The 144179-nt window shown below is 41.5% G+C and overlaps 1 protein-coding gene across 1 annotated transcript; it reads left to right on the top strand.

The window, feature by feature from the left end:
- Window positions 1-36082: 36082 nt before the first annotated feature.
- On the top strand, window positions 36083-86452 carry LOC112256830 (serine/threonine-protein kinase D1-like). Its single transcript, XM_024430362.2, has 19 exons — window positions 36083-36531; window positions 55864-56002; window positions 61325-61456; window positions 63525-63688; window positions 65198-65221; window positions 65474-65678; window positions 66922-66999; window positions 67430-67622; window positions 69257-69380; window positions 69775-69852; window positions 70142-70430; window positions 70752-70804; window positions 71391-71463; window positions 71771-71877; window positions 72141-72302; window positions 72976-73074; window positions 74011-74278; window positions 76029-76114; window positions 85319-86452. Exons 1-19 carry the CDS (start codon window positions 36325-36327, stop codon window positions 85550-85552), a joined length of 2715 nt encoding a protein of 904 aa, XP_024286130.1. The 5' UTR covers window positions 36083-36324; the 3' UTR covers window positions 85553-86452.
- The last annotated feature ends 57727 nt before the right edge of the window (window positions 86453-144179 follow it).

A 144179-nucleotide genomic window follows, 5' to 3' on the forward strand; every position in this document is an offset into this window, starting at 1 on the left:
GAAATGATACACAAGGATCAGTGGTTTTCATTAGCAGTCTGCGGTCAGTCCTAAATCTGCCTCACTCAGACTCAGCCTCTACCAGACATCGACTCATTTTCAGAAATTGTCTCGGTGATTAAGTTGCTCTATTTACCCCCATTGTGTCGTGTGAATAAAAAGCCCATGGAGGTGGCTGTCGGGCAAGATGCGAGGTAGACAAATGGGGGGAGGGAAGACTGAGGAATAAAAAGGGATGCAGCTTGCCTTGCAGTAGTATGAATTTGGTTAGTTCAAGTCAAAGACTGGGTTGAGATATCCTGGTTACTGAACAGAAGATATGTGCTTCAATCACCTTTATTGGTTTGAGTTTAATTATACTAGCTAGTAGCTACCGTATGATGAGTAACATAATCAGTCCAATATCAGTACTGTATCTTCATATTGCCTCTATGCAAATCAAGGCAGCAGGCGTGGACTTATGTTAGTTCATCTCACACTACCTCATCATACAAGTCCGTGAAAGCATCCATACCCAGGGCCGACTCTAGCCTTTTGGGTGCCCTAAGCAAAACTTGGTTAGTGGTCCCCCACCTCATGACAAAACATTTTAGTGGCCCCTCTCTTGAAGATGGAGAGAAATATGTTTTAAATTGAATTTCCTGCAATTCTACAGGTTGCAATGGGGGGAGAGACATTTTTTCAGTTTAAAGCTAATTTCCTGCAATTCTACCTATTTTCTAAGACATATGCCATGTTAATATGAGTGAGAATGACTAACAAAATCAATGGGGGCCCCTAGCGACCGGGGCCCCTAAGTGACCGCTTATGTCACTTATGCCTGCAACCGGCCCTGTCCATACCACATACACACTCTTATGTCTTATTTATTTCTATCTAAAATGACAAACAATAATTAAGCAAGCTGTGTTTATGGGGGACACTGATGCGAGAGAGATCCTAAACATTCAAACATGGGTATTGGCATACATATTGTGAACACACACACAGCCTTTGAAAGGCAGGGAGCCGTTGTCATGGTAATAGAAGGAAAACACACTCCAGTCAGTCCACACTACTCTATGAGTGAGCCAGGCAGCCTCTGAGACACTGGCAGACTGCTGCTGTTTGCCTGCTTGGGTCAGAGTAGAATTTGTGATGATGTTACCATTTCTTTCTGACTCCTTGTTGTCGATCTCGATCTTGCCTGACCTAAGGAACATCATCTACTGTCTACGCTACAGATGTGTGATGTTCCGCCAATGTGCATTTCACCTAATTATTTCTCTCAGTACCATCCTCATTCAATTACCATGTAAGAAGACTGGTGTGTCTGTTTGAAACAGGAAAGATGTCTCTACTATATGTTTTATTTATTTGAAATATGTGATCACTGATGTGATCTTCCTGTCTGGGTTGGCGCCCCCCCTTGGGTTGTGCCGTGGCGGAGATCTTTGTGGGCTATACTCGACCTTGTCTCAGGATGGTAAGTTGGTGGTTGAAGATATCCCTCTAGTGGTGTGGGGGCTGTGCCTTGGCAAAGTGGGTGGGGTTATATCCTTCCTGTTTGGCCATGTCCAGGGGTATCATCGGATAGGGCCACAGTGTCTAATGGCCCCTCCTGTCTCAGCCTCCAGTATTTATGCTGCAGTAGTTTATGTGTTGGAGGGGCTAGGGTCAGTTTGTTATATCTGGAGTACTTCTCCTGTCTTATCCGGTGTCCTGTGTGAATTTAAGTATGCTCTCTATAATTCTCTCTTTCTCTCTTTCTTTCTCTCTCTCGGAGGACCTGAGCCCTAGGACCATGCCTCAGGACTACCTGGCATGATGACTCCTTGCTGTCCCCAGTCCACCTGGCCGTGCTGCTGCTCCAGTTTCAACTGTTCTGCCTGCGGCTATGGAATCCTGACCTGTTCACCGGACGTGCTACCTGTCCCAGACCTGCTGTTTTCAACTCTCTAGAGACAGCAGGAGTGGTAGAGATACTTTTAATGATTGGCTATGAAAAGCCAACTGACATTTACTCCTGAGGTGCTGACTTGCTGCACCCTCGACAACTACTGTGATTATTATTAATTGACCATGCTGGTCATTTATGAACATTTGAACATCTTGGCCATGTTCTGTTATAATCTCCACCCGGCACAGCCAGAAGAGGACTAGCCACCCCTCATAGCCTGGTTCCTCTCTAGGTTTCTTCCTAGGTTTTGGCCTTTCTAGGGAGTTTTTCCTAGCCACCGTGCTTCTACACCTGCATTGCTTGCTGTTTGGGGTTTTAGGCTGGGTTTCTGTGCAGCACTTTGAGATATCAGCTGATGCACGAAGGGCTATATAAATAAATTTGATTTGAAATACAATAAAGCTGTCCTTTATCGTAAGGGAGGAGTGTTTAAACAGTGACATGACATTTCAGAGGAAGATTATACAACTATAATACACTTAGAGTAGACCTGTATGAATTCCAGACAGTAACAAATAATAAGCATAGATATCTGAATCTCAGTAACATTTAATCTCTATTAAACAACTTGGTGAAATGTGTTCAACTGTTCTAAAGGGAACAGACCTAGATTTAAATAGTAGGTCCTATTTGTCTTTAATACTTTAGCTTCACTTGATTGAGTTTAACTAGTGCAATGGACCCAATGGAATAGTGCAAACCCAACCCAGAGCCTTATATTGAGAGAGTTGGGACAACTTTTCGAATTTTGAATATTGTTCTAATTCTGGACATTCAGTTACATAGCATTGCACATGTTATGTTAATGAGGAGCTAACATGGCTGCCATAGAATGTTCTAGTGTCATGTAAATGCATCATAATGCAAAACCTGAATGTCCTAACCATAGAGATCCTATTCTGGAGTGGCTATTTCATAAACCATAAACGTTCCATAATAAGGTGAAAATGGCAGCCATAATAGCCAGGGAGGAATCCCAAACCAGTCTAATTGGAATGAATGCCAGTAGAGGAATACAGTAGGTGATGCAGTTCCTGCTTTTACCTATGCAGGAAAATAAAAGTAAGACATGTTGTGTATCAGAAATTGTGTGATGGAATTATAGTCAACATAAATATAATTATTAAGTTTATATTTTCCAGTTTATACAGGTTTTATACCAATTTTCAAAAATAAATGTCTCAGATTTTGTTTTATTGGAAAGTTGTGAGTGCTATTATATGATACAATATCAGTACTTGTTGTATTTCCAACTTGTCTATGTCCTGTCATCAACTGGTTTCCGCCAGTGTACGGCTGTGGATTGACTGCATTGTTTGAATGGAATGTTGACATATTAGCAGTTAATTAGAAATATTAATGCAATCATTCTTCTTAAACTATATGGCTAGCTATCTAATACACATACAGTACAGATACATTCTTCACATTCATTGTTTTACACCATATCTTATCACAGCACTGGCAAACTATAGTCCCAGTTGGTATTCACATAATAATAAGGAATTCCCCTCGACCATTTCCACAAATTGGGGGAAACAAACATTCTTTCCTATTGACCCTCATTGTAAAAGATCCTACTTCGGCGTAGATTTGTTGTGATACAGAAATAACAAAACATGCTGAAAAGCTGCTGTGTTATTGATTGTAATGTAGCCAGGTGAAAAATCCCTACCTACGGTTCGCAATGCTTCCATGTAGGGAAATAGAGCCTGCGAGAAGAGCCCTGTGGCTTCAGGCTATTCGGTGCAGGAGAGTGGGAAATGTGGGGACGCAGTGTCCAAGTCGGCTACATGTACTTATGTGTGTGTGGAAAACATTTCATCACAGGTAAGACATTTTACTTGTTTAGTACAGTATGTTTGTAACTTCACTCACTACTTGTAGCTGTGCAGTCCGTTTGTTTGTGTTGTTGGTCTTGGCTAGCTTAATGTTCCGGTTAGTAGCCAGCTAGCACTCACTCACTCAATTGATGAAAAGGGGCATGAGGGAAGCACTACAGTATTATGTGTTTCTGAGTAGTGAGCACACTTAGGAGAAGGCGTGTTGACAAGCCATCTTTAGACATGTTGTACTTTTCATAACCCTAGGATGCATAGTAAACATGGCGCCCCAAGAATGCATATGCCGGATCAAAAGAATCCGATAATGTAATATCTGTGTTTTATTTATATGGGTCTAAAATATTATCCATTTTGTGGAACATCATTATTTTTAGTGATGATTTGGACCTTTCAATAATGATTTTATTGTTTGAAATGTTTTTAATCATGGCAAGGCGACCGGAAACATAACCAAATACAAACAGTGTAGCTATTCCCTCCGCAAGGCAATCAAACAAGCTAAGCGTCAGTGCAGAGACAAAGTAGAATCACAATTCAACTGCTCAGACACAAGATGTATGTGGCAGGGTCTACAGTCAATCACGGACTACAAAAAGAAAACCAGCCCCATCGCGGACACCGATGTCTGGCTCCCAGACCAACTAAACAACTTCTTTGCTTGCTTTGAGTACAATATAGTGCCACTGACACGGCCCTCTACCTAAACCTGCAGGCTCTCCTTCACCGCAGCCAACGCGAGTAAAACATGTAAACGTGTTAACCTCGCAAGGCTGCCGGCCCACACAGCATCCCCAGCCGCGTCCTCAGAGCATGCGCAGACCAGCTGGCTGGTGTGTTTACAGACTTATTCAATCAATCCCTATCCCAGTCTGCTGTTCCCACATGCTTCAAGAGGGCCACCATTGTTCCTGTTCCCAAGAAAGAGAAGGTAACTGAGCTAAATGACTATAGCCCCTGTAGCGCTAACTTCCATCATCACAAAGTGCTTTGAGAGACTAGTCAAGGATCATATCACATCCACCCTACCTGACACCCTAGACCCACTCCCATTTGCTTACCGCCCCAATAGGTCCACAGACGACGCAATCGCAATCACACTACACACTGCCTTATGTATTATGGACAAGAGGAATACCTACGTGAGAATGCTGTTCATCGACTACAGCTCAGCATTCAGCACCAGAGTACCCTCCAAACTCGTCATTAAGCCTCGAGACCCTGGGTCTCGACCCCGCGCTGTGCAACTGGTTCCTGGGCTTTCTGACGGGCCGCCCCCCAAGTGGTGAGGTTAGGAAACAACATCTCCACCCCGCTGATCCTCAACACTTTGGCCCCCACAAGGGTGCATTCTCAGCCCTCTCCTGTACTCTCTGTTCACCCATGACTGCGTGGCCATGCACTCCAACTCAATCATCAAGTTTGCAGACAACACTACAGTGGTAGGCTTGATTACCAACAACGATGAGAAGGCCTACAGGGAGGAGGTGAGGGTGTGGTGCCAAGAAAATAACCTCACACTCAATGTCAACAAAACAAAGGAGATGATTGTGGACTTCAGGAAACAGCAGAGGGAACACCCCCCTATCCACATCGACGGGACAGTAGTGGAGAAGGTGGAAAGTTTTAAGTTCCTGGGCGTACACATCACGGACAAACTGAAATGGTCCACCCACACAGACAGCGTGGTGAAAAAGGCGCAACAGCGCCTCTTCAACCACAGAAGAAATTCGGCTTGTCACCAAAAACACTCACAAACTTTTACAGATGCACAATCGAGAGCATCCTGTCGGGCTGTATCACCGCCTGGTATGGCAACTGGTCCAGCTCTCCAGAGGGTAGTGCGATCTGCACGACGCATCACCGGGGCAAACTACCTGCCCTCCAGGACACTTACACCACCCAATGTCACAGGAAGGCCAAAAAGATCATCAAGGACAACAACCACCCGAGCCACTGCCTGTTCACCCCGCTATCATCCAGAAGGCGAGGTCAGTACAGGTGCATCAAAGCTGAGAGAGAGAGACAGAAGCTGTTTTTCAATCTCAAGGCCATCAGACTGTTGACCAGCCATCACTAACATTGAGTGGCTGCTGCCAACATACGTAATCAATCTCTAGCCACTTTAATAATTTTGAATTGGATGTAATAAATGTATCACTAGTCACTTAAACAATGCCACTTTATCTAATGTTTACCTACCCTTCATTACTCATATATGTATATACTGTACTCTATACCATCTACTGCATTTTGCCTATGCAGTTTGGCCATTGCTCATATGTACATATTCTTAATCATTCCTTTACACTTGTGTGTATAAGGTAGTTGTTGTGAAATTGTTAGATTACTTGTTAGAAATTGTTAGATTACTTGTTAGATGTTACTGCATGGTCGGAACTAGAAGCACAAGCATTTCTGCTAACCATGTGTATGTGACCAATTAAATTTGATTTGATTTGACATATTTATGAAATTTCGTAATGGCTATAGAAAACATTAGCATATTTTTCTTACAATCAAAGTTTCACATTCAACCTGTTAGTCTGAAGAACAAAATCAAACCACCTTAAGCATGTTTTATAATATTTCAAAAGCTTTATTTGAACATCATCAATATTTTATTTATCTGTTATTTTACCAGGTAAGTTGACTGAGAACAAGTTCTCATTTGCAGCAATGACCTGGGGAATAGTTACATGGGAGAGGAGGGGATGAATGAGCCAATTGTAAACTGGGGATTATTAGGTGACTGTGGTGGTTTGAGGTCAGATTGGGAATTTAGCCAGGACACCGGGGTTAACACCCCTACTCTTACAATAAGTGCCATGGGAGCTTTAATGACCTCAGAGAGTCAGGACACCCGTTTAACATCCCACCCAAAAGAAGGCACCCTACACAGGACAATGTCCCCAATCACTGCCCTGGGGCATGGGGATATTTTCTTTTGATCAGAGGAAAGAGTGCTTCCTACTGGCCCTCCAACACCACTTCCAGCAGCATCTGATCTCCCATCCAAGGACTGACCAGGACCAACACTGCTTAGCTTCAGAAGCAAGCCAGCAGTGGTATGCAGGGTGGTACGCTGCTGGCATATATAAAAGACAACACTAACAATTGTGAATTTAGAAAACATGAACATTAAAATGAACAAAATGTGCATGTGTGTGATGCTTACTTATGCTGTTTTAATCCATGCATTTGTTACAAACCACAAGCATGTGACTGTGCTATTTGCAGACCGGAGTGTTGCACTGAGAACACCTTTAGAGAAGGTCTTTAGTTCCTCTTTGTTGACCTCTCTCCACTAATGAACAGCTCCCAGGCAACCTTTGGTGACACAACTCTCCTCAGAGGAGGAGTCCTCCCCATCTGTAGAATCATCTAGGACAGCTGGACTGCCAGGTGCATCCACAACTCCAACTTGACCCACAGGCACATAGTCTGTGTCATCTGAATTGGATTCCTCACATTCTGAGTCAGAGGCACCAATGGCTTCCTCATCCAGCATCTGTAAAACCATTTTGGTTGTATATCTGGCAACATTCTTATGAGCCTCCTTATGAAACTCCTTTTACTCAATGAGTTAAAAAGGAGAAATTAAAATGGTGATTAATGAACATTAAACACCAGATAATTAATAAATATGTTATTAATTACTTTGATTTTATTGTTGTAGCGAAATGAAAGGGCAGCTTGACGAGTGCAATGCAGTGAATTCCATAGGAAATACATATGGGCCATATTTGACCCACATATGAAAACTTGGGGTAGTGATACAAAAACTATTTTTACTTAAAAAACAAAACTAGGATGTTAGAACATTGAAGATACATTATTCAATAAATTCCTGGAATATTAGACGATAACATTTTGGGGGGGATCAATACAGCAAAAAAACATTAGGCCGGGTCATCCTAGGGTTAAATGTAGTTTTGTAATTGACAAAAAGCAAAAATTGCATTTCAAAAAGGTCAAGTTTTTGCTGTGAACCTACAGTTGAAGTCAGAAGTTTACATACACCTTAGCCAAATACATTTAAACTCAGTTTTCACAATTCCTGACATTTAATCCTAGTAAAAATGTCCCTGTCTTAGGTCAGTTAGGATCACCACTTTATTTTAAGAATGTGAAATGTCAGAATAATAGTAGAGAGAATGATTTATTTCAGCTTTTATTTCTTTCATCACATTCCCAGTGGGTCAGATGTTTATATACACTCAATTAGTATTTGGTAGCATTGCCTATAAATTGTTTAACTTGGGTCAAACTTTTCAGGTAGCCTTCCCACAATAAGTTGCCTGAATTTTGGCCCATTCCTCCTGACAGAGCTGGTATAACTGAGTCAGGTTTGTAGCCCTCCTTGTTGGCACACACTTTTTCAGTTCTGCCCACAAATGTTCTAAAGGATTGAGGTCAGGGCTTTGTGATGGCAACTCCAATATCTTGACATCTCCAATTTGTTGTCCTTAAGCCATTTTGCCACAACTTTGGAAGTATGCTTGGGGTCATTGTTCATTTGGAAGACTCATTTGCGACCAAGCTTTAACTTCCTGACTGATGTCTTGAGATGTTGCTTCAATATACCCACATAATTTCCCTTCCTCATGACGCCATCTATTTTGTGAAGTGCACCAGTCCCTCCTGCAGCAAAGCACGCCCACAACATGATGCTGCCATCCCCGTGCTTCACGGTTGGGATGGTGTTCTTCGGCTTGCAATCTTCCCCCCTTTTCCTCCAAACATAATGATGGTCATTATGGCCAAACAGTTCTATTTTTGTTTCATCAGACCAGAGGACATTTCTCCAAAAAGTACGATCTTTGTCCCCATCTGCAGTTGCAAACTGTAGTCTGGCTTTTTTATTGGGGTTTTGGAGCAGTGGCTTCTTCCTTGCTGAGCTGCCTTTCAGTTTATGTTGATATAGGACTCATTTTACTGTGGATATAGATACTTTTGTACCTGTTTCCCCCAGAATCTTCACACGGTCCTTTGCTGTTGTTCTGGGATTTATTTGAACTTTTCGCACCAAAGTACATTCATCTCTAGGAGACAGAATGCGTCTCCTTCCTGAGCGGTATTACGGCTGCCTGGTCCCATGGTGTTTATACTTGCTTACTATTGTTTGTACAGATGAACGTGGTACCTTCAGGCATTTGGAAATTGCTCCCAAGGATGAACCAGACTTGTGGAGGTCTACTATTTTTTTTCTGAGGTCTTGGCTGATTTCTTTAGATTTTCCCATGATGTCAATCAGAGGCACTGAGTTTGAAAGTAGGCCTTGAAATACATCAACAGGTACACCTCCAATTGACTCAAATTATGTCAATTAGCCTATCAGAAGCTTCTAAAGCCATGACATCATTTTCTGGAATTTTCCAAGCTGTTTAAAGGCACAGTCAACTTAGTGTATGTAAACTTCTGACCCACTGGAATTGTGATACAGTGAATTATCAGTGAAATAATCTGTCTGTAAACAATTGTTGGAAAAATGAAAGTATATGTCCTAACCGACTTGCCAAAACTATAGTTTGTTAACAAGACATTTGTGGAGTGGTTTTATTGACTCCAACCTAAGTGCATGTAATCTTCCGACTTCAACTGTAGGTAACCACAGGTTGTTTTCCCCACATGCGGGCAGGGTCGCGACATTCTATTTAATACCGACTGGGACTATGGTTGACCAACTCCTTGACCAACATGGCTGACCTTTGGACAATCATAAGAAGATTCATGTCCATTCTAGTTTTCTAATTGCTAATTCTATGGTCCCAACCCTCTAAATGCATGGCTCTGCCCCAACCCATCTGGCACTCCAGGCAGACTCAATTAGACACAAAGTATTTTGAAAGAAAATCAATACTATTTGAACCCAGATCTGATTAATGGATGTCAACATGGTTTCAGAGGAGCAGTTTGTTTGTTAGAGCCCACTGTGCCAAATGACCCTAGCACTGAGCACTGCCATGACGTCCCTGTGTCACTGAGTCACACTGACGTCACTGCAAACATACAACCACCTATGTCGCAAAATGTTTATTCCAGCAATTGTGGAATATTTCTGCAATCAGGAAGAAATAATCAGGAGATCCTCCAACCAACATTTCTAGAAAACCTGGGAATTTGGGGAAAGTTAATCAAATTGTGCAACCCTTTCACAATCACACGCACCACCATTTTACAAACACTGTGGCTGCACTGAGCATATATAGACTATTCAAACACTGAGGCTGCACTGAGCAGATATAGACTATTCAAACACTGAGACTGCACTGAGCAGATATAGACTATTCAAACACTGAGGCTGCACTGAGCATATATAGACTATTCAAACACTGAGGCTGCTCTGAGCAGATATAGACTATTCAAACACTATGGCTGCACTGAGCATATATAGACTATTCAAACACTGAGGCTGCACTGAGCATATATAGACTATTCAAACACTGAGGCTGCTCTGAGCAGATATAGACTATTCAAACACTATGGCTGCACTGAGCATATATAGACTATTCAAACACTGAGGCTGCACTGAGCAGATATAGACTATTCAAACACTGAGACTGCACTGAGCAGATATAGACTATTCAAACACTGAGGCTGCACTGAGCATATATAGACTATTCAAACACTGAGGCTGCTCTGAGCAGATATAGACTATTCAAACACTATGGCTGCACTGAGCATATATAGACTATTCAAACACTGAGGCTGCACTGAGCAGATATAGACTATTCAAACACTGAGGCTGCACTGAGCAGATATAGACTATTCAAACACTGAGGCTGCACTGAGCATATATAGACTATTCAAACACTGTGGCTGCACTAAGCATATATAGACCATTCTAACACTGTGGCTGCACTGAGCATATATAGACTATTCAAACACTGAGGCTGCACTGAGCATATATAGACCATTCAAGAAACACGACTGCTGGACAATACAAAGGGCTGAATTCAATTGAAACTGGCCTGCCTGACTTGTTTTATTCCCCCAGATAATCACATGTAGATGTAGTGTGTATGCATGGTGGTAGAAGTTTGTAAACAAAGACATTTGCTGTGTAAATGTGCTATGGTGGGTTGTGTAGTATTCCAGCCAAAGTAGTCCAGATTGAGAAACCTACGCCTCTATGGATAGTGTGGTGGTAATCATGGCAGAAAATACAAGCACCCAGAGTCATATGTTAAATATAGTGATCAGGAGATGATGCTGTAACAAGGTTCTCAAAGTGTCTATACTTCACTGACTTGTTTCTGGATATAACTTGTTGGATTCAACACAAACTGCAGAAAGTGTCTAGAGACCTCTCATCCCCGCTCGTTACCCTCTCTTCTGATGTCAAACACATTACTGTTGCCAAAACCTGATTTACCAGCTATTCACTACATTAACTTCAACATTTATATATTTGTAAAAAAGTATTTTACTCCATCTAGTTTCCCATTTTCCCATGCCATCTGTTGAAATCACCAGGGTGAAATGAAAGAAGTTGTAAATTAACAAGTTTCCACATGTTGAAGGTGAAAGTGGCAGCATTTTTAATTATACTTGGGCGGGTGCTAATTCTAAATACTTAATATAACAAATGGCAAATGGGCTCTTGCCAGTTCCCCTGGTAATTGGGACTTTGTGTTCTTAGTGTCTGCTACATTCATTAACGCTGCAATGAGCCCAGTTACAATATGTTCTTTATTTGTTTAAATTGATTCCCCTGAGTTTTGGGGGGAGGTGTGAAAGCTGCTGCTGGTGGTGGTGATGACAAACAACCTGGTGCCTGGGGCACTTCATTAGGGCCTTAGTCAGTTTAGCTCCTCCCCGACTGGCCAATGGCTGTGGTACCAGCACCACAGATAGCCTTTTCTATGTACTGCACCAACACCACATCACAACATCAAATGCTATTTGAAATCTTTATAATACTTTGAGATTTTGCTCTAGCATGCCTGGAGTGCCAGATGGGTGGGGGTTGTACTTCTGGACTATTCTATTGATCCATTGTACCAGACAAGGTCAATCCGAAGACATTGACTGTCAGTCCAAAAACATTCTAGGGAGTTTTTCCTAGCCACTGTACTTCTACACCTGGGGTTTTAGGCTGGGTTTCTGTATAGCACTTTGTGACATCAGCGGATATAAGAAGGGCTTTCTAAATACATTTGATTAAATTTGATTGAATCCAGCATATACATTATTTGAGACGATCAAATAATATTTGAACCCAGGTCTGGACTCCAGAACAGGACCAACAGGATTGGATTCAACCAACACTCCCCAGTCTGATACTTTTACCTCATGCTCTCTGGGCAATGATATTGCATGTTCTCTAATTACTAAAGGTGAGGACATGTGGATAGTCACATGTGAATATATCTAATAACAAACCTTTCCAAAGAGGGAAAAGGTCAAGAGAGAGGCAGTCTACATTTTTATTTCATGCTCACAGGCACACACACACAAACCACACACAGACACAGACACAGACACACACGCATACACAAAGCATAGATGACACCTGGGATAATTGCCCTGGTCTTTGGTACAGAGTGTCCTTGTATCTACCAATCATATCCCCACTTATAGCCTCCACCACTCCCATTCTCGAATCTGTGCATTTCTTTCAAATAAATGTCAGCTTATCCTATTCTTTCTCATCCCTTTTAAAACAGTATTTTCTCCCATCACTCTTTACAATGGGAAATAATGGCTCAAAGCTAGGATTTTGAAATGAATGGCTTTACATTTGATCAACACATTACAGTGGGTCCATACTAGCGAACATAAGCAATGCACAAAATGCGAATCAGCCAATTCAAATCTGTGATTTACTTGCATGTGACATAATGCTAAATTGTAGCTGGTCCCATCAGATAACATGGCACACGTTAGCCCTATGCTAACCTCAACAGGTGGCACTAATTACGTATATTCTGGCACAAATTCTTCATCAACCTATCAAAGATCTTAGACTTTATATCCACCAACCAATGACATTTCTTAAAACAGGTCAACTCTGGCCACTAGAGGGATATTTTAAACCTACCAATTGTTCCGTTGGTCTGTAACAAATGTTGTGTGCCGTTATTGCATTGCTGTATCCTTGACTAGGATACTAGCTACTACTAACATTAGTTGACATTTTCATGTTTTTGCATTAATGACAAAATACAGTGTTTTTGTTTTTGATTTATACACAACCATGTGCTTTTATGGAACAAAAATATAAATGAGGTACTTACATGTGTGTTTATCGTACATCGTAAAAAAATCTAAACTGTGTAAACTACAGTCCTACTATACGCTTTGTAATACTCATCCTCCTCGAGTCAAATAACCCATCTGTGACAAAGCAAATGATTATAAAAATGCATGCAAAACGTTGTAGGCCTACACGTCCATGTAATATAGCCTATGCACTAACACAATACACATACATCTACATTTTAAGGGGGGGGAGGGAACTCGTGAGATTCGAACACCAGCCACAATCTGAGATAATTACGTGGACTAGGCACTTTACACAGAGAGCCATCTGAGCAGTCAGTAAAATACACGCTATAGTTGCTTTGATGATCAGAACGTGCTGTTGGACTGAGGTACAGTATGTTAAAGACACTTCCATGAACAAGTGTTGGAACATGTCCAACCACGTCAATGATTTTAATTGGCTGATGCAGAACTCGTGCCAGGATATAATCAGTGACACCTGGTGAGGTTAGCATAGGGCTAACATGTGCCATGTTATCTGATGGGGCCAGCTACAATTTAGCGTTCTGTCAGGTGTAAGTAAATCGACACTTTTAATTGGCTGATAAGGATTTTGTGTCGGAGAACCTGTTTAAATAAAAATGATTGCTTGTGTTCACTAGTATGGACCCACTGTAATGTGTTTATCAAATCATTTCAAAATCCTACCTTTGAGCCATTATTTCCCATTGTAAAGAGTGATGGGGGGAAAATAGATTTTGTGTGGGCGGACAGCTGGCTTTTCTGTAAAATCCTGTTTTAAAAGGAACAAGAAAGAATAGGTAAGCTGAAATTCAAAATAAAATAAAGGCACAGATTCTTGAGTATGGACCCTATGAGTTCCCTCTTTGTTTGTGTACATGTGTATGTGAGGGAAAGAACAAACACCATTGTAAATTCAACCCATATTTATGTTGATTTATTTTACCTTTTTTACTTTAACTATTTGCACGTTGTTACAGTAGTGTACACTGTATACAGACAACACTGTATACAGATATATGACATTTGAAATGTCTTTATTCTTTATTCTTTATTCTTGTCTTTATTCTTTGGAACTTTTGTGAGTGTAATGTTTACTGTTAATTTTTATTGTTTATTTGACTTTTGTTTATTATCTATTTCACTTTCTTTGGCAATGTAAATATATGTTTTTCATGCCAATAAAGCCCCTTGAATGGAATTGAATTGAATTGAAAGAGAGATATGGAGAGAGACAGGGAGGAAGAGAAAGACACACAGAGAGGGAGAAAGGGGGGGACGGAAGTGAGGGACGGAGCAGCATTAACCGGTGTGTGTGTGTGTGTCTGATAGTACGTGACCCTGCATGCTTAGTAGTTGTGTTTTGAGAGCTGTTAGTTATTTTTTGCCCAAAAACGTATTCCAAGACATACAGTAAATGTTAATGATACACTCGATAATGACTGTGTAAATATACACAAAAAGGAAGCATTTGTGGTCACCCAGCTGTGTAGACTAGAGATGTTTTTGTCGAGACTTATGCCTGTGACTCAAATGACGCTACGATATATGCCCACACATTGTCAATGTAGTAACACTTTATTGGTAAACAAGAAAACTCAGTTTGGTCAATAAATGATACACTCATGACCAAAAGAATGTGGATACCTGCTCGTTGAACATCTCATTCCAAAATCATGGGCATTAATATGGAGTTGGTCCCCCCTTTCCTGCTATAACAGCCTCCACTCCTCTGGGAAGGCTTTCCACTAGATGATGAAACATTGCAACTGGGACGTGGTCAAGAAAGGGCCTTACCCAAACTGTTGCCACAAAGCTGGAAGCACAGAATCCTTTAGAATGTCATTGTATGCTGTAGCATTAAGATTTCCCTTCACTGGAACTAAGGGGCTTAGCCCGAACCATGAAAAACAGCCCCAGAACATTATTCCTTCTCCACAAAACTTTACAGTTGGCACTATGCATTCGGGCAGGTAGTGTTCTCCTGGCGTCAGCCAAACCCAGACTGCCAGATGGTGAAGCGTGATTCATCACTCCAGAAAATGCGTTTCCAATGCTTCAGATTCCAATGACTGCTAGCTTTACAAACTTCAGCCTAACACTTTGCATTGCGCATAGTGATCTTAGGCTTGTGTGCGGCTGCTCGGCCATAGAAACCCCTTACATGAAGCTCCCGACGAACAGTTATTGTGCTGACGTTGCTTCCAGAGGCAGTTTGGAACTTGGTAGTGAGTGTTGCAACTAAGGACAGATAATTTTTCCGCGCTTCAGCACTCATCGGTCCCGTTCGTGAGCTTGTGTGGCCTACCACTTCGCGGCTGAGATGTTGTTGCTCCTAGACGTTTCCACTTCACAATAACAGCCCTTACAGTTGACCGGGGCAGCTCTAGCAGGGCAGAAATTTGACAACTGACTTGTTGGAAAGGTGGCATCCTATGGCGGTGCCACGTTGAAAGTCAATTAGCTCTTCTGTAAGGCCATTCTACTGCCAATGTCCGTCTATGCAGTGTGCTTGATTTTATACACATGTCAGAAACGAGTGTGGCTGAAATAGCAGAATCCACTAATTTGAAGGGGTGTTGCTGTACTGCAGAGCCTTGGTAAAGACCTTCAGGACTACCCTGGTGTGGCTCCTTTAAAACACACACAAGTACTCCTTAATGAGGTGCTTCTCTTCTCACTCTGTGGCGGGCCAAACGCCCCTTTGTTATTTACTACAGCTATTTTCCTGATACACTCGCTCGCCCGGCCCTGGAGTGGTAAAATAGCAGTAATTGCTGGATCGTTTGCAGGTTGTTTAGCTTGTGCACCAAGCCAGATGAGAACCATTAATGAGCACAGCTTCCAGCAGCAATTAGTGAAGCAGTCGTGTACATCACAGATGATTTGCAATTAACCAGATACATATCGTGTGTCTTTGTGTGTGTGTGTGTGTGTGTTGTGTGTGTGTGTGTGTGTGTGTGTGTGTGTGTGTGTGTGTGTGTGTGTGTGTGTGTGTGTGTGTGTGTGTGTGTGTCGGCTGTTTGAAGGGCGGTGGGCCAATGAACATGATATACAACCCTGTGCTGAACTAAGGGTAAGGTTTCTGTTATCTTAGGTCCAGTGCTTTTTAGATCACATGAACTGTCAGAACTTTCGTCCATCTTTGAATTTGAGAGCGGTTACATTTTCCCAAGCCACCTGCCTCTGGCAAGGCTGCCGTTTAGCTGAGACACAAACTCAGGATTGTGGCCTTAAGTGGATCACTCAGTGCAGGATAAACAATACCTCATATGATATCAAAGTGATTGAGGCTCTATTATTCTCATGGTGGACATGACATATGCTATGAGTGAGAGACTGTCAGATCGACAGCTTTCTCTCTCCACTACACACCTTCTTGATCTTATGCTGCTAAAGTAGTCACTGTAGCAACCAGTGGCCCAACAAAACCATTAGAAAATCACTGTCAGGATATTGCACCAATTGTTACGATTACAGGTTGCCAAGGCAACAGAAGAAACCACAAGGGCAACATCCAATCAACAAAAGACAAGGAGACCCTGAATTGTGGTCCTGCTGCCAACCCATTCATTTGACTGGTTTACCACATTGAATATCCTCTCTGCTACATCTTATATATTATTTCTACAAGCTTGAGTTCAATGTGTCTGGATCTGTTAGCCGATTGTTTCTTGACTGAACATGCCAGACACATTACAGTGCATTTAGTGAAGATCAGAAACATTTTGAGCTCTACATTCCTAAATGACCCCCCCCCTCCCACCTTTTTTAAATGTATTGAATGATAAAAGCTCTATAGAGACCCTCTTCCTCCAGTGGACAGTTCAATTAGCAGGTTTGAAACTGTAGATGGATATAGTGTGTCTCATAGGGGTTTATTATCAAGTTTACTGACCCGTGCTCTGATGGAAGACTCCACCCACCGCCACCACCACCCCTCTTGTGGCCACACCCAGGCAGCACACCATCCAATTACTGTTATCAGTAGCCCTGGGCAGAGTGCGCCTGCCTGCCTGTTGGGGCCTGGCCTCAGCTAACGAGAGGGGTGACAACAGGGTCATTATCCGCCTGTGACTATGTAGTCACAGAAAAGATCTGTTAGGGGACAGTAAAATCCCTAATGAACACAAGCCAGTGTGTTGGCAGTCCCTCCCCTGCTTCCTCCGACTCAATTAAAGTTGTTTGTGGGAGACACAAAATAATTAAAGGTGCACTTTGTTGTTTTTTATTTGGGTTGGGTGAGGGCTGCCCCTGGCACTGTTGCAATATGTTTTCTTCTGTTTGCTATTCAATTTCCCACTTAAGTATCAAAAATAGGCTTCTAGCGTTCATTGCCCCCTATTATGAAAGCTGGAGAGTTTGTTGTTATTCCTCATGTGAGAGAGAGGTGCAATTACGTGGAGAATTTACATTCTACACCAATCACATTTAATCACACACGTCTTTATGGTGGGGGAGAAACAAGGCATATGTTTATATCTATGTAGAAGTATGAGAGGATGGCAATATTATGTTTCACAACTGCCAGTGAGTAAACATTGATGAGTGTGTAGACCCACGGAGAAGGCAAGGTTCATCAACAAGATGTTATGTGTGGTGTTTTTAACAGTGCTGTCAGCTGTCATCAAACGGCAAGTTAGGTTATACACGGATTATAAATGTGGGGCTTCTGTACATTTATCTTAATTAAGGTTGAGAGTGCTCCCATAATTTGTTTTCTTGTAGTATACTATTCACATATCTCAAAGTAACAGGAGAACTTGAAATATTGTTAATTTTGTGTTTCAGTAGCCAATCTCTCAACCAACATCTGCACATGCAATAGCAATGACTTAAAATGACTTCTACAGTAATTTTGTGCATGTCTGTGCTCTTTTGCATGGGCGGAAATTTCTCCCCAAATGTAATATTTTTCACATTTCCATAATCAGAAAAAGCTACGTGATTCACATATCCCCTTTGCAGCTGAGCAATATGCCAGGGTTAATGAAACCAAGGGTACAAATTACTAAAGTTTAAGACATTATCCCTTGTTTTATTCTTACCTCGCCAACATAACATGGCAATAACATGTTTATCTACTTAGTTGTGTGGATCAAACCTGTTGGCTCCATAATCATAAACAATGGCTGTGTTTGAGGATGCAGTTTTACCACTGATCTACGGATGGCTGTATGGTATCAGCCATTGATGGAGGAGAAATTCATTCTTGTGGTTTAGCTCAAAGAAGGATTCCCGGTGCAGCAAATTAAGTCAGCCAACAGTTCCAAACACACGTGACTTGGCTGGAGCATACGCACCATACAGAAGCATCAGTCTTCTAGTCCCCACAGGTCACCAGCACACACTCTGTCTAGTGTGTAAATACTTAATGTTCAGTATTAAAGTCTGCTATAAAAGTAGGGTCTGTTTAAGGGTCTGTGATCTGGGATAGAGAGTGCACAGACATAGTGTTTCTTACTACTATGCTGCCCTTTGCATCTTGTGTGCATTGATGACAACAAGTAAACAAACTTCACCCAAAACAACATAGCATCAAGTGCTATGACGTTTTTACACCTAAATGCATACTTCCCATTGTGCTCTGAATATCACCCATGGTAAGAATAACAATGGCAGACAGTGATAACTTACAAACAGGAACTGTTACCACCAATGTGTCATAACAGATAATGTGTCTTCACCATAGGGATTTAAAGTAGAGCCAAAATGTACCCTTGTAAGGAAGATACAACACTATAGGGATAGTACAGTACAAGATAAACTCATTTCAACGTCAGCCTTGCAATAACAGGGTATGGCCAGAGGAGACAAACTCTGATAATCTCTGACTTTTTCCAATGTTGTCATCTTACAGTAATCACAACCTTTGTATGGCAGTTGGTATTGTAGTTGTAATATACTTTAGTTCTAGGTCCAGATCTTTTCTAGCTTCCTCTCCAGGGGTTATCGGCTGCATCACAGGACATGAGGCCCTCCAGCGGGTGGTGAAGACGGCCCAGTACATCTACTCAAAACGGTGCCTGAGGAAGTCCTGCAGCATCATCAAGGACCACACACACTCCAATCACGGACTGTTGACTCCTTTACCGACGGGCAGGTATCGCAGCATCGGGTCTCGGACCAACAGGCTCAGAGACAGTTTCTACCCACAAAGCTTCCGACTGCTGAACACTTGAACTGGCCTGACCACCTGCTCTGATTCTCCACACCTTAGAACACATGCACCTACTCAAGCACATACACACACACACACACACACACACACACACACACACACACACACACACACACACACACACACACACACACACACACACACACACACACACACATCCATCAATACATACAAACACACACACACATACATACACAAACACCACATCTCTTTTATTTGTCCACAGGGCCTGATTGCACAGGGAATGTACACACACAAACATCCATGCTACACACACACATGTATTCATTCAGATTCCCCCTGGACAATGCAACTGTCACACCTTGATCTGTTTCACCTGTCTTTGTGATTGTCTTCACCCCCCTCCAGATGTCGCCCATTTTCCCCATTATCCCCTTTGTATTTATACCTGTGTTCTCTGTTTGTCTGTTGTCAGTTTGTTTTCGTGAAACCTACCAGCGTTTTGTTCCCCTGCTCCTGCCTGTTTCTTGTTCCTGTTTTCTAGTCCATCCCGTTTTTGACCATTCTGCCTGCCCTGACCCTGAGCCTGCCTGCCGTTTCTATATCTTACCCCATTTTACTGGACTATTGACCCCTGCCTGCCCTGACCCTGAGTGAGCCTGCCTGCCATTCTGGACCCTTTGCACCTTCTCAGGACTATTGACCCCTGCCTGCCCTGACCCTGAGCCTGCCTGCCATTCTGGACCCTTTGCACCTTCTCAGGATTATTGATCCCTGCCTGCCTTTGACCTGTCGTTTGCTTGCCCCTGTTGTAGAAATAAACGTTTGTTTCTTCAACACTGTCTGTGTCTGGGTCATACCTGGGTCATACCTGAAACATGATAGTAACAACAATAACAAAAATGTGACCAACTAGCTCCGCCATCTCGTGAAATGTTGACTTTTCAAATATTGCATGGCACAGATTTTGGAACAAGGCTTCTAAAAAATTGCAGTGTTCAAGCCCGGCTGGCCAGTGGCCAAAATCCTTAGTTTCCATCCCTGCATGCGTACACTCTAAAAGTAAAGGTTCCTGGACGGTCCTTTAGGGATTCTTCAAATTGAAACTGTGCGGGAACCCCAAAAGGCTTTTTGAAGATTTATGAAGTGCCCCCCCCCAATTATTATTATTAATCAGCATAAAAATAACAACAATAACAAAAATAATTTAGTTGTCAGTGTTTATTATGATTTTAGTGGCAAAGCAGAATTGAAAAATCTAAATACTACCAGCCCCAAGTCCAGTAGCTACTGTATATCCTCTGGCGTGTTGTGATGTTGATGTCCTCTGTAGGCTATCCATAGCCACAATGATTTTGCACTGCAGGTTAATGGGTTTCCTGTTATAGTCATCAGAGGTGTAGGGAGGGTGAAGTCTGAATACAAAAAATATATAATTACACAGAGATGATAAACAGAACGTGCACACAACAGTATTCATATCTTGGTGTTTGTGGCAAAAATTATGTGAATGAAAAAACTGTTGACTTTTGACAACAGTTTTCATACACACACCTTCCATAATGTTGAGGCCTCTGGGATCTTCAGTGAAAAGGCAAGGGAGGAGGAAGATTGCTGCTGTGACTGAGTCCTATAAGGTTTCAGAGAAACCATTAATTCAAATTAATTGTAGATGATACATATGATCTGCATAACATTATGAGACAAACCAATACCAATTGTACATACCTTGTGCCTCCTCCTCAGTATCAAATCAAATCTAATTTTATTGGTCACATACACATGGTTAGCAGATGTTAATGCGAGTGTAGCGAAATGCTTGTGCTTCTAGTTCCGACCATGCAGTAATATCTAACAAGTAATCTAACCTAACAATCTCACAACAACTACCTTATACACACAAGTGTAAAGGAAATAATACGAATATGGACATAAAAATATATGAATGAGCGATGGCCGAACGGCCGAACGGCATAGGCAAGATGCAGTAGATGGTATAGAAAACAGTATATACATATGAGATGAGTAACGAAGGGTATGTAAACATGGCCTTGAGATAGAAGCTGTTTTTCAGTCTCTTGGTCCCCGCTTTGATGCACCTGTACTGACCTCGCCTTCTGGATGATAGGGGGGTGAACAGGCAGTGGCTCGGGTGGTTGTTGTCCTTGATGATCTTTTTGGCCTTCCTGTGACATTGGGTGGTGTAGGTGTCCTGGAGAGCAGGTAGTTTGCCCCCGGTGATGCGTCGTGCAGACCTCACTACCCTCTGGAGAGCCTTACGGTTGTGGGCGGAGCAGTTGCCGTACCAAGCAGTGATACAGCCCGACAGGAACTTAAAACTTTCCACCCTCTCCACCACTGTCCCGTCGATGTGGATAGGGGGCTGCTCCCTCTGTTGTCTCCTTAAGTCCAAGATCATCTCCTTTCTTTTGTTGACATTGAGTGTGAGGTTATTTTCCTGACACCACACTCCAAGGGCCCTCACCTCTTCCCTGTAGGCTGTCTTGTTGTTGTTGGTAATCAAGGGTGTCAGGTAGGGTGGAGGTGATATGGTCCTTGAGTAGTCTCTCAAAGCACGTCATGATTACGGAAGTGAGTGCTACGGGGCATAGTCATTTAGCTCAGTTACCTTCCGTTTCTTGGGAACAGGAACAATGGTGTGCCTTTTGAAGCATTTGGGAACAGCAGACTGGGATAAGGATTGATTGAATATGTCCGTAAACACACCAGCCAGCTGGTCTGCGCATGCTCTGAGGATGTGGCTGGGGATGCCGTCTGGGCCGGCAGCATTGCGAGGGTTGACACGTTTAAATGTTTTACTCACATTTGCTGCAGTGAAGTAGAGCCCATAGGTTTTGTTAGCGGGCTGTGTCAGAGGCATTGTGTTGTCCTCAAAGAGAGCAAAGAAGTTGTTTAGTTTGTCTGGGAGCAAGACATCGTGGTCCGCGACGGGGCTGCTTTTCCTTTTGTAGTCCGTGATTGACTGTAGACCCTTCCACATACGTCTCGTGTTTGAGCAGTTGAATTGTGACTCTACTTTGTCTCTATACTGACGCTTAGCTTGCTTAATTGCCTTGCGGAGGGAATAGCTACACTGTTTGTATTTGGTCATGTTTCCGGTCACCTTGCTCTGATTAAAAGCAGTGGTTCGTGCTTTCAGTTTTGCGTGAATGCTGCCATCAATCCACGGTTTCTGGTTGGGGAATTTTTTAATCGACGCTGTGGGTACAACATCACGATGCACTTGCAAATAAACTCGCTCACCGAATCAGCGTATTCATCAATGTCATTGTCCGACGCTATGCGGAACATATCCCAGTCCACGTGATCGAAGCAATCTTGAAGCGTGGAATCAGATTGTTCTGACCAGCGTTGAACAGACCTGAGCACGGGCGCTTCCTGTTTTAGTTTCTGTCTATAGGCTGCAACAAAATGGAGTTGTGGTCAGATTTTCTGAAAGGAGGGCGGGGGAGAGCTTTATATGCGTTGCGGAAGTTAGAATAACAATAATCCAGGGTTTTGCCAGCTCGGATCGTGCATTCGATATGCTGATAAAATTTAGGGAGCCTTGTTTTCAGATTAGCCTTGTTAAAATCCCCAGCTACAATGAATACAGCCTCAGTATATGTGGTTTCCAGTTTACATAGAGTCAAATTAAGTTCTTTCAGGGCATCAATGTGTCTGATTGGGGCGGGATATACACGACTGTGATTATGATCGAAGAGAATTCTCTTGGTAGATAATGAGGTCGGCATTTCATTGTAAGGAATTCTAGGTCAGGTGAACAAAAGGACTTGAGTTCCTGTATGTTGTTATGATCCCACCATGTCTCGTTAATCATAAGGCATACACCCCCACCCTTCTTCTTACCAGAGAGATGTTTGTTTCTGTCGGCGCGATGGGTGAAGAAGCCGGGTGGCTGTACCGACTCTGATGACGTATCCCGAGTGAGCCATGTTTCCGTGAAACAAAGAACGTTACAGTCTCTGATGTCTCTCTGGAAGGCAATACTTGCTCGGATTTTGTCTACCTTGTGGTCAAGAGACTGGACATTGGCGAGTAGTATGCTCGGGAACGGTGCGTGATGTGCCCGTCTATGGAGCCTGACCAGAAGACCTTTCGTCTGCCCCTTCTGCGGCGCCGTTGTTTTGGGTTGCCGGCTGGGACCCGTTCCATTGTCCTGGGTGGTGGACCAAACAGAGGATCCACTTCGAAAAAGTCGTATTCTTGGTCGTAATGTTGGTGAGTTGATGTTGCTCTTATATCCAATAGTTGCCCCCGACTGTATGTAATAAAACCTAATATTTCCTGTGTAAGAAATATAATGTAAGAAATAACACGTAAAAAAACTAAATACTGCATAGTTTCCTAGGATCGCGAAGTGAGGCGGCCATCTCTGTCAGCGCCGGAAGTCTACCTGCAGACACAGACACAAACAAATAAGTGAGCAGTTCAGTCATCTGCACCCTATGCAGCTATAGCCTTTGACATATTCTTAAAATATTCTTACTTATTTGCACAAATATGAAAACAATATACATTTGGATCATAAAGAGAGAAACCCTGAATTGAGGAGATCTTAACATTTTTCAGTTAAGTGCCTGGGTAGTTAGGTTCCAGAAAGAACCCCCAAGAACTAAAGAGGTTCCTTGATTAACCCACCTCCTATGGGGTTCTTGGAAGAAAACTTTGGGGAACATTTTCAGTGCCAAGAACCCTAAGGCTCTTCAAGGAACTTTGAGGGTCTTAGAAGAACCCTTGTTGAACCCCGAACCCCTTGTTGAACCCATAACCCCTGCAAGCACCATGCTCTACCAACTGAGCTACACAGGACTTCTCAGCAGCAGCAGCAGACTAACTACATGTCTTCTCCACTCCGATGTACAATGTAGAGATGATCTTGTACCTTGTGATTAATGAGAGCCAAGTTATTTGCTAAGTGAGAGGACAGCAGTGCTACCACTAGAGAACACTGAAAAAGGGAGGCTCTTAACTGAAAACTGTCATAATTGACAACCATAACAACTCTTCCTCCTTTTCTGCATGCTTGCAAAACTCTCTCCTGCTTATTACATAAATTGTAATTAGAAGTCATCACGACATGGAACAGGGGGTGTTGACCTGAAACTTCTCATACACAGAGAGGCCTTATTATCCTCCGTGAGATGCTTTGACAAATGTTGCCAATTGACATTGCATTTGGTTCCTGTGTGACATGCAAAGATAATCTTTTGATTCCGATCTACTGTAATGTAGACAGATTTCAAACATTTTATTTGACATATTTATCAGTAGAATAATGTTAGTTCCTGTTGTTGGGGAGAGAAATTATATGTAATTGCGGAGACTTTATGGAATCAAACATGAAATGACATGCAGTCATTTCAAAGGTTAATCACCTGAAATAGAAATACCGGTATATTGTTTACTTGGATCAAACTGAATACTATGTTGTTTAATGCCCATGTAATGTTCAAAACCAATGAGTGGAAAATCGAACTGAACTACACAAAATGATCGATAAATACCCAACATTATTCACCAGACTAAAACAGAAAGAACAACAATAATTTAATGTGTTTGGGCTCCCGAGTGGCGCAGCGGTCTAAGGCACTGCATCCCAGTGTTAGAGGGGTCACTACAGACACTCTGGTTCTAATCCAGGCTGTATCACAACCGGCAGTAATTGGGAGTCCCATAGGGTGGTGCACATTGGCCCAGGTTTGGCCGGTGTAGGCTGTCATTGTAAATAAGAATTTGTTCTTAACTGACTTGCCTGGTTAACAAAATATATATAGGTAACTTCAGCAGACTAAACTCTACTCCATGGTGATGAAAGTTTCTGATGAACCTCACCGACGGTGTGGAGCCGAGAGCAGGCTTTGTGGAATGGAGTTGTCATCTTAAAAGCAACAGCCAGTGGCGACCCATCATTCAGGACCTATTTTGAGCCCCACATTCTTAGCAAAAAAAAAAAAAGAATGTTATTTTGGCCTTAATACATGTCACATATCAGTTTGCAAACAATGTAAAAAAAAAAAAAATCATCGAGTTAATAAAGGCGCATACAAACATGGTCTCTTTTTTACTTTCTTGAGTAAGGCTGCTCTGAAATGCAGCTGTTTCAGCCTAGCTAAGTGCTTTCTGTGGTGGTGGGGCAGCCAAAAAATACGGAGCGTAGGTGTTGGTAATGTTCTCTAGTTGCACCATGATTAGCTCAGTTTTCTGTCACTCTTGGGGAGAGTACGTCACCGCCAAGTCTAAGGGTAGACCTCAAAGATTCAAGCCCCTTGGGTGCTACCATAGAGTTACATTAAAAGTGTCCATCCAAGATGGCTCAAGGTAATTGGCCACAGATAACATTACATCAAATCACATTATATCTACAGTAGCAAAAACTTGACTTCAGTGAGTTCAAGACAACTGGGAATTCCAGAAAAAAAACTAGCCCCGACTGGAAAATATGTTTGGAATGGTCATCCAACTCGGACTTTGAAAGTGGGGAACTCGGGCCTCTTTCTAGAGCTACGACCTGAAGATCAATGAAATCATCATGATTAGACCTTGTTTTTTTCCCCGAGTTCCCAGTTGCCTTGAAAGCACCATAAATCCAGAGAATGCCAGACTTTGATGACAAAATTTGCCCACGACGGACCGCCGTTCCAGCTTCCTGTTCAAGTGAGCACAGCACAACAAGGTGAGTCTAAAAATGTCTAAAAATGTATTGTATGATGCTGCATAAAATATTTAATATGCCAGGTTGCCAGGTTGATATGTATACTGTAGCTAAGAAAGTAATACTAAGTGTATGTTGTTTTTTAAGCTATTAGTAGCCCATGTGCCTCACCCTAATAATTTAATCTATTTACCCCTCTTAATTTCACCTACTTTTCTGACTTGGTGGTACACATGTAGCCTATAACCATTTTTAGAGAAATGTAATCATCGAATTTTGTTAGAGCTTTCATTGTCTGCTTACATGCACCCATTATTTATCCTACAGTTCTGACTTTGTGTACTGTAAGAATGGCCCATGTTCTGAATTCTGTCACTGTACATTTCAAAGGTGCTAAACAAATAGCTAAATTGACTACGTCTGTCCTAGCTCGCTCATTAATGTCTTAAATGAAATTACGGATTGTCTCTTATCCGCTTGTCGTCCCCTTATGCCATAGTTTGTACATCTCAAATGTCATTAGAAACCACATTTGTTTAAACAAGTCAGACATATCAGATATGTTTTTTTTAAAGTCAGTAAATGAGGCTGAATTAACTGTTCCACTGCCAGACGAGAGTCCGCTGATAGCCAGGTGTAGCAGTGGTAAAATGTTGGGACTGCTGTTGGGACAGCTTTATGTAGGCCATAACAATTTGTGGGCACGGTTTGTCACTGTTATAGTGCAATTCATGTATTGTTTAGCTTTGTGTTGTGTAGTGGCTTTGCTGGCATGCACCCCATTTGTTTTTTTGTTTGTTTTTTTGCCCACCCAGATTTACAGTTGAAGTCAGAAATTTACATACACCTTAGCCAAATACATTTAAACTCAGTTTTCACAATTCCTGACATTTAATCATAGTAAAAAAGTCCCTGTCTTAGGTCTGTTAGGATCACCTCTTTATTTTAAGAATGTGTAATGTCAGAATAATAGTAGAGAGTAGTAATGATTTATTTCAGCTTTTATTTCTTTCATCACATTCCCAGCGGGTAAGAAGTTTACATACACTCAATTAGTATTTGGTAGCATTGCCTTCAAATTGTTTAACTTGGGTCAAACGTTTTGGGTAGCCTTCCACAAGCTTCCCACAATAAGTTGGGTGAATTTTGGCCCATCCTCCTGACAGAGCTGATGTAACTGAGTCAGGTTTGTAGGCCTCCTTGCTCGCACACGCTTTTTCAGTTCTGCCCACAAATTTTCTATAGGATTGAGGTCAGGGCTTTGTGATGACCATTCCAATACATTGACTTTGTTGTCCTTAAGCCATTTTGCCACAACTTTGGAAGTATGCTTGGGGTCATTGTCCATTTGGAAGACCGATTTGCGACCAAGCTTTAACTTCCTGACTGATGTCTTGAGATGTTGCTTCAATATATCCACATACTTCTCCTCCCTCGTGATGCCATTTATTTTATGACGTGCACCAGTCCCTCCTGCAGCAAAGCACCCCCACAACATGATGCTGCCACCCCCGTGTTTCACGGTTGGGATGGTGTTTTTCAGCTTGCAAGCATCCCCCTTTTTCCTCCAAATATAACGATGGTTATTATGGCCAAACAGTTCTATTTTTGTTTCATCAGACCAGAGGACATTTCTCCAAAAAGTGTGATCTTTGTCCCCATGTGCAGTTGCAAACCGTTTTATGGCAGTTTTGGAGAAGTGGCTTCTTCCTTGCTGAGCGGCCTTTCAGATTATATCGATATAGGACATGTTTTACTGTGGATATAGATACTTTTGTACATGTTTCCTCCAGCATCTTCACAAGGTCCTTTGCTGCTGTTCTGGGATTTATTTGCACTTTTCGCACCAAAGTACATTCATCTCTAAGAGACAGAACGCGTCTCCTTCCTGAGCAGTATGACAGCTGCGTGGTCCCATGGTGTTTATACTTGCGTACCATTGTTTGCACAGATGAATGTGGTACCTTCAGGTGTTTGGAAATTGCTCCCAAGGATGAACCAGACTCGTGGAGGTCTACTATTTTATTCTGAGGTCTTGGCTGATTTCTTTTGATTTTCCCATGATGTCAAGCAGAGGCACTGAGTTTGAAGGTAGGCCTTGAAATACATCCACAGGTACACCTCCAATTGACTCAAAGGATGTCAGTTAGCCTATCAGAAGCTTCTAAAGCCATGACATCGTTTTCTGGAATGTTCCAAGCTGTTTAAAGGCACAGTCAACTTAGTGTATGTAAACTTCTGACCCACTGGAATTGTGATACAGTGAATTATAAATGAAATAATCTATCTGTAAACAATTGTTGGAAAAATTACTTGTCATGCACAAAGTAGATATCCTGAACGACTTGCCAAAACTATAGTTTGTTAACAAGAAATTTGTGGAGTGGTTGAAAAACGAGTTTTAATGACTCCAACCTCAGTGTTATGACTTCACCTGTACATACTAAAATCCCCTTTTGTCATTTTGTTCACCTGACCTAGAATTCCTCACAGTCAAATGCCGACCGTATTATCTCCCAAGAGAATTCTCTTCTGTTATTGTCACAGCTGTGTATATCCCCTCTCAAGCTGATACAACAACGGCCCTCAAGGAACTTCACTGGACTTTATGCAAACTGGAAACCATATATCATGAGGCTGCATTTACTGTAGCTGGGGATTTTAACAAAGCAAATTTGAGAAAAAGGATACCTAAATTCTATCAGCATATCGACTGTAGCACTCGCACTGGAAAAACACTGGACCATTGTTACTCTAACTTTCGCGATGCATACAGGGCCCTCCCCCGCCCTGTTTTTGGCAATTCTGACCACGACTCCATTATGCTCCTCCCTTCCTATAGGCAGAAACTCAAACAGGAAGTACCCGTGCTAAGGACTATTCAACGCTGGTCTGACCAATCGGAATCCACGCTCCAAGACTGGAATATGTCCCGGGTAGCCTCAGAGAATAATATTGATGTATACGCTGATCCGGTGAGTGAGTTTATAAGGAAGTGTATAGGAGATGTTGTACCCACTGTGACTATAAAAACCTACCCTAACCAGAAACTGTGGATGGATGGCAGCATTCGCGCAAAACTGAAAGCGCATACCACCGCATTTAACCATGGCAAGGCGACTGGGAATTTGACAGAATACAAACAGAGTAGTCATTCTCTCCGCAAGGCAATCAAACGGGCACAACGTCAGTATTGAGACAAAGTGCAGTCGCAATTCAACGGCTCAGACATGAGACATATGTGGCAGGGTCTACATACAATTATGGACTACAAAAGGAAACCAGCCACGTCGCGGACACCGACGTCTTGCTTCCAGACAAACTAAACACCTTCTCTGCCCGTTTTGAGGATAATACAGTGCCACCGATGCAGCCCGCTACCAAGGACTGTGGGCACTCCTTCTCCATGGCCGACATGAGTAAGACATTTAAATGTGTTAACCCTCGCCAGGCTGCCAGCCCAGCTGGCATCCCTAGCCGCGTCCTCAGAGGATGCGCAGGCCAGCTGGCTGGTGTGTTTGTGGACATATTCAATCTCTCCCTATCCCAGTCTGCTGTCCCCACATGCTTCAAGATGGCCACCATCGTTCCTGTACCCAAGAATGCAAAGGTAACTGAACTAAATGACTATCGCCCCGTAGCACTCACTTCTGTCATCATGAAGTGCTTTGAGAGACTAGTCAAGGATTATATCACCTCCACCTTACCTGTTACCTTAGACCAGGGGTGGGCAAACCTTTTGGCTCGAGGGCCACATCGGGATTTTGAAATTCAACGAAGGGATTGATTTTTTGGGGGATCAATTGATTGTTAAAATCAATTGCTGGAGCCTCCCGAGTGGTAAAGCAGTCTAAGGCACTGCATCACAGTGCTTGTGGCATCACTACATACCTGGGTTCGATCCCAGGCTGTGTCACAGTTGGCAGTGACTGGGAGACCCATGAGGCGGCGCACAATTGGCCCAGTGTCGTCCGGGTTAGGAGAGGGTTTGGCAGGCCGGGTTTTCCTTGTCCTATCGCGCTGTAGCGACTCCTGTGGCAAGCCAGGCGCATGCACGATGACACGGTCACCAGGTGTACGGTCTTTCTTCCGACACATTGGTGCGCCTGGCTTCCTAGTTAAGCGGGCATTGTGTTAAGAAGCAGTGCGGCTTGGCTAGGTCAAGTTTCAGAGGATTCTCGACCTTCGCCTCTCCTCGACCTTCACCTTTACTTTGCTCCCCCCCTTGCCCTAGACCCACTTCAATTTGCTTACTGCCCAAAAAGGTCCACAGACGATGCAATCGCCATCACACTGCACACTGACCTATCCCATCTGGATAAGAGGAATATCTATGTAAGAATGCTGTTCATTGACTAGCTTAGCATTCAACACTATAGTACCCTCCAAGCTCATCAATAAGCTTGAGGCCCTGGGTCTCGACCCCACCCTGTGCAACTGGGTCCTGGTCTTCCTGACGGGCCACCCCCAGGTGGTGAAGGTAGGAAACAACAACGACGAGACAGCCTACAGGGAGGAGGTGAGGGCTCTCGGAGTGTGGTGTCAGGAAAATCTCTCACTCAACGTCAACAAAACAAAGGAGATGATTGTGGACTTCAGGAAACAGCAGAGGGAGCACCCCCCTATCCACATCGACGGGACAGCAGTGGAGAAGGTGGAAAGTTCCTCTGCATACATATCACTGACAAACTGAAATGGTCCACCCATACAGACAGTGTGGTGAAGAAGGCGCCACAGAAATTAGGCTTGTCACCTAAAACCCTCACAAACTTTTACAGATGCACAATTGAGAGCATCCTGTCGGGCTGTATCACAGCCTGGTACGGCAACTGCACCGCCCACAACCGCAGGGATCTCCAGAGGGTGGTGCGGTCTGCACAACGCATCCCCGGGGGCAAACTATCTGCCCTCCAGGACACCTACAGCACCCGATGTCACAGGAAGGCCGAAAAGATCATCAAGGACAACAACCACCCAATCCACTGCTTGTTCACCATCCATAAGGCGAGGTCAGTACAGGTGCATCAATGCTGGGACCAAAAAACATACAGACTTGAAATCATTGGCCACTAATAAATGGAACACTAATAATGCCACTTTAATAATATTTACATATCTTGCATTGCTCATTTCATATGTATATACTCCATTCTATTGCACCTTAGCCTATTGCACCTTAGCCTATGCCGCTCTGACATTGCTCATCCACATATTCATATTTATATATTCTTATTCCATTCCTTTACTTAGATTTGTGTGTATTTGGTATTTTTTGTGGAATTGTTAGATATTACTTGTTAGATATTGCTGCACTCTCGGAACTAGAAGCACAAGCATTTCACTACACTCGCAATAACATCTGCTAACCATGTGTATGTGACCAATAAAATGTCATTTGATTTGATGATTCGGTAATGGCTGAAGTGGAATGAGTAGAATGGTATCAAATACATCAAACACATGGTTTCCTCTATTCCAGCCATTGTTATGAGCTGTCCTCCCCTCAGCAGCCTCCACTGGGACAAACATAGGTACAAGATGGACGTTTCATATTTTTAAAGTATTGACCTTGGGTGAATCGATATAATCGGAGCTAGATTCCACAAAGCCTAGTTTTGGCTCCACGCCGATGATGAAGTCTATAGGAAACTTCCTTCACCATAGTGTGAAGTTTAGTTCGCTAAGGTGACCTATGACCTAAAGTAACACACACATCTATAACTGGAAACAGATTAGACACTTACATCTCTTGAAATAGGTAAAGTGCAAGGGCTGAAAAACATCTCTCTAGTCTCTTTCGATATCTTTTGGAATAATCTATTTCAACAAGGGGATCCATAATTATGATCCAGATGTATTTGTAATCATGAAGCGGCAGAAATGATTATCTAATCTTGCCATTAGATCAGGGTAGGTAGGCATTTTCTTTGGACCTTTGCATGTACAGTCAGCTGCACACCATGTTCAACAGTCTGTACAGTGAATCACGTACAGTGAATTACCTGATGATAGAAATTAATATTGAAATATTCACTGTATGCATAATGTCTAGCTAACTGTTCCCATTTTTTTTGTGAACAATTAGTATGAAACATAAATAAATACTGAGATTAAGACAGATGATAGTCTTGTCCTGTATGATTGTAGAGCATGGCTTTTGCAACGCCAGGACTGTGGTTTTGATTCCTGGGGCCACCCAAAATGTACATACAGTAGAAATATATGTCTGCTAAATTATATATATATATATATATATATATATATATATATATATATATACAGACAAACTTTGCAGATGTACTGTATATACTGACAGAGATAATATAATATATCTTCATCAAAAAGACGACAGTCTCACACTGTATCAGCCTTCCATACAAACACACAGAAACACATCCTCTTAGAGGATTCATAATGGTTCTGTTCCTCTCTTTTTTTCTGGGAGAATTACAATAATCAGAGTAATTTGCTGCAACGGTCAGCAGGCCTGAAATGATGGAATCCAACCATCCATCCATCTCGATGAGAGTCTAGCATGGCTTTCATATGACATACAGTATGTCACATATTGAAGTTGACATAATGGTGGAAACTGTAACGATCTTCTTCATCTGAGGAACAGGAAAGATTGGACCAAAACGCAGCGTGGTAAGTGTCCATGTTAATTTAATATAACTGAACACGAAATACAAAATAACCAAGTGAAACAACGAAAATCAAAACAGTCCTGAAAGATGACACAACACAAAACAGGAAACAACTACCCACAAACACCAGGTGGGAACAGGCTACCTAAGTATGGTTCTCAATCAGAGACAACGATAGACAGCTGCCTCTGATTGGGAACCATACCAGGCTAAACACATAGAAAACATAGAAAAACAACATAGAATGCCCACCCCAACTCACATCCCGACCAAACCAAAATAGAGACATAAAAAGGAACTAAGGTCAGGGCGTGACAGAAACAGGACTTTGTAAGAGGACTTTGTTTTCTGTCAAAATGTAATACTGTAAGGTGGATACTTTAGTTAAATCTCCTTATGTAATATATCATGATGCATTATGCTAGCTATTAAATCACGTAATGCTACATATATTTGTATGCAGTTTGACCATGAAAATGGGTTGAGGTTCAAAGTATAATTGTGGATACATTGTTCATAGAGATAAATCTCTATGTCAGTGTCACTCGGGGCACTGTAAATTTACTGCTGTGATGTCTCTATGCCTTAATCAGCTGCAAGCTGCCCGTAAAATACTCAAAGCTGATATGATGGAAAAGCATATCTGCTGGTGTAAATGTATTACAGCTGAGCTGAAGCATTAATGTGTACAAGGTTGAAGCGTAGGAGGAGAAGCATCAGCTGTCCTCTCTCTCTCTCCTAGCAACCACTAGTCTTGAGCTCTCCCAGCCTGTTACCAACATGCCAGCACACATGCTGTTCTAGGAACACTGTTTAGCAAATCCACAGTATTTCTTACTGTTCTAAGAACACTGTTTAGCAAATCCACAGTATTTCTTACTGTTCTAAGAACACTGTTTAGCAAATCCACAGTATTTCTTACTGTTCTAAGAACACTGTTTAGCAAATCCACAGTATTTCTTACTGTTCTAAGAACACTGTTTAGCAAATCCACAGTATTTCTTACTGTTCTAAGAACACTGTTTAGCAAATCCACAGTATTTCGTACTGTTCTAAGAATACTGTTTAGCAAATCCACAGTAGTTCTTACTGTTCTAAGAACACTGTTTAGCAAATCCACAGTATTTCTTACTGTTCTAGGAACACTGTTTAGCAAATCTACAGTATTTCTTACTGTTCTAAAAATACTATTTAGCAAATCCACAGTATTTCTTACTGTTCTAAGAAAATACTGTTTAGCAAATCCACAGTATTTCTTACTGTTCTAAGAACACTGTTTAGCAAATCTACAGTATTTCTTACTGTTCTAAAAATACTATTTAGCAAATCCACAGTATTTCTTACTGTTCTAAGAATACTGTTTAGCAAATCCACAGTATTTCTTACTGCTATAAAAATACTGTTTAGCAAATCCACAGTATGTCTGTCACATGTGCTCCCACTCCGGCCTCCCTCTGTCACCAGGCTACTCGTTATGTCGCACACCTGTCACCATTGTTACGCGCATCAGCACATTATGACACTCACCTGGACTCCATCACCTCCTTGATTACCTGCCCTATATACAGTTGGACTCATTAAAACTCGTTTTTCAACCACTCCACAAATTTCTTGTTAACAAACTATAGTTTTGGCAAGTTGGTTAGGACATGTACTTTGTGCATAACACCTGTGGATGTATTTCAAGGCCTACCTTCAAACTCAGTGCCTCTGCTTGACATCATGGGAAAATCAAAAGAAATCAGCCAAGACCTCAGAAAAAAATGGTACACCTCCACAAGTCTGGTTCATCCTTGGGAGCAATTTCCAAATGCCTGAATGTACCACATTCATCTGTACAAACAATAGTACGCAAGTATAAAAACCATGGGACCACGCAGCCGTCATACCGCTCAGGAAGGAGACGCGTTCTGTCTCCTAGAGATGAATGTACTTTGGTGCGAAAAGTTCAAATCAATCCCAGAACAACAGCAAAGGACCTTGTGAAGATGCTGGAGGAAACAGGTACATAAGTATCTATATCCACAGTAAAACGAGACCTATATCGACATAACCTGAAAGGCTGTTTAGCAAGGAAGAAGCCACTGCTCCAAAACGGCCATAAAAAAGCCAGACTACGGTTTGCAACTGCACATCGGGACAAAGATCATACTTTTTGGGGAAATGTCCTCTGGTCTGAGGAAACAAAAATAAAACAGTTTGGTCATAATAACCATCGTTATGTTTGGAGGAAAAATGGTGATGCTTGCAAGCTGAAGAACACCATCCCAACCGTGAAACACGGGGGTTGCAGCATCATATTGTGGGGGTGCTTTGCTGCAGGAGGGACTGGTGCACTTCACAAAATAGATGGCATCATGTGGGAGGGGAAATTATGTGGATATTTTGAAGCAACATCTCAAGACATCAGTCAGGATGTTAAAGCTTGGTCGCAAATGGATCTTCCAAATGGACAGTGACCCCAAGCATACTTCCAAAGTTGTGGCAAAATGGCTTAAGGACAACAAAGTCAAGGTATTGGAGTGGCCATCACAAAGCCCTGACCTCAAACCTATAGAACATTTGTGGAAAAAACTGAAAAAGCATGTGCGAGCAAGGAGGCCTACAAACCTGACTCAGTTACACCAGTTCTGTCAGGAGGAATGGGAAGCTTGTGGAAGGCTACCCGAAAAGTTTGACTCAAGTTAAACAATGTGAAGGCAATGCTACCAAATACTAATTGAGTGTATGTAAACTTCTGACCCACTGGCAATGTGGTGAAAGAAATAAAAGCTGAAGTAAATCATTCTCTCTACTATATTATTCTGACATTTCACATTCTTAAAATAAAGTGGTGATCCTAACTGACCTAAAACAGGGATTTTTTACTAGGATTAAATGTCAGGAATTGTGAAAACTGAGTTTAAATGTATTTGGCTAAGGTGTATGTGTACTTCCGACTTCAACTGTATTTATTTGACTGTTTTACTGCAATGCTGTTATGGACCACTAGAAAGTTATCCCTCGGGGCAGGTTTGAGATCAGTTCCCCCTCCAGAATCACTCATAAGGACCAGGTAATAATAATAATAATAATAATAATGATACGTTGGTGGGTGATTATACCTGTCCTATTTCACACATGTACAAGTGTGTATTAATATACATGTGTGAATTGGAAATGTTTTTTGTTTTTTTTGCATATCCCAACTACAGGTGTTGAATAGCTCCTCTCATCACTTGTACAAAATATTTTTTATTTTATTCAACTTTTAAAATTAGAATTAATTAGCCATAATTAGTCACGTCTTTTATTTTTTATTTCTACATATGATTGTCCCATTGCCTTATCCATAAAATGTACTTCTAGATTTGGCTCTTGGCTGTAACAGAATGGAAGTCTAGTCGGTGGTAATATTTCCATTGAGTCAACATTTCGGATGTTTGAGAGGACAGCTCTTGTTCAGCCACATTGGTACCCAAACCTATAATTAAACTTTTAAAAAGAGAGGATGAGGAGTAGCCTACCATCCATTTCGCTCCTCGTCACCGCTCAGCTCTTCTTTCCTCTCGCATCACCCTGTCTCACTGATGATGAGATCTATCATCAGTCAGCCAGGCAGGAGGCGGGCTCTGATCACATCCGAACAATCAAACATAACTGACGTAGGCTATACTTCATCGTCTTTCACCTCTCAAATGATTTGAGAGATTTTTCATAATCTCTCTGATTTCTATCATTCGTTTTATTATCCTTATAATCTCGTCATATTTTGCGTTCATGACACGGTCGGAAATTTGACATTTTAGTTTGATATTCAAAACAGGCGGCTGTTTAGCGGTTAGACAAGTACGTAGATTTACTCACCTATGTCAAATCGGTATTGTTTTGACTCCCGGGAGATTCATATGAGCGCTCCGCCAGTGATCCGACCGCCAAGTCCCCTGTCCCCGGGGTCCAATGGCATATCTTTCCAGATACAGATCGGGTTGAGCCGCGAGCCTGTTCTTTTGGACTCTGTCGACTTCAGCCTCGCTCAGGTCCGGGAGATGGCATGCTCCATCGTGGACCAGAAGGTAATATCCTATAACTTCTGTAGCGCCATTCTTATTATGGATTTAGTTGGAAAACATGTCATGCACAGATATAGGCTAGGTATTAGTGAACTATTAACTTTTGCCTACATGTTTACATTTGGGTATACAGATTTCAGTCTATTATATTGCGTGACATAATCCATACCACTGGTCACAGACCTCAATTCAACGTTTATTCCACGTTGGTTGAACATATATTGTATTGCAATTACATAGAAACAAAGTTAATTCAACCAGTGAATGCCCAGTGGGATCTGACCCAGAGCCATACAGTAGGTCATGTTTGCCTAAACATTACATTTTTTGTGTGGTTCCATTCTGATAGGACAAACAACTCAAAAAAGTCCATGGTCATTCTTAGGCAAAATAACCAAGAAGGAAATAAGTGGCTACAGTGTACACTTTTTTTAGACCCCCCCAGTTGAGCAAGAGTAGTGGCAGCAAGGGAAAGAGACTGGTGAGAGGAAGTGGTTTCTGATAGAATTACAGGGGGGTGGGCAGCTACCCCACAAATGTATTGGTCATGGAAATATATACCTACAAAGAGGGTTTTATCATTACGAGAGAGGAAAAGTTCAACATAAGAAAGGAAATGTTAAACAAGCTAAGGACATTAAGAATCCAGATGTTTAATAAAGTTGTAATTGATCACTGATTAACAACATGGTAACTACAGGTGTAGAATCTTACATTGAGCCTGTTTGCTTCAGCAGGAAACTAATCCTGCAGCAACAGGTTGATACATTTTTTGTAAGGGAAAATCAAGTCTGAAATGTCAAAGTGGAAATGACAAACTTCAGAAGCCTTTTAAAACCTCAAATACTCTACAAGTTTTACATTTCCTGCATTTCAGGAATGTTCTCTTGCAACACAGTGATCAAATTAAGATCCCACATCTGTAAGTATCTCATAATAGCTGTATGTTCACACTTTATTAGAGACTATTTTACAGCTCTTTGCTGTGCTGCTGGCATGCCAGCACCACCCCAGTGCAGACTCTCAGTAGGCCTACACTACTGGCTCTGCTTGAGCCTAGTCTATAGTGTGCTCATTAATAATGACAGGCTCAGAGGGGGAGGATGTTTAAGTTTTGACTGTGAAGGTTTATATTATAATGTTCTATACTGTGCCTATGGATGCGTCGCAAATAGTACCCTAATCCCAATATAGTGTACTACTTTTGACCTGGGCCCATAGGGAATAGGGTGCCATTTGGGATGCGAACTATGTGTGTTGTGAGCATGGTGAGGAGTTATAGTACATTCCATGCACAGAGATCACTGACATTGTAAAACAGTTTTGAATAACAAGACAATTATCTACCATTCGAGCATCTGGTGATCACCTCCTTCCTCCATAATCATCAGGCCTGTTGTAGCCGACATGGTGTATGTATGACCATCTATTACTCCAAGATCTGAGGTCGTATAAACCCCTTTCATATCTAGAAGAAAAACACCTATTCTTTATCATAGCATCTTCTTTATAGGTTACCGTATTTTGTTTATATCTGAAAAGGGTATGGGCTAAAAAACACAGTTTGTTAAAACCCACCTGAAAACTATCTCTCAAAGACAATTTTATGTAGGCCTACATATGTTGTAACTTGATAGTTTAATTTGGTGATGACGTCTTTACCCACTGGGCACAGACTTCAATATAATGTCTATTCTACATTGGTACAATGCCATTTAATTGAAATGACGTGGCAGCAACGTTGATTCATCCATTGTGTGCCCAGTGGGTATAGTCTCCCTTCATTAGTTTATTTCCGTTTCAACATGATACCGTTTCCACAGGCCCAAGTTATTGTAATTGGTCATATGAGAAGTTATCTGTAACACATATAATGTTCCTGGTTTGCACGTCTGTCATCCTCTGAAGCATATGTGTTAAAATGTAGGCTTTTGTTGTTGTCTAAGGGTTACAGTAGTAATACTGACATGACCCTAGAAAGCAGAAACACCTTCTGTCCCAAGGTTATTAGTGTGTGTTGGAAAATGACACTAAATTCTTAATTAAGTAAGGCACAAAATATACATGAACTACAGGACATTGTACCTCAACACCTTGTTGTAGACAAATTTGATCACAGAGAGAGGTTCCCTCTCGTGTATAGATGCTCAGAAACACTAATTTAAATATTACAAAGTGAGGTGAGATCTTAAAATGTGTGTGTGTGTGTGTGTGTATGGGGGGGGGTGTATATGTGTGTGTGAGTGTGTGTGTGTGTATGGGGGGGTGTATATGTGTGTGTGTGTGTGTGTGTGTGTATGGGGGGTGTATATGTGTGTGTGAGTGTGTGTGTGTGTGTGTGTGTGTGTGTGTGTGTGTGTGTGTGTGTGTGTGTGTGTATGTGTGTGTGGGGGGTGTGTGTGTGTGGGTGTGTGTGGTGTATAAAGTGACAAAGCTAACAGTATGCAACAGGGCCTAGACACTGTGCATTATGAGAAAGTAAGTTTGATTTCACATTAGCATGTCCTGGGATGGATCAAGTTGACTTTATAGAAGTTAAGATTTGGCCCTAAATGCCTAGAATTACTAATCAAATTGCAACTGTACTAAAAGCTAGTTTGGCACGATGATTGGTCTTTCCAGGATAAATGACCTCCTTGGGAGTGGTTGCATCGAATGCTTGACAAATTCAAAGTCCAATCAAAGTTTACAGCACTACTCTGGCAGCTCTCTGGGTCTTCTTTGCCAACTTAAAGAAGTCTGGTGTGCCGATTAGAATGTCTATTTATAGACCAAAGTATAGAGATAATCTTACTGTGGCAAAGAGAGAGTTAGATCATTTAAGGGCAATGATGATATTGATAGTCATGTCCAAAGAGGAGTTCCTTGAAAGGGTCTTGTTATAGCTTAGATGGACATGTCAATAACCTTCAATGACTGTCTGTCTGTCTGAAACTGATACTTATACTGATTCAGACACTGAGTGCAGTTACATGCACAGAAGAATGTGATTATTGTGTGTAGTCAGATTAATGTAATAGTTAATTAAAACGATTGCATGCTTTGCAGGAAGAGGCGGCAGGGTAGCCCAGTGGTTAGAGCTTTGGACTAGTAACCGGAAGGTTGCAAGTTCAAATCCCTAAGCTGACAAGGTACAAATCTGTCGTTCTGCTCCTGAACTAGGCCCACTGTTCTTAGGACGTCATTGAAAATAAGAATTTGTTCTTAACTGACTTGCCTAGTTAAATTTAAAAAAAGGAACAATTACCTGTTTCTATGGACACATTGGAAATCAGGCTACCTGATGATACTGCCAATGAAAATAAACATGTTGTCTACATGTTGTTTTTGGGAAGCATGTTTGTTTCTGAGTTCAGACATATAAAGTTTGTATGTGAAAACGACTTGTAAGCAATTATTGTTCCGGAGGCTCACTCGCGCTAAAGAGGGAGGCTCACTCGGCTGGTGCTAGCACATGTGCAGATCAAATACACCGCTGTGCAGATCAAATACACCGCTGTGCAGATCAAATACACCGCTGTGCAGATCAAATACACCGCTGGAATGATGGTTAAGGTGTTTAATAATTCAACAGATTGCTCTGAAAACTAGGTGTTTTAATCGGCGTATGCTTCATTCAATTTTGACCTTACCCCAATTAAGATAAGCAGAGTAAGGTGTTTATTGTTTAATCTATTGTATAATCTGACTCCTGCCATAATGAGTTTAATTTTGAATTATTAGTGTGCATGTAAACATACTCACTGTAAAGTTCTGCCTTTCAATTATGTTGTGTGGTTTTTATTACAGTTATAAAATGACATGCGGAACGAAGATTTACAGTAGTAATCTGTAGTTAAACAAACAGAGATCCAGATGTAGAATCTTAATTTGAGCCCGTTTCTTACAGCAGGAAAATAATCCCACAGCAAAAGGAAATGTTAATTATTATTATAATTAATGGACATTTTTGTAGGGGTTGATATATTTTTCTTAAGGGAAAATCAAGTCTGAAATTTCAAAGTGGAAATTACAAACTTCAGAAGCCTTTTTAACCAGGAAAGTTATCCTGCAACAGGTTGATCAAATTAAGATCTGTATAGTATGCAGATGTAGGTGTCCATGATGTATATCGGATTGTCGTGTCATCCTCCACCTAACATGCAAGTCCTGATCCAAATAAGATCTTGCAACCATGAACCAGCATAACCATTACTATTGACATGGCATGTATGAGTGTTGAACAGTCCTTTAATAAATTCACCCGATGTTGGACAGAGAAACGAGGATGGGCAGTCACCGCCTTGACCTCTTCATTACTTCTTCAACCAGGGTCCTGGTTCCCATCAAAAGGCTGTCTAATAGACCTAATAGACTGTTAACAGGCCATCACATTGGAATCCACTAGAGCCAAGCGTTATCAGGACTAATTAAAAGGATGGTGCCTTTGTTTGAAGTTTTACCACCTTTTTACATTACCACTCTTTACAGCTCTTTTCATTCAAGTGTCCTTATTAATCAGGTGGCACCATGTTAGTTCCTCACAGGAAGTGCTAACTTCCTTGTTCAGTCTGTGTCAGTCCATAAGTAGAGCTGTGATGGGAGCTGTGATGACCACATAGACTAAGCATCCATCCCACAAGTTCTTCAACCAACCTCAACCTTCCATTACAATTATTCTACTTCTTCTTCACACCAAGCTTTCTTTATTTCTTCACCCACAATAATAACCACTCATATTCAACACTGGGATGCTCTCATAAATTCATAATGTCGTGAATATGGTTTGAGAAACAGAAGTAATGTATGTTATGTATTTGGAGATAAAGATGGTGATTTTTATATCATGATGATAGCCAATTCTATTTCCCTTTTTCGCTACGACTGTATGGTATACATCTGGTAGTTTTGAACTTTCATCCCTGGTGTTATACAAATGAGAAACATTAAACAAACATTATCAAGTTATAGTTTACTATACGTGTCCCCAAGATGAAATTAATTAGCAAAATGATTACATTCTGTGGTCAGCTCCCCAAGGTTTGTCTCCTAGTTAGAGAATGGTCCCCCAGTTGCTTGGCAACTGATTTTGATTGCCTGTGAAGTATCCATATGAGTGCCATTATCCTGATGAGAGCCATGTGCAGTAGGGTCACGTACTAGCAGACACACACACACACACACACACACACACACACACACACACACACACACACACACACACACACACACACACACACACACACACACACACACACACACACACACACACACACACACACACACCTTGGGAAGAACAGAACCGAAGATGAAGGTTGTGCAATGTGCATAGGCCATTGTGGGGCAGCTGTTTTGGAAAGCATTCTAAGCACCATGCATCTTCATTAGCATAAAAGAGATGCTGTAGAGGGTCACCATTCCCTTTGAGGATCATGGCCCTTTTCTGCCCCAGCACTCTCATGAATGCTCTCCCCTTAGTGTCGGCACCATAAAAGCCTTCTTTGGTCTCATCTGCTAATTAACTAGGATGTACAGTATAAATCTGTAGTGTCGACTTTGTGTTATCTAGTGTGTTCTTACAGACTAATATTCATCCTCTCTGGTTGCACCCTTTAAAGCTGCAGTCCGTAACGTAAACAACTGGAGGAATGGAACTGTACTAAAATTACATAGATGCTGCTATGGATGCAAGGATTGACCATCCATGAGATGCAGTAACGTGTTTGTTTACACTTGCAAACAATGGAGTAAAATATTATTACCTTTTGGGTTCTGATGGAGTGTCATGACATATGAATAAGATTAATAGCTATATAACATACATTTAAAAGTAAAAATAAATAATTTATACCAATTCTGGATTTCCCCTTTAATATTGAATATTTATGCTAGTGACCCCCCCCCCAATTAAAGAGCATTGTACTGATCCTCACCACTGAGAACAGGTAGAGAAAGGCAACAAAATACCTCTGCCTGACTGTTAATTACTTTAGTAATTAAGTAAACACTGCACTCTCAATAATTGAAATTACAAAAAAGAAGCTGTGGTTTCTGTCAGTGTTGGGAAAAATTCAAATCGATACTACAGCCTCATAGCACTCACGTCTGTAGCCATGAAGTGCTTTGAAAGGTTGGTCATGGCTCACATTAACACCATCATCCCGGAAACACTAGACCCACTCCAATTCGCATACCTCCCCAACAGATCCACAGATGATGCAATCTCAATTGGACTCCACACTGAACGCCTATGTGAGAATGCTGTTCATTGACTACAGCTCAGCGTTTAACACCATAGTGCCCACAAAGCACATCACTAAGCTAAGGACTCTGGGACTAAACACCTCCCTCTGAAACTGGATCCTGGACTTCCTGATGGGCCACCCCCAGGTGGTAAGGGTAGGCAACGACACATCTGCCACACTGATCCTAAACACTGGGGCCCCTCAGGGGTGCGTGCTTAGTCCCCTCCTCTACTCCCTGTTCACCCACGACTGCATCGCCATCATTAAGTTTGCTGACGACACAACGGTTGTGGGCCTGATCACCGACCATGATGAGACAGCCTATAGGGAGGAGGTCAGAGACCTGGCAGTGTGGTGCTAGGACAACAACCTCTTCCTCAACGTGAGCAAGACAAAGGAGCTGATCATGGACTACCGGAGAAGGAGGGCTGAACATGTCCCCATTCACATCGATGGGGATGTAGGAGAGCGGTTCGAGAGCTTCAAGTTCCTTGGTGTCCACATCACCAACAAACTATCATGGTCCAAATACACCAATACAGTTGTGAAGAGGGCACGACAATGCCTATTATCCCCCAAGAGACTGAAAAGATTTGCATGGGTCCCCAGATCCTCCAAAATTTCTACAGCTGCACCATCGAGAGCATCCTGACTGGTTGCATCACCGCCTGGTATAGCAACTGTTCGGCCTCTGACCGTAAGGCAGTACAGAGGGTAATGCGTAAGGCCCCATACATCTGCTTCTGTAGTTTGTCATTTCCACTTTGGAATTTCAGATGTGATTTTCCCTTTCGAAAAATGTGTAAACCTCTACAAAGATGTCCGTGAATTATAATCCACATAATGATTCACCTTTCCTGTTGCTGGAGGCTTTTAAAGCTGTACTTCTTGTTGACGTAATTCATGCTAATGTTGGATTTTTGAGCTAATGCCCAATTGACTCCCATTCACTCCTTGCGGAGTGCACTCCTTGTCCCAGAATCAACTTTTTAGGAGATGGGAAACTCCATTGGAATCTTATTAACGGCCATTGTGTATGTTGGCCACACATCATCAACGGGCCGCGTTGACTAGATAGAGTTCAAACCATTTTTAAGCTTGAAGGGTTGTTACACATACACAATGGCCGTTAAAACGATTCCAATTGAGTTTCCCATCTCCTAAAAAGTATCTCTGTTATGGTGACAATGAGAAACTATGAGAACTATGATTAAAGAGAACTATGATTGAATATGGTGTGAAATTATTAACCAAGAACGTATTCTCTTTGTCGACTATAGTTGTGTCTGGGAGAAAGAGTGTAAGAGATTAGTAGAGGGTACAGTACATTAGATTAGTCCATGTTAGATTCAGGTGTTAAATATCTCAAGTGTTTGTTAATTAGTACAGTCCATACTGCATAAGATCAATTTTATATACATACAATATACATACAGTGTACATACAGTATACATACAGTGCATATACAGTATGCGTACTTATTTAACTAAGTGAGTGAGCACTCCAGACCCTTGGTTATTCACTGTAAAATGAAAAGTACAGTATAATAACAAGTAGGAATTTCATTTACAGTGAGACATGTTAATTGATTTTGTTCCGGTCCAGTCTTTATAATAACAATGATTTTCTTTTCTCTACTGGTTATGGACGCCCACCCATCATACCCCATGGTACCAATCATTTCTCAGCTCTTTAGTAGCTATCTCTCTAGCTTTCATATCAGACATTCTCTCTTAATGCATGCGTCAAGTCTAGAGTTATAAAATATTAACTTTCCCAAATTAATACCGGTTAAAAGGTTCCAGATTTCCTGTTTATTCCCTTCTGATTCTGCGATTTTTTTTAGGAATTTGGAGATAGTTACTGGAATGTTGCAACTCTATTCAAATACACTAGTATCCCTGAAGAGTTACATAAATCACATAATAAAAATAAAAAAATGTGGCAGGGTTAGTCTAGACTAGAGAGTTTGCCTTTGAATTGCAATTGTATGTGTTGTGAGCAATGTGTACTGCACCTCGTATCACTCTGAGGGCTAAAATAATAGCAATAGCTGCAGCAACAGCTCTTCTATGTCCGCCAGTCATAGGGGTTTGTGTGTACAGAGTGAGGCAGAGAAACAAAAGCCCAGAAGTGTAACAGTATTGACCAGTGGTTGTCACACCACAGCCAGCAATACTCACAGTGAGAAACACATGATCAACCTCTGCTCATACCATACAGGGATAATAACCTGGCTGAAGATGTTTACATTTTAGCAGACACTCTTATCCAGAATGACTTACAGTAGTGAGTGCATACATTGTCATACTCCTACTCTATTTGCCTATAAAATAAAAAATGACAATGCATGACATATTGTATACTGTATCATAAAAACTTTCTTTGAGGACCTAGTTACAACACCTAGTTATAAATTACTGGTTTACAGGCCACATCAGCCCTGCAAGTCACATTATGCTCGCTTGCAAAGTGATGTGTAATTCCTATTGGAATCCAGCTAGAGTGAGGATATCCAACAATTGGAACTTTTAATCAACCTCAACCTGCATACAGAATGACTGCCAGGGTAGAGCAGATTGATTAATCAAGTCATCTAAACTGGAACAACCATCTTAGTAACAGGGCTCAATATTCTCCTACTTTCTGCTCAATAAAATCATCAAAGTGCTACATTGAAAGACAGAAATCATGGCAAAGATTTCAATTACTGTACATCAGTACTGTATATGTAAAAGGATGGAGGGAATAATAAACACATGTACAAATATTCCCATGTAGGTACAGTTGAAAACATTCTCACCTATATTTTTAAATGTATCATATTAAAACTCCTGATGTTAAAGTTGAAACACTTGAGGTAAACACTAATGCTCTGGCACTATTTCAAAGAAAGACAAAAACATGACAATAAAAAAGCTTATTCAAATTCAGAAGGGTTACAAATAATATTCAGTGTACCCTTTCTTCCAAAACGGTTCTTATGTTGTTTAAGGTAGAAAGAACCCTCGTCTACTAAAAAGGGTTATTCAGATGAAAACGGCACAACCCTATCCCTCTGCACAGAACCCTTTTGGGATCCTTTTGAAATGTAATGCTTTGTACAGTCGAGTTTGACAATATCTCACCTTCTGTGGTGACAAGGGCTTGGACAAGTCAGGCAATCTTGAGGCGTCTCTAGCTGTATGTGCTATACTGTGTGTGCTATTTAGTATCAACCAAGCCACATCCACACCTCTGTCTCTTGATAGGGAGTTCCTTTCCATTTACACAACTCAGTCAGGACTCTGAGACAAAGACCACACTATCTCTTCGGTAAAGGTGTCAGTTAGTAAACACAAGGAAAGGTGTATGACTTTTTGCGTAATGCACTGTATTTTGGGAGTACATGCCATTTCTCATGAGAGGAAGGTGATCCTATAAGATTGTCAGGATTTGTAAGTTGCTATTCGATTGAAATGGTGTCCATTCTATGTGATGCAAGGCTTATATTTACAGTAACTCCATTATTAAAACGAAATAGTCAGCAATATACGCCCACAGTATAGTCGTGAGGTACAGGCACTGGAAATTGATCCATAACATGAAACAAAAATACATTAACAAAACAAAGAGGAAATTGATATCAGAGCAATGAGCCTGTTATGTGAGTCGTTCCACCAATTTGGTGCCTTTTGAGTGTACTGTAACTTTGAGGGGAAAAAAACAGTTGCTTTAACCTCATTTTAACATTCTGTCATAAAGAGCACATGATCAACTTCATAAAAAACAAGTTTTTCCATATCAAGAGGTTAAATAAATAAAAATATATAGATATAGTATTATAGTATACCTGTAAAGTGGCCAAAAAAGTTACAGGGTTGACCGTAACAGTGTTTACCATTTTTTATCCTAAATCAGCCATCCCCTTGTGACAGGGGGAATGGAAGCTTGTTGTGTGCAACCAGGAGGGGCAAAAAATGTATTGCTAAAACATTTCTAGCCTGTCTATCTATGGGTAGCAGGGTTGACGTGTTATTCTAGCCTGTCTATCTATGGGTAGCAGGGTTGACGTGTTATTCTAGCCTGTCTATCTATGGGTAGCAGGGTTAACGTGTTATTCTAGCCTGTCTATCTATGGGTAGCAGGGTTGACGTGTTATTCTAGCCTGTCTATCTATGGGTAGCAGGGTTGACGTGTTATTCTAGCCTGTCTATCTATGGGTAGCAGGGTTGATGTGTTATTCTAGCCTGTCTATCTATGGGTAGCAGGGTTGTATTCTAGCCTGGGTAGCAGGGTTGATGTGTTATTCTAGCCTGTCTATCTATGGGTAGCAGGGTTAACGTGTTATTCTAGCCTGTCTATCTATGGGTAGCAGGGTTGATGTGTTATTCTAGCCTGTCTATCTATGGGTAGCAGGGTTATGTGTTATTCTAGGGTATGGGTAGCAGGGTTGATGTGTTATTCTAGCCTGTCTATCTATGGGTAGCAGGGTTAACGTGTTATTCTAGCCTGTCTATCTATGGGTAGCAGGGTTGGGTAGCAGGGTTGTGTTATTTATTCTAGCAGCCTGTCTATCTATAGGTAACAGGGTTGATGTGTTATTCTAGCCTGTCTATCTATGGGTAGCAGGGTTGTGTTATTCTAGCCTGTCTATCTATGGGTAGCAGGGTTGACGTGTTATTCTAGCCTGTCTATCTATGGGTAGCAGGGTTGACGTGTTATTCTAGCCTGTCTATCTATAGGTAACAGGGTGAGCAGCCTGGGTAACAGGGTTGTTATTCTAGCCTGTCTATCTATGGGTAGCAGGGTTAACTAGCCTGTCTATCTATTCTAGCCTGTCTATCTATGGGTAGCAGGGTTAACGTGTTATTCTAGCCTGTCTATCTATGGGTAGCAGGGTTGATGTGTTATTCTAGCCTGTCTATCTATGGGTAGCAGGGTTAACGTGTTATTCTAGCCTGTCTATCTATGGGTAGCAGACGTGTTATTCTAGCCTGTCTATCTATGGGTAGCAGGGTTAATGTGTTATGTTCTTCCCACGCAGTCTTCCACCACAAAACACCAAGAAATGCCCAAAAAGAGTAGAACCAGCCCACCTGCTTTTACGCTATTATTTTACCATCAGATGTTCAATGTTTCTTTTGGGGAAAAAAGTAATAGTTTCACAATATTAAAACGAGAGTTCAGATCACGTGACAGGGTTAACCTTAAAATGAGGGACAGTTAAAATGTTTTCCTTCAAATGAATCACTAATCACATTAAATAACTAATGATCTTCAGAAATAACTTTTTCAAAGCAACAAAATAACTAGGGCTTTACAATGATGGTGAAAACCTGGAGACATTTTGGGGTTAGGGGGGTAAAACTCTTCCTAGAAGTCCACAGATGGTGCACAAAGGGACATGTGAAAATGTATAATTTTTTGCACTTTATTTTATAAATATTCTTATTGAATTGTGAATGTGATTGATTCTCCATGTGGTTAATATATTATTATTATTATTATTATTTCTGGTCACATATACTGGATAGATGCAAAAGGGCACTTTTTTTTATTAAAGGGCACTTTGTTGAAAATGTAATGTTGATGCACAACTTCTACTTAAAATATCAAAGTCACTCATTTCGTGGAACGACCCACGTCCATTTTGAGAGTGCTTGTGTTATTCTTAGTCTTTTTTTCCCACTCAATTCTGCTTAGTCACTCATTTCCACAAAACTGTGAAAATTGGATTTGTTTTGATTTGAAATAGGTTGTGTAGTCATTGTGTACTTCCTTTGTCAGAGCAGTATAGCATTTGGTTTTTCTATTCTTGGGCGTTAGTTTAGAAACGTTATGACCACGGTGACATTTAGACACTTCTATCCACTGAGATGTATACAGTACTGCTGCAACAGACTGCTCTCCCACCACTTAGACACTTTTTGTTCAATTGCAGCTGATGTGCATATTCAATTTTAAATCAGATCATTTCGCCATGATTATACTTGGACATGGAACTCGACTTAAGCCTTGTTTATACCTGCCGCTAACATGCATCCTTTGTCTTGATCATATCCGGATTTTGATTGTGCACACATTTTCAGAAATATGTCTACACAATGTATTAAAATGTGTCTCATATCTGTCCACTTTGCCCACATTGTGACCAGATTTCCTGGGCCTATTCTTTCAAAACATCATATTTATTTATTTATTTTAAGACATAATTATAATGATTAAATGGTTTCACTGTCCATATCTGTCTACACTTGTAAGATATCCAGACACAATGCATGCTTGACTACCTCCAGAGCTGGTCATGAATATCTGATCACAATCAGATCAGAATGCATCTTTTAATCGTCTACACCTGTCTGAAAATGTGGGCACAATCAGAATGAGGACAAGATCAAGACAAAGGATGCATGTTAGAACCAGGTATAAACGGGGCTTGAGACACTTATAGCACAGGTTCACTCAGTCATGAATCAATGACATTGTTGAACTTCACAGTTTGTGTACCATATTGCATTTTTTCATAGCTTTTTTGAATTCATCATGCATTCAACCCTATATTTAGTTAATGAATTCATGAAAACAAAAAAAACCACATCCCCACTAACAACAGAGGACCAGACTATTCCTCTCTCAATCCACCTTTTGAAAGAATGATGTTGTTTGACTTTGAAAAGTGACCGTAGTCACAAATATCTTGTTTGAAAACCTCAACAACAAGATTTAAACCTTTGCACAGTGGAGTTTGCTACCAAGGTGTAAGGTGAAAGAAAAGCATAGGTTGATGTTCTCAGAAGGAAGGGCAACTCAATAAGACTAGTCTATGGCGTAGGTGTGAGAGCAGAACGGCAGTTAGAGCTGCATTGGTGATTCACACAGGCTGAATAGCTTTCAGAGGCTATTTCCCGCTCAGCCGACGGACTGAGCCGCAGCTGCTTCTAACAGTGTTAAAAACAGAACTTCAGCTAGCTACGCCACTGACTGCGCCTATTGTTTGAGAGAGAAGACGGCCTCCAAATTGATGTTCTTTGTACATCGCACTTATCCGTAAAAAATATAAAGCAGGAAAATAACAGTGTTGAAAGGCCATCTTGGAAGTGCCACATCAGTCTCGCCAGAGAGGCAATATAGCTAGTACTGTTGCCTGTGAATGTCCTGTGCTTTTAAAAGAAGCATTTCTCCCTCATAGGGGGGTAAATGACAAGGTTCAGTCTCTCTCTGCTTTTCTTTTGATGGTTCAGACATTCAGCAGATATATGTGAATCCGTTGTGTCAAATAAATGAATATAATTTCAATCAGGAATCGAGCCTTGGGTTACGCTGCCATGACAACCCTACTGTTACAGTGGGGTTGCTCTCATGGTGACCTCAGTACCACACTTACCTCTGTATATTTTTGTACAGACCTCATTAGAGGCTGACAGGAGAGATATCTACTGCCATTAACTAGGTGGAGAAAATTGAGATATAGATTTGTATTTTCCACACTCTTAGAAATAAGGGTATGGTTAGGGTACAGTACAAATATAAAAAAATATTTTTTTAAATCACATAATGTATCTTCAAATATACAGATAAAATCTTACATGGTAGGCCTACTGTTCGGTACCTTTTAGGGTACATGTGTGGATAATCTACTATAATGGTACATTTTTGTACCCAATATTTTGAATATAAAGGGACAATCATCACACACTCTCAAAAACCACACCAATCATTATCATATTTCCCAGCATGCTCTATTGCAGGTCGATTTTTGTTTGTTTGTTTCAATATGTGTTTTTGCATGCACATTGCTTGATTGATCTTATGCGACACAAAGATAAATATCATACATTTTTCTAAACTAATCCAATCTGTTAGTATTTGGACTTATTGCACCCGTTACTGAGATAGTTGTTCCCGTTTAGATGGTTTACATAGTCTCATTTTTTATTATTCCCTACCTTGGCAGTCATTATAAATGCAGAATTCAGGTGATTAAAAGTTAACATTCATGGATATTCTAACTTTGGCTGGATTCAAATAGGAAATACATATCACTTTGCAAGCCAGCATAATGTCACTTGCCTAATGTGGCCTGCAAACCAGGAGTTTCAGACCACTGTGTTGCGGTAAAACTAGGCTGTCAAGTTATCGCCTTATGATATATGTAATGTATTGTCACGAAGAGTTTAATTTCAACGATACAATTTTAATTTAGGCACTCTACAGGACTGAAAGCCATTGAATGCTACAACCATCTCTATCACTAGCACACAGTCATATGGGTGGTACTGGTAACTCAAAAATGTGTTTGAAAGGCACCCTGGGAAATATGCAAATAAGGCTTTACACACTACAGTGTTAAAGCAACACCCAAAAACCTTTTTAGAGGTAATTTTTTTGCCACTTAAAAGGAACACACAGCTTTGTCACAGTGGTGGCACCCTAAAAAGTCAAATCTGTACCTTTTCTGAAGGTAAGCTAAGTCCTCCTTAAAATAAGTGATCTCAGTCCTCTTTAATTAAAGTGAACTCTGGGGTAAAAAAAAGAGTCAAATAACTCAGTTCTCTTTGTATTTACACTGCCCTTGCCTTTGAATGAGGACTCAACTCTTTTGCTAGTTTGCCTCATCTATTTTGTAGTCTGAGTTATCTTTGCATTCACATTGATATGAAAGGAACCAAGATCTTTTACCACCATTCCCTCAATGCACTCTGGGTTTTTACGAAGTGCAGGAAAAGCCATTCCATCAGAATGTGTTATCAGACAGCTAGATATACCTACAGTTGATGTCGGAAGTTTACATACACTTAGGTTGGAGTCATTAAAACTCATTTTTCAACCACTCCACAAATTTCTTCTTAACAAACTATAGTTTTGGCAAGTTGGTTAGGACATCTACTTTGTGCATGACACAAGTAAATTCTCCAACAATTGTTTACAGACAGATTATTTCACTTATAATTCACTGTATCACAAATCTAGTGGGTCAGAAGTTTACATACACTAAGTTTACTGTGCCTTTAACAGCTTGGGAAATTCCAGAAAATGATGCCATGGCTTTAGACGCTTCTGATAGGCTAATTGACATCATTTGAGTCAATTGGAGGTGTACCTGTGGATGTATTTCAAGGCCTACCTTCAAACTCAATGCCTCTTTGCTTGACATCATGGGAAAATCAAAAGAAGTCAGCCAAGACATCAGAAAGAAATTGTAGACCTCCACGAGTCTGGTTCATCCTTGGGAGCAATTTCCAAATGCCTGAAGGTACCACTTTCATCTGTACAAACAATAGTACGCAAGTATAAACACCATGGGACCACGCAGCCATCATACCGCTCAGGAATGAGATGCATTCTGTCTCCAAGAGATGAACGTACCTTGGTGTGAAAAGTGCAAATAAATCCCCGAACAACAGCAAAGGACCTTGTGAAGATGCTGGAGGAAACAGGTACAAAAGTATCAATATCCATATTAAAACGAGTCCTATATCGACATAACCTGAAAGGCCGCTCAGCAAGGAAGAAGCCACTGCTCCAAAACCGCCATAAAAAGCCAGACTACGGTTTGCAGCTGCACATGGGGACAAAGATCGCACTTTTTGGAGAAATGTCCTCTAGTCTGATGAGACAAAAATAGAACTGTTTGGCCATAATGACCATCGTTATGTTTGGAGGAAAAAGGGGGAGGCTTGCAAGCCGAAGAACACCATCCCAACCGTGAAGCACGGGGGTGGCAGCAACATGTTGTGGGGGTGCTTTGCTGCAGGAGGGACTGGTGCGCTTCACAAAATAGATGGCATCATGAGGGAGGGAAATTATGTGGATATATTGAAGCAACATCTCAAGACATCAGTCAGGATGTTAAAGCTTGGTCGCAAATGGGTCTTCCAAATGGACAATGACCCCACGCATACTTCCAAAGTTATGTCAAAATGGCTTAAGGACAACAAAGTCAAGGTATTGGAGTTGCCATAACAAAGTCCTGACCTCAAGCCTACTGAACATTTGTGGGCAGAACTGAAAAAGTGTGTGCGAGCAAGGAGGCCTACAAACCTGACTCAGTTACACCAGCTCTGTCAGGAGGACTGGGCCAAAATTCACCCAACGTTTTGTGGGGAGCTTGTGGAAGGCTACCTGAAATGTTTGACCCAAGTTAAACAATGTGAAGGCAATGCTACCAAATACTAATTGAGTGTATGTAAACTTCAGACCCACTGGGAATGTGACGAAAGAAATAAAAGCTGAAATAAATAATTCTCTCTACAATTAATCTGACATTTCACATTCTTGAAATAAAGTGGTGATCCTAACTGACCTTAGACAGGGAATTTTTACCAGGATTAAATGTCAGGAATTGTGAAAACTAAGGTGTATGTAAACTTCCGACTACAACTGTATTTACAATTTGGATGCTAATAGATTGCATTTAGTTCAAAGACAATACATACTAATTATAATCAGAAGATAATATTAACATGTAAATATGCTTGGTAAGAGAAAAATAAATAATAATTGCAGATTAAATATTTCTGTAATTGAAAACCCAATGTAGGCTACTGCCCCTTTAAGAGCTAGTGTTGATTTTGTAACCTATTTTGTGATTATCACAAAATATTGTTGTCTTCTCACACTATTCAAACCCCACAATCAAATAAACAGCATATGAAGCTCTTTTAGCCTATAGCTCACATATTGCAAACAAATAATCAGAAACATCTTGTCAGTACAAAACGCCACACATACTTTTTTTTCCTCCACGAATCTGAATCATCATCTTCTCACTTTTGCAGAACCAATGAGAGGTGTTATGGCAAGGGAAACGGTGTTGCATAATGTCAAGCCAACCTGGAGAACTTTGTGTACATATTACCTTAAAAAAGTGAGCCGGACCTTGTAATTAAAGTGAACTGAACTCAGACCACCTCTTGCGATGGTCTCAGTTCGGTTCTCTTCAGGGGTTATTTTAAGTGGTCTGAGTTCCTTTTGGAGTGTTCACACTGCACAACAAATTTGGGTTTACAAAAATTGTCTGAATGTGACCAAGTGTGAAAACATCCTAAAATGTGTGATATTGCTACTAAGATGCATTATTCACAATAGGATTAGCTAACATATTAGACTCATCGTACAATTGTGAGATGCTTAACTTTATTTTATGATAGAGATATGTTAATTTCCATGCCACTTGAAGTCTTCTTTCTTTTTGTCTTAGACAATATTTGGAATATATTATCATTGTTCATTCTCATTGATTAAAAACATCTACTAGGTCTCTTTCCCTCTAGCTGTTTCTGTTGCATTGTTATCCTCAGGTGGTCCCGTTGCAAAACATATCATTATCTCTCAGAGTTATTACAATAATAATATTGCAACAGCCCATTGTCAGTGTTACTTTGTGACTAGTCTAAGGGTAACAGTTGATCAAATGACTGTATCCCTGTATGTGTGTGTATGTGTGTGTGTGGGGGGGCTGGGTGTGTGTGTGTGTGATGTGAGCTTGGCTAGATGATGAAGTAGTGGAATTGGCTACATGCTGTAACCTAGCTCATCAGAGTAGATCAATAGCGGGTTATGCACAGCAGTGGTTCCCTCACCACACTACACAGGTCAGTCAATATGTTGCTCTTTTCTTTGACATTGGATTGATTGGCAGGCTGTTATTCCTAAAACTGTTTTGTAACTAACCACAGAAATAGTGTTTAAACGTAGTGCAAGTAGTTTGACTTTGGATAGATTAGTGAAAACTGACCTTGAGAAATCCAGTGTTCTACTACAGAACATGGTGAAACAGACCAGTCTCCTTTTACTATGTTTCTAAATACCAAGGGTCTGTTCAGCTGGGTGCAACATTACAGCATGTGCGGCTCTATCCAATGCGTTTCTCTCTGCAATATTCTATACGTTTCACCTAATTGAAATCACCCCAGGTTTGTTTAGTGTCCTTGCTGTGGGCTGTTTTCTAGTATCCTGGGTATTTATTTGTATTAAGCACAGGTAATTTTCTAACTCCATTAAAATATAGTAAGGTCTCTGTTAATTAATGTGGGCTCCTTGGCAACAGACTGTTTGGTTTAACACCTACCCTACATTTACCAAAGGAAGACAATTGCCACGTCTGTTTGTTGGCTATAGGCTTCTGCCACTTGGTAAAGACTGTATATAACATATTATAAGCTGCATAATAAGACATAATACGGGCTTGTAACATGCTTATAACAGTCTGCATCATTATGGGGCTCCATAATCAGCAGGGTAAAACCAATTTGAACAGGCATATTACTTAGCTGTGACTTGCATTACTACTGAATGGAGGCTGTGATGAACAGCTTTGTAAATATCCCTGAAGAACCATTGGAGCTACTCAGTAATGCGCTAGTATATATATTACATCAATTGTCAGTTTGGTATCAGACAGTACAGTATCATCAATTGTGAAAATTTGAACTATGGGCTCTCTAAATTGAATTTAGAGACAACATCACTGTTCCTCTAAATGTTATAAGGTTAATGTAATCAAAATCATATCAAAGTTTAATGGTCACGTACACAGATTTGCAGGTGTTGTATGTAGCAGGTGCAGTGAAATGCTTACGTTACTAGTTCCAACAGTTCAGTCGAATGTCTAGCAAATACAATACTAATACACAAATAAAATAAAACAATGAACAACGAAATGTCAGAACAAGTCCAATTAACTCTCCACGTAGATATATTAGAGTGAGCAGTGTCAGAATCCAGAATATAAATATAAATACATGGTGTGTATAGACCGTATATAACTTGAAAAGAAAATGGTATGTACAGTAGCATGTATATTAGGGTGAGCTATGTGGAGAATAGCGTACACTATAGCGTACACTCTGTCCTAGTCTGCTGTGTGAGATGCCCCCAGAAGGGCCTCTATTGAGACTGCTGTCTTCTTGGGTTGCATACAAACAAAGCAGAAAAGGGCCTCTTTAATGTGACAATTAAACATCATGTTTTATAATAGTTTGAAAGGAAATAATTGTACATTTCTCTCCACGAAGTCAACAAGCAATATAACAACAAATTGGGTATGAACAGAACTCTAGTCAACCAAACAAGAAAACCTATCAAATGTTAACCAATGGCAGCTACCCTTTTTGTCTCTCCCACACAGTTACCCGAGTGTGGCTTCTATGGGATGTATGACAAGATCCTGCTGTTCCGCCACGACCCAGGCTCAGAGAACATCCTCCAGCTGGTGAAATGTGCTACAGACATCACAGAGGGAGACCTGGTTGAGGTAGTCCTGTCAGGTAAGACCAATGTTCACTACACAATACACACTACCTGGTTGAGGTGGTCCTGTCAGATAAGACTACAGTACACACTAGAATAGGGTTGTGTCCGTTAGCCCAAAACGGAAGAAAATAAACTGAGATAGGGAGGAAATACCCAAACTTGACCAATAGGAAACATTTGTTTTGGTTTTCTGATGCAAAATGTTTAAAAACATTTTGTTACAGTTTCCCTAATGAAAATGATCCCTCCTTAGAAGGTCACGCATGGCACAACCTTATCTTCATCTTCATCATTTAAAGTGGAACTTCTCAACATGCATAAAGGGTTCCTGTGGATTTGAGTATGCAGCATGCTCCTGTTTGAGGGTGAGTTCTGTTCACCTGTGTTCTTTTTGCATATAGGCTACATTCATTTAACCTTTGTCCACAGTATATTAACGCATATCAATAATGCAGATCATATCACCGCCACCTTACCTGCCACCCTAGACCCACTTCAGTTTGCATACCGCCCCAACAGGTCCACAGATGACGCAATCGCCATCACACTGCACACTGCCCTATCCCATCTGGACAAAAATAATACGTACTGTATGTAAGAATGCTGTTCATTGACTACAGCTCAGCACCATAGTACCCTACAAGCTCATCATCAAGCTGGAGGCCCTGGGTCTCAACCCCTCCCTGTGCAACTGGGTCCTGGACTTTCTGACGGGCCGCACCCAGGTGGTGAAGGTAGGAAACAACATCTCCACTTTGCCTCAACACTGGGGCCCCACAAGGGTGTCTGCTCAGCCCTCTCCTGTACTCCCTGTTCACCCACGACTACACGGCCATGCACGCCTTCAACTCAATCATCAAGTTTGCAGACAACACAACAGTAGTGGTCTTGATCACCAACAACAACGAGACGGCCTACAGGGAGGAGGTGAGGACACTCAGAGTGTGGTGTCAGGAAAACAAACTTTCACTCAACGTCAACAAAACAAAGGAAATGATCGTGGACTTCAGGAAACTGCAGAGGGAGCACCCCTCTATCCTCTATCTGCACAACGCATCACTGGGGGCAAACTACCTGCCCTCCATGACACCTACAGCACCCGATGTCACAGGAAGGCCAAAAAGATCATCAAGGACAACAACAACCCGAGGCAGTGCCTGTTTTCACCGCTATCATCCAGAAGGCGAGGTCAGTACAGGTGCATCAAAGCTGGGACCGAGAGACTGAAAAACAGCTTCTATCTCGAGGACATCAGACTGCTAAACAGCAATCACTAACTCAGAGAGGCTGCTGCCTACATTGAGACGCAATCACTGGACACTTTAATAAATGGATCACTAGTCACTTTAAACAATGCCACTTTAATAATGTTTACATATCTTACATTACTCATATCACATGTATATACTGTATATTATACCATCTACCTCAACTTGCCTATGCCACTTGGCCATCGCTCATCCATATACTTATATGTACATATTCTCATTCATCCCTTTAGATTTGTGTGTATTAGGTAGTTGTTGGGAAATTGTTAGATTACTTGTTAGATATTACTGCACTGTTGGAACTAGAAGCACAAGCATTTCACTACACTGACATTAACATCTTCTAACCATGTGCATGTGACCAATAAAATTGGATTTGATCTGATTTCATTTGCAATTGAACATAGGCCTATTGCATTCACTGGTTCTATTCAGCTCTCCTTTCTGTCAGTTATATAGCCTCTGGAATAGACCAGTTGACATAGGGTAGAGAGGTGAACTCTCCTTTCTGTCAGTTATATAGCCTCTGGAATAGACCAGTTGACATAGGGAAGAGAGGTGAACTCTCCTTTCTGTCAGTTATATAGCCTCTGGAATAGACCAGTTGACATAGGGAAGAGAGGTGAACTCTCCTTTCTGTCAGTTATATAGCCTCTGGAATAGACCAGTTGACATAGGGAAGAGAGGTGAACTCTCCTTTCTGTCAGTTATATAGCCTCTGGAATAGACCAGTTGACATAGGGAAGAGAGGTGAACTCTCCTTTCTGTCAGTTATATAGCCTCTGGAATAGACCAGTTGACATAGGGTAGAGAGGTGAACTCTCCTTTCTGTCAGTTATATAGCCTCTGGAATAGACCAGTTGACATAGGGTAGAGAGGTGAACTCTCCTTTCTGTCAGTTATATAGCCTCTGGAATAGACCAGTTGACATAGGGAAGAGAGGTGAACTCTCCTTTCTGTCAGTTATATAGCCTCTGGAATAGACCAGTTGACATAGGGTAGAGAGGTGAACTCTCCTTTCTGTCAGTTATATAGCCTCTGGAATAGACCAGTTGACATAGGGAAGAGAGGTGAACTCTCCTTTCTGTCAGTTATATAGCCTCTGGAATAGACCAGTTGACATAGGGAAGAGAGGTGAACTCTCCTTTCTGTCAGTTATATAGCCTCTGGAATAGACCAGTTGACATAGGGAAGAGAGGTGAACTCTCCTTTGAACCCTTGAGGTTGAATAACAGCAGAAATTGGTAGGTTCCTTTTGTTGTGTTCTAAATGCAGAACATGTTCAAGCTTCATACAGATGGTGAACAGAGTACAAAGCATCTCCATAATAGCAGCTTGAAAAGGAGGAGAGAGATGTTACCCAGAGTAATGGACTAATCAGACGACACAATGATAATAGTGAGGACATAATGTTACTATGAAATGGATTTACATGACATAAGCTTGTGTCAGTGTGCTTGGCTAATAGCTATATGGTTAAGTCAGTCAACACAACAGACAAGAACATGAATAACTGTCTGCATGACAAAATACAGAACTATAGTGCATGTTGCTGCTGGCTGATGTAGCCTGCTACCAAAGATCATTTATCCACATATCCAGAGTGGCGCAGCGGTCTTAGGCGCAGCGGTCTTGGGCACTGCATCTCAGTGCAAGAGGTGTCACTACAGTCTCTGGTTCAAGTCCAGGCTGTATCACATCTGGCTGTGATTGGGAACACCATAGGGGCATAATTGGTGCAGCGTCGTCCAGGGTTTGGCCAGGGTAGGTCATCATTGTAAGTAAGAATTTGTTCTCAACGGACATGCCTAGTTAAATAGTTAATAATAAAAACTCTAGAAGGTTAGCTGCCAATCAGAACAAGTCAAGGTCTAGACATTTGGAGCTATCCCAATATGCACATTTACCAAAGACAGTAAGCTCTCAGATGCCCCTCTCGTGAAATAATATAGAATATAGAAGGTTAGCTGCCCCTCTCCACCCGCTCCCCTTGTTGTGGAAAGTTTAAATGCCTCACCCGATGAGAAATCAGGGGTTGGCTTATCTTAGCTCAGGAGTAGGACGTGATCCAAGTATCAATCTTGACACTGGTAAAGTGTTTTTCTAAACACTTGGCAGGCTTTCTCTTCCCCCTCTGTGTGTTACAGTATAGCAGGTCATTTAGTTGTGTCTGGTACAGCGACAGAGGAGACATGGGGTAGAACGACACCTCTGTTACCTTGGCTACACGCCTCACTGGGAAGGTGACGGCTCAGGTGATTTAGTGATTTACTCGCCCAGATGCACAGATTCTCATACACATGCTCCGACATCTGTCATGACACTTTTTAATGACACACTCAACAGCTGATATGTGAGCACACTAAAAGAAACGCAGGGAAAACCTTACAACTGTCAGAAAGAAGAAGTGAAGACGAGACAGTCTGTGGTTATTAATTGTGGTCAGTTCCACCAAGGTGGCTGATCTGAACAAAATGTGTCCTCTGTTGACTGTGGTGTGTTGACATGTGTTTCTGTGTCTGTTTCTGCATCAGCCAGGCAGCGCAAAGTGAATCACAACAGAGAACTGCATTGATTCTAATGTATAGCTATTGTGTTATGTTAGGGTCACGTGTTGTAAAGGTTCACATTGGTATGTCTTACTGCACAGGTATTTATTTGTGTACTACTGTCTTTATTCAGTTAATCTCAGTTTATGCTCACACTCACATTTGAGATAAAAGATCAAAACAAGATATAACCTTCCTTTGTTCCTTAATCTTGATAAGTCTTAGAAGACATATGAGGGAAGACAGTGTGAGTGTGATCATGCTAAAATAGAGCAGCTGCTATAAACGCTTCCCAACTTGACAGATCCAGTACACTTGAGCTCCATTGAACTCATCAATAAAATCATTCATTCCCTTCACAGATGATCACTTGGGTTAAATCTCCTACGTACAAGGAGAAATAAGAACGCTTATGGTTGGTAAATTAACATTACGGTATGTTACACTGCATCCCAGAGAGTTGTTTTCACCAGTCAGTCTTGCTGTCAAAGATCTCCCAATTTGTGTTTCCTCGTTTGAGCTTTTCAACTTCTAGAGCAAGTGAATTAGTGTGAAGGTGGATAGGATGCTAAAACCACTTTTTCTGTCATCAGCATGAGGGTGTGAACAGCGTACATTTGTTACGTTGGCGCAGGATGCTACTGGATGCAAGCAGGGGTGTGTACACCATACTGTAAACATAAATATGGAAGAGAGGAAGAACTCAACTTGAACTCTGTCCTATGAGAATGCTTTCTGCCCTGTTTGTACACAGAAATGTGGCACACTGTAACACTTTTTGCCATTGTGGAAGAGTCAAATGATCAATACTGTACCATACTGGAATGTAGATACACTGTGTATCATGTGAGCAGTCTTTACCACCGCAGTAAAGTTTGTGTTCTTGTAGTATGCTGTACTAATAAGCAAGCCACTAGAACTACTAATTTGACATAGGAACACATTTTAAAATGCAAATAAACATATTTAGATTAAGACTACCTAGACTCCACATTCACATACACACTAATTTTCGGAAGCATGTAATGACAGTTTACATGTTGTTAAACTTCCAAACATATATTGGCCTTTAAACAAAAGGCAAAACAATAATTTGAATAAATTGAAGCAGTTTACCCAGCAGAATGGCTAATCAGAATGTATTCTACTTGAGCGTGCTGAGACAAGGATGTTGGTGGGGAGATATGTGTGTTTGATGAGGCAGTCTACTCTCATGCTGTGCTCTCCACTCTATCCCATTGGCCCAATGCAGCCTAACTGTACCAGCCAATCAGAAAATCACAACTCCATATGCAGCAAAAAGCCTTGGTTACCTCAACATATACAAATACTGTACCAGGGAATGGTCATTCATTTTTAATTGTACATCCATTGAAAACATGGTCCCACTACACTACTATTATATCACTATTCACAGAATACAACTCAATTCTTGAGTACTGTTTAAATCTAGGAGTGTGAGGAAAATGTTGGAATTGAACCATTGACTATTGTTGTCGTTGTCGTTGTCCTGTTCTAGCCTCTGCCACAGTGGAGGACTTCCAGATCCGTCCCCATGGCTTGTTTGTCCACTCCTACCGGTCCCCTGCCTTCTGTGACCACTGTGGAGAGATGCTGTGGGGCCTGGTGAGACAGGGTCTCAAGTGTGAAGGTAGGTACTGTATAGAAGGAGCTCTGGGCTGCGTCTCAAGTGGCACCCTATTCCCCATATAGTGCACTACTTTTGACCAGAGCTCTGGTGAGAAGTAGTGCACTTTGTAGGGAATAGGGTACAATTTTGGACACCGCCGTGGACCTATTTCAAGAAATATAATTAGGTTCCAGCCACTCTGACACCATTACATAACTTTCTAAGTGGGGATATTATCAGGGTACATTGGATACAGGCCACTCAGGTGTACTCTGGTCCGAAGAGGTCTCTTCAGGGTCCACGATGAGCAGCAAAGTCCCTGCTTGAAGAGTGTTGGGAAGAAGAAAACAATTTGTCTTCTGTCAGGCTGGAGGCAGTTGGAAAGTGGTTGGAAAGGTCGTGCATAGAGGGGATGAAGGTACACACAATAGCCTAACATGTATAAAAGTATTACATAATGTGGTGTCTGACTGGAATGGTGGCGAGCTCATGCAGGAAAGTTTCCCAAAGACAAAGTTTCAACAATCCATGAATGACTTGTTCCATTAGATGACTCCTACTTATACTGAACAAAAATATAAATGCAACATGCAACAATTTCAAAGATTTTACTGAGTTACGGTTCATATAAGGAAATCAATCAATTGAAATAAATTCATTAAGCCCAAATCTATGGATTTCACTGTTGGTCACTGATACGTTAAAAAAAAAGTAATGGCGTGGATCAGAAAACCAGTCAGTTTCTGGTGTGACCACCATTTGCCACATGCAGCGCGACACCTCTCTTCCACATAAAGTTGATCAGGCTGTTGATTGTGGCCTGAGGAATGTTGTTCCACTCATCTTCAATGGCTGTGTGAAGTTGCTGGATATTGGTGGGAACAAGCTGTCATCACGTCAATCCAGAGCATACCCATACATGTTCAATGCGTGACATGTCTGGTGAGTATGCAGGCCGTGGAAGAACTGGGACATTTTCAGCTTACAAGAATTGTGTAGTGATCCTTGCTACATGGGGCCATGCATTATCATGCTGAAACATGAGGTGTTGGTGGCGGATGAATGGCACGACAATGGGCCACAGGATCTTGTCAGGGTATCTATATGCATTCAAATTGTCATCAATAAAATGCATTGTGTTTGTTGTCCATAGTTTATGTTCGTTGTCCGTACCATAACCCCACCGCCACCATGGGGCACTCTGTTCACAACGTTGACATCAGCAAACCGCTCGCCCACATGACGCCATACATACTGTCTGCCATCTGTCCGGTACAGCTGAAACCGGGATTCATCTGTGAAGAGCACACTTCTCCAGCGTACCAGTGGCCATGAAAAGGTGAGCATTTGCCCACTGAAGTCGGTTATGACGCTGAACTGCAGTCAGGTCAAGACCCTAAGAACGACGAGAATGCAGATGAGATTCCTTGAGACTGTTTCTGACAGTTTATGCAGAAATTCTTCGGTTACGCAAACCCACTGATTCACCAACTGTCTGGGTGGTTGTTCTCAGATGACCCTGCAGGTGAAGAAGCCGGATGTGTGGGTCCTGGGCTGGCGTGGTTACACATGGTCTGCAGTTTTGAGGCCGGTTGAATGTACTGCCAAATTCTCTAAAACAATGTTGGAGCTGGCTAATAGTAGATAAATTAACATTAAATTCTCTGGCAACAGCTCTAGTGGGCATTCCTGCAGTCAGCATGCCAATTGCACGCTCCCTCAAAACCTGAGACATCTATGGCAATGCACCTGTGTAATGATCATGCTGTTTAATCAGCTTCTTGATATGCCACACCTGTCAGATGGATGGATTACCTTGGCAAATAAGAAATGCTCACTAACAGGAATGTCAACAAGTTTGTGCACCACATTTGAGAGAAATAAGCTTTCTGTGCATATGAAACATTTCTGGGATCTTTTATTTCAGTTCATGAAACATGGGACCAACAGTTGACATGTTCCATTTATATTTTTGTTCAGTGTAGTTCCATAAAGACAGTCTCTCACAAGTTTGATGCAAGTATAAAAATGACCACGTTACACGTGAACTCACCTTTGCTCTGAAACCGTCTGTTTCTCTCCCCTGAAGGTTGTGGTCTGAACTATCACAAGCGCTGTGCCTTTAAAATCCCAAATAACTGCAGTGGTATCCGCAAGCGGAGGTTGTCCAATGTCTCTCTGACTGGCTTGACCACACTGACCACCACACGGTCCAATGAACCTTCGCCTTTCACCTCCGACGAGGCCTTACTGGTGAGTTTATCCTGGTTGCTGGTGAGTTTACCCTGGTTACTGATGAGTTTACCCCTGGTTACTGGTGAGTTTACCCTGATTACTGGTGAGTTTACCCTGGTTACTGGTGAGTTTACCCCTGGTTACTGGTGAGTTTACCCTGGTTACTGGTGAGTTTATCCTGATTACTGGTGAGTTTACTCCTGGATACTGGTGAGTTTACCCTGGTTACTGGTGAGTTTACCCCTGGTTACTGGTGAGTTTATCCTGGTTACTGGTGAGTTTACCCTGGTTACTGGTGAGTTTATCCCTGGTTACTGGTGAGTTTACCCCTGGTTACTGGTGAGTTTATCCCTGGTTACTGGTGAGTTTACCCTGGTTACTGGTGAGTTTATCCCTGGTTACTGGTGAGTTTACCCTGGTTACTGGTGAGTTTACCCCTGGTTACTGGTGAGTTTTCCCCTGGTTACTGGTGAGTTTACCCTGGTTACTGGTGAGTTTACCCTGGTTACTGGTGAGTTTACCCCTGGTTACTGGTGAGTTTACCCTGGTTACTGGTGAGTTTTCCCTGGTTACTGGTGAGTTTACCCTGGTTACTGGTGAGTTTACCCTGGTTACTGGTGAGTTTACCCCTGGTTACTGGTGAGTTTACCCTGGTTACTGGTGAGTTTACCCCTGGTTACTGGTGAGTTTACCCTGGTTACTGTGAGTTTACCCTGGTTACTGGTGAGTTTACCCCTGGTTACTGGTGAGTTTACCCTGGTTACTGGTGAGTTTATCCCTGGTTACTGGTGAGTTTACCCTGGTTACTGGTGAGTTTACCCTGGTTACTGATGAGTTTACCCCTGGTTACTGGTGAGTTTACCCTGGTTACTGGTGAGTTTATCCCTGGTTACTGGTGAGTTTACCCCTGGTTACTGGTGAGTTTATCCTGGTTACTGATGAGTTTACCCTGGTTACTGGTGAGTTTACCCTGGTTACTGGTGAGTTTTCCTCTGGTTACTGGTGGGTTTACCCCTGGTTACTGGTGAGTTTACCCTGGTTACTGATGAGTTTACCCTGGTTACTGGTGAGTTTACCCTGGTTACTGGTGAGTTTTCCCCTGGTTACTGGTGAGTTTACCCCTGGTTACTGGTGAGTTTACCCTGGTTACTGTGGGTCATCATGAAGAGCTACACACACACATGTGCATGCTCACACAGGCATGGATGGACGCACGGACCCAGGCACACACACACACAGACGCAGGCACACACACACCATAGATTACTGCAGTACATGCCTACACATTCCCAACCTCTCAATGGCAAATTGTTGAATTATGATGAGTAGCATGTTCCTAATATAAAGGACCTGATGTGATTATAAAGGCCTTTGTGGCTGGTTGTTTTCATTATGAATTCTGTTGGAGCAGGTCTTTACTCCAGCAGCAGTCAGGCATGTGTGTGAATACTGTTATGGTTTAACTCTGATCTCTCTCTTCACCTCCTCCCTGTGTGTGTCCCTGTTCTCTCCTCGCTGCATGCTCAGTCTCCTGTCAGTCCCGGCATGGAGGTAGGTACCCCAATACCCTGCCCCCCCGTATTGCAGTATCAATACGCCTATTATCACCAGAAGCACATCGCTGTTTCCCTGTTTTTTTTGTGTCATATGCCAAAATAAGACAAATAAGACAAAGAAAGGAGATTGAATAATATAATTTTAGCTTATGTTGTTGTTGCTTGTGATATGTTACCTACCATGTGCCTTGCTCTGAGTGGGGCATCAGAGCAACACTAACTAGTCTACCCTGCTTACCCTCCACAGCAGAAGACACAGACAGACTTCTTTTCTGGCAGAGAGAGAAGGTCCTCTTCCTACATCGGCCGGCCTATAGAGTTAGACAAAATCCTCCTGTCCAAAGTTAAGGTGCCTCACACCCTAGTCATCCACTCCTACACACGCCCCACCGTCTGCCAGCACTGCAAGAAGCTACTCAAGGGCCTGTTCCGTCAAGGCCTGCAATGCAAAGGTACCGTAGGGGTTCAGAGAAACTTGAGATAATGAGAGAGGTTACCAGTGGTTGGTCGGAGGAGGTGGGGATGATAGTGAGTCACACAGTACATACTGTAATACTGTGTGACTCACCTGTGGGCTTTCGCCAGCTCAATATTATTATGGTATTATTTTTGGAAATCTCAAGACTCTGTTGTCACAGAGTTGGCAAAGCTAACAGATGGCAGTTGTTTCTACCTCAAGCTTTCTTTGTGACATCTTAAATAACTATTGTGGCCTGATTAATAGATAGCCCTGTAACTTTATAATTACATGATAATTGCAAATGCAGAAACAGTGTTGTGACTACCATAGACGTCATATAATTCACAGATGTACTGTAACTCTATGGTTACTACAGTGTACACAAGAATATGTCAATCGTTATTTGAATATGTTGGTAACCCATTGTATACAAGTGATAACGCCCTCAACGCTGGTGTTTGGAGTAAATATTGGAACGGTTGGCCGGCCCTCGACTTAGTCTTGGGTGTAACACACTAGGCGTAGTGGGTGCGGAGTCAGGTGCAGGAGGCAGAGAGTTCAGAATAGCACTTTATTACACACAGGGAAAAATAGTACTCTCCACGAAACTGGGCGTAATAAAACAAATGCCCAAAACAGGTAACTAAACAACACGCACTACCACACATCACACAGTGGGAAAAAGAACCAAGCCCGCACAAAGAGCAAGCGGGCCTACCGGCTTAAATAGCCCAACTCAAAATGTAAACAAGAAACAGGTGAAACAAATCAGACAAAACCAATAGAAAATGGAAAAGGGATCGGTGGCAGTTAGTAGGCCGGTGACGACGACCGCCTAGCGCCACCCGAACAGAAAGAGGGGCCACCTTCGTTAGGAGTCGTGACATCGGGCTTAACAACACCCGTTCCAATAGTATATCCTCTAAACACCGGCTTCTCGGACATTATCACTTCAATAGAGTTGTACTTTATATATTCAGCAGAACAGAGTGTGATAGTATCGTGTGTGATACGGTTCATTAGGTACTCTAGCAGACAGATAAGGGTCTGTTTGTACTCACTGTGCTATTAGACAGGTTTCATATGGACAGGCCATCTCTCTCTCTTTCTCTCTCTTTCTCCTTTCTCTCCTTTCTCTCTCTCTCTCTCTCTCTCTCTCTCTCTCATTTCTCTATCTTTCTCCTTCCCATCTTACACACTCTCTCACTCTCTCTGTTTCTCTCTCACGGTTACAGATTGCAAATTCAACTGTCATAAACGATGTGCGCCCAAAGTGCCAAACAACTGCCTTGGAGAAGTGTCTAAAACTGAAGGCAAGTTTCACTTTAGATTTTTTTTTTTAGATTTTAGATTCATTTGCTTTAAGTGTGGCAGATTTTTCCTAGTAAGTGGTGGTCCATCTCATGTAGTTTCCAAGAAATGTCACAGGATTTCTTTCAATTCTGCAACATTTACTTCAGTTATGAGAGACTGTAGGAAGAGAATCATATATAGGACACCAGCTGAATTCTTGGAAGTACCAGAATATTCCTTGAAATATCAACAGAATTATGACTGTGAAATGATGTCACTGTTTTATTTAAAAATCTCTCCCACACTACCACTCTGATATTCTTTGTATTTTCTGCTTTTCGTTCCTTATTTCTTCTTTTAAAAAACAGGGTTTCTCTGTCAAACTTCATTTTCTACTATTCTCTTTGTCTACACCTTGTGTGTTTCCAACTGTTTCTCCTCCTCCTCCAGATCTGCTGAGCTCAGGGGCGGAGTCTGATGTGGGGATGGGGGAGGGTTGTGACGACCACGACAGTGACATGAACAGTGGTCTGATGGATGACATGGAGGAGGCCATAGTGCCTGACTCGGGCCTGCTGGAGGCTGGCCATGGGGAAATGGGAGACCTCCATGACCCAGAGGATGACTGCAACAGGGCTATAAGGTGATTGACTGGGCCTGGGACAGGGGGACCCCCAATGGCTATGGCTGTGGATATGTACAGTAGTCATAGGTCCTGTTAAAATATCCATTCTAGCATACTGCTTAGAATGAAGCAATTTACCCCGGCTCAACCCTTACCCTACCCATAATCCTAGCCCTAGCTTCATGTCCACATTCCGGTTCAACCCTTAGCCTTAACCACAACCCTAACCCTAACTTCATGTCCACATTCCGGTTCAACCCTTAGCCTTAACCACAACCCTAACCCTAGCTTCATGTCCACATTCCGGTTCAACCCTTAGCCTTAACCTCAACCCTAACCCTAGCTTCATGTCCACATTCTGGTTCAATCCTTAACCTTAACCTCAACCCTAACCCTAGCTTCATGTCCACATTCCGGTTCAACCCTTAGCCTTAACCTCAACCCTAACCCTAGCTTCATGTCCACATTCTGGTTCAATCCTTAACCTTAACCTCAACCCTAACCCTAGCTTCATGTCCACATTCCGGTTCAACCCTTAACCTTAACCTCAACCCTAACCCTAGCTTCATGTCCACATTCCGGTTCAACCCTTAGTTCAACCCTAACCCTAGCTTCATGTCCACATTCTGGTTCAATCCTTAACCTTAACCTCAACCCTAACCCTAGCTTCATGTCCACCGGTTCAACCCTTAGCCTTAACCACAACCCCCTAGCTTCATGTCCACATTCCGGTTCAACCCTTAGCCTTAGCCTTAACCTCAACCCTAACCCTAGCTTCATGTCCACATTCCGGTTCAACCCTTAACCTCAACCCTAACCCTAGCTTCATGTCCACATTCCGGTTCAACCCTTAGCCTTAACCACAACCCTAACCCTAGCTTCATGTCCACATTCTGGTTCAACCCTTAGCCTTAACCTCAACCCTAACCCTAGCTTCATGTCCACATTCCGGTTCAACCCTTAGCCTTAACCACAACCCTAACCCTAGCTTCATGTCCACATTCCGGTTCAACCCTTAGCCTTAACCACAACCCTAACCCTAGCTTCATGTCCACATTCTGGTTCAACCCTTAACCTCAACCCTAACCCTAGCTTCATGTCCACATTCCGGTTCAACCCTTAACCTCAACCCTAACCCTTAGCTTCATGTCCACATTAGCTTCATGGTTCAACCCTTAGCCTTAACCTCAACCCTAACCCTAGCTTCATGTCCACATTCCGGTTCAACCCTTAGCCTTAACCACAACCCTAACCCTAGCTTCATGTCCACATTCTAGGTTCTAACTAGCTTCATGTCCACAGCAACCCTTAACCTCAACCCTAACCCTAGCTTCATGTCCACATTCTGGTTCAACCCTTAGCCTTAACCTCAACCCTAACCCTAGCTTCATGTCCACATTCCGGTTCAACCCTTAGCCTTAACCACAACCCTAACCCTAGCTTCATGTCCACATTCCGGTTCAACCCTTAGCCTTAACCACAACCCTAACCATAGTTTCATATCCACATCCCAGTTCTAACCTAACCCTAACTTCATGACCACACCTCAGCTCAACCCTGACCCAATCCGTAACCCTAACTGAGTCCTGAAGTTGAGAAGAAAAGCATTCACACGGCCAGAGTTTTTATGTTTGACTCCCTTCATTTCAAAGCCCATCTACTAGCAACAACATCCCACTTATGCGAGTGGTCCAGTCAGTCAAAAACACCAAGAGGAAAAGTAGCAATATCATGAAGGAAGGTTGGCTAGTGCACTTCAGCAGCAAAGACACTCTGGTAAGTCTGATTATATTAATGTATTTTTATCACACCAACTAATCAATCTGCTGTAGAGTGACAAAATTCCATGATTTCTGGAAAACCTGCAAATTTTGGAAAACGTACTGAAAATTTGCAACACTAATGTTCTGCCATTTTATAGACTTCATCATCTTTTCTGTGTTTTTTTGTAATGTTTTGTGTGTTTTGTGTAAGTTATTTTGTGAATGCATGTCTTTTAAATGTTAAATGTTGTTTTTATTTAGTCAAATCTGCTATGGGCACTGACCAATGGCATAATAGATGCTGTAAGAGTAGATGGAAACCCCCATTGCCAAGAGGGGGAACCCACCAGGAAAATATGTTATGTAGTCCCAGTCTGTGCAAGGCTCTCTATCTGTTTCCACTTCAGAGGAAAAGACACTACTGGAGGCTGGACAGCAAATGCATCACCCTTTTCCAGAATGACACAGGCAGCAAATACTACAAGGTAAGAAATCAATTGAAATGTTATATAGATTATTATGGGTGAAGGGTGAATGGAATCTAAGAACTGAAGTTAATGGGCCAAGATTGATCAGACATTGATCAGATTGAAATATCATGTTTATATTGAAATGCAAGGGCTCTAACCACTGTAGAACGACTGCTACTACAACAATCAATCAAATGTATTTCATAAAGCACTTTGTACAACAGCTGTTGTCACAAAGCACTTGACAGTAACCCGGCCTAGTCCCCAAACAGCAAAGAGCAATACTACCTCTGCTGTGTGGTAGGAAATTCCGTTGTCAGAGGTGTTGTCTCTGGACCCAGCGAAGACCTTCAACCTGCTGTCTGAGGGCTCCAACGCCCACTGCTTTGAAATCGCCACGGGCAGCCTGGTCTACTATGTAGGGGAGAACCTGGCGAGGCCGGAGGGCCCGGGGAGCATGTCGGCCCACAGCAGTATGCTGGTCAGCGGGGTCGGGCCGGATGTGGCCAGGATGTGGGAGATGGCCATCCAGCATGCCCTCATGCCCGCCATCTCTAAAGGACTGTCACACGGGTCACGTCACAGTGGCCACAGTAAGTATAAGCAGAGTTAATTGGATAGATGAACACTTATAGAAATTAATGTAATTTTATTGAAGCAACCTTGTTTTACTCAGCACTAGGGTTGAAAAATTCTGGTAACTTTCCCAAAATCCTGCTTGGAAGATTCCTGGAATCAGGAGGGGAATAGGCAGGAAATCCTAAAGCCTCCAACCAGGATTTCTGGGAATTTGGGGAAAGTTACCAGAATTTTGTAACCCTACTTTAGCATTAGGAAGGAACACTCTCAAGGTTATAGTATGGAAGACTATTAACTCTTATGGAATACTCTTAACATTTCCCTTACATCAACAGAGGATGTTTCCATCAGTATTTCAGTGTCCAACTGCCAGATTCAAGAGAATGTGGTAAGTAGGATTTGGTCTCACGTTATTTGAACGACTTTGGGTATATTTTTATTTTCAGATTTAGTAACTATAATGTTGGTCATAATATATCTATATTATATATAATATTGCGGTAATAATATATTGCGGGTCATGCCTGCTCCTCTTGCATGGTTAGATTATTTTTTAGATTTTGTAGGATAAAAAAAAATAATAGACAAAAGACAGTAGACAACTTAACATTCCACAGACATGGATCCACTAAACTAGACATGACAGTGGCTGGGACTGTCCAAGCTTCAACATAAAGAAAAAAGCTGAATGCGTGGTTAGATTTCTGAGGTGACATCATCTTCTAAGTAGCTCAAATGGAGATGATTTTGATTACCCACTCAGCCGAGCAGTTGCCATAGCTACTCTCGATAATTAGTCACAGTACCACTGGTTATAATTATATTTCTGGGTAACTCTTCCAGTCGTGTATGAGATTAGTGGGTATTAAGTTGTCATGTGAGAAGAGATAAAAATGGTTGTAGACAAACCAAAAACGAAATATTTGTGACAGTATACATATTTAAACCCATTGACTGGATTTTCACACCTACAGGATATCAGCTCAGTGTATCAGATATTCCCGGATGAAGTCCTTGGATCGGGCCAATTTGGGATTGTTTATGGAGGTGATGCATTTGTACCTCCTTGTCACACTGATAACCTGGCAAAACAAAGTGCTCACTTGATTGCACGAGGGACACAGCCTTTTATAACAATTCTCTCCTGATCTCATGCCAGAAAAATATTTGCATGACCAAGAAGGTGTTTTTTATATTGTGAAATAATACAGTACATTGTTAAAAGGTCTTCATCAGATCAATTTTAATATTTTGAAAAATAATTTGAGATAGTCATTCATTCAGAGAAGTAAAACCTGTTTAAACCTGTAACCTGCCATTGATTTCTCCATAATATAATGTCTCCATACTACAGGAAAGCACCGAAAAACTGGCCGGGATGTAGCAATTAAGATCATTGACAAGTTACGCTTCCCCACCAAGCAGGAGAGCCAGCTACGCAATGAGGTCGCCATCCTTCAGGTAAACACACCAGTACGCGTGGTCCTGTGTGCTCCTATGAAACACACACTATTAGAACCTTTTTCTCAGATGTTGCCAGACACACGTTATGATGAACACATGAGAGGAAAATCAACAGAACTAAAGACAAAAATAGAGATATTGTCTCAGGAGGTAAATAATGAAGTTATTATCATGACAACACAGTGGGTGTTTGGAGAGCCTGTCGAGCTCTCTGCCTGCTTCCTTTAAAAGGCTCCTGTGTTTCTGTTTTTACTTCCTAGAACCTGCACCACCCTGGGGTAGTGAACCTGGAGTGCATGTTTGAGACGCCGGAGCGCGTCTTCGTTGTCATGGAGAAGCTCCACGGAGACATGCTGGAGATGATCCTGTCCAGTGAGAAGGGGAGGCTGCCTGAACGCATCACCAAGTTCTTCGTCTCACAGGTAACCCTGGCTGACAAGCATTGTCGCTCGCAGACAATGGACGGATGTGCTGTAGCAGTGCCACACACCTGCTTTTACTGTGACACTCACATACTGTATACTGTATAGAAACACAGTCAGTGAAGTAAAAGGTTTACAGGTATGCTTATGTATTTTTCTGATAATAATATTATAATATTTGTTTAATCACATGTTGTTGCACTTTTCACTATGATATGCAATGTATTAGTTGCTCTTTGCTGTAGTCAAAAGACCTAGTGGCCTCATGGCTGAAATGTTATTCATATTTTTAAACATGATTTGTTTTTAAACGCAGAAAATCTGGTGTTTCTATGTCAAACTAATATTTTTGTTATATTTCAGACTTCTGTGATGTATATAAAGTGTAATAGTAGGATGCAAACTCTCAATGTAATAGATTTCAAGTCTATATCTGACATGGTACAGGTGTCTTCTTTTTTTAAAGTCCATAACCATGTGTTTGAGTTGTATGCTTTTGTTTCAAAGTAGATTTGTTTAAGACTACCAGTCAGTGTGAAACTGATTTAGCTCATTGCAGTAAAGTTTGACAGTATTTAAATGCAAATGACCAGATTATATTAAATCTTTTAATCATCCCTAATTAAAGTAATCATTCACTGTGTACAAATCATTCATTTCACATATTTTTCAGATTCTTCAGGCTCTTCGTCATCTCCACTTCAAGAATATCGTCCACTGTGACCTCAAACCAGAGAACGTCTTACTGGCGTCCGCAGACGCATTTCCACAAGTAAGCAAACCTACAGCTCATCCTCCAAACAAGCCAAAACAGAAACATCAATTTCACAGACATAAACAGACATTCATCTATCAGTCTACTCTAAGATAATGTGGATGATTATGGAAACTGCACGCTCAGTGTCTCTACAATGTTCTATGTCTCTTGATTTTAATGATACACTCCCAATTATGCTGCCCTTCTCTCCATAGCCATAGCCCAGTACTGCTCTGTACTGTACTATGAGTCACTGTCTTAGGCATAGCCAGGCATTGGATGGGTGTTAAACAAATTGCATTTGTGTTATTTACAACAAATATTTTCTGAAAGGGAAGAAAGAGAGTCCGTTCTTATATATCTGTGTTTCATTTCCCCAAATATGCTCTGGCAACATCACTGGCGTCATTATAGTGCTGAGAACTGACATCCTCTGGCAACATCACTGGCGTCATTATAGTGCTGAGAACTGACATCCTCTGCAGTCTTGCCAAAGTCTATTTTGGTAGATTTCTGTAGCTACAGTAAATCGTCTGTAGACCATATCGTGTCCATGTCGAACAGACAGTGTGATAACGTTAAGTGGCCTTTTGGGTAATCCTTGCCAGCTGATTATTATTATGTCTGTGGAACCAACTGTTTGGATGGCGAACATACAGGATGTTATGTATTAGCCTTCTCTAACAAGTCTTAGTCCAGTTACTCTAGTAGGAAACCCTTCATTACCACCACACTTTCTCATGTTCAAGTGAATATGAGACTTGGAACTGTGGTAGTGTAATATTCACTACCACACATGACCATGCCTCAAACGTCACTGATATTCCCAACATAGTGGGGAATCTAGTGTAATATTCACTACCACACATGACCGTGTCTCAAACGTCACTGATATTCCCAACATAGTGGGGAATCTAGTGTAATTTCAGACACATCCTATCTGTGTCTCAGGTGAAGTTGTGCGACTTTGGCTTTGCCCGCATCATTGGAGAGAAGTCTTTCCGTCGGTCAGTGGTGGGCACTCCGGCCTACCTGGCCCCTGAGGTCCTGAGGAATAAAGGCTACAACCGCTCCCTGGACATGTGGTCTGTGGGGGTCATCATCTACGTCAGCCTCAGCGGCACCTTCCCCTTCAACGAGGACGAGGACATTCACGACCAGATCCAGAATGCTGCCTTCATGTACCCACCCAACCCCTGGAAGAAAGTGTCCCAGGAAGGTGGGTGTCTGCCGAGCAGCAATGACTCATGCATTACTGTGATAACTCCTTTACTGTGAAATAACATTCGATATAGTTGTGTTGGAATGATACATCATTACTCGGAAAATCAGACTCGAATAGCCTCTTCCTGAGTCTCTGTTGGGTTTTGTAATCATATAGTGAATGTTTGCTACACGGTCAGAATGCCTTTTATGATAATCTGATTTAGTAGCGGTGCGTTGGTAAAATCACTGGGGAACCCTAGCCAGAAAGAAAAGCCATATTCCAACCTATGTGTTGTGATAATTGCATTGTTTGCTCTAGTTAACATTAGCATTCAACATCTAGCTACATATTGAACTTCTGTCCTCTCAGTCCAGGGGCACAATGTATGAATTTATGGTTGGATTCGAATCAGCATTATAATCATTGGCCAGTACTGAGAATGAAGTAAAATCACAGGCCCAAATCCCTACCTCCATCCATGGCTAATTTAGGAAAGGGACAATTTTATCTAGCCACCGGAGGAACACAACACAACTAGATGCAACAATTTAAGTTGTTTCTGTCAATTACGTATTTATTTTTATGCGATGTGATAGGAGTGAAGCAAAATCCAAACTGGCTTCCCTTGACACTTTTTTTGGTGTGCCAGGACCATTTACTGCTGTGCTCGCTCAGTTTAGCCCAAAGCTGATTGGCTATTATTATACACTTTTTTTGTCAAGGGAGGCCAAATGCTCACTGGCTTCCCTTGCATTCAATGGTACAGGGGGCAAAAATGTCATACTCTTTAGGACCAGACAGAATCAGATAGATGTCATACACATACAGAAACAGAGGGACGCTGTTTCGCTCACTCAGATGCTTTCTCCGGTGAGATACATTCAGCCTCTTGCAAATTGAAAAGAAATTATGAAACACAGAGACGAATGATACATTTAAAAAAATAGGTTTTCACATGAATACATGCATTTACGAGGTCAGTGAGTCAGTTTTATGTTTATCTGAGGGAGTCAGCAGATTTTTTAGAATTGATTCGTGTTAGGGCCTGTCTAGCATAGGAACCTCTCTTATCACAATTTTTCTCACCTCTAGTGCTCAGTGGCTCACAAAACCACTTTGAAAGCCTACAACACATATCCTGGCCCCAACAACTATGCTGCTATTGAATTGAGCGGATGGCATGCGTCATTGTCCGAGAGATGGAAAAGGAAGTAAAGAAAGTGTGTGAGAGTGAGAGCGAGAGAGATAGAGAGAGTGTGTGTGTGTGTGTGTGTGTGTGTGTGTGTGTGTGTGTGTGTGTGTGTGTGTGTGTGTGTATGTGTGTGTGTGTGTGTGTGTGTGTGTGTGTGTGTGTGTGTGTGTGTGTGTGTGTGTGTGTGTGTGTGTGTGTGTGTGTGTGTGTGTGTGTGAGTGAGACAGAGGGAAGAGAAAGCAACAGAGGGAGAGTGTGTGTGTGTGTGCTTGAGAGAGAGGGAGGAATAGACAGAGGGGGGGGAGAGAGAGAGAGTGTATGAGAGAGAGAACCAATTCTTGTTGCAGCCTATTCATGTGCATAATGCCAAGCGATCCCTGGTACTATAGAGGAGTGGCCTAAAGGTCAAGAATCCCAACTGGGACTCAGAGAACCATGACCCCTGAAATAATCTTAACATGATGTTGGCTTTGCTCATTAGCCCTTGCATGGCTCTGAAAGGGGCCTGCACCAATTCCTCTAGGTTTCCCACCATGAGTTATCCTCTGACGGCCTGCTTTGTTGTTCCAGCAATTGACCTCATTAATAACTTGCTGCAAGTCAAGATGAGGAAGCGCTACAGCGTGGACAAGTCGCTCAGCCATGCCTGGCTACAGGTAAGCTCTCCCTACTACGTACACTCCATACTGCATATATCACAAAATAGTTTTAAAAAGAAGACATTTTCGGCCTGTCTTTCAGCCATCCCTGGCTACAGATAAGCTACCCTTCCATAGCTGCGGAAAGTATGGGTGCTGAGGGTGCTGCAGCACCCCCTGAAAAATTACAATTTTAAAATATATTAATAAAAATATATATTAATAAAAATATATATTTTTTCACAAAAGTACTGGGCCTTTAGTAGTATTATCGGGCTGATATAGACCACAGGAGGTTGGTGGACCTTAATTGGGGAGGACAGGCTCGTGGCAATGGCTGAAGCGGAATGAGTGGAATGGTATCACATACATCAAACATATAGTTTCCATGTGTTTGATGCCATTCCATTTCCTCCGTTTCAGCTATTATTATGAGCCGTCCTCCCCTCAGCAGCCTCCACTGATATAGATGTCTGTAATGCATGGAAGGAAAAAAATCTGCATCTCCACTTAGTTGTATAATTAAGAACAGTATCTTTCAGGATTCAATAGTTGATATTGTAAGAGTAGTTCCCATGCCCCTTTCTCTGCTATTGTCACTCTAATGGAATCCAGAAAGAACAGAACCCTTTCCTCAAAGATTTACATCAAAAGGTGCAAAGTTATGGGCAAAGACACAAAACATCCACATCAAATTAAATTGTTTTCTTGATAAAATAACATCACTTTTTGTGCAATATTAAATTACTATCCTTACAAACCACTTAATGTAAATGTACGTTACTGCATTGTACATAGGCTGGTTATCTAGGTTTGGACCTGTAGACTTTCTATCACCATGATGAAAAACAATGCACAATGCAGTAATTGAGTACATTGAGACATAAGTGGTTTCTGATGTGAGAATGTGGCTCCGTTGGTATAGTGTGGCACTTGCAATGCTAGGGTTGTGGGTTCAATTCCCATGGGGGACCGAACATATGAAAATGTATCCACTCACTACTGAAAAGGAATTAATAAAAATGTTCAGTTTTCACGTATAAAGAAGTTGCTTTTGCGAAGTATTTCAAGAAACTGGATAACATGCAGTACCTGTCAAAAGTTTGGACACAACTACTCATTAAAGGGTATTTCTTTATTTTTACTATTTTCTACGTTATAGAATAATAGTGAATACATCAACATTATGAAATAACACATATGGAATCATGTAGTAACCAAAAAAGTTGTATACAAATAAAAAATATATTGTATATTTGATATTCTTCAAATAGCCACCCTTTGCCTTGATGACATCTTTGCACACTCTTGGCATTCTCTCAACCAGCATCCCCTGGAATGCTTTTCCAACAGTCTTGAAGAAGTTCCCACATTTGCTGAGTACTTGTTGGCTGCTTTTCCGTCCGTCTGTGGTCCAACTCATCCCAAACCATCTCAATTGGGTTGAGTCTGGGTGATTGTGGAGGCCAGGTAATCTGATGCAACACTCCATCACCCTCCTTCTTGGTCAAATAGCCCTTACACAGCCAGAATGTTGTGGTAGCCATGCTGGTTAAGTGTGCCTTGAATTCTAAATAAATCACTGACAGTGTCACCAGCAAAGCACCCCCAAACCATCACACCACCTCCTCCATGCTTCACGGTGAAACCACACATGCAGAGATCATCTGTCTCACAAAGACATGGCGGTTGGAACCAAAAATCTCAAATTTTAACTCATCAGACCAAAGGTCAGATTTCCACCGGTCTAATGTCCATTGCTCATGTTTCTTGGCCCAAGCAAGTCTCTCCTTCTTATTGGTGTCCTTTAGTAGTGGTTTCTTTGCAGAAATTCGACCACGAAGGCTTGATTCATGTAGACTCCTCTGAACAGTTGATGCTGAGATGTGTCTGTTACTTGAACACTGTGAAGCATTTATTTGGGTTGCAATCTGAGGTGCAGTTAACTCTATTGAACTTATCCTCTGCAGCAGAGGTAACTCTGGGTCTTCCTTTCCTGTGGCGGTCCTCGTGAGAGCCAGTTTCATCATAGCGCTTGATGGTTTTTGCGACTGCACTGGAAAGAAACTTTCCTCCTCAATTTTCCTCATTGACGGACTTTCATGTCTTAAAGTAATGTTGGACTGTCGTTTCTCTTTACTTATTTGAGCTGTTCTTGCCATAATATGGACTTGGTCTTTTACCAAATAGGGCTATCTGAATACCTACCCTACCTTCTCACAACACAACTGATTGGCTCAAAGGCATTAAGAAGGAAAGAAATTCCACAAGTTAACAAGGCACACCCTTTAATTGAAATGCATTCCAGGTGACTACCTCATGAAGCTGGTTGAGAGAATGCAAAGGGTGGCTACTTTGTAGAATCTCAAATATTAAATATATTTTCATTTTCATTTGTTTTTGTTTGAATTTTACCCCTTTTTCTCTCCAATTTCGTGGTATCCAATTGTTTTTAGTAGCTACTATCTTGTCTCATCGCTACATCTCCCGTACAGGCTCGGGAGAGACGAAGGTTGAAAGTCATGCGTCCTCCGATACACAACCCAACCAAGCCACACTGCTTCTTAACTTCTTCGATATAGGGGGCGCTCTTTTAATTTTTGGATAAAAAAACGTTCCCGTTTTAAACAAGATATTTTGTCACGAAAAGATGCTCAACTATGCATATAATTGACAGCTTTGGAAAGAAAACAGTCTGATGTTTCCACAGAACTGATGCTACAGGCGAAACCAAGATTAAATTTCAAACAGGAAATGCCCCAGATTTTGAAGGCGCTGTATTCCAATGTCTCCTTATATGGCTGGGAATGCGCCAGGAATGAGCCTACATTTTCTGTCGTTACCCCAAGGTGTCTGCAGCATTGTGACGTATTTGTAGGCATATCATTGGAAGATTGACCATAAGAGACTACATTTACCAGGTGCCCGCTTGGTGTCCTCCGTCGAAATTATTGCGTAATCTCCAGCTGCGTGCATTTTTCCATTTGGTTCAGAGGAGAAACCAAACTGCCACAAATGATTTATCATCGAATAGATATGTGAAAAACACCTTGAGGATTGATTCTAAACAACGTTTGCCATGTTTCTGTCGATATTATGGAGTTAATTTGGAAAAAAGTTTGGCGTTGTAATGACTGAATTTTCGGGGGTTTTTCTTAGCCAAACCTGATGAACAAAACGGAGCGATTTCTCCTACACAAATAATCTTTTTGGAAAAACTGAACATTTGCTATCTAACTGAGAGTCTCCTCATTGAAAACATCCGAAGTTCTTCAAAGTTAAATTATTTTATTTGAATGCTTTTCTTGTTTTTGTGAAAATGTTGCCTGCTGAATGCTAGGCTTAATGCTATGCTAGCTATCAATACTCTTACACAAATGCTTGTGTAGCTATGGTTGAAAAGCAGATTTTGAAAATCTAAGATGACAGTGTTGTTAACAAAAGGCTAAGCTTGTGAGCCAATATATTTATTTCATTTAATTTGCGATTTTCATGAATAGTTAACGTTGCGTTATGGTAATGAGCTTGAGGCTATGATTACGCTCCCGGATACGGGATTGCTCGACGCAAGAAGTTAACACAGCGCGCATCCAACCCGGAAGCCAGCCTACCGGCCAAGCCCTCCCTAACCAGGACGACGCTAGGCCAATTGTGCATCGCCCCACAGACCTCCCGGTCGCGGCCGGTTACGACAGAACCCAGAGTCTCTGATGGCACAGCTGGTGCTGCAGTACAGCGCCCTTAACCACTGCGCCACCCAGGAGACTTGTTTTCATTTGTTAAACACTTTTTTGGTTTCTACATGATTCCGTATGGGTTGTTTCATACTTTTGATCTCTTCACTATTATTCTACAATGTAGAAAATAGTAAAAATAAAGAAAAACCCTTGAATAAGTAGGTGTGTCCAAACTTTTGACTGGTATTGTATATCAAGCAACTATTTTTATATTCCACAAGTATTATCAGATCAACTGTTTTGATCAGATAAGCATCAGACTCAAATTAAAAATTATGGTAAACAGTAATACAAAAAAATCACAAAAGTAGTGCACTGGGCCTTTACTAGTACAGTATGTCTACAACGTGGGGGGAACTCCTTTAAATTGGAGATTTAACAGACAATGTAACAGATAAAATAAATAAAATGGTACTGTACATATCACAAAGGAGTAAGAAGACTTATTGTATTTGGATAAGTTTGTCAGCCATCCATGGCTACAGTACGTATTTTATATAATTTTTTCATTTTAATTTTTTAACCCTGTTTTCTCCCCAATTTCATGGTATCCAATTGGTAGTTACAGTCTTGTCTCCTCGCTGCAATAAGCCGCACTGCTTCTTGACACAATGCCCACTTAACCCAGAAGCCAGCCGCACCAATGTGTCGGAGGAAACACGTGCTCCTGGCGATCGTGTCAGTGTGCACAGCGCCCGGGCCGCCACAGGAGTCGCTAGTGTACGATGGGACAAGGACATCCCTGCCTGCCAAACCTTCCCCTAATCCGGATGACACTAGGCCAATTGTGCGCCGCCCCATGCGTCTCCCGGTCGTGGCCGGCTGCGACAGAGCCTGGACTCAAACCCAGAATATCTAGTGGCACAGCTAGCACTGCGTTGCAGTGCCTTAGACCACTGTGCCACTCGGGAGGCCGGCACAGTAAGTCTGTCAGCCATCTATGGCTACACTAAGTCTGTCAGACCCCCCTGGCTACACTGAGTCTGTCAGCCATCCATGGCTACACTAGATCTGTCAGACCCCCATGGCTACACTAAGTCTGTCAGACCCACCTGGCTACACTAAGTCTGTCAGACACCTCTGGCTACACTAAGTCTGTCAGACCCCCCATGGCTACACTAAGTCTGTCAGATCCCCCTGGCTACACTAAGTCTGTCAGACCCCCCTGGCTACACTAAGTCTGTCAGCCATCCATGGCTACACTAAATCTGTCAGCCATCCATGGACACTAAGTCTGTCAGCCTGGCTACACTAAGTCTGTCAGACCCCCTGGCTACACTAAGTCTGTCAGATCCCCCTGGCTACACTAAGTCTGTCAGACCCCCCTGGCTACACTAAGTCTGTCAGACCCACCTGGCCTGGTCTACCTCTGGCTACACTAAGTCTGTCAGACCCCCTGGCTACACTAAGTCTGTCAGATCCCCCTGGCTACACTAAGTCTGTCAGACCCCCTGGCTACACTAAGTCTGTCAGCCATCCATGGCTACACTAAATCTGTCAGACCCCCTGGCTACACTAATCTGTCAGACCCCCTGGCTACACTAAGTCTGTCAGATCCCCCTGGCTACACTAAGTCTGTCAGCCATCCATGGCTACACTAAGTCTGTCAGCCATCCATGGCTACACTAAATCTGTCAGACCCCCATGGCTACACTAAGTCTGTCATGGACACTAAGTCTGTCCCCTGGCTACACTAAGTCTGTCAGACCCCCATGGCTACACTAAGTCTGTCAGACCCCCTGGCTATGGTAAGTCTGTCAGACACTCCTGGCTACACTAAGTCTGTCAGACACCTCTGGCTACACTAAGTCTGTCAGATCCCCCTGGCTACACTAAGTCTGTCAGACCCCCTGGCTACACTAAGTCTGTCAGACCCACCTGGCTACACTAAGTCTGTCAGACCCCCTGGCTACACTAAGTCTGTCAGACACCTCTGGCTACACTAAGTCTGTCAGATCCCCCTGGCTACACTAAGTCTGTCAGCCATCCTGGCCCCTGGCTACAGGTAAGTCTGTCAGACCCCCATGGCTACACTAAGTCTGTCAGACCCCCTGGCTACACTAAGTCTGTCAGATCCCCCTGGGTACACTAAGTCTGTCAGACACCTCTGGCTACACTAAGTCTGTCAGACCCCCTGGCTACACTAAGTCTGTCAGATTCCCCTGGCTACACTAAGTCTGTCAGCCATCCCCATGGCTACACTAAGTCTGTCAGCCATCCATGGCTACACTAAATCTGTCAGACCCCCATGGCTACACTAAGTCTGTCAGACCCCCTGGCTACACTAAGACTGTCAGACCCCCATGGCTACACTAAGTCTGTCAGACCCCCATGGCTACACTAAGTCTGTCAGACCCCCATGGCTACACTAAGTCTGTCAGACCCCCTGGCTACACTAAGTCTGTCAGACTAAGTCCCCCTGGCTACACTAAGATCCCCTGTCAGAGTCTGTCCCCCCTGGCTACTAAGTCTGTCAGCCTAAGTCTGTCAGACCCCCTGGCCCCCATGGCTACACTAAGTCTGTCAGATCCCCCTGGCTACACTAAGTCTGTCAGACCCCTGGCTACACTAAGTCTGTCAGCCATCCATGGTCACTAAGTCTGTCAGACCCCCCCCTGGCTACACTAAGTCTGTCAGACCCCCTGGCTACACTAAGTCTGTCAGATCCCCCTGGCTACACTAAGTCTGTCAGACCCCCTGGCTACACTAAGTCTGTCAGACCCCTGGCTACACTAAGTCTGTCAGACACCCTGGCTACACTAAGTATGTCAGACCCCTGGCTACACTGGCTACACTAAGTCTGTCAGATCCCCCTGGCTACACTAAGTCTGTCAGATCCCCCTGGCTACACTAAGTCTGTCAGATCCCCCTGGCTACACTAAGTCTGTCAGCCCCCATGGCTACACTAAGTCTGTCAGCCCCCTGGCTACACTAAGTCTGTCAGACCCCCTGGCTACACTAAGTCTGTCAGACACCTCTGGCTCAGACCCACTAAGTCTGTCAGACCCCCTGGCTACACTAAGTCTGTCAGACCCCCTGGCTACACTAAGTCTGTCAGCCCCCCTGGCTACACTAAGTCTGTCAGACCCCCTGGCTACATAAAGTCTGTCAGATCCCCTGGCTACACTAAGTCTGTCAGACCCCCTGGCTACACTAAGTCTGTCAGACCCCCTGGCTACACTAAGTCTGTCAGACCCCCATGGCTACACTAAGTCTGTCAGACCCCCTGGCTACACTAAGTCTGTCAGACCCCCTGGCTACACTAAGTCTGTCAGACACCCTGGCTACACTAAGTCTGTCAGACCCCCTGGCTACACTAAGTCTGTCAGACCCCCCCCTGGCTACTAAGTCTGTCAGCCATCCATGGCTACACTAAGTCTGTCAGACCCCATGGCTACACTAAGTCTGTCAGACCCCCTGGCTACACTAAGTCTGTCAGACCCCCCTGGCTACACTAAGTCTGTCAGACCCCCATGGCTACACTAAGTCTGTCAGACCCCCATGGCTACACTAAGTCTGTCAGATCCCCCCACTAAGTCTGGCTACACTAAGTCTGTCAGACCCCTGGCTACACTAAGTCTGTCAGACCCCCTGGCTACACTAAGTCTGTCAGATCCCCTGGCTACACTAAGTCTGTCAGCACTAAGTCCTGGCTACACTAAGTCTGTCAGACCTAAGTCCTGGCTACACTAAGTCTGTCAGACCCCCCCCTGGCTACACTAAGTCTGTCAGAGTCTGTCCCCCTGGCTACACTAAGTCTGTCAGACCCCCTGGCTACACTAAGTCTGTCAGATCCCCTGGCTACACTAAGTCTGTCAGCTACACTAAGTCTGTCAGACCCCCTGGCTACACTAAGTCTGTCAGATCCCCTGGCTACACCTGGCTACACTAAGTCTGTCAGATCCCCTGGCTACACTAAGTCTGTCAGCCCCATGGCTACACTAAGTCTGTCAGACCCCCCTACACTAATCCATGGCTACACTAAGTCTGTCAGCCCCCCTGGCTACACTAAGTCTGTCAGACCCCCATGGCTACACTAAGTCTGTCAGACCCCCTGGCTACACTAAGTCTGTCAGTCTACACTAAGTCTGTCAGACCCCCATGGCTACACTAAGTCTGTCAGACCCCCTGGCTACACTAAGTCTGTCAGACCCCCCCCTGTCAGCTACACTAAGTCTGTCAGACCCCCTGGCCAGTCTGGCTACACTAAGTCTGTCAGACCCCCATGGCTACACTAAGTCTGTCAGACCCCCTGGCTACACTAAGTCTGTCAGACCCCCTGGCTACACTAAGTCTCAGACCCCCATGGCTACACTAACCCCCTGGCTACACTAAGTCTGTCAGACCCCCTGGCTACACTAAGTCTGTCAGACCCCCACCCCTGTCAGACCCCACACTAAGTCTCAGTCCTGGCTACACTAAGTCTGTCAGACCCCCTGGCTACACTAAGTCTGTCAGACCCCTGGCTACACTAAGTCTGTCAGACCCCCTGGCTACACTAAGTCTGTCAGACCCCCTGGCTACACTAAGTCTGTCAGACCCCCTGGCTACACTAAGTCTGTCACTAAGACTGTCAGACCCCCTGGACACTAAGTCTGTCAGCCCCCCTGGCTACACTAAGTCTGTCAGATCCCCTGGCTACACTAAAGTCTGTCAGCTACACTAAGTCTGTCAGACCCCCTGGCTACACTAAGTCTGTCAGATCCCCTGGCACCTAAGTCTGTCAGACCCCTGGCTACACTAAGTCTGTCAGATCCCCCCTGGCTACACTAAGTCTGTCAGATCCCCCATGGCTACACTAAGTCTGTCAGCCCCCATGGCTACACTAAGTCTGTCAGATTCCCCCCCCATGGCTACACTAAGTCTGTCAGATCCCCTGGCTACACTAAGTCTGTCAGATCCATGGCTACACTGGCTAAGTCTGTCACACTAAGTCTGTCAGACTAAGTCCCCCCCTGGCTACACTAAGTCTGTCAGACCCCCATGGCTACACTAAGTCTGTCAGATCCCCCTGGCTACACTAAGTCTGTCAGACCCCCTGGCTACACTAAGTCTGTCAGATCCCCTGGCTACACTAAGTCTGTCAGATCCCCCTGGCTACACTAAGTGTGTCAGACCCCCATGGCTACACTAAGTCTGTCAGACCCCCATGGCTACACTAAGTCTGTCAGATCCCCATGGCTACACTAAGTCTGTCAGATCCCCCTGGCTACACTAAGTCTGTCAGACCCCCATGGCTACACTAAGTCTGGCAGATCCCCCTGGCTACACTAAGTCTGTCAGACCCCCCTGGCTACACTAAGTCTCTCAGACACTCCTGGATACAGGTAAGCCCTACAGCAAGAGAAATGAGAGACATGAGTTTGTCATCCAACAGCCGCAAAAAATCCTACAAAATTATTTTTTTTGACACAATCAAAAGAATACAATTGAAATCTTAGGCTAATGCTAACTACTGTGTCCCTGCCAATGATGTCCTTCTCAGGACTACCAAATGTGGCTGGACCTACGTGGCCTAGAATGGAAGATGCACGAGCGCTACGTCACGCATGAGAGCGATGACACCCGCTGGGAACGCCACGCTGAGCAGCACGGCCTGACGTACCCCGCCCACCTCGTCAACCCACACGCCGATGTCAGCGAGGGGGTGGAGCCTGACCCCGAGTCGGAGGAGGTGGACTCCATGGCGGCCCTCAGCGACAGAGTCAGCGTGATGTGAATACTGTAAATGCAGGGATACTGTCCCCTTAAGAGTCAACGTGCTGTAGTACTGAACACTGCTGCCTCTGCCCCCTTAAGAGCCGTCTCACTCCCTCCACAACACAACACACCACAGCACAACTAACTGACTGACTGACTGAGTCCTCCATTCCCAGCCAGCAGCTAGGGGCTCGATATCCAAACTCTGCCTTTAAACTAACTGCCTAACTAACAAATAATCCAATTTCTAATTGTCTGTATATGAGTCAATCAGGTGTATTGCCTCCCTGCCTCATGAAAGACAATCTAACTACTTATACTGTAAAACTCTGGGTGTGAAGGATCATCCAGGTGTCAACAGCAGCAAACAATCCCCCCAAAAAGCCAGCGAAACGATTTAGTCAAAACCAAAATGAGATGTGTTTCACTGTGATTGGGTGCGACCCAACGAGACAGCTCAGGACTAACCTTAGCGGTATTAAGAGTGAGAACTGATACTATTATTACTCAAGTTTTATCTCACTCTTGAATGTACCTTTATATGATGACATGATAAGAATTCACAGAAAACCAGTATAGCCAGAAATGGTGGAAAGACAAAGACAGAGAGGGAGATAGAGATAGAGAGCGGACGCTGTCGGCTTCAAGAGTGTGGAGGCAAAATCCTGAGGCCTGGATACAGAGAAACAGTGAATGTAGAATACCTGTAAGCATTTGTTCTCATCATGAGCTAGCTGCTTTTCTAGTCTATAGTGTTGAAATGTGTTCATGATGTGATGCTGAATGTTGCGTATGTGGCTACTGTACAGTATGTTTGTGCTCTTTGCGCGATTGCAACCAGCCTTTAATGCATTTTTGCCTACAGGGAATACATTATTTTCTCTGGCTACACATTTAAATAAATATATTTCAAAGCTGATATGTAAGTCTTTAATACCATGGATTTATTACATGATTTGTGAGCTTGCTTTACACACACCCCAATGCCTCATGCCTTATATTTTGACCTACATTTGAGTACACTGGCAACAGGAGTTATTGAGAACATATGTTTACAAATTGCAAGTTATTTTAAACATGGCACCCATACTCATGCTGCATCTTCATCCATAGTTTAGGGGGACTGCATGAAGAATGAGCATGGAGAATCAGGGAGAAAGATGAGGGGAAAAGAGCCATTCCCCATACTGGGAGAAGAAAGTCAAGCCAGAGGTGAGACAAAACCATATGCACATTGGCTGAATGCCACTGATGAGAGAGAGACACTATCAGTCACTTGGAGATTCATGTTGAGATTACATGTATATGATTGAGAGCTGGTTGAATCGGATGGTTTATTATTGGTATGAAGGCCTAGGTACAGTAGGTTGGGTAATTCATTCTGGGGACTAATTCGTAATCAATTTCCAGAGATATACATTTATGTATTATTATTTAAGAGATAAGTTATCCGTTTTCATACTTTGGAGATATGAAGGCACATAACAACTTATGCTGGTTTATACTGGCACATTGGAAAGTTACACGCACTGTTGAATGTACAACAATTACTATTCTACCATGAGATGGCGCTCAATACAACATGTTTTCCGTTAGTCAATGGATCAGGGTCCACGAATACCTACTTCTGTGTTTAGTTGGGCACCAAGGGCCACAAGAAAAACATACAAAATTAAGAAAGACGGTAAATGAAAACATGCATTCCATACAAGACAAAAATATGAATATTATGAATTACCAGCCTTGTGACTATTATAGGAAACCCAAACAAATAAGAGCAGAAGTGATTCCTTCAAGTAAAATGATTTGCAAACACTAAGACGTATGTTTCCATCGAACATTTAACTATTAAGGAATAAAAACACGTTTAAGGTGCATCCTTCCATAAATACTACCCTGCTAAAACTACCATAAACTTAAATTACCAAGGTAATTTCTTAAAAATATTTTATTGGGTGGATTAGAACCAGCGCAAGTTTTTTTTGATTTATCTCATAGTTTCTGTTGAACATAAAGGAATGCTGTGTGCACTTCTCGGCATGATTGCCAAAATAGTGGACGAGGTTGTACACTTTGCCTTCTTTGAAAGCTTGGTCAAATCAAGATTACCTACCGGTATGTGGCATATCGAAACAGAAAAATGCAGCAGAGAAGCCATCTCCTCTATAAGGATTGATTTTGAAATAATGAATAATGAATAATTAGTATTGTTGACTTATTGCAAACATTATTACAAACATATCACAAATTGTAAACTGTAGCCATATTCGATAAGAGTCAGCAATACATTTTTGGAAAGGCAGGATATTCACTTGTTATGGCTGGTTATAGGCTATACTCTAATTTGGGTGTGCCTACACGATTCTTCGGGTATAACAATAATGCAACGAAAATTACAGTTTAGTCTCCCGAGGATTTGATTAATTAAGGGACGAAATTCGAGACACCGGTCATTACCAATATTCAGATGCTTGAAATAAGAAACTAACTTAGCACAATTGTAATTATTATTGTTTTTATTAAATATTGTATTACCATTAGCATATTGTTATTATTACTTAGACATTTAACTGATTGTATTATTGATTATAATGTATAATTAATTATTATTAGGCCTACATTATTATTAACAATGTTATTTTTGTTGCTGTTATTATAAGATCATTATTGTTATTTTAATAGACTAACATAATCTTCATACCATTATTTTCAAAGAAGATTTACTAATGCATAAAAAATACATCAAACATTATAACATGATAATGATATTTATTTTGCGGGAGATATTCCACAAATAAACGAGAATTCAAATCTTGTGTCTAGCCTTCCGACACAGCGTGCACGATCAATCAAAGAGAACCAAACAGATATCTCAATAATGATAATCAATTCAAACAGGAAAATGTATGAAACACAATACAAAGGATGGAACCAATGTTTAGGCCCTACTGGTGAATGAAAATCTCACCTCGAATAGCCCTCATCGGCAGTGGCCCCCCATGTCTGCAAAATAAATGGGCCTAAATAAATCACATTCACATAATTTCATGAATTAATCTGCATATTCTACTTCTGTTTGTAGCATTTTATTAACAACAGAAGAGAGCTGTCGACAACGTGTAGGCTATTTAATAGCTGGTTTTGCCGTAGAAGATATGTAGACTAGTGTATATGCTAATGAGAAATCACAAGTTCTACCGATGATAAACCGTATGTTCTGTTTCCAGATAACATGCTGAATGGGATTGTGGCATTAGTAGCCTAACTCGTTTATTCATTCTTTTCCAATTGTTGGCACAAATAATAATTCCACCAAAAGGAAAAGAAAAAAGCTCAATGATGTAGTACTTCTGTTAGACAACAAGAACCAAAAAAGTCCCTTTGCAAATTGAGGAGGGTATGTCAATTTTGAGACCATAGCCTATACCAAACGAGACTTCTTCATGTAGGCTACACTACACTAGTATGTGGTCTTTCTCTTCCTGCACCGTTTAGTGGTGGCTTGTATTCCTCCTCTGATATTGATTTTATGTCAGGACTGTTTTCCTTTCCAGGTTGCCCCCAAAGGATCATTTGAAAAGAGTTTCTCAACTTTGAATATACAATGGTTGGTGACCATTAATGCGTCAGTTGGTGTTTATTTGACACAACATCACAAGTACATTTATAGATCAGTGTTGGTTGCCCATGAGCGCCGTACTATAGCGGCGGAGGCTCACTGAGCCCATGTGAACAGAGACGACTCCATTAGCGCGCGGGAATAGCGTGGTGCTGAGTGGATGCCAGTTCGCTGTCTGAAGAATGTACACCTGCAGTTGTACTCTGCCATCCGTCACTCTGCAACTCCAAACACATTCTTTACAACAACCGTGGTCGCATCGGTCAGTGAGCGACGACAGCAGGAGACAACTTTTCAAGCATAACTTATAGACAGGCCATCAACACACACATTGCCTACACATAACACTGTGTTTTAAATTACACCCCTCTTTAAATATCCAACAGAAAAAAATAGGCCTACATTTATTTCCGCAAAATGAAAGTATTTTCATATTATTTCTTTTCGTTTGTAATTCTGTCTACAACTTGCACTCTCTTTGGTAATTATGAGACCTCATCCTTATATAACTTAATTTCCTGCACATGTCGATTTTGATAGGGTCTTCATAAATAATACACTTATTCCCAATATATTGGGAAGCCAAAAATGATTTTGCACATTTTAGTCTGTTTGAATTTGATCACAATATGACAACACCCATTCGTGCATGGAATATTCCCTTTTTTGTCTGCAGAAGAGGAAATATATTTTAATATTAGTTTCACAAATGAAACTTACTTGTCCAATGAATAGGCTATATAGCGCTAGAGGTTGCTAAGTCGTGCACGAGGACAAGTGGAACGAATAAAAGACAGATCACATCTAAAGTATAAAAACATCGGGTTCCAACTGAAACAAGGAATAGCTCATCTAAAGAGCATGACACGCAGACAAATTGAATGAATAACTTTACAAATCACACACTCCACCAGTGGTGTTCTCAATCAAAATATATTACATCAAATAAACATTCCGTTCATTCCAATTATTCAACAGTATCACCTAGATTAAATGACTCCACCAATGGACCTGAATACAACTTCTCACTCACTGCTTGTGTAACTTATGCCTAGTTCTGAAAAAAAGTGTCAAATAGTTTTTAATCTAATAAAGACTAGCATTTTTAAAGTACAATTAGTTGGTAGAATAATTATGATTCAAATGTAGTAAAATACACAGATGGAATACCTAATTCCATTAGTTGGATGTTTGTTAAATGGGGTTGGGTAAGGGGAGGGGCAGCACACAATCCACAAAAACTATTTTTTTTAGGCTGAACTTTGCACTGTGCTTCACTCCCTCTGAGAAGCCCTTCCGGTGTTGGTGTTGGAGTGCTCAATCCTTCCATCCCCACAGTCAGGCCTCCAAATTATTGTTGGAGTGCTCCAGTCTGTTTAATATTTCAGCAATATTGCTATCCCCTTAGTCAAAAGTTAAACTTTAAAACATATATTTTTCCTCTGGATGTCCCCACAGGGAACAGTTCAAGTTCTACAAATTGGGCTAGCTAAATATTATGATAACCTTTTCCCTTCTAATTTGTAGTGGAGTCTGAACACATGTTAGGCTCAACATCAATTACTGTGCAACATTTCAAGTGCATGGCTCATGGAAATGTCAGGGAGCTAGTGGTGGGGAATCAACCTCGCTGCACTGCACCGCACTGTGCCAGAGAGCATCATGGGAACTTATTTAGCCGAAACACAAATGTGCTGTTGTCTCTATCCAATGAGCGCTGTTGCCTCTAGTCGGAGAGAGAGAATATGGAAAGTCAATAAGCAATTTGTCTGTCAATTAATCGAGAGACAGATTCAGGTTCACAGGCTCTCTCTCCCCTCTCCCTCAAAGTCTGTTTTCCTGGGATTATTTCACACCAGGCCTGTTTATGCTCATATACTTTTGTTTGTTATGGTAGTGCTAGCTGTTTGGCCAACAGAGTAGTTAAGAGGCTCAGAGAGAATTTCCGTGTTGATCGACTCAACGTTCACTCTGTTGCAAAGTGTGTCTGACTAGAAAAGAGCGAGAGAGCGAAATAGCCCTGATTATTCCACCATAGTCTCCTAGTAGTGGTTAGATGAAGTTATTCTGGGTCACCACTTCTTTCTCTCCGGCAGCCAGAGCAGAGCCACCCGGCGAGCGAGAAGCCCCTCTGTGTCTACAATTCAATAGTTGGCATCAATGAGCACACCCTGCCTCGCACGCAAGGGGCCAGGAGCGGAAGTGGTCGAGCAGGGTAACATTTCCCTTATTTGGCCCCACCACCACCGTCCACCACCAATACAACAAACTGTGCAGTTACACGACCAACACTGCAAATTCCCTGTGTGTTTGTGTTTAGCTGCCAGGGATGCCATACTGACCAAGCGAGTGGTTGCACTCTGCTGGGATTGAGGGAGGCAGGGATTGGATGACTAGCTGTATGGGGATTTTTTGAGTCTCTGTGTGTTCTTGGGCAATGTGGTGGAGATTAGTGGGATTACGGGTTTGGCAGAGGGAGGAGGGTTTAGGGATTAAACAAACCTTCCTTTCTGGCTCTGCACAGACACAGCATGCCAATGTTAGTGGTCCACTACTTTGCATGGGTCTGCCTGAATCTGCCCTCAGTGCTGTCTGTTGATCCTGCTTCTTCCCCCAAGCATGTTCTTCTTCTCATCGGCAATTAAGAGGAACATAAATGTTGGTCCTCCCAACTCTAACTGGGCTGGGCCTGCTCATGTTAGGCTGCATACATACACTCCGAGCAGCTTTCTTCATGTCACAGAGGTGCCGTTTATGTCTGTCAGTCACCCACTCTATCTCCCGCTCAGTCAGTCAGTGACTATGTCATGGAGCTATTTTATTCAGATGAATTCTCAAGTCTGTGTGCCAGTTGGTGGGAATGTAGGTCAGGTACAGACAGTAGAATAATGATGGACCTGGGTGATTCTGTCTGGAGGGAAAAAGCTGTAGAAATATCATGAGAGTCCACTCATCAAATACAGTAGTAGAGCCTATATACACATGTCATACATCTCATCAAATACAGTAGTAGAGTCTATAAACACATTTCACACATCTCATCAAATACAGTAGTAGAGTCTATATACACATTTAATACATCTCATCAAATACAGTAGTAGAGTCTATATACACATTTCATACATCTCATCAAATACAGTAGGAGAGTCTATAAACACATTTAATACATCTCATCAAATACAGTAGTAGAGTCTATATACACATTTCATACATCTCATCAAATACAGTAGTAGAGTCTATAAACACATTTCATACATCTCATCAAATACAGTAGTAGAGTCTATATACACATTTCACACATCTCATCAAATACAGTAGTAGAGTCTATAAACACATTTCATACATCTCATCAAATACAGTAGTAGAGTCTATATACACATTTCATACATCTCATCAAATACAGTAGTAGAGTCTATAAACATATGTCGTACATCTCATCAAATACAGTAGTAGAGTCTATATACACATTTCACACATCTCATCAAATACAGTAGTAGAGTCTATATACACATTTCACACATCTCATCAAATCCAGTATTAGAGTCTATATACACATTTCACACATCTCATCAAATCCAGTATTAGAGTCTATATACACATTTCACACATCTCATCAAATACAGTAGTAGAGTCTATATACACATTTCACACATCTCATCAAATACAGTAGTAGAGTCTATATACACATTTCACACATCTCATCAAATACAGTAGTAGAGTCTATATACACATTTCACACATCTCATCAAATACAGTAGTAGTCTATAAACACATTTCATACATCTCATCAAATACAGTAGGAGAGTCTATAAACACATTTCACACATCTCATCAAATACAGTAGTAGAGTCTATAAACATATTTCATACATCTCATCAAATACAGTATTAGAGTCTATATACACATTTCACACATCTCATCAAATACAGTAGTAGAGTCTATATACACATTTCACACATCTCATCAAATCCAGTATTAGAGTCTATATACACATTTCACACCTCTCATCAAATACAGTAGTAGTCTATAAACACATTTCATACATCTCATCAAATACAGTAGTAGAGTCTATATACACATTTCATACATCTCATCAAATACAGTAGTAGAGTCTATAAACATATGTCATACATCTCATCAAATACAGCATTAGAGTCTATATACACATTTCAAACATCTCATCAAATACAGTAGTAGAGTCTATATACACGTTTCACACATCTCATCAAATACAGTAGTAGAGTCTATATACACATTTCACACATCTCATCAAATACAGTAGTAGTCTATAAACACATATCATACATCTCATCAAATACAGTAGGAGAGTCTATAAACACATTTAATACATCTCATCAAATACAGTAGTAGAGTCTATATACACATTTCATACATCTCATCAAATACAGTAGTAGAGTCTATAAACATATGTCATACATCTCATCAAATACAGTAGTAGAGTCTATATACACATTTCATACATCTCATCAAATACAGTAGTAGAGTCTATAAACACATTTCATACATCTCATCAAATACAGTAGTAGAGTCTATATACACATTTCATACATCTCATCAAATACAGTAGTAGAGTCTATAAACATATGTCGTACATCTCATCAAATACAGTAGTAGAGTCTATATACACATTTCACACATCTCATCAAATACAGTAGTAGAGTCTATATACACATTTCACACATCTCATCAAATCCAGTATTAGAGTCTATATACACATTTCACACATCTCATCAAATACAGTAGTAGTCTATAAACACATTTCATACATCTCATCAAATACAGTAGGAGAATCTATAAACACATTTCACACATCTCATCAAATACAGTAGTAGAGTCTATAAACATATTTCATACATCTCATCAAATACAGTAGTAGAGTCTATATACACATTTCATACATCTCATCAAATACAGTAGTAGAGTCTATAAACATATGTCATACATCTCATCAAATACAGTATTAGAGTCTATATACACATTTCAAACATCTCATCAAATACAGTAGTAGAGTCTATATACACATTTCACACATCTCATCAAATACAGTAGTAGAGTCTATATACACATTTCACACATCTCATCAAATACAGTAGTAGTCTATAAACACATTTCATACATCTCATCAAATACAGTAGGAGAGTCTATAAACACATTTCACACATCTCATCAAATACAGTAGTAGAGTCTATAAACATATTTCATACATCTCATCAAATACAGTAGTAGAGTCTATATACACATTTCACACATCTCATCAAATACAGTATTAGAGTCTATATACACATTTCACACATCTCATCAAATACAGTAGTAGAGTCTATATACACATTTCACACATCTCATCAAATACAGTAGTAGAGTCTATATACACATTTCATACATCTCATCAAATACAGTAGTAGAGTCTATAAACACATTTCATACATCTCATCAAATACAGTAGTAGAGTCTATATACACATTTCACACATCTCATCAAATACAGTAGTAGAGTCTATTAACACATTTCATACATCTCATCAAATACAGTAGTAGAGTCTATATACACATTTCATACATCTCATCAAATACAGTAGTAGAGTCTATAAACATATGTCGTACATCTCATCAAATACAGTAGTAGAGTCTATATACACATTTCACACATCTCATCAAATACAGTAGTAGAGTCTATATACACATTTCACACATCTCATCAAATCCAGTATTAGAGTCTATATACACATTTCACACATCTCATCAAATCCAGTATTAGAGTCTATATACACATTTCACACATCTCATCAAATACAGTAGTAGAGTCTATATACACATTTCACACATCTCATCAAATACAGTAGTAGAGTCTATATACACATTTCACACATCTCATCAAATACAGTAGTAGAGTCTATATACACATTTCACACATCTCATCAAATACAGTAGTAGTCTATAAACACATTTCATACATCTCATCAAATACAGTAGGAGAGTCTATAAACACATTTCACACATCTCATCAAATACAGTAGTAGAGTCTATAAACATATTTCATACATCTCATCAAATACAGTATTAGAGTCTATATACACATTTCACACATCTCATCAAATACAGTAGTAGAGTCTATATACACATTTCACACATCTCATCAAATCCAGTATTAGAGTCTATATACACATTTCACACCTCTCATCAAATACAGTAGTAGTCTATAAACACATTTCATACATCTCATCAAATACAGTAGGAGAGTCTATAAACACATTTCACACATCTCATCAAATACAGTAGTAGAGTCTATAAACATATTTCATACATCTCATCAAATACAGTAGTAGAGTCTATATACACATTCCATACATCTCATCAAATACAGTAGTAGAGTCTATAAACATATGTCATACATCTCATCAAATACAGTATTAGAGTCTATATACACATTTCAAACATCTCATCAAATACAGTAGTAGAGTCTATATACACATTTCACACATCTCATCAAATACAGTAGTAGAGTCTATATACACATTTCACACATCTCATCAAATACAGTAGTAGTCTATAAACACATATCATACATCTCATCAAATACAGTAGGAGAGTCTATAAACACATTTAATACATCTCATCAAATACAGTAGTAGAGTCTATATACACATTTCATACATCTCATCAAATACAGTAGTAGAGTCTATAAACATATGTCATACATCTCATCAAATACAGTAGTAGAGTCTATATACACATTTCATACATCTCATCAAATACAGTAGTAGAGTCTATAAACACATTTCATACATCTCATCAAATACAGTAGTAGAGTCTATATACACATTTCATACATCTCATCAAATACAGTAGTAGAGTCTATAAACATATGTCGTACATCTCATCAAATACAGTAGTAGAGTCTATATACACATTTCACACATCTCATCAAATACAGTAGTAGAGTCTATATACACATTTCACACATCTCATCAAATCCAGTATTAGAGTCTATATACACATTTCACACATCTCATCAAATACAGTAGTAGTCTATAAACACATTTCATACATCTCATCAAATACAGTAGGAGAATCTATAAACACATTTCACACATCTCATCAAATACAGTAGTAGAGTCTATAAACATATTTCATACATCTCATCAAATACAGTAGTAGAGTCTATATACACATTTCACACATCTCATCAAATACAGTAGTAGAGTCTATATACACATTTCACACATCTCATCAAATACAGTAGTAGTCTATAAACACATATCATACATCTCATCAAATACAGTAGGAGAGTCTATAAACACATTTAATACATCTCATCAAATACAGTAGTAGAGTCTATATACACATTTCATACATCTCATCAAATACAGTAGTAGAGTCTATAAACATATGTCATACATCTCATCAAATACAGTAGTAGAGTCTATATACACATTTCATACATCTCATCAAATACAGTAGTAGAGTCTATAAACACATTTCATACATCTCATCAAATACAGTAGTAGAGTCTATATACACATTTCATACATCTCATCAAATACAGTAGTAGAGTCTATAAACATATGTCGTACATCTCATCAAATACAGTAGTAGAGTCTATATACACATTTCACACATCTCATCAAATACAGTAGTAGAGTCTATATACACATTTCACACATCTCATCAAATCCAGTATTAGAGTCTATATACACATTTCACACATCTCATCAAATACAGTAGTAGTCTATAAACACATTTCATACATCTCATCAAATACAGTAGGAGAATCTATAAACACATTTCACACATCTCATCAAATACAGTAGTAGAGTCTATAAACATATTTCATACATCTCATCAAATACAGTAGTAGAGTCTATATACACATTTCATACATCTCATCAAATACAGTAGTAGAGTCTATGAACATATGTCATACATCTCATCAAATACAGTATTAGAGTCTATATACACATTTCAAACATCTCATCAAATACAGTAGTAGAGTCTATATACACATTTCACACATCTCATCAAATACAGTAGTAGAGTCTATATACACATTTCACACATCTCATCAAATACAGTAGTAGTCTATAAACACATTTCATACATCTCATCAAATACAGTAGGAGAGTCTATAAACACATTTCACACATCTCATCAAATACAGTAGTAGAGTCTATAAACATATTTCATACATCTCATCAAATACAGTAGTAGAGTCTATATACACATTTCACACATCTCATCAAATACAGTATTAGAGTCTATATACACATTTCACACATCTCATCAAATACAGTAGTAGAGTCTATATACACATTTCACACATCTCATCAAATACAGTAGTAGAGTCTATAAACATATGTCATACATCTCATCAAATACAGTATTAGAGTCTATATACACATTTCACACATCTCATCAAATACAGTAGTAGAGTCTATATACACATTTCACACATCTCATCAAATACAGTAGTAGTCTATAAACACATTTCACACATCTCATCAAATACAGTAGTAGAGTCTATATACACATTTCATACATCTCATCAAATACAATAGTAGAGTCTATATACACATTTCACACATCTCATCAAATACAATAGTAGAGTCTATATACACATTTCACACATCTCATCAAATACAGTAGTAGAGTCTATAAACACATGTCATACAGCTCATCAAATACAGTAGTAGAGTCTATAAACACATGTCATACATCTCATCAAATACAGCAGGAGAGTCTATAAACACATTTCATACATCTCATCAAATACAGTAGTAGAGTCTATAAACACATGTCATACAGCTCATCAAATACAGTAGTAGAACTTATATACACATTTCACAGAACATTAATATAACCTTAGAACAGGTCTGTCTTGTAAAATAGATTTGATCTCAATGAGAATAATCTGTATAAATCAAAGGTTAAATGAAAATAGCATTTTCAATATTCCATATAAGAATGCGGTGATGTATAAAATAGCTGTTTTTCGTCTTAAGTGGAAGGGTAGTTTCCCTCTAGTTTGACAGGTGTTTGGCTGCCTTACGATGTAGGAACTCTGAGTCTCACACTTAAGATGGAGTGCAAATATGTTTTTGGCCCCCAAGGAACCCTGAAAAAGACCTCAGCCAGAAAAGTAGTCAATATGAGTGCTAGATAGTTGATTTGATTCAATAAATTGATTGTCATTAACTGTTGTTCATTTTACACTATACATTGTTGACACAATAAAAGCAAGTATTGAAAAGATCATTTCATCTCTATTTTCTATCACTGTACATGAATCTTACAGTGAGCCTGTCAAGTACAGCATGGACTAAACAATTAAGAATCCCAATAGCAATTCCTAAAATAATGTAACGTATTAAACCAGCTTCTTCCAAAGTCTTTCAACGGTATCATTTAGATGACAAGTAAAACACTGGCATCAAAGTCGTTGTTTCTATATAAAAAGCAATGGGGAAAAATGACTATAATGTAATGGACTCAATTCCATCTCACTTGTAATGTCCATTAAGAGAGAAAGAGAGAGAGAGAGCGAGAGAGCGAGAGCACAATGAGTGGCAGGGTCACAATGAAGGGTATGTTCAGCAGTTGATTTGACAAATTAGGAATTACGCAAGCATCCCTCCAGTTCCCTGGATCTTTTAATGAGTAAATATTAACAGTAATGGCATGCAATTTCCCCCGGTCAAATTCACCTTGCTATCTTTCTTATTCACTTCAGTGACACCATCCCTGTTTCCTGAAGCTGTGTCTAACGTCACCTTGGTAACCATAAAAAAAAGCCCCTACTGTAAGTTAGAAAGAGAACATTAGTCCGGAGCTTTAATAAAGGGCCCCTATTACAAACCAATGTTCTAAAGGCATGAAATGAGAGTTACTTTCATATGAGCATCATCATTTCAATCAGAGCGAGGGAGATTGGATAACTGTCCATTACAGAGACACCAGGAAAGCTCCAATTTGAACAGGAACTAAAGGAAAAATAATAAAGTCCCTTGATTGGTTTCTCTAGCATGTCCTTGGTATAACGTTTCAGGATAAAATACCCGTTTGGCATGCAAGTTCTAAATTGTTACCTAATTGTTCTCTATATGCTGTCTTTTAATGTTATTCTTTTTTCTCACAGTAGGGCTGACTGAGAGAGTGCTACTTTGACTTCAATCAGAAATAGAACATTCTCATGACGTTTTATACACCCTTAAAAAAGGTGCTGTCTAGAATCTTAAACTGTGTAGAGGGTACTTTCTTGAGGTAAGACTAACTTACCTTCAACTTCAAGTTAACTTCAACTTAACCTCAATTTCAACTTACCTTCAACTTCAAGTTACCTTCAACTTAACTTCAATTTCAACTTACCTTCAACTTCAAGTTTCTTCAATTTCAACTTCAATTTACCTTCAGCTAAGGTCCTTACAGCAGCATGGAGACTGTGTTGAGTGAAGAAGACTTAGAAATGCAATCCAATATCTTTCTATATGTTGCCTGTGGGTATACAGAAACCATGGGAACATGAACTTGTTTTTGTAGAAAAATATGAAAAGTGGACTTGTTTGCAAATTACTGACTACTATTGCGTTAAGCTTCATGCTTTTGGCCGTACTGTGTTTTCTGAAAAGAGATTGGCACCTCAAAGAATAGGTTTGTTTTGTCATCATGGTGTCCTGCTGAAAATCCAAATCGGGTGCCTCACAAAATCTCTCTCAGTTTATTGGCTAACATGACATTACATTACTCTGGTGGGAGCTAAAGCTAGAGTTACAATATGTATTTGTCATTCTATTCTTGTTGTGTACAGGATTACATTCTGTGTTTTATTTTCAGACAGGAGAATAGTTTTAAAAAAATAAAACGACTTGAAGGCAATGTAATTGGCCACAAAGTAATGGTCCTCTGATTATTTACATGAAACACATTCTTTTTCAACCAAGTGTCACAAATAGTTTCACTTTCTGACATTACTCCTGCTTAGAGGAATCTAATTAGACAGTCACATGAAGAAAGCCTCTGTGTTCTTCATTTTAAGTCGTGTCACATGGCTTAGAAAAAGCGGTTGGGTTCTGTGACTGAAGGGTTTTACCTGATGTTTCAACATATCAAACACCTTTTCAAACGACTGCTTTGACAACCTCCCTCTTGTAGTCTGGACAGTTTGATACGAACTAACCTGGGGTTTGTTCAGATGGGTTTGTGGTGGATGTTTATTAGTCTGTAAATATTTGTGTGATAGTTTCGTTCCGACATTCTCATTATGCCATGTTACGTTTTTCTTGTCGCAAGAGATGGTCTGTATGATGACTTTTATAACTTCAGACTTTCCATGGGAACAACAGCACCATTAGTGTGATTTGTATACTGTACTGATAATAGGAATTGTTCACCTGATTGCCGGTTTAGCCTCAGCATATTTGAATCCAAGTACTCTGTATTTGACCTCTTCGTGAACATTACCTAACATAAAATCTTTGCAGCTATTACAGGTTTTGCATCTGCATCATTGAATGATGAGTATATTTGACATGAACATAACATTAAAAAAATATTCTAGCTATTTTGTCTACCTTGGAGATATCGGCAGCCATATTCTCCCCAGCTGACTGAGCTAGAGGTGAACTGACACTGCTGCTGACAATGTCATCTAGACGCCTGACTGTTTACAAATATTCCGATCCCAGGCATGTTGACTTGGTCATGGTTGTTTATAGCAGCAGTCCAACAGCATTAATCAACAGCCAGCAGAGGTATCTGAAGAGACTGGTTCCCTGGCTAGAGAAGATAAATAACACTCTGGTGGCTCACGATGAGTTCAGCCTGAGGAGAGAGGCTGGAGAGAGAGAGGTGAGAAAAAAAGAGAGAAATGAGAGAAAGGGGGGATGGGTAGAGAGAGAAAGAAAAAAGGGGCGGGTAGAGAGAGAGGAGAGAAAGAGGGGTAGAGAGAGAAAGGTGGGAGAGAGAAGAGAAAGAGTGGGGGTAGTGAGAGAGAGGAGAGAAAGGGGGAGTAGAGAGAGAGAGAAAGGGGGGGATAAAGAAAGAGAGAGAGAGTTATCTAGGAGCTGACTGATTCTCTGCCTTATAACCTGATTATAATCTTGACCTTGGGGCTTAGCAAGTAATTCTGGGATACCACAACTCCTTGCCATGCAGTGGGAAACTAGCCTAGGCCTACCCTACTCTATTTCGGCTTAGTAGCTGCTGTATTCAGATGATTATTATTGTGCCTAGGGCAGGCCAGCCTATTCCAGTTCAGCTATGCAAAAACATGGAGAGCAGAGCAGGTTGGAAGGATGTAGTGCAGAGTCTTGTAAGGTAGGTTTATTATTGTTTCTATTGTTGTGATCTTAACAGGTATTGTATGTGGTCCAAAGTTGCACTGTGAGAGGAGGGTGGTAACACAATCTCTCAGTCTTGTAAGGGGCTATTAAATGATTGGAGTATGTAGTCTGAACATCATAATATTACACTGGCCCTTTGTCTGTGCTTTCTGTGCAAATCAGTGCTAATCAAAGAGTCCATTTCCTACTTGAGGGAGATTGGTAAATTATTACATATTCACCAAATTAGTGTCACAACGAGCGACAAAACCACCATTGCAATCACATTGCACAGTATCTGAAGTATGTAAAAACTGCAATGGGGATTTTAATGAATTTTTGAATAAAAGGTGGAATGGAATGATGCCGTGAGAATATTGTATTAATGCATAAGATATCGTACCTATACAGATTTTAAAAAGGGATGCAGAACGTTGCTACTGTGGATACTCATGGATTGCGCACACACATAAGTGCCTTTACTAAATCTGAGACATTTTCAGACTTCTAACAACTGAATATCTATCACTTCGATTTTTGTAGTGACATGGATCGCTCTCAACAACACACAATACAAATAGATGTCTCATTGCTTTTCTCTGGATATTTGTGATTACCTGAAGATTTTTAAGCTTAATACAAAGTCATTGTAACCATAGATTTAAAATGCTGCCGTACACAGCGTTGTCTATTTCCACCGCTTCCATAAATGATATACGGACGACTGTAGAAATGAATTCACTTCTGTTAATCATGTAATCTATCAAAGTACAAAGTGGACATAATTGATGGATTGTGAGAGAGTCCAATTCATGTCAAACATAATGACAATTAACAGCCAAACCTCTGTAGGAGTAACTCTAATAGCCCGAATACAAAGGCCATAACTGGCACAACCATTCTTCTTGATAAGACATGTCTCTGTTTACAAAATCCAAACTCTAAACATATTGTTCTAAGGAGCATATTGAGAGAGTTTGTTTTGAATCCTACACATTCCTTTGTCCCTCAGGCCCTTTGCATTTTTTTCTTGCTGGCACCTTGTAGAGAAAATCAGAGGGAGAAGCTAGTGAGAAAAGAGTGATGAACACTACAGTGACACTGGCATTGTTGCTAATACTTCAAGACACACGGACGATGTCTTAACGGGTAGTTGACTTACTGCACTTGACTCTATCTCACCATCCATTTAAATTAACTTGATAGTGAATGCTTGCAAGGTGAGGCCATTGTTCTGTCTCATGTGCTAATCTAGCAGGTAGTATTTGTGTTTGTGTTCCAAGGAATCTGTCGAATCCATTTTTGGGGGGCCAACAGGTATTTATGGTTTACCATCAAACTACATGGGCCCACTGAGAGGTGTTTTTTCTACTCTGGGAAAGGGCCTTCTACCCCCAGGGCTGAACCAGGCCAATCTGGCTGTGTTCTTCCTAACCCTGGGAATCCACATTGACATTGTGTACATGGTGAGAAAGCTAATCCGCACGGATGGTCTCTGTGAATCATGGACACATAGCCCTCTCATTATCCTCGACCACAGTCTCCCTGGAGGTGTGGACAGGGGAGGGAGGTTGGGGGGTGGGGGGAGAAGACCCCAGATACAACCAGGGCGCTCATTACCAATCTGTTAGAAGGGTCCCTGTGCGGCCCAAATGCCTCAGCTGGTCAGGTAAAGGGGGTCTGATCCTTTCTCCCCCTGAACACAATGTACTGCAGCAGGCTCCACAGTGCACTGAAACAACATGGCTTTCAGACGAGCTGCAGGTGTCACAGCCCTCCAAGCCCCCCACCACCTCCCACCCCTCCTTCCATTTGCTGTCAAGCAACATGGAATCACATAGTGGAAATGCGGAGGGAAAATGAAATAATGGTGAGGCAAAAGTTTGCTTGATCTCCCCCCGACATATTCCCTCATGAACTGCAATTAGAGGTGACGGATATTGGTGGTAGATTGGGTGTACCAGACCACACTCTCCCAATTAGGATCCCACTCTTTTGCAGATGACTAGCAGTACTCAATGCAACAAAACAAAATACTATAATAGAATCAGATAAAAAATTATATTGTATCAGATAAAATGCACGTCTTGTATTACACTTGTATTTGTCGTGTGATGGTTGGAAATATTTCAAACTTTCTGACCTGCTTCACCTGTTGGCTAATTTAGTTTTGTGTTCCTCGGAAGACGAGGGACCTGGTCAACAGTAGTGCACTAAATCAGGAATAGGGTGCCATTTGGGCGACAACCATTTGGGGCAAAATCAATTAAAAGCAGACAGCAATGTGACATGATGGAACACATTATCACTCTCCTCGTATGATGGAACACATTATCACTCTCCTCGTATGTTGACGGTTTCAGTGTGACATAATGGAACACATTATCACTCTCCTCGTATGTTGACGGTTTCAGTGTGACATAATGGAACACATTATCACTCTCCTCATATGATGGAATACATTATCATTCTCCTCGTATATTGACGGTTTCAGTGTGACATGATGGAACACATTATCATTCTCCTCGTATGATGGAATACATTACCATTCTCTTCGTAAGTTGACGGTTTCAGTGTGACATGATGGAACACATTATCATTCTCTTCGTAAGTTGACGGTTTCAGTGTGACATGATGGAACACATTATCATTCTCCTCGTATGATGGAATACATTATCATTCTCTTCGTAAGTTGACGGTTTCAGTGTGACATGATGGAACACATTATCATTCTCCTCGTATGATGGAATACATTATCATTCTCTTCGTAAGTTGACGGTTTCAGTGTGACATGATGGAACACATTATCATTCTCCTCATATTATGATGGTTTCAGTCATGAACATGCAGTATTACCTGTTTCCTTTTAATTTTTTATTTGCTTGTTTTGATTGTGTGTTTGTGTGTGTGTGTGTGTGTGTGTGTGTGTGTGTGTGTGTGTGTGTGTGTGTGTGTGTGTGTGTTTGTGTGCAGGTATGTGTATGTATATATGTGTGTACGTGTGTGTGCACCATTGAGCCGTGTTCTCTATGCTCTGATTACTGACTACATGGAAGGTAAACACATCTGCATGTTATTATCACACATCACAGTAATTCCCTCTCTGATTTCCAGACACAGCAAATGTTAATTCAGCCGATGGGTGCCGTCAATAATAATTACACAGGTGCCTGTTTTGATCACCTATTCGTATTGAGATGAGATCAGAAATAGTTCTTAATTGAGGAGCAATTGATAAAAACACACACGTCAGCAAAGGAAGATGAATCATTTAATTATTTAAATTATTTTCAATCCAATGTGAGATGGAAAGTCTGGAAAAAACTAAACAGTCACTATTCATTCCTAGTTATGTATTATATCAGCCTGGTCTCAAAGACAAGACGTAACATAGTAAACGTACAGTTGAAGTCGGAAGTTTACATACACTTAGGTTGGAGTCATTAAAACTCGTTTTTCAACCACTCCACAAATTTCTTCTTAACAAACTATAGTTTTGGCAAGTTGGTTAGGACATCTACTTTGTGCATGACACAAGTAAATTTACCAACAACTGTTTACAGACAGATTTATTTCACATCTAATTCACTGTATCACAATTCCAGTGGGTCAGAAGTTTACATACACTAAGTTGACTGTGCCTTTAAACAGCTTGGAAATTTCCAGAAAATGATGTCATGGCTTTAGAAGTTTCTGATAAGCTAATTGACATCATTTGAGTTAATTGGAGGTGTACTTGTGGTTGTATTTCAAGACTTACCTTCAAACTCAGTGCCTCTTTGCTTGACATCATGGGAAAATCAAAATAAATCAGCCAAGACCTCAGAAAAAAAATTGTAGGCCTCCACAAGTCTGGTTCATCCTTGGGAGAAATTTCCAAACACCTAAAGGTACCACGTTCATCTGTACAAACAATTGTACGCAACTACAACGCGGGACCACTCAGCCGTCATACTGCTCAGGAAGGAGACGCGTTCTGTCTCCTAGAGATGAATGTACTTTGGTGCGAAAAGTACAAATCAATCCCAGAACAACAGCAAAAATACCTTGTGAAGATGCTGGAGGAAGCCGGTACATAAGTATCTATATCCACAGTAAAACGAGTCCTCTATTGATATAACCTGAAAGGCCGCTCAGCAAGGAAGAAGCCACTGCTTCAAAACCGCCATAAAAAAACCAGACTACAGTTTGCAACTGCACATGGGGACAAAGATCGTACCCTTTGGAGAAATGTCCTCTGGTCTGACGAAACAAAAATAGAACTGTTTGCTCATAATGACCATCGTTATGTTTGGAGGAAAAAGGGGTCTTGGGTATTCCAAATGGACAATGACCCCAAGCATAATTCCAAAGTTGTGTCAAAATGGATTAAGGACACTTTAGCTAAAATGCTAAAGTTACACTCCCACTCCTCCTTAAGTAGCCACCTGTCTAATGTCACCATATGTCACGCCCTGGCCATAGAGAGGCTTTTTATTCTCTATTTTGGTTAGGCCAGGGCGTGACATATGGTGACATTAGACAGGTGGCTACTTAAGGAGGAGTGGGAGTGTAATTTTAGCATTTTAGCTAATTAGCCACTTTTCAACTACTTGCTACTTTGCATTACTTAGCATTTTAGCTAACCCTTACCTTAACCCGTACAGAATAAGACGAAATGCTCTGAGACCATGTTGAATATAATCCACATCACAAGCACTGAGAGCAAGACAATCATGCCCAGATGCTTATGTTAGCCCATTCATTTCACTTCAAAGTATTGTCTCACCCAGCCAGAGGTAGTTCCCTAACACTTTTGAATGAGAGTTCATTTGAGAAGCTGGAGAGTCATGTTTGTTTCCAAACATGGTGCATTGTGAAGGTTATACCTGACACCAGTATGCCACCTGAGCAAATACAGGAGAAGAGGGAGGGAGGAACACCCAGCTGCTGATCTGTCTTCTCCTGTCTACCTGACTTGTCTCACTCACCTGCTGGCTCGCACACACACGCACACACACACTCAGTGAGCCTCAACCCCTGTCTGTCACAGTCACACTGCCTGCCTGATGGGAGGGGACAAGTCAGATGCTTTCCCACGGTCCCCCTGACGCTCTGCCGTGCTGCCACTCGCCTGCACTGCACTCAACAGGGAATTTTACAGTTTTTTACAATTACTTTGGCACTAAGAACCTTGTGGTCATCTTTCAAAACTCTGGACACAAAACTCAAAATGGTCATCAGTTGTAACACAGGCTGTCCAATGTTCAAAACATTGCATTGTGCATTCATATCTTTAAAGAAACCATGCACTTGCAGAATCATTTTTTTTCAAATAACTCATTTATCATTTAGATCACCCACACACAAGATACTGATAGTTTCCCTGTGTAGGTGTTTGTACAATCATTAAATATTGTTGTAGAACATATGTGATACATGTTTCATTATGCTACTACACTTAAATGCATCACATTATAAGGACTTGTAGAGAGAATACTACAGACACAGTGGAATCATTGAACAAAATATGAAATGTATTGATGAAATGCAATAAAATCACAATATAGGTTTGCACTAATTTCAGAACCTTGATGTCATTTTTCAAAACTCTAGACACAAAACTCACAACCAATGATCAAAATGCAAAATTTTCAAAGCTCTAACACTTTTTCCAATTGATTGGATACAATACACATAAAGCTAAGATCATTTGTTCATTGAACTAAAATCACCTGTTCAAAATGACACAACTGAACATCAAAGTATTACCATTTCAAAATGCAATTCACACATTACATCTGAAATGACTGTCTATTAATTTCATTACAATGATCTAACTATCAATTGATACAACTGCTCAAAATGATAAGTAACTGTTGCATTACTCTTAATGCATAGTTTTATGGAAACTGACAAACAATATTCCATGTTTAGATCATGAAAGTTTTAGGATAACGAGATCCATTGACATCAATTACCGTGGAACATGAACCAATTGGACTACATTATCTATGGATGTAATATTTCATCATCATTCTTTATTAGACACTGTTTCTATGGTCACATGTACCACTTTTCCAGACCATTTTTTTTCAGATTTGACTTTATTAGGTACACCTATCTAGTACTGGGCAGGACCCCCTTTTGCCTCCAGAACAGCCTGAATTATTCACGGTGTGGTACATTAAGAGATGCCCTTCTGCACACCACTGTTTTAAACAGCTGTTATTTGAGCATTTGTGGCCATTCTGTTAGCTTGAATGAGTCTGGAAATTCTACTCTGACCTCTCTCATTAACAAGGTGTTTTTGCCCACAGAACTACCGCTCACTGAATGTTTATCACACCATTCTCTGTAAACTCTAGATACTGTAGTGCGTAAAAATCCCAGGAAGGCAGCTGTTTCTGGGATGCTGGAATCACCATGTGTGGCATCAACAATCATACCAGGGCCAAAGTTGCTTAGATTACTCATCTTCCCTGTTCAAATGTTTGATCGAACAACATCTAAAGCTCTATACTCTATATACTCTATATATTGAGTTGCAGACAGCCACATGATTCACTGTTCGAATGTAACCTTCCTTGATGAGCTAAATCAGGTTTGTAGAACTGATGGCATGACCTATGTCATTGTGTGGGATAATGTCAGGTTCCACCATGCTCAAATGGTGCAAGCATGGTTTCAGGCCCAACCACAATTTACCACCCTGTACTTACCCCCATATACTCCTTTGCTTAACCCGATTGAGGAATTTTTCTCTACTTGGGGGTGGAAGGTATATGATAGGTGCCTCACGAACAAGGCACCCTTCTCCAGGCCATGGATGACGCATACAATGACATCACGGCAGACCAGTGTCAGGCCTGGATTTGCAATGCCCGAAGATTCTTCCCAAGATGTTTGGCTAACGAAAACATCCATTGTGATGTGGATGAGAACCTGTGGCCAAATCCACAAGACAGGTTTGATGGAAATATAGAAGTACAGTAATCAATCCTTTGTTTTGCTTTTTACAGTAAGCCAGGTGAGGAACACTGCAGTTGACGTTTTACTGTAGTTTTTTCTTTTTTTGTAGCTAATTATTTTTGCTTTGATTCAAAGAAACCTATGCTGTGATTTTATTGTATTTCATCAATACATTTCATATTTTGTTCAATGATTCCACTGTGGCTGTAGTATTCTCTCTACTAGTCCTTTTACAGTGATGTATTTACGTGTAGTGGCATAATGAACATGTATCACATATTTTCTACTACAATATTTAATGATTGTACGAACAACTACACAGTGAAATTATTGGTATCTTGTGTGTGGGTGATCTAAATGAATTTTCCAATGGTATTTCATGATAAATTAGTTATTTGAACCAATGATTCTGCAAGTCCAAGGTTTCTTTAAAGATATGAATGCACAATGCTATGTTTTGAACATTGGACGCCTGTGTTACAAGTGATGACCAAGTTTTGTGTCTAGAGTTTTGAAAAATGACCACAAGAAATTAGTGCCAAAGTGATTGTAAAAAACTGTAATAAATAATGAAATCAAGTTACAAGACAATTGCTGTTTTCATGTTACATGAACCATGGTCGAGCTCATGTAGCATATTTCAGGCACGTAGAAGTGTATCTTACTGTGACAATGCTGCATTAAGTGGACAACTAATTCCTTGATTGACAGATGGCTGTCACTTTAGATGAATGATATGTGACTCTCTATTCTGAGAGACAACGTCCTCTTGACAGTGCCCTGACCTTTGACCGTTGACCTGACTCTTGTTCCACCACTGGTTCACAAGGGCCATTCTCCACAGGTGCAGGACAAAGAGCAAGACAAGGGAGATACTAAGTACCCACAGATTTATTGTTCTCTCTCTAAACTACACCCTGAAGGAGGTGAAGAGGCAGACATGAAGCTCTTGAGACTGGGATGGTTTGTGCTGATGCCATGTGAACTTCCCTTGGACATCAGTAGGACTGGGGAACAGAAGACTGGGCATGAAAGGGACTAGGGGACAGACTGGGGGACAGGGTGGGGGATAGACTGGGGGACAGGCTGGGAGACACACTGGGGGACAGACTAGGGGACAGAGAGATAAATGGAAGGGTGAGATAACCAACTCTCTCTACTCCATCAATCTATTGAAGATGATTCACAGTTGCAAAGCTTAGATCAGTGGAAAGTGCTGGTAACTTATAATTATAGAAAATCTAACTTTTTATTAGTAATTAAATAAATCATTGATGTTATGGTGCATTATATTTGTCCTATTCGGATAATTACATTTTCACTTAGCTAAAAAGCAGTAATACAAAAAGGCTAAACGAAAAAATGTTGATTAAATAATTTCTAAGTGTTCTGAAACTAAGAGTGTGTACCAGCCCACTCTTAGTTTTATAAATGCTATTATATGGATGGTAATTACATGGCAAATAAATAGCCACAATATTATTTTTGGACCAACCTTGAATTAAGTCAAATGGTGGTTACTGCTCCACAACGTTGATCATTACTAAATAGCATTTGATCAGCGAGCACTGCACCAGTCAAAAGTGGACTGCATCCCCCACACAAAAACATGCAGAGGCGTGAGCATAATAAATAAATAATCACAATAATTTCATTCTTCCCAGGCGAGCCTGATGATTGTTCATTTCTTTCCTCTATGTGTATAATGATTAATAGCAGCTTAGCCCTGGAAGGAGGGCCCTCTTTCTCTTTACATGAGAACTGCTGGAGAATGAATTAATAGGCTTTTTCTCCAGCCATCCAGAGCAGCACAGTGCAGGGTAGAGGAACAGCATGATTACAGTATGTTATCAAGAAAATGAGTTGTTTCATTTGAGCATATCCCCAGCATGCTGGAAGCAACATAACAACTCTGCTTTTGTTTACAGAATGCTTCATTATGTTGAGACAAGCTGGAGATTCCAAACACCTGCTAGTTGTTTTAGATCATCCAAATGAACAAAAACAGTACTAACGTGATTACAGGGCTGATGTGGAGTCAACTTTCTCTCTGTGGAGTGAGGCAGGGCTCGGGGAGAAGAGGAGGCAGCAGCATGGACAGGGCATATTGACTCGCAGATTCTCAGAGGTCATCCAGACAGGTCAAGGGTTGCGACCTGTGGTCATTATTCACCCGCAGAGTACTTTGATGAGTAACATGACACTTTGTAGATAAGGGTCTGCAGATAATTGTTCCGAACGAACTACTGTGATTATGTTACTACTTGTTGCCAGGGATTACATTTTGATAGAAACACTTTCGTTGGGGAAGTGAACAACTTGTATTAAGTAGTCCATATGTTTTTCAAATCAATCAAAAAATATGAAAAATATGTCATGGGTATAAAACCAGTGCCTGCACCCATCAGAAGGCTCATTGTGGTCACAGAATTGTGCAAACTGCTTGTAATGATGTTCCATATTTTTAATTCATTTCATGGCGAGAGATTGTTGTCACCGAGTAGGTAGAGTGCCTCATGGCTTGTTGACAAATTTAACAGTTTGGCATGAATAACAGTCACTTAGTCAGTAGGTCATTATAAACCTAAACTTGCAAAAATACATTTTTTTGATGGATTTTTTTATTTTTAGTTGAGGGTATTTTTCCTCCAGGCATAGTGAATGTACCTGGTTATTTGGTAATTGTGTTGGTGACAGGCATTTGACATATTTCTAATACAGGGGTAGGTGGCGCAGGTGTGGCAGCCAGTCAATGTAAAGAGAGTCTCAAAATCCCTTCTCGCCTGGAGATGGAGGTTTGCCAGCCAGCCCAGCAGCAGCAAGGTCTGTGCTTCATGCTGTGACAAGAAGCCAAGCCAGGGAGGTGGAAGGGCCCAAGCAGACACACAGGCCTTTTCTCAATTGGATTTGCTCAGCTCTTGCGTCCTCTCTCCTCCGTCCTCTCTCTCCTCCTTTTGAAAAAGCTCAAAGGTAATTGAAGAGAGGGAATGTTGACGAAAATGCGATTGTATGAAATGAGACTCCACTCACATATCACACACATCATCATGCAAATGGCGTTTGCATGGGTGGATCCCAAGATAAATGTATGAAGTTATCAAAACAAATGAAGTTTGTTGTGCAAGACATTGAAAAAACGATAAGTAGCATATCATTTTTAAATGTGTGCATGCTTTTCTACTCTGACAAAACGAGAGTGTCAGAGTCGTGTGTATAGGTGGCAGGGAAGTCAGGCGCAGGAGAGTCAAACGGAGTGTAAATGGAGTCTTCTAATAAATGCCCACTTAACATGCTCCAAACACTAATATGTACATACATAAATAAACATGGGTACGAGGACCCCGTCGCGCACCTATACAACCATAAAACAACACTGACATAAAACAATCACTGACAAAGACATGAGGGGAAACGGAGGGTTAAATACACAACAGGTAATGAATGGGATTGAAACCAGGTGTGTAGGAAGACAAGACCAAACCAATGGAAAATGAAAAATGGATCAATGATGGCTAAAAGACCGGTGACGTCGACCGCCGAGCACCGCCCGAACAAGGAGAGGCAACGACTTCGGCAGAAGTCGTGACAGAGAGCTGATTCAAAGGGGGGATGGCAAACTCTTCCATGAAGGACTCAGGTAGGATACACATGACTATCCTTGATGTAAGCTGGCTATCGAGGATGGAAGGGCACTCTTCTGTTCACCTACTAATGAATTCACATCCCCTTGACCACTCAACAACGTATTGGTTTCCAGGTCATGAAGGAGAGAGGACGGCAGAAGAGAGGGTAGAGGAAACTGCTTGTCAACCTCTTTCTCTCCATCTGATGGGTGAAATGAATCAAGAAGGGGAACAGCGGCATCATGCCCGGGCCCAGGGTTACCTCCATGGCTTGTCCTATGTCCCAAATGGCACCCTATTCCCTACATATGGGCCCTGGTCAAAAGTAGTGCACTATAAAGGGAATAGGGTGCCATTTGGGATCAACACAGGGTGTTCTTTCAGTGGCCATTCATTACTCACTGTTGGTGGTGGTGGAGACAGTTGAATTTGGCCAAGGTTCCCTTGTGAGCTTTGACTGACAGGGTGAGTGTGGGATGGGTGAGAGGGGGTGGGGTTAGGTAAGGGGGTCAGGTTTATGATGTGAACTCCACTTAAGATCTGAATTGCCTTCTCCACTCCAATCAGCTTGGTGGAAGTTAAATGAAGTGCCTTTCATTTTCCTCCCCTCACACTTCCTCCCTGTCTGCAAAGAGAGATTCCTGCGGGAGTCTGACAGCCGCACAATCACCTCTCCATTCACCACTGCTCCTATTTTAGCTTAACATAGAAAAGCATGCGTTGGTTTTAACACATGGTTATAGCAATTAGACGGAAAGGAAATATTTGAAAGAGACTAAGCTAGCGTCTTGGATTTACCCTTACAGATGTTTCAGAATCAGATGAGGACAGGTTAGGGTAAAATGTGGGAAACATTTATTTGTTTTGTTTCCTGCTCTGTCGATCAAAACAGACTATGGAACTGGTGAATTAGACAAGAGTATGGTGTAATCTGGATTCTACCCCCACTTTGGGTTCTAATTCCGGGTTGTAACTCCACTCTGAATTCTAACTCTGGGTTCTAACTCCCCACTGTGAATTCTAACTCTGGGTTCTAACTCCACTGTGAATTCTGACTCTGGGTTGTAACTCCACTGTGAATTCTAACTCTGGGTTGTAACTCCACTCTGCATTCTATTTCTGGGTTCTAACTATACTCTGGGTTCTAATTATGGGGTCTAACTATACTCTGGGTTCTAACTCTGGGTTCTAACTCCACTCTGGGTTCTATTTCTGGGTTCTAACTATACTCTGGGTTCTAACTCTGGGTTCTAACTATACTCAGGGTTCTAACTCTGGGTTCTAACTCCACTCTGGGTTCTAATAATTGGTTTTAACACTACTCTGGGTTCTAGTTCTTGGTTTTAACACTACTCTGGGTTCTAGTTCTTGGTTTTAACACTACTCTGGGTTCTAGTTCTTGGTTTTAACACTACTCTGGGTTCTAGTTCTTGGTTTTAACACTACTCTGGGTTCTAGTTCTTGGTTTTAACACTACTCTGGGTTCTAGTTCTTGGTTTTAACACTACTCTGGGTTCTAGTTCTTGGTTTTAACACTACTCTGTGTTCTAGTTCTTGGTTTTAACACTACTCTTTCCGGTGAACATATTTCACATTGATGATGATTGTCTTTTGTAAATAACAACTGACCCCCACTAATCACTCTATAGCTGTGTATATCAATGATGTAGCAGCAACAAACTAGAGGCAGATAAGCGTTATGTCACGCAATGTCTCTGAATAAAAATAACCCGAGAAAATGATTGCTTTGTGTGTGAGAGAGTTTGAGAGTTCTTCTCTGTTTCTTGCTGTGTTAGATTACAGAAATATCTTTCCCCATTAAAAGATATGGAGAGAAAAAAACGAAGGGGGAAAATGTACCATTTAATTAAACAAATGTTCCCTTATACATTCACATTGTACAAAAACATGCAAATACATTGACAGTCACAATAGAAAACTTGTACAATCTGAGTAGAAGAACATGAGGTTCCTAGCCTGGGTGAAGTATTTGTTTAACAGAATAGAGGAATGAGAGAAAAAAAACAGATGCAGCAATTAGGAGCCTATTGCTGCAGCAGTGGAGACATGACAGGAGTGGATGACTGTGGCTTTCACCCTCACACCCCCTTGTCTCCTACATGAGTCCCTTAACAATTCCTGTCAGGAACACTCTTTGAGAAGTGCTTGCACTAGACAATGGCTCTTCACCCTTATTTTGTGCTCTAAGTAATACTGCAGAATGCTGGAAGGAGCTGAAAACAGGCCGTAATGTGAGAAAGACGGGCAGTCATTGTGGAAAGTGTGAAAACCAGAAAGACCCTTGTGAGAGGCTCGCCTGAAAGTGCTATGAAGACCTTTAGTCCTTTGCTCTCCCTGAATCCCCAATTAGACAAACATTAACATCAATTAAGCCTTTATACGACACAGGTTCCATATAATTACCTTAATGGGTTGACGCTTTCTTTAGCAGCAATTTCTTAAACAAACTTGAGCCTTTGTGTGACAGGCTAAGAAAATGTTCAGCAGGGAGTATTTGCTTTTGTCAGGCTTTCTAAAGAGCGAGCTGAATTGTTCTATTTAACAACAAACACCTTCAGAGAGGACCCTCGAGCAGCTCCAGTTCCCACCACATCACACTGCACTCTTCCAAGCTGATTATCCCCACAAGACAAATAAAATCTGACCAGCCCGGGGAGTGAAGACACATGCAGTGAGGGCTAGGATACAATAGGCCTCAGTGAGTCTGGCAGAGGCTATGCATCAAGGCAGACGTGGCCCAGAGAGAGAGATGGAGAGAGACAGAGAGAGAGAGCGTCTCCTCCGATTGAATTAGCTCTCTATTTAATGTCTAAAAAGAGCCAGATCCGCTGCCTGTCCAAGAAACAAAAGGGGGAGAATTAGAAAAACAGGATCTGGGTTATAAACAAGGCAAATCCTCCGCTGGTCAATTGAAAGGAGCCATCACTAATTAAACAAGGACCGGCTGCTCCCATTCCTCTCCTCCTGCTCATGTCCTGACACCTCTCTCCTTTGGCATCTGCACCAAGGACTTTTTCCTTTGATATAGACAGCAAAGCACAGCCACAGGGCTCCAACATACAAACCACGGAGACTGGTTGTTGTCTACACATGAAACATTAAATATATTTAAGATCATTGTTATGCATTTTAGGTTTACGTTCAGTATGGTTATGGCAAGACAAATCAGATCAGATTGTGCATTGAGCAAACATGATTAGACTTCCTAAATTTCTCTTGAGGAAGATATCACTTCAACTTCAACACATTTTTTAACCACAAACAATACATTGATTTTGAACTGTGTGTGGATAGTGTGTAGTTGATCAGGTAAAGATTCTAATTAAGTAGGAAAGACCTTCCTACCATAGAAACTAGAGTAACATAAACTCTGTAGCCGTAGCCTTCTTTTGTTCAAAGCTTATTGTTATGCCCCGTTATAACATAAAAGTGAGTACCCCTAGTATTTAAAATAGGTCTTGTAAAATCAAAGTGGACCTAAAATTGCTTTGTGGGCCATCAGAACAAAATGATAACTGACCAGAGACATAATTAACTCTAGGGGGCAGTAGCTCTTCAGGACCATGCAGACTGCTATAGGCCCAGCCGTGGTCAGACGACTACACCACAACCAAAGCTGTACACACCTAGGACCTTAATTTTAACCAGTTTGCTACAGCAGGAAAATAACCCTGCAGCAACAGGAAATGTGAATTATTATATTAGAATGAATGGAAATGTTTTTGTAGGGGTTGATACATTTTTTTGTTATAACAAATCAAGTCTGAAATTTAAAGTGGGAATTACACATTTTAGTTGCCTTTTCAAACCTCAAATACACTACAAGTTTGCATATAGAAAATTCTCAGCAACGAAAGAGCGGCTCGTTGGCTTGTCAGTTGCTCTAATGAAGTTTGTGTTTGTGTGCTCAGGGCAACAGGTGCCTGGCTGTATAATTTGGAATAGGCATGGGAAGATAGATAGATAGAGAGAGAGATAGATGGCTTCTACCTGCAAAACCATATGTTTTATCATATAGTTTAATATGAGTTTACCATCAAATGTGAAATATATCAAACAAGAGAGTGTAGACAGATCCATGAATATTGGGGTCAGAGGGTTAAAATTAGGCCAGTACTGTAGATTTGTCTTATATGGTTCCATTAAAATATGTTTATATGCCCTCCTCCCAAAATCACAAATTATGTTGTGTGCAACGGTTACATAATGATCCTAACAATGATGATGCTTCAATTACTAGAACACAAACCTTAAGATCTTAAATGAAAATGAATTATATTCTAAATATTCTGAGATTACATTATTTCTACTTTCATGATTTCACTGTGAATTCTAAAATACAAATTCCTAGATCAAACAAGAAGCAACATTTCTGAGATGAATATCTTAAAAGCAGATATGTTCAAAATAGCCATTCTGGATTTGGATTACAACTCCAGAATCCCAGAGAGGTAGCTGCATGGGAGGCTGGGCCTAATCTCCAGAGTGAATGGCTTGTGTCTTTATTTTCACTTCTGTGTGGTCATGTTGTCAGCTTTAGCCTGCATGGACTGATAAAATAAAAAACCTATTCTAAAAGCACTCTTGGGCAAAACAAATATCAAGCGCATAAAATCACTTCCTTGTGGCAAGTGATTCATGAAATCCCCTTTAGTCTTACACGAGTCTCAGTCCTCGGGGTGAACAACCATGTATAGCTAAGAATACACTGTATGGGAGGGATGGTAGGTAGGTAGGTAGGTAGGTAGGTAGGAAGGAAGGAGGATGGGTGGGTGGATGAGTGAGTAGGTAGGTAGTTAAGTAGGTGGGTGGGTGGGTGACTGGTTGATAGTGGTTTAAAGAGCTGGTCTGGGGTGTAACTAAAATGAAATAACCCCAGGTGTGTTTGGATTCCCTACTCAAATTCCCTTAACATAACCTGACCCACTATCAGAAAACAAAATGCACACAGCAAAATGTATTGTTTGAGGAAATGTAATAAGTACACCTGTCTCAATAAATCAACATATTCATAAGATATTTAATTGCAGGTAAACATAAACCAATCAGCATGGCACCAAGTAAATTAATAAACTTAATGCTACAATACAGTGCATTCGGAAAGTAAAATGGATTAAATAAAAAAAATCCTCAATCAACACAAAATACCCCATAATGACAAAGCAAATGTATTAAAAACAAAAAACAGAAATACCTTATTTAAATAAGTATTCCTTGATCATCCTTAAGATGTATCTACAACTTGATTGGAGTCCACCTGTGGTAAATTCTATTGATTGGACATGATTTGGAAAGGCACACACCTGTCTATATAAGGTCCCACAGTTGACAGTGCATGTCAGAGCAAAAACCAAGCCATGAGGTCGAAGGAATTGTCCGTAGAGCTCCAAGACAGGATTGTGTCGAGGCACGGATCTGGGGAAGGGTACCAAAAAATGTCTGCATAATTGAAGGTCTCCAGTTTGGCCTCCATCCTTCTTAAATGGAAGAAGTTTGGAGCCACCCGTAATCTTCCTAGAGCTGGCCGCCTGGGCCAAACTGAGCAATCGGGGGAGTAGGGCCTTGGTCAGGAAAATGTCCAAGAACCCGATGCTCACTCTGACAGAGCTCTGGAGTCCCTCTGTGGAGATGGGAGAACCTTCAAGAAGGACAACCATCTCTGCAGCATTTCACCAATTAGGCCTTTATGGTAGAGTGGCCAGACGGAAGCCACTCCTCAGTCAAAGGCACATGACAGTCCGCTTGGAGTTTGCCAAAAGGCACCTAAACAACTCTCAGACCATGAGAAACAAGATTCTCTGGTCTGATGAAACCAAGATTGAACTCTTTGGCTGGAATGCCAAGCGTCACGTCTGGAGGAAACCTGGCACAATCACTACTATGAAGCATGGTGGTGCCAGCATCATGCTGTGGGGATGTTTTTCAGCAGCAGGGACGGTGAGACTAGTCAGGATCGAGGCAAAGATGAACGAAGCAAAGTACAGAGATACAGTATCCTTGATGAAAACCTGCTCCATTGCGCTTAGGACCTCAGACTGAGACGAAGGTTCACCTTCTAACAAGACAATGACCCTAAGCACACAGCCAAGACAATGCAGGAGTGGTTTCGAGGCAAGTCTCTGAATGTCCTTGAGTGGCCCAGCCAGAGCCTGGATTTGAACATGATCAAACATCTCTGGAGAGACCTGAAAATAGCTGTGCAGCAAGGCTTGCCATCCAACCTGACAGAGCTTGAGAGGATCTGCAGAGAAGAATGGTAGAAACGCCCCAAATACAGGTTTGCCAAACATGTAGTGCCATACCCAAGAAGAAGGCTGTAATCGCTGCCAAAGGTGCATCAACAAAGTACTGAGTAAAGGGTCTGAATACTTATGTAAATGTGATATTTCATTATGAGGTATTGTGTGTAGATTGTTGAGAATATATATCTATTATCAATTTAAGAAAAAGGCTGTAACCTAACAAAATGTGGAAAAAGTCAAGGGGTCTGAATACTTTCCAAAGGCACTGTAACTTTTTTTAACCCAACAAAATTCACATATTAACAAGATAGCGCTGATAGAGATGGCAGCTTCGCTTCAACTCCTTAGGAAACTGCAGAAGGGCGGGGGTTTCATGATTAATGACCCATGGTGTAATTGTATCAACATCCAAGAATTTAAGTCCTTTTGTTCACCTGTCCTAGGATTCCTCACAATCAAATGCAGACCGTAGTATCTCCCAAGAGAACTCTCCTCGGTTATCGTCACAGCCCTGTATATCCCCCCACAAGTGGATACCAAGATGGCCATCAAGGAACTTCATTGGACTTTATGCAAACTGGAAACCATATATCCTGAGGCTGCATTTATTGTAGCTGTGGATTTTAACAAAGCTAATCTGAGAACAAGGCTACCTAAATTCTATCAGCATATCGATTGCAGTACACAAGCGAGTAACACACTCAACCACTGCAACTCTAACTTCCGCGATGCATACAAGGCCCTCCTCACCCTCCTTTTGGCAAATCTGACCTTGACTCCATCTTGTTGCTCCCCTCCTATAGGCAGAAACTAAAACAGAAAGTGCCCATGCTTAGGTCTATCCAACGCTGGTTTGACCAATCAGATCCCATGCTTCAAGATTGCTTCTATCATGTGGACTAGGATATGTTCCGGGTAGCCTCAGACAACAACATTGACGTATATACTGACTTGGTGAGCGAGTTTATAAGGAAGTGTATAGGTGATACTAAAACCTTCCCTAATCAGAAACCGTGGATTGATGGCAACATTCGCACAAAACTGAAAGCACGTCCCATCGCATTTAATCATGTCAAGGTGACTGGAAACATGACCGAATACAAACAGTGTAGTTATTCCCTCCGTAAGGCAATCAAACAAGCAAAGCATCATTATAGAGACAAAGTGGAGTCACAGTTCAATGGCTCAAACACGAGATGTACAGTATGTCAAATCAAATCAAAATCAAATCAAATTGTATTATTCACATGCGCCGAACAGGTGTAGACATTAGTGAAATCCTTACTTACAAGCTCCTGACCAACAATGCAGTTAAAAAAATATGCATAAGAATTTGATATAAAAATAACAAGTAATTTAAGAGCAGCAGTAAAATAACAATAGCGACACTATATACAGGGGGGTACTGGTACAGAGTCAATGTGCGGGGGCACTGGTTCGTTGAGGTAATATGTAGATGTAGGTAGAGTTATTAAAGTGACTATGCATAGATGGTAACAACAGAGAGTAGCAGTGGTGTGGAGAGGGGAGCGGGGGGGGGGGCAATGCAAATAGTCTGGGGAGTCATTTGACTAGATGTTCAGGAGTCTTATGGCTTGGGAGTCGAAGCTGTTGAGAATCCTCTTTGACCTAGACTTTGCGCGCCGGTACCGCTTTCCGTGTGGTAGCATAGAGAACAGTCTATGACTAGGGTGGCTGGAGTCTTTTACAATTTGTAGGGCCTTCCTCTGATACCGCCTGGATGGCAGGAAGCTTTGTCCCAGTGATGTACTGGGCCGTTCGCACTACTCTCTGTAGTGCCTTGCAGTCGGAAGCCGAACAGTTGCCATACCAGGCAGTGATGCAACCAGTACCCTCCACTACCATGCTCTCGATGGTGCAGCTGTAGAATCTTTGGAGGATCTGAGGACCCATGCCAAATCTTTTTAGTCTCCTGAGGGGGAATAGGTTTTGTCGTGCCCACTTCACGACTGACATGGTGTGCTTGGACCATGATAGTTTGTTGGTGATATGGACCCCAAGAAACTTGAAGATCTCAACCTGCTCCACTGCAGACCCGTCGATGAGAATGGGGGTGTGCTCGGTCCTCTTTTTCCTGTAGTCCACAATCATCTCCTTTGTCTTGATCATGTTGAGGGAGAGGTTGTTGTCCTGGCACCACACGTCCAGGTCTCTGACCTCCTCCCTATAGGCTGTCTCATTGTTGTCGGTGATCAGGCCTACCACTGTTGTGTCATCGGTAAGTTTAATGATGGTGTTGGAGTCGTGCCTGGCCGTGCAGTCATGAGTGAACAGGGAGTACAGGAGGGGGCTGAGCACACACCCCTGAGAGGCCCCTGTGTTGAGGATCACCGTGGCGGTTGTGTTGTTACCTACCCTTACCACATGCTTAAAACATGTTTGTATTACAGACTCGAACAGGGAGAGGTTGAAAATGTCAGTGAAGACACTTGCTAGTTGGTCAGCGCATGCTCGCAGTACACATCCTGGTAATCCATCTGGCCCTGCAGCCTTGTGAATGTTGACCTGTCTTACTCACATCGGCTGCGGAGAGCGTGATCACACAGTCTTCCGGTACAGCTGGTGCTCTCATGCATGTTTCACTGTTATTTGCCTCGACGCGATCATAGATGTAGTTTAGCCACTATGAAGGGGAGATGAGGACAATGAGTTGACCAAATGTAGCTACCTAGCTAGCTACTTCTGGTGATTAGCTAACGATAGTCATTCACACACCAAAAAACTAGCAGCTAACGTTAAGGATAGCTACTCTGGGTAAAGTTAGCTGCAGTCAGATGCTAAGTTACCTAACAGGTAAACAAGGAGAGAAGGCATTGCTAGCTGGTTTGCTAACTAGCTTACTGTAGTTATCCAACTATCATAGTTAGCTAATGTAGCTTGCTCGTTAAGGGGGGCTTAATGTGGCACTCTGAAATTCAAGTACTGTAATATGTTGAAAATCAGAACTGTTTTCAAGTTGGTACTTGAAAAGAAAATGATAAAACATGTTAATATGAAAAATATTAGAAGAATGTATTGGCCTTGCAAATTAATTTCCAGGCAGACTACCGAGTTTAATTTCCGCATGTGTTTTGCCCTCTGGTTTCCAGGAGCGCACACTCATTCCACCCACACTGCCATTCAGCCAGGCAGGTACAGAACTGAAGGATTAGACACCGCCAACTGTCACATCGATAGCTAAAATGCCGGGCAAATGTAGATTCAAACCTGCCTGGCAGGATATTGATGTTTATTCATTGGTTTTGCTAGACCCAACCAGGGATGTAGTGGAGGGTAAACACTGTTTATACACGTCATTATTTGTGAAATAGCATTTACTCACCTTTTTTTGTTAATTATCTTTTATCCACATCCTTATTACATTCCCAGCGTTGATCATAGCACAGAAGTCTTCTTGATCTGAGTTTTAATCGTGCCTACCTCTGTGAACGAGTGGAATCATGAATGATTAATGTATGCTTGTTATGTTCACCTGCTCCCTAGGGAAACTCCACCCACGACATAGGCCGAGATGTGAAACGAACTACCTCAGCCCAGACCTAGAGTGACAAGTGTCAGAGAGACATCGCGGGTTTTTTCTCATCCCTTGACTCCTGCCATGTCAACAGACATCCCCCAAACAAACCCCCCCCCTGACTCTCGGGGAATGAGTGCACAACTGGTAAATAGTCGCTGATATTTCAGGCAGATGTCTTGCTAGCGAGGTAGCTCAAGGGCTCTGGGTTTTAGCCAGGTAGCTAGCTATAACTAGCTGGCTAGAAGGATGACGTTAGAATCTAATTGAACGGAGCCTGACCTCAGAAGGAGCAGTTGGCTGAAATGAAGCTGGGCCAATAGAAGTTCTCATAACAAAATAACTTTTCTTCACAGAGAGTAATGAGACATACAGTTGGACCAAATCAAAAAAAATGTATAGGGTCCCCTGAGATAATCTTTAATCTTATCAAACACCTTAATAGCTTGTTTCTCTTGAAATGGGTACAGAACACATTTTAGAGTCAGCTAAGGGCCTTTTAGAATTCACTAACATTTAGAAAATATGTATGTAGTAAATAAGTAGTGAAATACATGTTATTGAGTAGAACTTGTAAGATAATGATGAATATTAAGTTGGGACCGGCAGGTAGCCTAGTGTTTAGAATCCCTGAGCTGACAAGGTAAAAATCTGTCATTCTGCCCCTGAACAAGGCAGTTAACCCTCTGTTCCTAGGCAGTCATTGAAAACAAGAATTTCTTATTAACTTACTTGCCTAGTTAAATAAAGGTTACATTTTTTTCTTCCCAAAAAAGTACGGTTGGCTGAATCGACCTACTGTTGATGCTCCAGCAAAAACCTTTCTGCCATGATACATTTCATAACTTAACCATTTGTATTAGTTAGTTAGTCAAACATGTTTTAAGCGTGCAAAATCATGAATTAAGTCAAGATGTTGTTTAAACTTTCACCCACTCTCTATGTGTGTTTGTGCATACAATCACTGACAAAAAAAGAGAGTTGTGCATTCTCCTTACCTGAGTTTTGTTAACCTGTGATGTACTTCACTTCTTTATTGCTAGCTAGTGAAATTATTGTCATACCAGTGGCATAACTGTTAACTGTCATTGTAAGATAATATCAACAGAATGGTTTTTACAATATGTTGCCATTCCAAGGCTCATTTTTGCTTTTTGCTTTTTTTCACAGATCAACATGATGTTGGTGGGCATGTAACAGTTGGGATTTTGCATAGCTGACTGACCTTCATGTCTTAAAGTAATGATGGACTGTAGCCTAGTGGTTAGAGCATTGGACTAGTAACCAAAAGGTTGCAAGTTCAAACCCCTGAGCTGACAAGGTACACATCTGTTGTTCTGCCCCTGAACAGGCAGTTAACCCACTGTTCCTAGGCAGTCATTGAAAATAAGAATTTGTTCTTAACTGACTTCCCTGGTAAAATAAAAACTTTCTCTTTGCTTATTTGAACTGTTCTTGCCATAATATGGACTTGGTCTTTTACCAAATAGGGCTATCTTCTATACCAACCCTACCTTGTCACATCACAACTGATTGGCTCAAACGCATTAAGAAGGAAAGATATTCCACAAATTAACTTTTAACAAGGCACACCTGTTAATTGAAATGCATTCCAGGTGACTACCTCATGAAGCTGGTTGAGAGAATGCCAAGAGTGTGCAAAGCTGTCATCAAGGCAAAGGGTGGCTACCTTGAAGATTCTCAAATATAAAATCTATTTTGATTTGTTTAACACTTTTTTGGTTACTACATGATTCCATGTGTGTTATTTCATAGTTTTGATGTCTTCACTATTATTCTACAATGTAGAAAATAGTACAAATAAAGAAAAACCCTTGAATGAGTAGGTGTGTCCAAACTTTTGACTGTTACTGTATGTGTATTTATGACGGTGTTGTTGATTGTGTGTGACTGTTTGTGTGTCCAAGTGCTGCGGTCGCTGTGCCAGGCCTCAGCCAACCCCATGTGGAGCAGCAGCTCTATGTGAGCCAGGCTCTGCTGCTGTGTGAGAGACTGCTGAGTGATGCAGAGCAACAGGAGCTACGCTCAGGTACACCCCCAATACTACGGCACAGAACTGTCACACGATCAGAGCTCTTCACACTACTTTCTGACCTGTCTGCCTCCGGTATTCATTTGAGAAATGAAAAACATTTTTCCTATGGAGAACGACTATGAGTGTTTTGTTATGGGAAGTGTCCATGTAGTCCTGCTTTGTTGAAGTCTGTTTTCTTCTGTTTGGTGTCTAATAATCACAACCCTCATGTCCTTTCCCCTGTCAACTGAGCCAAGCTTAAATTGGAGGTACAGTACAGTATAGCACCTTAACGAAGGTTTAGGGTACATGTCAATAGTCTGAAGTGGCTCACTCTCACTATATTATGTTCTCTACTCCTACTGATCTAAATGAATGGGTGAAAACAAATAATGCTTTCACATAACTGTTGTTGAAAGTACAAATGAAAGAAAGGAGATAGAGGAAGCCAATGTAGACTATTGAGGTGTACCCCTACAATAGGCTATGACTGCCTTGTTATGAGTCCTGTGTTAGGGCACAGGGAAGGGTGTGTGTTATGTGTTTCTTTCCCTCAGGATGAGGAGACCAAGGAGCTGCTCTCACTGATGACTCCACTGGTGAAGAAACGGAGCAGCTTGATGACAGATTGGATCTTCCTCAAGAGGTCAAAGGGCAGACTGTACACTGTCAGGCAGTACCATCCCAGGCTGCTTCAGTGGCCCAGAAATCAGGAGTTTTATATTTAATTCAAATCATTACAACTTAATCTTCCCATGGGCAGTTAAGAAGGAAAACAATAAATGAGTTACCTCTGGTTCGTTCAGCCATTCCTATGAGGGAAAGAATAGGGTTTTGGGATAAACGCTGAAAATAAGGTCTGCTATTAACACAGGCTTAGGAGATCTTATACATTTTGTTCTGTGAGATAACATCAGTCAGTTAACATGACCATTATGAATTATGAAGTATTTATGTGCTTTTTATAATTCCATAAATGCTTCAAAATTCACAAAAAGTGATGTTGAAGATGATGAAGATTATCTCATAGAACAAAATGTATAAGATCTCCTAAGCCTGTGTTTACCACAGACCTTACTGTCTGCGTTTATACAAAAACCCGACAAAAACGCCATTCATTTCACTGTAAGATTTGTCCAACGAACCAAGGCGGAGTTAGAGCCTACAAAAAGATGCCATTTCTATTTCTCTTTACAGTAGTGTTGTATTAACTAGGCTCTATGTCCCTGTCCTGTGTGTGTATGAACCAGGGATGATTCACTCACCCCCTACTGACCAGGAGATGAGCAAAGCTGCCCTGCCACACTACCTACGAGACTGTTTGGCGGGTAAGATACATTATATCGGTCTCTATGGGTGGGAGATGGACATTTAAGCTTATCCAAGCAATTTTTATTTTACTGACTTGTTTTAAAAAAATAAAATAATATTTCACCTTTATTTAACCAGGTAGGCTAGTTGAGAACAAGTTCTCATTTGCAACTGCGGCCTGGCCAAGATAAAGCAATTCGACACATACAACAACACAGAGTTACACATGGAATAAACAAAACATTCAGTCAATAATACAGTAGAACAAAAGAAAACAAAATGTCTATATACAGTGAGTGCAAATGAGGTAAGTTAAGGAACTAAATAGGCCATGGCGGCGAAGTAATTACAATATAGCAATTAAACACTGGAATGGTAGATCGGCAGAAGATGAATGTGCAAGTAGAGATACTGGGGTGCAAAGGAGCAAAATAAATAAATAAATACCAGTATGGGGATGAGGTAGGTAGATGGGCTGTTTACCGATAGGCTAAGTACAGGTGCAGTGATCTCTAAACTGCTCTGACAGCTGGTGCTTAAAGCTAGTGAGGGAGATGTGAGTCTCCAGCTTCAGAGATTTTTGCAATTCGTTCCAGTCATGGGCAGCAGAGAACTGGAAGGAAAGACGACCAAAGGAGGAATTGGCTTTGGGGGTGACAAGTGAGATATACCTGCTTGAGCGCGTGCTACGAGTGGGTGCTGCTATGGTGACCAGTGAGCTGAGATAAGGCGGGGCTTTACCTAGCAGAGACTTGTAGATAACCTGTAGCCAGTGGGTTTGGCGACGAGTATGAAGCGAGGGCCAACCAACGAGAGCGTGCAGGTCGCAATGGTGGGTAGTGTATGGGACTTTGGTGACAAAACGGATGGCACTGTGATAGACTGCATCCAGTTTGTTGAGTAGAGTGTTGGAGGCTATTTTATAGATGACATCAACGAAGTCGAGGATCGGTAGGATGGTCAGTGTTACGAGGGTATATTTGGCAGCATGAGTGAAGGATGCTTTGTTGCGATATAGGAAGCCGATTCTAGATATATATTTGGATTGGAGATGCTTAATGTGAGTCTGGAAGGAGAGTTAGCCAGATTTAGTTTCTTCACGAGACTTAGAGGAAACCCTAGAATGTCCTGGTATCTAGAGTCGCTACCTGGTCTCGTCACTCGATCATCAACTCTTTTTAGCAATTTATACAATTCATACACAGCAGATATTTACACCGAACAAAAATATAAGCGCAACATGTCAAGTGTTGGTCTCATGTTTCATGAACTGAAATAAAAGATTCCAGAAATTTTCCATACACACAGAAAGCTTATTTCTCTCAAATTTTGTCCACAAATGTGTTTACATCCCTGTTACTGAGCATTTCTCTGTTGCCAAATTAATCCATCCACCTGACAGGTGTGGCATATCAAGAAGCTGATTAAACAGCATTATCATTACACAGGTGCACCTTGTGCTAGGGACAATAAAAGGCCACTCTAAAATGTGCAGTTTTGTCACACAACACAATGCCACAGATGTCTCAAGTTTTGAGGGAGTGTGCAATTGGCATGCTGACTGCAGGAATGTCCAACAGAGCTGTTGCCAGAGAATTTAATGTTTATTTCTCTACCATAAACTGCCTCCAACGTTGTTTTAAAGAATTTCGCAGTATGTCCAACCGGCCTCACAACAGCAGACCATATGGGCGAGCGGTTTGCTGATGTCAATGTTGGGAACAGAGTGCCCCATGGTGGCGGTGGGGTTATGGTATGGGCAGCGGTAAGCTAGGACAACAAACACAATTGCATTTTATCAAAGGCAATTTGAATGCAGAGACATACGGTGACGAGATCATTAGTGTCGTGCCATTGTCGTGCCATTCATCCGTTGCCATCACCTCATGTTTCAGCATGATAATGCACGTCACCATGTCGCAAGGATCTGTACACAATTCCTGGAAGCTGATAATGCCCCAGTTATTCCATATCCTGCATACTCACCACACATCACCCATTGAGCAAGTCTGTGATTCTCTGGATTGACGCGTACAACAGTGTGTTCCAGTTCCCAACCAATATCCAACAACTTTGCACAGCCATTGAAGAGGAGTGAAGCATTCCACAGGCCACAATCAACAGCCTGACCAACTCTTTGTGAAGTAGACGTGTCATGTTTCATGAGGCAAATGGTGGTCACACCAGATACTGACTGGTTTTCTGATCCACGCCCCTACTTTTTTTTAAAGGCATCTGTAACTAACAGATGCATATCTGTATTCCCAGTATTGGGAAATCATTAGATTAGGGCCTAATGAATTTATTTCAATTGACTGATTTCCTTATATGAACTGTAACAGTAAAATCGTAGACATTGTTGCATGTTGCGTTTATATTTCTGTTCAGTATACATTACAGAAAACGGCCAAAGCTGTCCGCTATTAACTAGAAATAAAATGTTATTTCTCCCGCTCCCGGCTATTGTCATTTGTTCCTTTCCCTTCCCCTACTATCCCTCTGATTGGCCAAGGCATCAACAGGGATTAACTCTGGGTTACAGATACAATTCTTAGAACTTGAAAACAGTTAATTTGTATCTTTCTGTTGAATTTCAATGGAATTATTTATATCAAACTGGCGTTTCAGAGCAACACAATAACTTCCTTTCAAAATAATTGAGCCCTGTGCAACTTGCATTGATTCTTTTTAATATGACTTCGTTTTCTTAGACACAGCAGGATATTTACCTGGATAAGTACCTTGTTGAAGGACTGAGAACTGTAGAGAGAGAGAGAGGGAGAGACCCTTCTAAGAATTTAGTCCTAGCAACTGTTTATATTTGTACCTTTCAGTTCCTTGACAGGGTTGACTATGAATATTTAGAGTGTCTTTGGCGTCTTCTGGAGGTGACATGTTATTAAGCTTTCATAATGCAATTGTTAGAGAAACATAATTTAGCTATGCCTGTTGAAGACATACCGTACAGTGCCTTCAGAAAGTATTCATACCCCTTGACTTATTCAACATTTTGTTGTGTTACAGCGGGAATCATCCATCTATACCCCATAATGACATGGTGAAAACATGTTTTTAGACATTTTTGCCCATTTCTTTAAAAGGAAATGTAGAAATATCTAATTTACATACGGTAAGTATTCACACCTCTGAGTCAATACATGTTAAAATCACCTTTTGCAACGACTACAGCTGTAAATATTTCTGGGTATGTCTCTAAGAGCTTTGCACACCTGGATTGTACCATATTTACCCATTATTATTCTTAAATTCTTCAAGCTCTGTCAAGTTGGTTGTTGATCATTTCTACACAGCCATTTTCAAGTCTTGCCATATATTATCAAACTGATTTAAGTCAAAACTGTAACTAGACCACTCAGGAACATTCAATGTCACACTCCAGTGTATTTAGGTTGTCCTGCTAAAAATGTGAATTTGTGTCCCATTGTCTGTTAGAAAGCAAACTGAACCAGGTTTTCCTCTAGGCCTGTGCTTTGCTCTATTCCATTAATTTTTATCCTAAAAAAACCTCCCTAGTCCTTGCCGATGACAAGCATACCTATGAGATGCTGCAGCCACCACCATGCTTGAAATTATGAAGAGTGGTACTGAGTGTTGTGTTGTGTTGGATTTGCCCAAAGCATTACACTTTGTACTCAAGACATAAAATATTTATTTTGCCACATTTGTTAGCAGTTTTACTTTAGTGCCCTATTGCAAACAGGATGCATGTTTTGGAATATTGTTATTCTGTACAGGCTTCCTTCTTTTACTCTGTAATTTAGGTTAGTATTGTGGAGTAACCACAATGTTGGTGATCCAACCAACATTTTCTGCTCTCACAGCCATTAAACTCTAACAGTTTTTAGTCACAATTGGCCTCATGGTTATATCCCTGAGTGGTTTCCTTCCTCTCTGGCAACTTAGTTAGGAAACACGACGGCATCTTTGTAGTGACTGGGTGTATTGATACACCATCCAAAGTGTAATTATTAACTTCACCATCCTCAAAGGGATATTCAATGTCTGCATTTTACATTTTACCCATCTACCAATAGGTGCCCTTCTTTGTGAGGCATTGGGAAACCTCCCTGGTCTTTGTGGTTGAATCTGTTTGAAATTCCCTGCTTGACTAAGGGACCTTACAGATAATTGTATGTGTGGGGTACAAAGATGAGGTAGTCATTCAAATATAATGTTAAACACTATTATGGCACATGGAATATAATAGTCCATAGAATAGAATAGAACTTTATTGTCCATCCAGGACGGACATTTTTCTTTGGCATCACCTTCATTAACAAATCACATACACATACATTCTCACATCATACACATTTAAACCAGTCAGTCCATCATGTGGCATACACTAAAAACATAGACATTAATACATTCACTCACAAACTGGGGTCGCCAATGACAGCCAGTGTCTTCTTTTGGTTGCCTTGGAATTTGGTAATCATGCAACTTGTGTGACTTGTTAAGCACATTTTTACTCCTGAACGTATTTAGGCTTGACATAACAAAGGAGTTAAATACTTACTGACACAAGACATTTCAGCTTTTCATTTTTAATGAATTAGCAAAAATGTCTAAAAACATCATTTACTTTGCCATTATGGGGTATTGTGTGTAGGCCAAGGTAAGTTAAGCCAACCTTGTTTCCAGGAAATCATATACAAAATGTATCATTTGACCAAATATTTAGGAAGAGGCCTTTTCATGGCGTCTTTCAAGGAAGAAATCACATAGAAAAAGTGGTAAGCAAGTCGAATTTATTGTGTTAGTTTCGTAATGCATGTATCTAAACCAAAGTAGATCATTTAAAGATTTTTCTATACTGTACATCAGTTGGGGTCTCTGTAAGTTCAATATGAGGTCCTAAACCTAGCATGGAAGTGCATCCATGTAGCTGTGTGGGCTAATATAGTACAAAGGTTCGCCTTGGGGTATGTTGAGCCAATGGTTGAGCCAATGGCAAGTTGAGCAAATTGAAGTGTTTTCTTCCACGGTGTAATGCAAGGTATTATCCCTAGGACATGATGTAATAACAGGGCCTGGCCTATGTTAAATGTGTTTTTTTTTAAACTGCAAAGTGTTTGTTAGGTGTTAAGCCTGAGTTAAAATTATGCTTAAATTATTAAAAGACAAAAAAGCGATTGGGATTGTGTTCAATTGTGTTTGGTGGCTTTCCCTGTCCTGTCCTGCAGCTCAACTTACCCCAATGTTTTCCAAACTCTAATGTTTCAATGAATTGTGATTATTTCCAGGGATACACAACATCCTGAAATACAGTAAATGTAGATATCTTGTTAGAAAGAATACTGTATTTCCCTTGATGGAGTGATGTTGAATGTAAAAATGTCTCTTCCCCTATATTGAGTCACTTCAACAAAGAGTGTATATAGCTTACTAGAGAGAGAGAGAGAGAGATTCACAATGTTAATAAACAAAAGGGGCAATATCAACAACAACGAAAATAAACAATCATAAAACAAATACAAAATAACCCATATAACAACAAATTGACATAAGGGTGATGTCATAAATTACTGTACATTAATGTAAATATAATCTATAGTGACTTTCCTGTGATTGTTTGTGTCCTTATAAGCTGCATGACAATTTATTTTGAACCCTCGCTGTATGGTCCATTTAAAAGCATCCCCAAGTTTATCCTATAAGGTTCAGAGTTCTCTCTCTATATTATAACCAACTCATTATTTTGAACCCTCACTGTATGGTCCATTTAAAAGCATCCCCAAGTTTATCCTACAAGGTTCAGAGTTCTCTCTCTATATTATAACCAACTAATTATTTTAAAACTGCAGTCTACAGCCCTGCAGTAAATAACATACAGTATTTGCGCCCCTTGACTTTTTACACATTTTGTTGTGTTAAAGCCTGAATTTAAAATGGATTAAATGTAGATTTTGTGTCACTGGCCTACATATAATGGCAAAGTGGAATTCTGTTTTTAGATTATAAAAATTACAAGTCAATAAAAAATAAAAAGCTGAAATGTCTTGAGTCAATAAGTATTCAACCCCTTTGTTATGGCAAACCTAAATAAGTTCAGGAGTAAAAATGTGCTTAACAAGTCACATAATAAGTTGCATGGACTCACTCTGTGTGCAATAATAGTGTTTAACATGATTTATAATGACTACCCCACACATTCAATTATCAGATTCAACCACAATATTTATTTATATATTCTTCATTCCATTTCTTTACTTTAGATTTCTGTGTATTGTTGTGAAATAGTTAGATATTACTTGTTAGATATTACTGGACTGTTGGAGCTAGAAACACAAACATTTTGCTACACCTGCAATAACATCTGCTAAACACGTGTATGTGACAAATACATTTGATTTGATTTGATTTAACCAGGGAGGTTTTCCAATGCCTCACTAAGAATTGAAATGACACTTTTGATGGTGTATCAATACACCCAGTCACTGCAAAGATACAGGCGTCCTTCATAAATCAGTTGCCGTAGAGGAAGGAAACCGCTTAAGGATTTCACATGAGGCCAAAGGTGACTTTAAAACAATTACAGAGTTAAATGTCTGTGATAGGAGAAAACTGAGGATAGATCAACAACATTGTAATGACTTCAACATACTAACCTAATTGACAGAGTGAAAAGAAGAAAACCTGTACAGAATAAAAATATTCCAAAACATGCATCCTGTTTGCAACAAGGCACTAAAGTAAAACTGCAAAAAATGTGGCAAGAAATTTGCTTTTTGTGTTATGTTTGGGGCAAATCCAATACAACACATTACAGAGTACCACTCTCCATATTTTCAAGTGTAGTGCATCATATTATGGATATGCTTGTAATCATTAAGGACTGAGGAGTTTTTCAGGATAAAAAAATTAATGGAATGGAGTTAAGCACAGGCAAAATCCTTGTGGAAAACCTGGTTCAGTCTGCTTTCCACCAGACACTGAGAGATGAATTCCCTTTTCAGCAGGACAAAAACCTGAAACACAAGGCCAAATCTACTCTGGAGTTGCTTTCCAAGTCGACAGTGAATGTTCCTGAGTAGCTGAGTTACAGTTTTGATTAAAATCTACTTGGAAATCTATGGCAAGACTTGCAAATAGTCTAGCAATGACCAACAACCAATTTGTCTTTTGAAAAGAATAATGGGCAAATGTTGCACAATCCAGGTGTAGAAAGCTCTTACCCAGAAAGAAATCACTGCCAAAGGTGCTTATACAAAGTATTGACTCAGGAGTGTGAATACTTATGTAAATGAGATATTTCTGTATTTCTGATATTTAATTCTCAATAAAATAGAAACAAATTCTAAAAACATGTTTTTACTCTGTCATTATATGGTATTGTGTGTAGATGGATGAGAAAAAAATATATTTATCCATTTTGAATTCAGACTGTAACACAGCAAATTGTGCAGTAAGTCAAGGGGTATGAATACTTTCTGAAGGCACTGTATCTGCATCTGCATACCCCAAGCATAACATAATTTACTGGGAAGCAAATTTACTCGCTAACAGGTCCAAAATTAATCAGGACTGGATTTGACATTCCCTTTTTAATGAACAAGTTAGAAGCAACTTAAAATGAATGCAGTTGTTAGATCTTTTCTCATGTAATCAACACATTGCCTGGATAATTCTATCTTGAGAACAATTAGGTACCATAGTTAACTATCTTTACCTAATGGATTTGTCTGGCTGAATAGGCTGTGCTGATGGTACCATGGGGATTGGAGCTGTTTTCAGTGTTGATGTGATGTAGCTACATTCATGAAGTAACGACACAGTAAAGTAGCAACGTTGGTACAACCACTGCATAGTGACATTTTAAGATCACAGAAATGGATGTCTAAAATAACATACATTTTAAAAAGCACATAAATAAGGTTTGCATATTCAAGAGATTATAACAAAGTTGTGCTTATTCAAATTTGATTCAAATATTATATGAACATTTGCATAAATTAAATAGAAGGTATTAAAATGGAAATAGCAGAAACAAGTTCCAAAATGTTTTATATGGAAACAAGGGAAACATCTCAGTTGTACTAGAAACAACAACAGTAATAATATACTAATGATAGTTAGTTTTTCTAAAAGTGTAAATCGTATTGTGTCTGTGATCTGAACCCCATCCAGAGAAGCAGAGAAAAGCGAACTCAACTGCCTCTTAAAAGTCCCTCGTTAAGGCTTAATCTTGTTCCAGCTGTAATCTGCTACATAACCCACAAGTGTTTCACAGCAATTTCCTCCTGAAGAATAATATCACTTGTATTCAGGTGACTGAGATTGGAATTACATGGGGGTGGAACAATCCTTGTTCTGTGGCCGTATCCCTCCTCTAGCCGTGACATGCCAGTGGAGCAAGTTACTGAAGCTACTTAACGACTTAAAGAGGCTTAATGAATTCATCAAAAAGATAAGGTAATTGAGGAGGAGAACTGATATTTTTGAGAAATACAAAGAGGGGATTGTCCTAAAACTATAATCCACAGTGTTATTTCCTCTTGTTGGGTGTATTTTGAGGATAGATGTTTCAATATCTTCAAAACTAGGGCAAAAGTACTTCAACTATGGCAAGGTGTAGAATTATTGAAGATGGATATTGTTAATTCATTCCTATACCTACATTTTAGGCAGAAATATACTGTGACCATAAATGGTTCATGCTCAATTTTATTCAAACGTCTTAGCACATATTCATACATTTCCTCACGTGAGAACCAATCTACAGTCAAACTAACTATTTATCTACATGTTACAGAAAGTGTTGCTTAATCCAAAACCATGCATCATCTGGCATATGACAAGAACATGATTTATATTGCTCTCCTCTATCAATAAATGTGTTATTCCTCACAGACATAAATAAAGACTCAGAAAACAGTTCTCTGGTTCAATTTTGAAAAGTGAAATAGACACATTAACACAATCTGTCATATCCTTAAATAGTAAATCCTAGTGATTTGCCAACAGAGTCTGTGAGACCAGTGTTTTGCACTGAGACTAGAGCATCATGATGCCTCCTTCTTTAGGAAGTGTTCAAACATGGCACCTTCTCGATCTCCATTCTCACTCTCTCCTCCTCATCACCTGAACTGTCTGAGGCATGTCTGTCAATCTGGAGAGGAGTGGTGGGAGGAGGATATGAAAGACAGCATTCCATTTCTATTTCAGTTGGGGGTAGGAGATATAGCACCCCAGTGGTGCTGCCAGCAAAAAGAGAAGAAGAAGAAGATGGACGCAATGTGGCTTGTTCTGTACATTTATCATCCCCACCCCCACCATGAAGGGCAACCTTCTCTCTTTTTTACACTCTCAAAGAGCAGATTGACTCCCCTTGCCCCCCTCGTGATTGAAACTTCAACCCCGAGCAGATGTCAGAGGAGAGGGAGATGCCAGCCAGAGATGAGCCAGGCAGGCCAGAGCCACTGTGAGCCGCTGAGCCATAGAGCACAGCAGAGCAGAGCAGACCGGGAGGTGTGAGGCTTTGTGTCAGGTCCACAGCTAAAGGACCAGGCACAGCGGGGATTTTAGCACATCCATTGGGATGTCTTTAGTCCTCAGGAAAATGGCTGGAAGGAGTTAGAGGGGTGGAGGGGGTGGGTCGTTTTAGAGTTCCCCTCTACCGCTATATACCAATTCTATTTTCCCCATGTGTACAGATGTATGACCGGGATGCTGGAGAGCAGTTCAACCGTCATGTCGAAATTATGTTCAGTTTTTAGACAGAATCAGGCGTATTGGCTGACTGAGAGATAGGCTGAGAGATACTGGGAGGTTAAGAAAACGATGAGTTTCCCAAACATGACTGTATGGGAGGGAAGGAGTGAGGAAGGGAGAAGCAGAGAGGGCCGATGCTTAATGGTTATTGCCTTGTGAATAAACAACCCTGGGTATGAATCCCTGTAGAGCAGCTGGCTCGTGCTTCTCCAAACAGTCCTCCTCGGCCAAAACTTACACCATCTCATATATCTTTAAGAAAATAAATCCTAAAAGCATTTATTAAAATAGCCACAATTTTAATCCCTAATGACGCTCTTTATTTAAGCATGTGTTACTATCATAACCTCATTGAAGGTTCCAGCCCACTCAAGCCGCTAGGTTTCCTACCGGTCCGGAATAAAACAGACTCTCTCTATTTCAACTGTTAGAAGATACCGGCACAAGCTGTGATTGAAAATAGTCTAAAATGTTTTTGGATTTACTGCGACATACTCAAAGTATCAATACATGTTGAGGAGGAATTGAAATACCAACCATTTTAGAAGGGTCAGATGAGTTCATTTAAACACATTTTACAATAACAGACTGAATAAATAGAATAATGCATCACTTCAGTCCCTGGTTATCTGTAATCCAAGTGTGACTGATCTGATCAGTGCGAGTGAGAAATCAGTGACAGACTCTTTGTCTACAATATTTCACATCCAGTGTATATTTCTAATGGTGTGAGAGCACAAAACTATATTAACGAAGCTGTGTGTGTGTGTGTGTGTGTGTGTGTGTGTGTGTGTGTGTGTGTGTGTGTGTGTGTGTGTGTGTGTGTGTGTGTGTGTGTGTGTGTGTGTGTGTGTGTGTGTGTGTGTGTGTGTGTGTGTGTAGAGTAGTAGTAACGTACCACCCGAGGTGATCTTTCCCAGACAATACCTATCCATATCAATGTGTTGGGAACACAGATGGTTTAGGATCTACTTCTCTGCCAAGCAGATGGACCTACGATGTACATCAATGGTCACAATTATCAGTGCACCACACACACACATACCTCTTGAAAATGAATATAGGAAATCTGAGAATCCCAATCATTACTGATACTGGTCACAGTCCAAGCTGGGTGACCTCAATCATTCCAATGTGTTTACATTTTTAAGAGTAATTGAGAAGGACGTCAAAAATATTTGAATGCCATTTGATTTTCTCTCTTAAAGCTAGCATCCACAGTTGCTACATCCATTTTTGGACTTATAAATGAATGATGTGCATACCGATTTATTGTTGAAGAATATAACTCATAAATGCCTAATGAGCTTAGTTCAACTGTCGTATCTTGTCAGAACCCAACATATACGCTTGTTTTACTCCAATGTTTCTAAACAACGTAAACGTAAACAAACATTGTATAACCTCAAAACATGGTTATAACTATAATTTTGATATCCATAGCTCTGTCTATGAATTTGAAAGTGGTTACATTTCTGCAGGCCCATCCCTCAGCTTAATTACCATAACAGAGGCGGGGTGGTGACCGCTTTGTTCTTTTTTCGACTGCGGATTCTAACTCTGAAAATATTTTTCTAGATAGAAAGTCTGTCTAGCACCATAGACATTAGCACCAGTTACAATCATATTCAAGAACATGTTATTAAAACATTTTCTCTGACCTATTAATGTCAAACTCCATTTTAAATATTGAAGTAATCATGATACAGGCATGGCTGCTGGTCATCTGTCTGTTTTCAGTGTTGTGTTTTCAGGGCCGTTCATTCGCTCAGTGAGAATCTAATCCAGTTTCATCCATCAGTGCTACCTACCTCCACACTAATCCACTTCCCAGGGGACACATCTGGAGCAATAGAGAAAAGGAGATTTAGACACAGTTTACATTGAGAAGTGGTTAGTACACCAGCACCACCACCCACAAAAGCTAGAAACAACAGTCAAACAATAGCTCCTTTAATTGCTCCAGAATCATGAATTTGTGTTCTTAAGGCACAGGATATACCAAAATGTATCTATGTTTCTTTTATGTTTGGGCCTTCAAGTGTAAACAACACCCAAAGTCATGTAAACATCGTAGTGTTTTAACAGAGATTGGCCGGGCTAGGGGATAATTGAACTCTGCTGATGGACAAGCTCCAAACGGGAGAAACCTGAGAGAAATCAGGAGGCTTCTCTTTCCTCTCTCTTTCAGACACTCGTGTTGCTCTAATTGTTGGGGTCTAGATCTCTGGGACTAGGTTCAGTTTCTGCTCACAATGATACATAATCCTAATAAATGGAAATGTTTAGGAGTAGATTGTTTCCTGTGGTCAAAGATCATGTTTATGTTGTTTCTGTCATTTTGATTCAAAGAGGGTTAGAGAGGGATTTTGAGTGTCATAGATCAAATATTGTTTACTCTCTTGTAAGTTATAATGTGATTTGAACTTTATAGAAACACTTTACAATATCATCACATAAGGATAATAACATTATTTTCTTCTGAGTGGCAGCACCTTGTATGAAAAAATATAAGTGTATTGTTTTACCTTAAAAAAGCAAACGTATAGTGTTTACATAGGCTGTGTTTACATAGGCTGCGTTTACATAGGCTGTGTTTACATAGGCTGCGTTTACATAGGCTGTGTTTACATAGGCTGCGTTTACATAGGCTGTGTTTACATAGGCTGCGTTTACATAGGCTGTGTTTACATAGGCTGTGTTTACATAGGCTGTGTTTACATAGGCTGTGTTTACATAGGCTGTGTTTACATAGGCTGCGTTTACATAGGCTGTGTTTACATAGGCTGTGTTTACATAGGCTGCGTTTACATAGGCTGCGTTTACATAGGCTGCGTTTACATAGGCTGCGTTTACATAGGCTGCGTTTACATAGGCTGCGTTTACATAGGCTGCGTTTACATAGGCTGTGTTTACATAGGCTGCGTTTACATAGGCTGCGTTTACATAGGCTGTGTTTACATAGGCTGTGTTTACATAGGCTGTGTTTACATAGGCTGCGTTTACATAGGCTGCGTTTACATAGGCTGTGTTTACATAGGCTGTGTTTACATAGGCTGCGTTTACATAGGCTGCGTTTACATAGGCTGTGTTTACATAGGCTGTGTTTACATAGGCTGCGTTTACATAGGCTGCGTTTACATAGGCTGCGTTTACATAGGCTGCGTTTACATAGGCTGCGTTTACATAGGCTGCGTTTACATAGGCTGCGTTTACATAGGCTGCGTTTACATAGGCTGCGTTTACATAGGCTGCGTTTACATAGGCTGCGTTTACATAGGCTGTGTTTACATAGGCTGCGTTTACATAGGCTGCGTTTACATAGGCTGTGTTTACATAGGCTGTGTTTACACAGGCGGCCCAATAATTGCTCTTTTGATCAATTAGATCAGATCTTTTGCCAATTTATTTTGCCAGAATTGGGCTGCCTGCATAAATGCAGCCATAGTGAAATTCTTGAATTCTTGAAATGAGTTTTCTGGGGTTACTGGCAACACATTTTAATTTTCCAAAGCAGCAAGCATAACAGACAGCGTACGATTTCAACTCTAGTCGAAGTAATTAGTGAACCGCCTACTGTTTGTCTTAAATAAAGGAGGCCAAAAATGATATTGACAGCCACGGCCTCTCACTGGGAAGTGAGCGACAAAACATGTAATTGTGGTAAGGTTTTGATCACAACTAACTGGGAACTGTTCTAAACATGAAAAGGGTTGATGGATTGATGGAAGATCACTGCAATGCATAAAGATCAAACCCTTATTGTCACCCTGCGGACACTGGGCCCGCTGGATCCCCATTGATCCCTCCTCACAACATTTCACACAACATTTCTAAGGACTGTGTGACACTTTTTATTCTTAGTAACAACTTAAAGTTATTAATAAAAAAAAGATGTGAAAAATATACCCGAGGACCACTATATACTTTTAATTATGGTCATACATTATTTGGATAGTCCCCAACAGATGACAGATGCTCAAACTATTAAATGCAACTCAACTATCAGAGTACAAATACATCTAAATAATGTGTTATCTAAATTATTTATTCCGTCAGTTGAATTATGTGTCTCAATGGTTTTTCTTCCTATAGAGTACTTTAATCCCCTGGCACTTTCCTCTCTGTTCGTGTTTAAAGGGTATGTAGCCGGTTCAGTAGGCTTTCTGCAGTAGCCTCTGAAAGGCAGGCATCTGGCACTGTGTAATTAGAGTTCTGTAATTACCAGTATGCCATTTCAAATGTCCAGTGTGTCCCTGCATTATTATTATAAGTAACAAACACAGAGAGCCAGTTGCAGAGGTCACTGTGCAATTAACAGAGGGTGAGGACAAGGTTGTCTAAATCAAAGTGCTATTAATTACATAAGGGCCTTTAAACTTTGCTGCTGTTTTTTGGTGCTATTCAGACTTTTTTATCAACAAAAATGTAATAGGTAGGCTATACAGTCAGGAGAGTTAGACTATTCATGAGGGTGTGAAATTACCAAGCAGAGCATGCAGTCATGGGAAATTAATTAGTTACCCGTTCGACCTGTTACCATATAGTAAGCTATATGACTGAGTTTGGATAACATACATACTTTCTGTGTGTGTTTTTCCTGACTGCTCATTGACACCTATTTCAGTACTTTGCTTTGGTATGTTTGTTACATACAGAAATGGATCTTACACAAACTAGCTGTCGTAGATGAAAGGTATCTAACATCTAAGTGCAGAGTTAGCTAGGTAACGTCCTGAGGGCAGCTAGCAAAATACTTCCTCAGCAGGGCCATGGCTGGTTGACCCCTACCCAGTAGCACCCTGCCGTGCTATTATACCCCAGTATTCTCAACCCTACCCTGGGCCTTCCCCTCCTTTTGGAGCCCTTACAATGGAGACCCAGCATGGAAGTAGTCCTCTCCTTGCCACCTGAATGTATAGGGCCTCACCAACATTGTCAAAGGGAATTCTCAATAACTTACCTGGCTAAATCAAATTTAAGTAAACTTTTATTCATCTGGTTGACATGGGCTTTCATGAAATTATGCAATTGTCTTTTTGTATTATGTGGAGGATCGTAATGTTATCACTCCAATTGTCACAACTTCTGCCGAAGTCGGTTCCTCACCTTGTTCGGGCGGCTTTCGGCGGTTGACGTCACCGGTCTTCTAGCCATTGCCGAACCACCTTTAATTTTCCATTTGTTTTGTCTTGTTTTCCCACACACCTGGTTTACATTCCCTCATCACATTACGTGTATATAACCCTCTGTTCCCCACATGTCTGTGTGTGGAATTGTTTGTTGTAAAGTGTATGTACATTATAGACTGGTTTGCTACGTGTTATTTCAACCTATATTTTGTTGTTCTGGGTGCTGTCGGTTCTGCCTCATTAAACTGCTCCGGTTGTTACCCAGTTCTGCTCTCCTGCGCCTGACTTCCCTGCAGCCAGTTTACGCACCTCTTACAGAATTCCACACCTGAATATGGAGTCAGCAGGAGTAGGTGCCCCTGGTATAGGGGTCGAGGAGCGCATCCAGGAGCATACGGCGATGCTCCACCAACTCGGTGCCGCCATGGACCGCGTCGTCCAAACTATGGACCGCTGGGAGAGACAGGGGGTTCCTCCAGTGCCTCCTCCATCACAACAGGGGTCTCCACTACTCACCTCCCCTGCACCCGGTCCAAGTGGGATTTGTCTCGCCCTTCCCCAGGAGTACAATGGGACGGCTGCACGCTGCCAGGATTTCCTGTTGCAGCTGGATCTATACCTGGCAACCGTCCACCCGGCTCCGGCGGGCCATGAGAGGGTGTCCGCCCTCGTCTCGTGCCTCTCGGGGAAAGCCCTGGACTGGGCCAACACCATGTGGGGAGAAGGAGATGCGGCGCTTGACCATTTCGATGATTACACCCGCCGCTTCCTGTCTTCGACCACCCGTAGAGCGACGGGTGAACATCTCTTCCATGTTGCCCTGCAGGGACACCACCCTCACCTTCGACCAGCTGGTGGACCTGTCCATTTGGCTGGATAACCTGCTTGCTACACACGGATGTCCAGAGCGGGGTCTGTTGGTTCCATCCCCCAGCACCACTGCTCCGATGCCCATGGAGCTGGGAGGTGCTGCGCTCAGGGAGACCAGAGGGGTTGCTTCACGTGCACCATCTATGGCCGCAGAGGTCACACTGCCGGTCGGTGCCGGGTTGGTTCCTCTGGGGGTTGAGGCAGCAGGCAGGGCACTCTGGCGTCACCCCAGGTGAGCCGGCACCATTCTCACCCAGAGCCCTCTGTTGCACACATATTTTTGTATGTTACTTTTCCTGAGTTTTCCCCGCATTCCCAACATAAGGCGCTCGTCGATTCAGTCGCGGCTGGGATTTCATAGATTGATCGTTCGCCCATAGTTTAGGGATCCCCATTGTTCCAGTGGCTATGCCCTTCCCAGTTCACGCCTTAGACAGTCGACCATTAAGGTCAGGGTTGATTAGGGAGGCCACCGCTCCCCTGGGCATGGTGACGCAGGGGGGTCACAAGGAGAGAATCAGTCTCTTCCTTATTGACTCTCCTGTGTTTCCCGTGGTGCTGGGCCTACCTTGGTTAGCCTGTCATGACCCCACTGTTTCATAGCAACGGAGGGCTCTCACGGGGTGGTCGCGAGAGTGCTCGGGGAGGTGTTTAGGGGTTTCCGTAGGTGCTACTACAGTGGAAAGTCCAGACCAGGTCTCCACCGTGCGCATTCCCCCTGAATTTTCCAATTTGGCTCTCGCCTTCTTCAAAAAGAAGGCAACTCAATTACCACCCCATCGTCAGGGGGGGTTGTGCGATAAATCTCCTGGTAGATGCCACACTTCCAGGAGTCACGTGTATCCCCTGTCACATGCGGAGACGGCGGCTATGGAAACATATGTCTCCGAATCCCTGCGTCAGGGGAATATTTGTTCCTCTACTTCACCAGCCTACTGAAGTTATTTTTTTTGTGAAGGAGGGAGGTCTGCGCCCATGTATTGACTATCAGCTCTAACCAGATCACTGTGAAGTACAGTTACCCGCTACCTCTCATAGCCACAGCGATTGAGTCAATGAATGGGGGGCGCTTCTTCATGAAACTAGATCTCAGGAGCGCACAACCTGGTGCATATCCGGGAGGGAGACGAGTGGAAGACGGCATTCAGTACTACCTCAGGGCATCATGAGTACCTCGTCATGCCGTACGGGTTGATGAATGCCCCGTCAGCCTTTGTGGATGAGATTTTCACAGGCAGGGTGTAGTGGTGTATATTTATGACATTCTGATATACTCTGCTGCACGCGCCAAGCATGTGTCCCTGGTGCGCAGGGTGCTTGGTCGACTGTTGGAGCATGACCTGTACGTCAAGGCTGAGAAATGCCTGTTCTTTCAGCAGTCCGTCTCCTTCCTCCTCGTTTTCTAGGGTTTGCCAATTACTACCGGAGGTTTATCCGGGGTTTTGGTCAGGTAGCGGCTCCCATTACCTCACTGCTGAAGTGGGCCCTGGTGCGTTTGCTGTGGTTGGCTGAGGCGGACAGGGCTTTTGGTCACCTAAGGGCTCTGTTTACCTCGGCTCCCTTGCTGGCCCATCCGGATCCCTCTTTGGCTTTCATAGTGGAGGTGGACGTGTCCGAGGCTGGGATAGGAGCCGTGCTCTCTCAGCGCTCAGGTACACCACCGTGCTCTCTCAGCACTCAGGTAGGCCACCGAAGCTCCACCCCTGTGCCTTCTTCTCTAGGAATCTCAGCCCGGCGGAGCGAAACTATGACGTGGGGGAGCGGGAGCTGTTGGCTGTCGACAAGGCTTTGAAGGCGTGGAGACATTGGCTTGAGGGGGCTAAACACCCTTTTCTCATCTGTACTGACTACCACAATCTGGAGTACATCCGGGCAGCGAGGAGACTGAATCCTCACCAGGCAACGTGGGCCATGTTTTTCACCTGTTTTGTTTTCACCCTTTCATACAGACCAGGTTACCAGAATGTCAAGGCAGACGCACTGTTCCGGCTGTATGACACAGAGGAGCGGCCCATGGATTCCACCCCTATACTCCCGGCCTCCTGCCTGGTGGCGCCGGTATTATGGGAGCTGGACGCAGACATTGAGCAGGCGTTACTTGCAGAGCCCGCTCCCCTCCAGTGTCCCAGAAGTACTGGTGGCCCACCTTGGTCAAGGACGTGAGGGTTTATGTTTCCTCCTGCTCGGTGTGCACCCAGTGTAAGGCTCCTAGGCACCTGCCCAGAGGTAAGTTACACCCCTTACCCATTCCACAACGGCCACGGTCTCACCTGTCAATATATTTTGTCACAGATCTCCCCGCTCACAGGGTAACATCACGATCCTGGTCGTTGTGGACCGTTTCTCCAAGTCCTGCCGTCTCCTTCCCGTGCCCGGTCTCCCTACGGCCTACAGACTGCGGAGACCTTGTTCACTCACGTCTTCCGGCACTACGGGGTGCCTGAGGATATAGTGTCTGACCGAGGTCCCGAGTTCACGTCGAGGGTCTGGAGAGCGTTCATGGAGCGTCTGGGGGTCACGATCAACCTTACCTCGGGATTTCACCCTGAGAGTAATGGGCAGGTGGAGAGAGTTAACCAGGATGTGGGTAGGTTTCTGCGGTCTTATAGCCAGGGCCGGCCGGGGGAGTGGGTGGCATTCGTACCCTGGGCAGAGATGGCCCAGAACTCGCTCCGCCACTCCTCCACTAACCTCTCCCCCTTCCAGTGCATACTGGGGTATCAGCCAGTTCTGGCTCCTTGGCATTAGTGTCAGACCGAGGCTCCTGCGGTGGACGACTGGTTCCGGCGTGCAGAGGAGACATGGGATGCCGACCATGTTCACCTTCAGTGCACCGTGCTGCGCCAGAAAGCCAGCGCAGACCGTCACCGCAGTGAGGTGGACCAGGTCTGGCTCTCGACCCGAAACCTGCCCCTCCGCCTGCCCTGCCGGAAGCTGGGTCCGCGGTTTGTGGGGCCGTTTGAAATCCTGAGGCGACTGAACGAGGTGTGCTATAGGTTACAGCTCACTCCCGATTACCGTATTAACCCCTCGTTCCATGTGTCTCTCCTCAGGCCAGTGGTGGCTGGTCCGCTCCAGGAGTCTGAGGTGCGGGAGGTTCCTCCGCCCCCTCTGGACATCGAGGAGGTCCCGGCGTAAGCCGTTCGCTCCATACTGGATTCAAGGCGTCGGGAGAGGGGCCTTCAGTACCTCGTGGAGTGGGAGGAGAGATGCTGGGTTTCTCGTGGAGGACGTGTTTGAC

The sequence above is a fragment of the Oncorhynchus tshawytscha genome, linkage group LG08 (genome assembly GCF_018296145.1).
Source record: "Oncorhynchus tshawytscha isolate Ot180627B linkage group LG08, Otsh_v2.0, whole genome shotgun sequence".
Classification (NCBI taxonomy): domain Eukaryota; kingdom Metazoa; phylum Chordata; class Actinopteri; order Salmoniformes; family Salmonidae; genus Oncorhynchus; species Oncorhynchus tshawytscha.

Excerpts from the sequence above, each read along its gene's own strand:
- LOC112256830 (XM_024430362.2), top strand. The coding sequence starts at position 36,325 with ATGTCAAATCGGTATTGTTTTGACTCCCGGGAGATTCATATGAGCGCT. Across the intron at positions 61,457-63,524 it reads ACAGGGTCTCAAGTGTGAAG|GTTGTGGTCTGAACTATCAC; the intron begins GTAGGTACTGTA and ends TCTCCCCTGAAG. Across the intron at positions 72,303-72,975 it reads CCAAGTTCTTCGTCTCACAG|ATTCTTCAGGCTCTTCGTCA; the intron begins GTAACCCTGGCT and ends CATATTTTTCAG.